Raw genomic sequence first — 127,281 nt, forward strand, 5'->3', positions numbered from 1 at the left:
GTTTAGCATATGGGGAGACAATTCTATTCAAGCTAAACTTGAATAACTAGCACTGTGGCCGCCATTTTTACTTCCGTAAACAGAGCGCGTTGTGTGTGACGTCTTCTTTTGCGCATGCCGGCCACTTTGAGGGCCGTGAACCGTTCACACTAGAGCGTGTTTGCTGTCATATTTTATTTGTGGTGTGAACAACCAGACAAAAAAAATCGGATTTGATCAAAAAATCGGAATTGAGCATTAAGACCTGCAGTGTGAACATAGCTTTAGTTTCTGTTTTTTGCCCTCCTGCAATAAAAGCTGAGTTTTGCGTTCACGTTTGCCTCCTGGAGTCTGCATTTTGGGTCCTCCATTCCTGTCTGCTGCACACAGTCCATGACAACAGCAGAATCTATTTACAGATTTACTGTAAATAAGAAGACTGAGGTAAGGTAATTATTTTGTAGATTTATACATATAATACAACGGAAAAAAAAAAGAAAATCAAGTTGTTTTAAAATGTGAACATGATTGAATGTAATGTTTTTTGATACAAGAATGTGTGGAAGAAAAATGAACATGGCTAAAAGAAATAAAAAATGGTGTAAAATTCTTTTTAATAACAAGATGAGGAAGACCCTGCAGAAAATGACTTTTGAGAAAGTCATTAATGGACACAGAAGTAGCTTTTCAAGAAAATAAGGGGAATTCATTTCTGCTGCAATATTGTTTTCTTAGGTAAGACATAATCAGTCAGTTGCTTTGTTTTTTGTTTTGGCTCATATTACCATGAAGTATCAAAGCCTCTACTTCGATCTAGTGGTAAAGCATAATATTGCTATACAAGAGGCCAAAAGCAGCGAAAGCAGATGATATTTTAAGCTGAAGAGTAAATACGCTAATAGAATAACAATTCTTTAACACGTCATGGGGCATTTCAGTGAAAGAACAATGCAAAGCTTCGTTGAGATTTTCCAGTGAATACAATCACAGAGGCGAGTGAAGCTGACAGTGAGTGAAGCTTTCAAAAATAAAAATACATTTCTCTAAAACCTTTTCTGAAGGAAGAAGAGAACACACACATGGTGCCAGATATAGTTGTACCTTTACAGGTTTTAGTTAAACAGTTGAAAATGTGCATAATATGATGCACTGTAAAAAAACAAAACAAAACTGTGCAACAGTACATAAAACAATGCAAAATTAGTTCCACTGTAACCAATTACAACAGGGAAGTGATGTTAATCTTATTTACTGCATCAGTATTAATAATCTCATGCTATACAGAGTTGCAGGAGACGATTTAACTACTTTTTGTGTTGTTTCTACATTTAATGCATTTCTACATATTATATTACTTACATATGGTATTTGGGAAATTTACTTTATTATTGAGTGTTGTGGATGTTTTCCATTTAAATAAAGCCTGCAGACAAGCGGTGAGCGGTAGCTAACATTCTTTAATCACAAACAAAGAACAGAAAAACCAAGCTTGGTGGAGAGCCTGCATGACCGCGGGGCAGACAGTCAGCAGTCTATTCCTGAGCCTAGCATGGCTCCCAGTTAAATACCTACTCCAGGAACAAAAGGCAGTACACAGTTGTTTCACACCTTAAGGTTCACACTCCCTTGCTACCTCCCAGAGTCATCGAAGAGACAAAAGATTCTTCCTGTGGAGTTGTCTGCTTCCCCCCAACTTCCTTACCAGACCCCCACCATCTGTCTAACTGCATGAGTGTGAGACATGCTAAAATCCAGTGGCACCAAGGCATTATACAATAAAATAATGTGATTAATACATAAATAAAAGAAATTCCTATACACTGAGTAAGGTCAATCTCTAGTTAGCCAGCTGCTCTCATCAAATCCTCGGGAACATAGATAAGCACAAACACATCATCAGAACTGGCAAACATTTCTCTAAGAAATATTAAAACTATTACAAAACATTTTCAGCTATAGTGAAGTCATTTTTCATTGTGTTCCCACTCTTACCAGGAAGAACACACAGCTGCTTCCTCTAATGTAATTGGTCTTTTAATTCTTTCAACATTTGTCTGCTTCCCTGTCAACAAACATGTATTTTCACATTTAGAGCTTAAACCAAAAACTCATTGTGACAAATAGAGAGCACCACAACCTACATGTAACAGCAGGAGAGAAATCACTTGACCAAAAGATGCCTTTTCCAATGTCACAAGGGAAAATTAATTCCCCTGAGAGCTTTTAACATTGAGATATTGCTTCTGCACTGATATCTCTTGACAAAGTCAGATTTGGGGAATTTCTGAACTTCTGTATTAAGTGTTCAGCAAATTTTTGGTGCAGAGTTGTCAAACGGATTGAAGTGAAGGTGTACAGGAGTGGATTCACTGCACTATTTATAAATGTTAGTGCTCCAACAATGCTCCAGCTGTCTTCACAAAACTTCAGCAGTCCCTCGTTTTTCAAGGAAATAGCTGCCACACCCAACACATTTATAGAAAGATATGGCATCCACAGGACAACAGAGGTAACAATGACCCTGGTAATTAGTCTGGTGGTCTGTGAATTGTTGAAAAACGCTGCCCGATTCACCTTTCTGTAGAGATGGATGTATGTAAACATTATGACAGAAAGTGAAAGAAATACTACAAGAGTCTCTGTCAACACCACAGCCAACCTCTGGCCATCAGAAGAGTGTTTATTTTTGCATTTTGTCCACTGTCGTTGTTCCACCAGCTTTCGAACTACCAACTCAGGAGTGGACAGGATCATTGCAGCCAGCCAGAGTGGAACCAGCAGCTTCCATGCTTCAACCTGATTTAAACTCCTTTGCAGGTGAACGACCTGAAGGTAACGCTGGACACTGAGCAGAGTCACAGTCAGCAGGCTGACATGAATGGTGCAATACACAAAGTATGTAATGAGTTTGCAAGATGTCTCACCTATCATCCAGCTATTGAGGAAAGAGTAAATCCACACTGGAATGGTAAGCATGCAGAGCAGGTCTGACACAGCCAGACTAAGCATCAAACTCTGGCTCAGACTGGACATGTTCTCCCAGTTTGGCTTGAGAATGATGACAGCGATGTTTCCAGGGAATCCCATCAGGAAGCAGATGGACAGCACCACTGTAGGAGCCATGCCTGTGGACCAGGAGGTGATGGGTGAATATCCAGGAGTGGAGGAAAAGTTAAGGGTATTCACTGTGGAGTTGACTTGTGCCATGCTTCAAGCTTGCTGACAATGTTGTGCACTAAGCAAGTTATTATAATAGATGTACCATCAGGTGAACAAGTTGTTCTCATTTGATGCTGTCAAAGGGGAACTAATAAGAAAGAAACTGTTGTGTTGACGTAAACACCTGCTGTCATTGTTTTCAGGATTTTACATGCCTTCTGTATGCATTCTGTCAACACCCAAACTTGATTCATAGTCCATATCTCTTAAGCTTGAGCATACGCTTTCATATTTAGGAGTTCATGCTATACAATTGGAGATTTTGCCATTTTTTTCCAACACTGACACATTTAAAAAAGGGAGAAATGATAATATCATATAATAAATCAAAATAAAGGCTGACAACACGAGACAAACAATAAAATCCCCGTCTGATAGTGATGGGCCACAGTGTTTCGAGGCTTTGAAGTATGTGTCAAGAAATCCAGGAAGTCCCTTATCAAGCATGTATTGAGGCTCGCTTGCAAATGAGAAGTGTAGGGACTAACGCGTTATTAAGTAACGTGTTACAGTAACTACGTTATTATTGTGGTAACGAGCACGGTAACTAGTTATTATGCCAAAATGAGGAACGCGTTAATCGTTACTGGGATTTAGATAGGGTCGTTATTCGTTACTTCTTGTGGTGGCTATCGCGGAGCTTCCACAGATTCAGTAACATTAGCTAGTGATGGAGGCCAGCGGGTGGATGAGGGAAAGAGGAGGCAGGAGGAGGAGAGACCCAAGGCGGCCGCCGGTCCGAGTGTCAGGTGAACTGAACTTCAGGTAAGAAGTTATGACCTGATGTCTATCTGGGTCAGATATAAACCAAGTTTAGGTGGAGTTTATTTTCGTTATGCTGACTTTTTCGTGCAGGGTACTAGCTAGCATGACGGAGTTTCTATACAGCTGGGTGGGTGCCATGATGTTACTGATGTTGAACTTTATTATGTTCATAAGGTTAATTATTAGAGTTGCCGTAAAAAACGGAATCATCCCATATTCAGAGAAAATATTACGCGTTTCATATTGAGGTGAAAAGGAACGCAGTTTGTCCCGGACTTTAGCTAGAATGAAAAAGACACAAAGCTGGAGTTATTCTGTGTCTTTACGCTGTCAGCTGCCTGTTCTCCTCTAATTCTCTCCCCCTCCCTCTCCTGTTGCTACTTCAATCATGAAACTGATCAATGATCAGCTGATCGGATTTTCTCTCTTGTTTGTTTATCGCCCACTTTGCGCCAGAAAGAGGAAACCAGCAGATGTCGCGTTAAACAACAGCAGCATGTTTAAGCTTGATCAGCTGTTGTTAGAATTTATTTAATATTCATTTCTAGTATCAGCTGATGTTTGCTGGAGCCACAGCTGTAAAAAAAGCTGGTCATTATGTCGGTTTGGATATGTGGTGAGAGGGAAACATGAAGATGAAACCAGGAGATGTCTTTACTGAATCATCAGAGCTGAACAGGTGATGGAGAAACAGGTTTACCTTTTGGGTGACATGAATGAGTTAAAGGGAAGTTATGAACTGTTTCTGAGAGACAAATAACACCAGGATCCTTTTCTATGTAGCTGACAGCTGGTAACTGTGCAGGGGCGGGTCTAGCAATGTTTTGCCAGGGGCGCCAGGTAGGGCATTAACAGGGAAACGGGGGCACAAAGAAATACTTTTCTTTCTTATTCTCATTTAAAATATCTAGCTTTTAAAAAATAATTATCTGAATCTTACAACAAACGATTGATAGATTGATGCATATATACCAGTGGTTCTTAACCTTGTTGGAGGTACCGAACCCCACCAGCTTCATATGCGCATTCACTGAACCCCTCTTTAGTGAAAAATAAAATGTGATTTTTTTACTGGTGCACAAAATGAGCCATGCATGTCATGGCGAAGGCTCTGCCGAACCCCTGAGACCAACTCACCGAACCCCTAGGGTTCGATCGAACCCAGGTTAAGAACCACTGATATATACCATCAAAACAGTGTACACAAAGAGGTGAAGAGCTGCTCCACCCATGAGGTGATCTCTACCAATAAAGTATTACAAATAATATGCCTGTAAATAATGAAATGTGTTACTACTATAATATACACAAGTCTGTTTTCTTTTTTTCATTCCATTGGGAAGTGTTAATTGTGTGTCAATGGCAACAACACTGCATCTATGGGTATCATCTAGGCAAGATTACTGTGGGATAGTTTTGCACTCCTGCCTCTCAGCACAATGTGAAACGGTTTCTCCAAAGCCAGAGTGGTTATTAGCAAAAAGAGAAACTGAGTCTAAGCACAATGGAAAAAATATAATATCTTGATAAAAATGATAAAAGTCAACATCCGCACAGTATTCATTAGCACAATCACTGTCTCATCATTTGAAAAGACTGTGATTTTAACATCAACATCCCATGTCATGGATTTGGATTGGATTTATTCAAAAATATACTGAAATCATACTGACAAGGTTTTTGACATTGATAGACTTCTACTACTGTCAACCGCACATCAATCAACATTTTTTTTGATAAATGAATGAGCCACATACAATCAAATTAGAGTCGTTGTTTTTTTTTGTTTTTTAATTCTAGGCAGTGATTACGTCTATGTTGACACTGTTGCATGACAGCCAAAACAACGTCACAAATAATTGAAATGACAATAATGGTTTTGACCAGCAGGGGGGTATGTTTACACATGAAGCCTTAAGAAACTAACCTTTTTTTAAAATCATTTAAATGGAAAGCTACAAGTCTCCATGAGGCTTCATCTGTCACTATCTGACAACATGTTTAAATATACATTTATTATAACCGTGCTATTTTACATGGAAGCGTTAGTATCAGCAAACAGGGGTGAGTCTAAAAGGGGGCATGGGGTGTACTAGACCTTTTTTTTTAATGGCTTTCGTAACCAAACAAAGCAATTATCTTTATTATCTCACATCAGTATAATTTTATATGAATTAAGCATATTTCACAAGATTTTCAGTAATTATTAAATTGTTGTGTGTGGACATCGGGAACATTCTAAAATTGTTGTAAAAACACCAATAACTAATTTTAGGGGAGGAAAAAGGATCACAATGTACACCAGGCACAACTGTACATGTTGCATCTGCAAGACAAATATAAGAAACTTAAGTTCAGTATCAGTAGCTTGCTAATATAACACACTACCTTTACTGTAGTTAACAGAGGTGTCAACTAACTATTTTTTAACTACTGAACCAACCCTTTGCTTTCATAATATTCAGAGGAGAGTGGGCTTGCTAGCAAAGTTAATGACTGAGGTAATGTTAGTGGTTTCAGTTTTTTAGCTGCTTGTACCCAACAGTTAGGATTCAGTACACATGCCTCTTTAAATTTAGACATATGTATCTATTTTAATGTGTCCTTCCCTCATACAGACTTGTTATTGTTTCTTTCAGTAGATTCATTATGACTTGTTGGTGTCAAGTCAAACCTGCCTTACTTACCAAAAAGGTAAATTTTCAACCATAAGCATTTTAAGGATGTTCAGAAATTACACATCTCAGTGCTGTGGTGTTTTAGTGAAAACCCTAAAACTGCTCCTAGGTATCCTACTTATAGATAACCATATTTTATTATGACTATTATAACGACTATGGTTTTTACTAGCAGTAACTGTACATAGTTAAACAACGTACAGCAGTGGTGGTGTACATGGTTTTTGGTATTAGTAACAGATGGATAAACATATCTGTATTTATAAATGAAATACCAAGGAGGAGTAATGATATATAAATGATAAATTAAGCACTCACTACAACCATACTAATACTTACTAATGCTTAATAGTGTTACATTATTATAAAGTGTTTTATTAAAATACACACAAACCCCCATTAGACAGTTAGTATAATAAAAAAAAACATAGGATTGCTGTATTTTTAAACCCATTTACTAGTTTAATAAAAGTATTTTGATTTTTATTTAATGGGTGTTACATTATTATGACATTAATTATGGATTAAAAGTAAAAGTATAACATTGCATATAAGATACATAATAAAATCCAACAGCACTGTTATGTTAGGTCTGATTAATTGTATTAGAACAGTGATTGGCGATATTATAGGTAATTTTGTTGTTTACACACAATTATTTTACTGTATATTTCTGTTGTTGTTGTTTTACAGTGCAGGACAGAGAAGATCCAGCATCACAGGGGGAAAATCATTTGATAAAAAAATCTAAATAATTAAAGAGCTTTCAACGTTGTCATCTTACGTCTGAAACGGTATTTGCTGACTTAGATTGTGGGGTAATTCTGAGCTTCTGCATTAAATGTTCAGCATTTTTTTGGCACAGAGTGGACAAACCATTAGAAGTAAAGGCATACAGGAGTGGATTCACTGCACCGTTTGCAAACGTTAGTGCTGTAACGGTGCCCCATGCTGCTTCGCAAAACTTCAGCAAGTCCTTATTGTTTAGGGAAATAGCTGCCACACCCAGGACATTTATGGCAAGACATGGCACCCACACGACAAAAAAGGTTACAATGATACTGGTAATGAGTCTGGTGGTCTGTGGATTGTTGAAAAAGGCTGCCTGATTCACCTCTCTGTAGAGGCAGATGTATGAAAAAACATTGACAGAAACTGAAACAAAACCCACAAGTATCTCTGCCAACAACACGGCCATTGACTGGTTCACCGAATAGTATTGATGTTTGCAATATGTCCAATCTGACTGTTCTACCAGCTGTCGAACCACTAAAGCAGGAATGGACAGGATCATTGCAACCAGCCAGAGTGGAACCAGCAGCTTCCATGCTTGTATGTGGTTTAAATTCCTTTGCAGGTATACCACCTGAAAGTAACGCTGGACACTCATCACAGTCACAGTCAGCAGGCTGGCATATATGCTGCAGTACCCAAAATATGATATGTTATGATCTTGCAGCCCACCAGGCCCAGGGTCCAGCTGTTGAGGAAAGAGTAAATCCAAAATGGAACGGTAAACATGCAAAGTAGGCCCGACACAGCCAGGTTCAGCATCAAACTCTGGGTCAGACTGGACATGTTCTCCCAGTTTGGCTTGAGAATGATGACAGCGATGTTTCCAGGGAATCCCAGCAGGAAGCAGATGGACAGCACTACTGCAGCAGCTATACCACTGTAGTCCCATGAAAAATGGGGTGAATATCCAGGAGAGGAGGAGATGTTAGAAGTAACCACAGCGTTGGTGAGCTGTGCCATGCTGCAAGCTTCCAGGTAATGATGTGCTCTGAGCAAGTGATGATAATAAATGTCCAGTCACATGAACTGTCAAAGAGGAACTAACAACAAGGAAACAGTCATGTCAAAGTAAACATTTACACCCATGGTGTCAGGATTTTGCATGGCTCTTTTTATACATTTTTGAATTTATTACAGGTTATAACCATGTACCAAAGTTTGCTGCTGTTTCCACAAAAATGTGCTGAATAAAACTCAACCCAAATCCTGCAAATACTGTAAATGCTTTATGTCTGTAATACACATCATTTGTCAGTAAAACTTGAGAATTTTTATTTTTGCATTTATTTATTTTTGGATTTTGCATTTTTCTACCTATACACATTTGCATGTGTTTGTATAACTGGCATATTAGTTTTATTTACAAATTGAAAGGAAAAAAAGAACATAAATTTTTTCCAACCCATACATTATTGCTTTTTAGCCTATAACAACTATAATCAGGGTATATCAGCCTAAAGGAACAAGTGAAGTGATAAGGAATAATCTGTCTGAAATCCATATGTGGCTGTCATCAATGCATTACAGTAAATATCAGTCTCTCTAGTATTTCTATTCAACATGCACCAAAAAATGGGAGGATCATCTAAAGGAAAATGTTGTCTGTGAAGGTTCCCAGTCATCCAGGTCATCGTAGTCTAATGAGCTTAGAAAGAAAAGCATGTGGACTTCTTTAAGTTGCTTGAAGATGTTTCACCTCTCATCCGAGAAGTTTCTTCGGGGCTAGAGTCAAATGGTGGAGAGTCCCAGATTTAAGCTCTGAGTTAAATTGTATTGATATAGCACTGAAACACAACACCATTTTTTTTTTTACCTTACAGCACATATACTGTAAGATAAAGACCCTACAGTAATACAGAAAAAAAACAACCCTACAATCAAATGATACCCTATGAGCGATCATTAGGTGACAGTGAGAAACAAAAACGGCCTTTCAACAAGAAGAAGCCTCTGGCAGAACGAGGCCATGTACTGGATTGGTTGGGGTAAATGAAAAGAAATTAGACACTTAAAAAAATCTCTAGAATCTGTTATTACGGTCACTGATAGGGTAGGTGGTGGCAGGTGTTTGGTTATGGTTAGGCAGTAAAGTTAATTAATTTGGTTATGAAAACATTGTAGTTGGAGTTACATTTGCTTACTGTATGTACTCTCAGTTGTTTTCTGTTTGTTATTCACTAGACCTGACAAAACATGTCCTCAGGCTTAAAACTTGTATGAAATTTAGAAGAATAATAATAGAATAATCCTTTAATTGTCCCACAAGGGGAAATTTGGGTGTAACAGCAGCAAGAAAGACACATATACAAACAAACAGTACACAAGACACAGAACAGAAACATAAACAATTTTACATGTTTACATCAAGGACAATTGTTACCAAAAACAGAGTACTGTACCTTTATTAAATTAAATAAAATTAAATGAAGTTATGAGGCAAATCCTGGTTATAGTGTGAATTGGTTGATAAAATAGTGCAAGTTACAGCGCTGATACAAGCCTCTGTGTTTGTTCGGAGCAGTTCTGATTGTACAGTCTGACAGCTGTAGGAAGGAAGGACCTGCAGAAACGCTCCTTCATGCATCGAGGATGCAGCAGTCTGTCACTGAAGGAGCTCTGCAGTTCAGCAACATTTACATGCATGGGTGTGGGGGGGGGGGGGGGGGGGGGGGGGGACTCTGTCCATCAGAGATGTTATTTTGGCCAGAGTCCTTCTGTCTCCCACCACCTGCACTGGGTCCAGGGTGCATCCCAGAACAAAGCTGGCCTTCCTGATGAGTTTATCCAACCTCTTCCTCTCAGCTGCCGATAAACTACTGCTCCAACATACAACACTGTAAAAAATGACAGATGCCACCACAGAGTCATAGAAGGTCTTTAAAAGCACTCCCTGGACTCCAAATTACCTCAGCCGCCTCAGCAGGTAGAGTCTGCTCTGACCCTTCCTGTAAAGAGTATCAGTGTCGTGGCTCCAGTCTAGCTTATTATTCAGGTGAACACCCAGGTACCTATACGAGTCCACTATCTCAATGTCCACTCCCTGGATGTTCACCAGTGTCAGTGTGGTGGGTCTGCATCTCCAGAAATCCACCACCAACTCCTTGGTTTTCCTGGCATTGATCAGCAGGTGGTTCTGCTGGCACCAGTCCACAAAGTCCAGTCCACTGTCTGTACTCTGAGTCATCCTCACCTGTGATGAGGCCGACCATGGCAGAGTCGTCAGAGAACTTCTGTAGGTGGCAGCGTGGGGAGTTGATGGAGAAGTCTGCAGTGTAGAGGGTGAAGAGGAACGGTGCCAGCACAGTTCCCTGTGGGGCCCCCGTACTTCAGACCAGCGTATTAGAGACACAGCCCTGTGACCTCAATGCCCAATAAAGTATGATCATTAAAATCTAAGGAGCTTAGAACTGAAGCAGCTTCTCAGATGAGAGGTGAAACGTCTTCAAGCAACTTAAGAAGTCTAGACGCTTTTCTTTCCAAGCTCCTTAGATTATCATGACCTGGATGACTGACAACCTACATAGACATAGGATCAGGAAAGTGATTACAATCAATAATATTCTGTTTATCTGCTTAAAACTTTCACAGGTGAGGAAAAAAATCTAATTGATATTATACTCTAACTTAAGGTAAGATTGTATCCAATTCATTAGAAAGTTTGAGTCTTTTGAGATGTCTCCTTTTCAACAAACATCTACAATATTTTCACAGTTGAGGACCAGTTGTCACAAAGCTGATTTGAAGGGAGATGCAACCCAGTATCACAGCAAACTAGAAATACTGGTCTACCCTGTTTATTTCATACTTTGCCTCTCCAAAGCATGAAACATAAATATATGTAGAAGTTTTGGTAATTTGCTGCAAGCTCCAGTAACAGCAGTGGGAGGTATTTTGTTTCAAGGCAACATGAAAATAATTTGAATAAAAATACTTTTGTGTTTTATTTATTGATTTATTTCTTTATTGATTTACTTTTTTTTTATAGTTTTGTATTTCTTGCATTTCATTGCTAAAAAATGTCACACTAGTTTTATTTACATGAATACATCCTTAGAATATTTGCAAAGAATATTTTACATACAGATAATGAACATTTATTTTCATTTTTTTGGGCAGTCTGTGCCCAGACTTATGGGCCAGCTTTTGAAGACAGAGTAAATCAGCACTGGAATGATACCCAATTCCACGTGAACGACCAACACAAAGTGGTGTACGTCCTGGGCCATCTGACCTCAGGAAATCACATGATAAGGTGGGGCCAGGTTTCACAATGAGCTCACCCGAAACCCTGGCTGATTGGGACCCACACCCAGTTTCACACCTTGGCTCAGGCGATTAGAGGATCATCAGGGGGTCCTTTTGTCCCTCTGTGGGGGGTTACTCCCACTAGTTTTAAATCTGGGACTCCCCACCATTTGACCTTAGAACTGAAGAAGCTTCTCAGATGAGAGGTGAAACGTCTTCAAGCAAATTAAAGAAGTCCAGACGCTTTTCTTTGCAAGCTCCTTTGACCATAGAGGTAGGTGTTTCAATAATATAATATATATGATATGATGTTGTTAAATTTCTCCCTTTAAATAAATGCATGTTGTGCTAAACAACTGTTAAATTGTTTCTGACAAATGTGGCTGTTCAACTGACTAATCATTAAAATCAAAGCCTGTAACATACCTTTATTAATTTTTATATTATTTTGAATGTTTCAGTATTTCAGTGTTTCAACATATTTAAAATTTAACTTCAGTACCTCATATTGTAATGAATATTATAAAAACACCTCCTATATGTTTCAGCATCTTTGCAGAGGTTTCTTCCTGTTAAAAGGGAGTGTCACCAAGCACTTGCTAATACTTGTTGTCTGTTGATGTTTTCTCTGTATAATTGCAGGGTTTTACAATACAAAGCGCCTTGAGGTGAGTGTTATTGTGATTTAGCATTATGTAAATAAAACTGAACTGAACTGATGACATGATTTATAGACTTGTAGTGTCAGTGCAGCACCTTCTCTGCGCTTCTTCTTGTCTATTTCTAACTCTTTCTGTTGTTAAGAATGGAGAAAGATGGTCGATTCTGGTGAAGGAGGAGCTCCAAAGCAAACATTTATTCATTTTTTTTCATTAATTGTTGTTTCCACCTCTGTTTAGTTTCAATGCAGTTTTATTTATATGTCACCAAATCACAGGAGCAGTTGTCTCAAATCACTTTATACTGTAAAAAAAAAATTACATTAACTCAGAATCTACACAAGCCTCTAAAATCGAGAAAGAAGAAAATTAAAGATGTGGAGAAGCTGCTTTGGTTGTCATGAACTCACTGAATGGTAAGTTTGAGCTGTTGTCACTGTCATAGATATGTAGTAGTGATGTACGACGTGACTGATTTCCATTCCGATCTAATGGCAAGTCAAATTCAGGCTATATCGATGGTACTGATCTGATGCCAGTACAACAACTTGTGTTTGGAAAATCAAAAGTAGCGTATTTCAAACTGTAACTTTTCTAATGAATACAAGACATGGGACTTCTTGTTCTTATTGTTTAATTATGAATAATTATCATAGAAGAAATTTAAAAAAAAAGATTTGAAAATATTCAATTACCAAAATGTGACTGAATGAAAATAATAATACAGCTGAGAAACATCTTTTTAGACTTTATAGATCCATATTATTTTAAAGCTATCTTATCTAGAAAATATTTTGCGTTGTATTTTGGGATTTTTCAAGCCTACAGCAGTTGTTTTACTGAGAGTGCCCTGTATATTTTAAAGATACCTAGTCTACATAATCCACTTTTAATGCTCTACGATTTAAAAAAAAAAAAAAAAAAAAAAAAGGAAATCTGTGGTTTTAAGGATGTGGGGAATTGTCAATGGAAAATTGTACTTAGTAGTCAGTATAATCTTTTAATGATATAAGTTTGCATATGGTAGAATATTGCATGTAATCATTTGTGTTTAGAAGTATATAGTTGGTGGCATATTGAAAGAATGTCTCATCCTAGGAGGTCTGTAACATTCCAGGGTGTTCTGGCGTTCACCCCCACATCCTAGGAGCATGGGAAAGGTTGTACCTTGTTTTATTGTTTTACAGTAGGATTAACGTAGCTATGTTAGTTTTAGTCTAAGTGCCTTTTTTACATATAGATGAACTGTTGGATTTTCCAGACCAGCAGGTTAAGGGAAGTCGTTTATGGGGTCACACTCTGACACACACACACACACACACACACACACACACACACACACACACACACACACACACACACACACACACACACACACACACACACGTACACCTCCACATTCCAATGTAAGGAACAAGCGCTCACTGAAGTATATAAATAAAGACCAGGGCAGTCCTCAGTGCGAGTCTCAGTTCTGGAGGCTGCCCTTGCTAGCAAGAAGTTCTGTGTTTCTCTTCTCTGATTCTCTACTGAAGAAGTGTTTTAGAGTATATCTCTTAACAGGAATTCACTCATTTAAACACAGATACAATAGAATAGAATAGAATTAAACTTTATTGTCATTGCACATGTCACAGGCACAAGGCAACGAAATGCAGTTTGCATCCATCCAGAAGTGCTTTAGCCATGATATAGATATATTACAAATATATATTAGCAATAATATAGATATGTGAGTATATTACAGAAATGGGTCTATTATGATATGTTATAATGTACACGGTATGAAGTATGTTATGAATATGCTATAACTATAAGTATGTACAGGCTGTAGTGAGGCAAAAACCTAAACCCAGATGCAAGCCACTTTCCAAAATTCAGCTACAGTGCTACATATTGCCAGCAGCTCCACATTTTGAGTGAGCACACATGAGCAGTGATGCATTTAGACAGTCGAAATTAGGATATCATTATGAGAGGCGGAAAAAGAAGTAGTTCCTACCAATCATTTAGACAATGCAGATAATATAGATGCTTTCCATTATGTTCCTGTTAATCATAAACTACAAATTTTCCCCAATTTACTATGGGAACTTCTAGATAAGAGCTAGATTATTTCTAGAACATAAATATCTGGTATTATAATTGATATTTCAGCATCAATTCACAAACCAATAGTAGTAGCAGCCCTGAGTGGCTTAGTTGTCTCAGCAGGCTTCTTTGGAGTAGCTGGATGTAGTTTGCTTAGTTAAGATTAAGGAATTCATGTAGCTGGAGACATGCTACACAGGTCCTCTGGCTAACAACTAATCTAAAGCCCAATCTGAAGTATGATCATAAGAGTGATGACAGTCGATAAGAGTCAGTTAATGGGCCTCATAGCCTTCATAGCAGGTGAAAAAATATTTTGGAGAGTATGATATAAGTTAAGGAAAAATTATATGTAATTAGAGGTCATTTAATAGGTACTTTGATTTTTTTGAATGCTGTTTGAATTCTCTGGTTGAGAACCAGCTCAACGAGTAAGTCCATTATCCGCAACAGCTTGCTGTGACAAATAGAGATGACCACACACTGTTTGTATCAGCAGAGTAAAAATCATTTCTCAGGGAGCTTATATCAATGAGGTGCTGCTCCTGCAGTGACATTTCTTGACCGAGAGCGATTTCTGAACGTCCTTCTTAACTGGTTACCAATTCTTTGGCCCAGAGTGGACAAATGAATAGAAGTAAATGTGTACAGGAGTGGATTCATGGTACTACTTAGAAATGTTAGTGTTCCAACAGCGTTCCAGGTGTCTTCACAAAACTTCAGCAGGCTCTCATTTTTTAGGGAAATAGCTGCCACTGCTAGCACATTTATGGCTAAATATGGCACCCATAGGCCAAAAAAGGTCACAATGATGCTGGTAATCAGTCTCGTGGTCTGTTGATTGTTGAAGAAAGCTGTCCGATTCACCTCTCTGTAGAGACTGATGTATGAAAAAACAATGATAGAAAATAAAACAAAACCAACCAGTATCTCTGTCAACAACACAGCTATTGACTGGCCCTCTGAGAAGTATTGATGTTTGCAATAAAACCAATGTGGTTGTTCTACCAGCTGTCGAACCACTAAAGCAGGAACGGACAGGATCATTGCAGACAGCCAGAGCGGAACCAGCAGCAAGCTTGCTCCTACCTGAGGTAAACTCCTCTGCAGGTGAACGACCTGAAGGTAACGCTGGATACTCATCACAGTCACAGTCAGCAGGCTGCCATAAACGCTGCAGTACATGAGGTATGACATGAGCTTGCAGCCCGCCAGGCCCAGGGTCCAGCTACAGACAAAGTAGTAAATCCATATTGGGAGGGTAGCCAAGCACAGCAGGTCTGACACAGCCAGGTTCAGCATCAAACTCTGGGTCAGATTGGACATGTTCTCCCAGTTTGGCTTGAGAATGATGACAGCAATGTTTCCAGGGAATCCCAGCAGAAAGCAGGTGGACAGCACCACCACAGGAAGTAGCCTCCTGGGTTCCAAGAAGAAACTAGGTGAATATCCAGGACAGGAGGAGATGTTATAGGTAATATTGGTGGAGTTGAGTTGTGCCATGCTGCAAGCTTGCTTGCTCGGGTGTGTACTGAGCAAGTGATGATGATGATAAATGTGCAGTCAGGTAAACAAGTTGCTGTTTTTTGATGTAGTCAAAGAGGAACTAATAACAAGGAAACTGTGAGCTATGCAAAATCCCAAAGACACCTGCCACCATGTTTTCAGAATTTTGCATAACTCTTTCCACAAAAGGAAATATGGACACGAATAACTGGGAGTTTTGAATCTTTTTATTCATTTATTTTGCTAGTAGGAATCTTTTGGATTTTCCTTTTTGATTTTTGCATTTAGTAGCACATTTGTATGTCTTTGGTGAAATGGAAAATTTCTTTTAGTTTGAGATGGAGTGGAAAATAAAAGCAAACATATCTTCTGTCTTGGACTATCTGAAAAGGATACAGTTTCTTGTCCTTTTTTTTAGCTTTGTAACTCTGGAATATCGTCAGATCTTCAGCCTTTTTTTCAATTCTGACATATTACCCTAAAGCCTAAAGTTTTTGTGCTGTTGAACTACATTTCAAGGTTGTTGCTTGGCTCTGCGGTCTCCACCAACAAGTCCTATCTGAACAGGATATAGTTCGTTGTTTGTGTTTGTTTGTGTAACTTGGACTTGAGTTAGAAAAAAACAAAATCCAAGGATTTACCCACATCCCCTTACTCACACAAAGAGCTCTACTAATAATGTGACCTGCAATGCAAACATACATGGAGCTCAGAGGTATCCCACATGAACCAAATCGTAGGTCTCCATGTTGAACTACTGAGAAAAAGAACACACTTTGATTACACCTAAAATGTTGAACAATATTTTTCACACATTGAAGTTTATGTCATATAATTGGATATTGACCTTTTTGTGTGGGGTCTGTTTTTTTTTACATTTGCTTTTAGTAATTTGATCAGTTTACCATCATGTTACCCTGTAATGAGAGAAAGGTTGACTCAGACTAACAAAACGATGGTCCGATCATCAAAAAAGATCAAAATCTCTGGAGCAGAAACTGCTGAAACTGCTGACTCTTGCCTGATATTTAACTGCAAAAGTGCAAGGTAAACCCATACCCATGTTCCTCTCTTTGAACTCTTATTTTAACAAAAGCTTTATTGTTTTGAATGTGTTGGTTTTCTTTGCACCCAAGAGCTCTTTGGTTTTTGCATTTTTCCTCAGCATGGGTATTTGCATGACCCTTTTTTGTATGTAACCTGTGTGAGCTGTTTATCATGGACCCGAATGCAAATAACTGTAGGGAGGAGTACACTCATTAAGTGAGTATTAGTTCAGAGCTCCACAAACACAGAGAATTCTGGAAGAGAATCCAAAAAACCCCCAGAAAAAAACAAGAAATCACCAGGAAATACACATAGTCAGGGTTATGTCACAAAGCTCCAAAGGACGACAAAACAAAAGAATAACTGGAGACTAAGACAACACACATCCATGCACCCTGTATGTGCCCGTAGGTCAAATTGGTTCAAAAGTTTGCTGGAACAGGGAAGGCAGTGACAGATTTCACAAGTGATGAGAGAAAAGATAAGTAGCGTCGTACATGTTTTCATTTACAAAAAAAAATAACATACAAGAAAACATTTCATCTTTTGAGCAGCTTTACATATACTGATGTGAACCAACAGTAAAACAGATAAAATGGTCGTCTCCGATGTGGTTTTAGTATCAGAGTTACAATTAGGTTGTGGTTAGGTTGTGCCTAAGGGTTAGGGTTAGGCATTCATATTTGATTGTTAGATGTCCTCACTAAGATATAAAAAGAAGTGTGTGTGTGTGTGTATTATTTATTTACTTATATGAAGCAGCATTCAATTATAAATAACAAAAAATGAAAATATTCCTCTAAATATGTTCACAAATGATACATTTATATTCCTGTCAACTGACATTTTGAACTGCAAAAGCATGAGATAAACCCTTGTCAGATCTCTCTCTAAACAACACAATACATCTTTATTTAATAAAAGATTTTATTTTTTATACAGGAAGGAGAAAAATAAGTTGGAATGATTTTTTGTTATTATTGGTTTTGTTTTTGCTTGGAAGCTGCTTATTGTTGACCCAGATGAAAAAACACAGGAGGCTGGAGTAAACTCAAAGCAATCATTTATGCTGATTAGTAAAAAAAAATTCCAGAACACGGGGAAATCAGCAAGGACGCCCCCGTAAAAAAAAATTAATAATAATAAGAATTAAAAAATTACATAAATACATGAGAATGAGGGGATACGATAACAAGTGCACAGCTGGAGATAATAGACCTAATGAGATGGGAGAACTCAACAGAAGAGCACTGCGCCTTCTCGCAGGATCTTTTTCTGGGCAATTGTGCAACCACTACAATATGGCGCGTTTGTAAAGACTAATAAACATAATAATATTTAAATGTAAAAAAGAAGTAAAGAAAGAAAAGATAACTAACATCTTTTAACTTACATTTTCTTTGTGAATTATAACTATAAACTATATTATCATCATTAGTATTAGGATTAGTATTATGAAATATACTACTTATTCCTTCTTTGTTAACTCGTGATTTTTGGACAGGCTGCTTTCAGCATTGGCAGGGTCGGTGGTTGGCTAGGTTTATTCTGCAAAGCTAATTGATTTGGTTTTGGAAATTTAAGATCTACTTGTATGCATCTGATGTCTGAAGTATGGCATGCAATAGGGGATGGTAACAGTTAAAGATGATTATAATGATGATTTAAACAAGATTAAAAACTATGGAGATTAGACTATAATTTATGGTAAAATATACGTATATCACTTAATACTGGGTACTTTGTTTTGAATGTTTACCTGATTCCATGTCAACAAACATTGCATTCTATACAAACATGTTGTTTTGCAGCTTTAATCAGTACACAGCTGATGTGAGAAAAGATGTCATCATTAAACCACCAAATACCTACAGCTTGCTGTGACAAACACAGAGTACCACAGCACCTTCATCACTGAGCAGTTTCTGCAGTGATATCTGATAACTCAGGCAACTTTTGGAGAATTCTGAACTTCTCCATTAAATATTTAGCACTTTTTTGGCAAAGAGTGAACAAATGATTAGAAGTAAAGGCATACATGAGCGGATTTACGGCACTGTTTACAAATGTTACAGAGGCAAAAGCATTCCAGGTGTCCTCACTAAACTTCATCACGGGATTGTTATGTAGGGAAACAGCTGCTATCTCCACAATATTCATGACACGATATGGCACCCACAGGACAAAAACAGTCACAACGATGCTGGTAACTTGTTTTATCAGTTTTAATCTTTTAACTTTATGCATCAAGCAAAAATTTAATTATATGCAACATTCTCTGAGTTGAATAAATTAGTTTAACATTTAAACCTATTTTCTGCACATTCCAGCACATAAAATAAAATGTTTTTTGTGTTTACACTCACTCTTTCAAATAGATGCAAGTAAAACACAGCAGAACATAAATAAAGTCAAAGACTCAGTGGCCCTGTTGCTCTATTTTCACCTGTAAAGCAGGACTGCGGTAGGCGGAGGTTTACCCTGGTGCAGGTGTGCCGCGGTCAGTTGAAGAATCCGCGACTTTCTCTGTGAGTTTCCCATTACGTCGTTGCGCACTCGGTACTTGCTTGGAAGTTTAGGGTTTTTTTCACTGTAAAAAGAAGTTTTCTTCCCACGCACAATGGACGCTAATGTTTTTGTCACTTTTTATGGAATCAAACTCAAAGTAAGGTCAGTACTTCCACACTTTAAACGCTGCACGCTCCTACTCTCTCCCACAATCGATATGTGATCCATTGTTGATCTGCACACAGTTGTTGTCACTAACGGCGCACTGTCGTGAGACATTCTCGCAAATAAATCAAGGTTTTAGTAACGCAGTAACGCAGTGTTCCTACGGGAAAGTAACGGTAATCTAATTACCGTTTTTGCAATAGTAATCCCTTACTTTACTCATTACTCGAAAAAAGTAATCAGATTACAGTAACGCGTTACAAGTAACGCGTTACTGCCCATCTCTGCTCATGACAGGACACACTTAAAAAGGCCAATTAACATGAATTTGACGTTCACAGTTTAACTGCAAAAGCAGCAGATAACCCCATACTAAAGTTGTTATATGCCAGATTGGGATGTAGATGAGTACCTGCATACAGCCTGCCCTTGCATTTTCCCCCCCGCTTTGAGCTCAAATGATGGAACAAGTCGGGAAGATAAGCAGGTTTCCAAGGAATCAATGAGACATCCACAGGAAGAACCCCGGCACACTCTGCAGGAGTTCACCACAATATCTTATCTCAGAATCCTGCTTCATTAAAAAAGTGTTATCTTCATTTTAGATGTTAAAAAGTATTTGCAGCTCCCAGGTTGCTGACCCCTGCCTTAGTCCAATTTGGGGGAATTCAGATCTTTTCCATTACACATTTAGCATTTTTTGGCAAAGAGTGAAAAAACGATTAACCCTCTCAGGCTCAAATTAAACTTTTTGTTGCTAATGCACAACCAAGTCCTGCAGAGGTACTTCTGAGTAAAAAAAACTAAAAATATGTATGTGGGGTAATCAGGTTGTTAGTTTTCAACTATTGCAAATTGGCAACGCCTGCCTTGAGAGGGTTAAAAGTAAAGGCATACAGGAGTGGATTCACGGCACTGTTTACAAATGGTACAGAGGCAAAAGTGCCCCAGTTGTCCTCACAAAACCTCAGCAGGGGCTTGTTATTTAGGGAAACAGCTGCTATCTCCACAATATTCATGGCATAATATGGCACACGTAGAACAAAAACAGTCACAACAATGCTGATAATCAGTCTCGTGGTCTGTGGATTGTTGAAAAAGGCTGCCCGATTCACTTTTCTGTAGAGACTGATGTATGAAAAAGCTATGACAAAAATGCCACAAATCCTACCAGGAATCCTGTGAACACCACCGCAATCCTCTGGCCCTCAGAGGAGTAGTGAGCTTTGCAGCATATCCAGTGCTGATCGTCGTCCAGGTTTTGAACCACTAAAGCAGGGATGGACAGGATCATTGAAACCAGCCACAGTGGAACCAACAGCCGCCATGCTTCAACTTCATGTAACCTCCTCTCAAAGTGCACCACCTGAAGGTAACGCTGGATGCTCATTGCAGCCACCGTGAAACAGCTGCCTCTAGCGCTGCAGTAAATAAGGTGTTTTACCCGACACAGTATGTACCAGCATATAGAGGAAGTGGCTCACATCCAGAAATCCTACTAGTGGCTGGACAAAGATCAAGTGAAAGACAGCAAAGAGGCTCTAATCATGGCAGCACAGGAACAAGCTCTAAGTACAAGATCCATAGAGGCTGGGGTCTACCACACCAGGCAGTACCCCAGATGGGTGAGAAGGGATTTTTTTTTTTTTTTGGAATGTATACATATGCAAAACATGCAATGTTCACAAGTGCTCAATATGTCCCCCTGCGACAGATAGCTAACAATCATATTAGATTCATTATATGAATCTAATAATATGATAGCACAACTTACATTTGCTTTTGCAAGCATGACTAGAGTCACTACAACCTCTGTTGTTGTTGTTGTTGTGCAATTTCACATTTAGATTTTCAAGGCCACTGCTACCTACCAGCAACCATGTGAAACTCATGAATCCCCTCTTTCTAACAATATGTGCTTCAATTGTTAATTGTGAATATCCACCTTTTTTTTTTTTTTTTAGTTTCCTTTTTTCATTATTTTGGGTAGTGTTCATGTCACAAACACTTTTTTTGTTGTTAAATATAAATAGTGCTGATAGAAACCAAAGCAGGCATAAGTGATGAACTGAGGTCACTGAGATCAACAGATGTGTCTTTTATTGCATCTCATTTGGAGTCACATGCAGGTGGGGTTGAGGGAGGGGGGGTGATGCCATCCATGTAACAAAAAACAAAAGAAAGGAATCCTTAATTTTTGATATTCATCCACATTCTTCTTGTTTTTAGGTGCCATTTTTATTTTTCCTTCAACACTTTGTTAATGCCACAATGGATTAAGATACAGTCACTTTTTGAAATAATACACAGAACATCCAGCGTATACTCGAGTGCTTTACAGTGAGCCCGTTAGCAGCACATGAACAAATGTACCAACTGCTGCTCTATCACAAATCACCCAAAAACAACTGAGGCCAATCACAAACACTTCCTCGTGTCTTTGTTTCCACCTTAACTTGGACTCATCGTATGTAGAGATAAAACAAGGAATGCAGCTCTTTCAGAGTGCCTCCCAGATTCACCTGTTTCACGTCATGATGCAGTACCACTCCACACCAGCAAAGGGCGACACAGCACACACTCTGAGCAACATTTCCACTCAATATTTGTTACAGCTTCAGAGGTATGTACAAAGTGGGAAACTTTTTAGTCTACTTGCATTTTTATCCAACCATATAATTTAATGTAACTAAAAATATATGATACACTTTTTCACTTAAAATAAAGAAAATATGTATAATCTGTCATTTAAAATAGTCTAAAATGCATATGTCAATTTTTGCATGTTTCATACAATCCCTAAAAAAAGATAATGTGAAAATGAAACGAAACACTGTTTAATGTCTTTAGTGATAAGCCCAGATTTGCAGTGCAAGTGGTGTTTAAGTACATTTTGATAAGGAGCTTTTGTCCAAAAAAACTTGAAGTAGACAGGTAGGATGGATGGCCATCAGATATATATGGGTACAACCAAGTCTTTAATGACAATAAACAGTATTAGTCTGAACAACAGGGATAGAGGAGTGGGAGTTGGCCAGTGAAGTTACACCGAACACAGTCCACATTGAACAACACAGTCCTCGTCTGGGAGATGCGCAAAGAAACCAACATATATCCACCATTCCAAGTCAGCTGATATGCCAAAATCCAGAATGAATCTAAATACACATTTACTGATTTTTTTTGTTAATTTTTCTGTAGTATATTAAGTAAATGTTAACACTGAATAACACACACACCCACACACACATAAACGGAATTCTCTTTTTCTGTATCTAGGGTTCACATTCACAGTTGTGCTACAACATTAGATAAAGAGGGCAGGTTGCTTTCAGGGGTCGTGGGGGGGCAAAGATCGAAGAGTTGATGGCTGGCTGAAGAGGCTGAGAAAAAGGGGGGGGGGGGGGGGGGGGGTGCAGACATCCACTTCCACAGAGCTCCAGACACGATGACAAACCTACACAGAGAAAGAACATGGTCTTGTTTTAGCTTTCTGTCAGAGGAATGTGTTAGCAGACACAACATATTGCATTATTATTATTAAACAGCATGAAACTGGCATGTGATATCTGATTTAACTGTCACAAGATGTTTTCCCTAACCCTAATGTCACACATTTGGTTTCTTTACCTTATCGGTACTGTTGTGGATCCCAATCCAAAGCAGCTTTTAGCACATTTTGTTTTGTGAATGCTGATCACTTAAAATTTGTGAAGTCTACTTTCAGAAAAAATCTTGATATTTGCCAGTGACTTCTGTCTGTTTACAGAAAAAAAAAAACCTCAGAAAAACCACCCTTAATTTTATCTTCAGGTCTGGGAACCACTTTTCCAGCATCAAATTGAACTTGCATGTGGTTATTGTTTAAGGCTCAAATTCTTCTCCTTATGCTTTGCTATTTCATGACATATGAGATATTTTAGTTTAGCAATTGCACAACAGGTTTACAACAAGCAACAAGCATGTCTACATCTTAAGCAGAATAACTGATGGTAGTAGTGGTGTAGATTACTGTTATGCTGAAACCCCAGCCTGTTCTACAGAGAAAAACTATACGAATGTTATCCGTAATGAGAGGAATCTGCAGTTTCAGCATACTATCAGTAAAGATGTGTACCTTGGGGGTTTCTGGATCAGTCAGTCTACATGAAGTCCTTAATATTGAGGTCATCCAGAGCGTTCCTGGGTGGTGGAGGCTTCCTGGGGCTCTGGGCGATTCCAGGAGACATCTGTAAAACACCTTATTTTAGCACTCATATTCCTTCTTTTGTCATTGTAACCTGTGCAAATAATAATATTTTCCATTGTAAAAAAAAAAAAATCAAGTGTGTTACCGGTGCTCCTGGGGTCACCCCAGCGGCTGGGAAGCCTGGTCTCGCCATTGGCATCATGGGAGCTCCAGCAACTGGTGCCTGATGGAATGGAAAAGAGTCAATAAAACTAGATGTCTGTTATTTTATGGGTGTGTGAGGGCCACCCAAAGGGGGTGATTGTCCATTAGTTATCCAGTAATGTCCTGCCTGGGCATTACTAGACTGGACTGGAGGTCTTACCATGGTGAAGCTAGGGTGAATCCCCATAAAAGGACTGACACCCATGGGTATGGTCTAAAGGTGTGGACGAGAGGGGATGGAGAGGAGGAGGTGGGATGTTACTATACTACATTTCAGATGAAAATATGGCAAAATGAACACAGGAAACAAAAATTTAAGGTAAAAAAAAAAGGACAGACACACCGAATGCTGGACAAAACAAACTGGCACACAAGAAACGAGGACACGCCACAACAGAAAGCCCAACTTCATCTTCAGTTTTTGTTGTCTATTTGCATATGAACAGGGGTTCAGAGAGCAGTGAAGCTTGTTTCATGTAGCCTTCAGATGGAAGCGTCAAACCAACTGCAATGTCCAGGTTTGCCTCAACTCAATCAGGTTTCAAAGAAAACTCAAAAATTAATAGCTGTTTCCAAGCAACAGCTTCTTAATGCAGTACTATCACTTCCCCCTTCATCACTCTCCAGTAAATATTCCAGAAACACACATTAGGCTGAATTAAATTTATGCCCTGCTTCCTAGCTTTATGGTACACCTGGAACCTGGAGAGCTGGGCCATATTGAAAAGAAAGAGGACAAATCTCCAAAACATAAGCATTTGTTATAAGTTTTTTTTTTCCTGTTTCTTTTCCATATGGTGATGAAGGCGACACTTGTGACTGCTGCTACAGGTTTGCCCTATCTGTCGCTGGCATGCGGCTCCACTCCATGCTTTAAGACACAGACAACATTTACCATCGGAGCACCCCAACTTGGGGGAGCTACCTGAGGGGCCGCTGGAGTTCCCATTGTGAGATCTTGGAAGGAAAGAAAGAGAGAAAAAAGGTACTGCAAAAAAATCTGTCGCATCATTTGTAACTTGTAATTTACTGCAGTGATTTCTAAGTTACAAGACAGAAAGTCAGTTAAAGTAGATGTTTGCCATTTTAGTAGATGAGTTTCTTTGCTTTCTTTTAACAGAGGTGGAAAGATTAATAAGTTGGCTTATCTTTAACACAAGCACTCTTAAAGTTCACAAGAATGATTTACTTTCATAAATAATTTTAAGTGTAAAGAAACATATTTGTGGTTTATAGGGGAGTTAGAGCTACTGCTGCTATTTTTACTTGACTTTCTTTTTATTGTGAACTAAGTGTCAGATGGAGTCACACACTCAAAAAATAACTCTTTGCCCTCATAAACTTTAAGCAACTCACTCTGTGAGTTTGGTGCTATCAGAGGTTTCTTCCTTTTAAAAGGGAGTTTTTCCTTCCCACTGTCACCAAGCACTTGCTCATAGGTGGTCATCTGATGATTGGTGCTTTCTCTGTAATTTTATAGAGTCTTTACCATACAAAATAAAACAACTTGAGGTGATTGTTGATGTGATTTGGTCCTATAGAAATATAACTGATTTGAACTGAATATTGAATAAATGTAATGATTGTACGCCACTCAAATAAAATTCATTTCACCAAATTCCCAAATGTTTTACATTGTAACAAAATTATAAGTATTCAAATTACTTAGTTAGCATTTTGGGCATGTATACCATAAATAGGTTTGGCTCTGTTAAATATAAAAGAAAATGTGACTGCCAGCACATCTAACGTTCCCAAGACTGCTTTTCTCTTTTGTTTAATATGTAAAGAAGTAACTCTCAAGCCTTTCACAATTTATTTAGAATGAATAAATAAAGCAAACCTTACAATTTAAGAATCTCTGCTGGAGAACAAACAAGCATATTTCTCAAAATGTTAATTTACCGCATTACATAGTCCAGAAATCTAGAAATCTAAAACTCTACTTACTACTTGCCATGTTAGCCATAGATGTGTCAACATCCCCAGCCTGGGGAGTCACTGTGGGCTTCATTACATCCCCTAGGCCATCAAATACTACAGCAGGGAGGAGGTGCAACAGGGAAGGGAGAAGATGGACAGGGGACGGAGATATTAGTATCCTTCACTACAAGCAATTCTCACACTCTACTACAACTCAGGAGCAGGCCTTCTTATTACTTGGGATATTACCATGACAACCAACAGATGTCTCCATGACAACAGCGAAAAGAGAGCATTGAAATGTAACCTACTGAGGAAGAGTTGGTTCATTTAAAATACGACATATGGTTTCTTTTTGGAAAATACTAAATCTTAGTGAATTTCAATCATGTGAAATAGAATATAACATAAAACCATCGAATATATGACTCAGGAGACATCTGTTATGATCAATTGCAGTAAGATAAAGAACTTTAAAAGTACATATATATGTGGGACAGATATAAACCTGAGCTTGCTTCTGCATAGCATCAAACATGATGTCAAGAATGCGACCGTTAATGTAGTTTTCCCATGAGTTTGTGACTGCTGCAGAAACTGGCATGAGGGCAGAAGCACTGAAGCTAGAATGAAGCTGGGTTAAATGCTAAAGAAGTACTGAATAATAACTGCTACTTCACACAGTCCTCATAACCGTCAAGCATCTGGTGTTTCAGGAGAAAGTGCAGCTGAGCTTGCCTTGCACCACCGCAATGCAGTGCACTGTGGGAAATTAGCGTGTTAAAGAGCAAGGGGACTCACCCAATCAAATGGCAGGAAGCAAGAAATGAGCCAGCCCAAGAGCCAGATGAAGAAAGAGAGCGAGGGAGAGAGAAAGAGAGGAGAGTAAAAAAAAAAAGCACAGATGCCAAAGAGAGAGGGGGGAAAATGCAATGAGGTTTCAATAGAGTGTTTTTTTTCTAAGGAGGTTATTGTATGGTTGATAGAAAGGAAGGAAAAGAGAAAGAGTTAAGCCTTAAAGCAGAAGTATTGCAGACCATTAGTTATATAATATGAGACCAGCAGCACAAAAGGAGAGGACCAGGAACCACATAAGCAGGGATCAAGTATTGAAAGGTGAGAAAGATTGGAGGATTTTCCGAAGAATATAAGTCGTCATAAGCAAAATGTGATGCTGTTATCATGAAACTGAAGCAAAAACCAAGCCAGCAGAAACATGCACCATTTTGTGTGGCACAAACAGTGTTGATGTATGTTGCTCTTAAAAGTTAATAAATACAATCCAAAGAGAAGCTGCTGACAGCAAACCATTTCATTAACCATTACCAAAGTTAATAGAAACAGTAAGTGATACATCCACTGACACGAAACAGCTAGTCTGGCAAGCAAACCGATTTTAAGATTATCAAAGAAAGTGTTAGTAAAATATTGTAAAGTGATATTATGGTATTAGCAAGACAACAACAAGGAATCATGAGTGTTATTACAAGATGAACAGCTGTAGCCATGGATGAATGATCAGGTTAGGGCCTCTGAGCTAAGCAGAAACCCCAACCTATTCTTTTTTGGACAGGGCATCCAGGGCCCAAAAGACAGGAGAAGCAAGGTCGATAGATCTATTAACACATAAAAGTTCCACAATATGTTTAAGTCATGTTAACTCATCAACCAAAGCCTTACTGTATTCAAACAATATATTATTACTAATATTATGAATCAAATCCTTTTGTGCTGTCTGTCATTTGCAGAACATGCATGTGAACCTGTTGATGTCAAGTATGCAACTGTTTTTGTTTTTGGCAAGTGTCAGAAAAAAAACAGAGTAGCTCCTCTGTTTAGCAAGCCAAAGCAAAAAAAAAAGTGGTCCTTAAAAGAGGAAGGAGAGTAGAGGGGAGGACTTTGGACTTAAGGAACTTGAGCAGCACTGACTTTGCTGAGAGCATGGTCTGAAAGGTGAAGTTCTGATGAGTGAGTAGTTTGTTACCGCATATATATTAATAATATAGACTCATATTTGGAGCGCATGAGTCCATCATTGAAATAATTGTTGAGTGGGGAATTCTATAAATGAGCGTGCTTGTTCGGTACCATGACGCCATCCAGTCAGTCTGTGAGGACCTCTGGTTAATGTTCTCTCTTTTATTCCACGCTTACAGACTTTACAAAACAATACCATCAGTCTATTTCCACTTTAAACTCGACAAAAACAAACCTTAATACAGAGGCTTTAGCTCAGGAGCCTCCAGACCTGTGCTCATAATATCTGTTATGAAATCCATCCATGACCACAATACATGCAGTGAGAGGGAACTATTTCATACAAACATGATGATATAACCTTCACTGATCACATTCAGGTTGGCACTTCCACATCTGAGGATTTACCTGACATCAGTTCAGCACCGGGGGCAACAGGAGCAGGGGCAGCAGCAGCAGCTGGGGCATCTCCTCCTGTAGGCTCTGGCAGGTCAACCAAAAAACATAAACACAGTCCACCATTCATTCCATGACAGGGTCGCAGTGGGTCGAGCCATTTCCATCGCAGCATTAAGGCAAAGAAGGGGAACAATCAGCCTTCAGCTTCACACTATTAATGTCAGACAAAATGCTTAGAGTTAGAAAAGAGGGCTTGAAAGCATGAGCGCAGGATTTTCGATTTCAGAAAATGAAAACATCACACACACATACTGCTTATAAAAATGGCCTTTTCACATGTAACACTCAGATATACACAGCAAGGAATTTTAGTTGTTAGATTTGGGCTCATAATCCTATTTTTCTAGAGGATAAATGAGAGCAAGTATAATTGTGCTGAAGTAGTGTAGCCACTTTTAGTTTAACAGAAAGAAAATCTTGAGCCAGAGTCATTATTAGCAGTTGATAAATACTTTGACTCATCTCAGCTATCTGTGTGCGAATCTCCAATAATGTATCCACCCACATGAATAACAAAAACAAAATATACAGCAGCAACAATCGCAATAGCTATGATCATAAAGGAGAAAACCTGATGGTTTCAAAATCACTTGTTTCATTTTATGTCCTTCGCTTCCTCAGCGTGAACAAGAGAGGCAGAGTGAGGGGAGGCGGTCATGTGAGTTACCCACCACCAAACAGATTCATGATGGCTCCTGTGTCAATTTTGGATGGGGGTGCTGAGGAGAGGATGGGGGCAGAGGAGCTGAACACATCCGCTGGAGGAGGCAAGGTGGAGATTATGTTTTTAGACCCCAAACACGCACAAATACACACTAAACACACACACACACAGAAACTATTCATTATAATGCACAGTGCGCTTTTATCAAGTTCAGTTTCAGTGCACGCAGTACATGCCGGAATAAGAAAAGAGGTAAGTGTCATTCACTAAATGCTTCAGACAGCTCAGTGGCTTTCAGCTGACCCATAACAGAGCAATCTCATTTCCTTCTTTTCTTCCCTGATCAAAGCCAAGGACAAAGCTGAAAAACACAAACAGCAAGACAGGATATGAGAGTAAGAGCACGCGCAAGATGGCAGATTGAGTGCAAAAGGGTACCTGCTGAAAACAAGTCAGCACTGGGAGCGAGGTCTGTTTTGGAGAAGCTCGTGTCTGGCATGGAGTCAAAGATATCTACAAATACATGCGCACCCAAGACAGGAATATTAAAAAGCTCAAACTCTTTCAACTGGAGAGGCAAAGCTGCAAACATGTGCACATTTTCCCTCATAAAAATAATGACAAAAAAAATGGCAAACAGCCTCAAATCAGAGTCAAGAAGACACCAGCCTGCCTCAGTATGATGCGATAGTTACTAATGCCGGATCACACAAATCTCCAATGTTTACCACTGAAAAGGTCAATCCCAGGGCTGGTGGTGCTGGCGGCAATAGGAGCTGAAATGGTTGCAGTGGTGGTGATGGTGTTGGATGAGGAGGTGAAGAGCGGTGAAGGGGAATGGGAAGGGGAGGGCTGGGGCACACCCGAGCTAAAACAGGCATCCAGGGAACTAGCCGGGTTATTGCTCTCCACTGACATCATGCCGAAAAGGTCTAGACCTGAAGACGCTGCGTTGGTGCTACCATCTGAGGGAGCAAAGGGGTCTTTTGGGAAGAAATGGGGGGTGTTGGGGGTAGGAAAGAAATGTAAAACATTGAGAGAAGGGGAATGTTAGACATTGACTTTGATACAAAAGAGAGCAGACATATGGCACTGAGCAAAGGTTTAGGTCAATTCTAGACATTAGATATCTGGTCCCCCGCAGAGGCCTGATCCCAATATCAATGCGTCAGTCTGTCTTTACACAAAAAGACAGTGAAAAGTGAGAGACAGGCTGACACAGAAAAACTGCAGCAAGTGCTTCAAGATGCTTTGAAAAATGTTCCTTTGAGAACTGGTGCTGCATCAAAGAAAAAGTGCAAGCACAACAATTACTGATTTGAGGGTGAACTTATGAAGCTACTCACTGCATTATTTTTCAACATTTTTGCACAATACTGTATGTTTTATGTAACGGTTACAGGAGTACCGCAATAACCACAAGAAGGAGGTCAGAGAAATGGAAAACATCAGATGGGAATGATAGGAGGTGAAAATGTGCAGAGCTCCAACATACTCCTGCTGTCAGTCGTAACAGTTACAGCTATAAATAGCATCTGTGATGGGAGAGAAAATGACAAACAACTGGAGCGGATATTAAATCCTTTCACAGTCCATAACGTTAGGAACTTCAAATAAAACCAGGCAGTCTTCTCCATAACAGAAAGTCTAAAGTTTTCTTGTGATGACAAAAGACAAGCATGAATATTCTTGCTCTTGAACGCCACTAACAAGATTTCCCTTCCATACCCAAGCAGTAATGATGAATGAATCCATACTACCTGCACAAAGACGTGAGTTTAAACCCTCATTAACCTTTACACATTCACAACCACAGGCATCTACATCTTTCTCTGTAAAGTTATAACATTTTCTTCTTTCACAGTCATAATAAAAGAAATACAAAAACAACATAACAAGCAATATATTCCATTAAAGTCCTGTATTTTAACAACTCTTTGTTGTGCCCATGTTATCTCCATGTTCTGAGTTCAAACTACGGAAATGCACAGAAGTCGAAAGAATACCTTCCTAACTAGGAAAATAAAGTATGTAAGTAAAATATAGTAATTATTGATGAGAAACTCTGACTCACACAATTGCATTCTTCTACTGTGACACTATCGAGAGTGTGCTGGTGCACGCCATCCCTGTGTGGTACGCTGGTTGCACAACAGCTGACAAGAAGAGACTACAGAGGGTCATCAGAACTGCAGAGAAGGTGATCGGCTGTCCACTCCCCTCCCTGGACTTAATTGGCAGCTCAAGATGTCTCTCCAGAGCCAGGGCAATTATAAAGGACCACCTCCATCCTAGCCACCACCTCTTCAACATCCTGCCCTCTGGAAAAAGGCTCAGATCCATCAGGTGCAAAACCAACAGACTAAAGAACGCCTCTGTCAGTGCGCCCCAGGGTGGCTGTGGCTACAATGTAGCTTGCCATCACCAGTGTGTGAATGTGTGTGTGAATGGGTGGATGACAGGTTGTGTAAAGCGCTTTGGGGTCCTTAGGGACTAGAAAAGCGCTATACAAATACAGGCCATTTACCATTTACCATTCTTCCCGTGGGCTGTCAGAACTCTTAATGCAAACTAAGAGTGTGTAAAGACTTCCCCAAGACATCCACCCTGACACTGCTGTTGATCATCTATGTGCAATATCTCAGTCTTTCCATGTTCTGTGCAATATTTTTGGCTCATGTGCAATTATTTTGGTCCCAGTCTGTTTCAATGTTTCCTACACATACACCATGTATATAGTTCCACTCACATATGTATACATGTACACTGTTTTTATTTTATTTTATTCTATTTATTTAATTATTTATTTCTTTTCCGCCTTCGTTGTATATTGGTTTCTCTTCTTCTTACTTTATCACCTTTGTGGTTCAGCTACCCAATTTCGCTGTGCAAGAAACTGCACAATGACAAGAAAAAGCTCTAAGTCTCTAAGTCTAAGTCTCTAAATAAATATGCGCATTTTGAAAAGTTACAGGAGAAAATATAAAGCCACGATAGCGTGACTCAACGTACACAAACAAAAGCTAGCATTATTTTTTAATAGTTACACCTGTACCTTTTCTACTGTGAGTAGGTTTTTTATTACTCTGTGTAATTAAAAAAAACAAAAAAACAACAACTTTGAAACAATTGGTTTTTATTTTAGATAGCTGTAGCTGTTGAAGCCAGCAAATCTCTAAAGCTAATTAAGCTAATATTAGCATCACAAATTAGCTCACAGCTTCTTTCCTGTTGAGGTTTTGAGTTTTTAGCTAACTTGCTTTGCTGTGTTGTTTGTATGTTTTCATGCAGAAAACATGTAAAGAAAGAATTGCTTAACTGCATGTTTTTTGTTGTTGTTGCTTTCTCATGTATGCCACTGGCTGACACACATACACACTCTCTCTCACACAGACAGATGTTGGTCACCCACCAGTTCCAGCGTTGGCAGCTGGGGTGGATGTAGCAGCAGCCCCACCTTCAGCTGCTCCTGCGGAGGCCTCAGCGGCAGGAGCAGGACTTGCGAAGGCTTCTGCAAAACCCCAGGAGAGGACAGAAACGCGGAGAGAGACAGATGAAGAAATAAGGATAAAAAAGAGAGAGTCAAAAAGCCAGAGGAAAACAAGACTATTAAGAAAAAAGAACATAAGATTAAAGCGTTTAAGTTGCAGAAGCATTTTTAAGCTGTTTTCAGCTTTTAGAAACAGCAGCGTACAGAACTGTTATGTGACATCAATGACTGACAGGTGAATGAGCAAATGGGAATACAGACAGGAGGCATTACAGCAAGGATTAATCTAGTGCACAAAGAGCCGAATAAGCCAGGACTCTACAAGTGTTACAGCTGCCATCTGTAGCTGTAGACATGTGACAGGGTTTGATAGAATTGCTTTTCAGAGATCAAAGAAAAGCATTACGGCCTATCAAACAGGACGCATGAGTGCAGCAGTGTATATACAAGCCAAAAGTGAACATGTGGTGAGTATGTGGAGAATATCTGTAGAAATATTAAGTCTAAATCTGATTGTACATTTTGTATGGATTAAAATAATGTGATTGCTTTCCCAAAAAAGCACATCACATAAAACTGCGTACCACCGATAAACGATTAAAACACAACTCATCACTAAACTGCTTGTTAGTCATTCTTATTATCATATTAGCTAGTTCATTCATTTAAATTCTATATTGAGATATTTTTCACATCAGAATTTCACTTTTAGTAATTTAAATAATGACACTTTTCATGACACTAAAGCATTGTTACTGCCCACATAGTTACACACTTTACCCAAGTAAATTTCTTCCAAGAAGGAGCAACCCTGAATGGTGACAAGATTTCATGTACCTCTCCAAATCTGATCAATTCCGCTCATAACATTTTGAAACAAAAGTTGTAATTGCAGTACTGTACTTAGCTGCGGTGTGCTGTGGAAATAACAGCTCATGGATAATTCAGACCACCCTGTGCACCACTTAGTGCACAGTACTTTTAGTAATAGACTGATTTTTTGTTTGTTGCTACATGATCAGACACAGGAAATCTTTTATACTACACGTTAGCCACTATACCACTCTCTGTAATACAGTAGATTATTATTATGTCACGGAGCACAGGAAAAGCAAGCCAACGGTCCAGAACTACAATCCTGGCTGTGCACAAATTCAGCCAAGCAATGAACTGATCAAGAACAACTGGCATGCAACATCTCTCAAAGCTATGCTAGAATGATAGTTTATTGAACAGGGTTTGATGCATCAACTGCAAATTAACAATGCCCTATTTTGCCCCCAAATCTTTATCTAGCAAACCTTTCAACTATGATGAGAAAAACCCCACTCAGCACAGCCACGCATGCCTGGGAGTGGAACCTAACCAGTCAGCCGGCTTTTTTGTCTTTGGCCTGTGGTGGTAACGCTGTCTGGATTTACAGTTTCTTGTAAATCTTGTAGAGTTTCTATCAGAAGAAACTTTGCAATCTTCACCTTGTAGTTAGACCCTTCATGTTCACCCAATATGTGTTCCTGTCACTAATGTGCACACTCTGTGAGCCCAAAGCAAGAGGCACACCTATTGAGTCTCCTCACTAAGAAACACTTTTAATAACCCTGCTGAAGTATAGACAGTGATAAGTTACAGATTAATCTTGTGAAATAAGTCAGCATTGCTGCAGGGTAGCTGATAGTTCCCCCAACTCTACCCTCACATGACAATGAATAGCGTCACAAGAAAACGAACATAGTAACCTCCAAAATGGCAAACCCTAGTTCACAAACCATCTTTTCTACACAACCTGCATGGAAGCATTTCTTTCTTTTCACCTTCTTTTAACGCTGAGTAATATCAATGCCGGCCAAAATTACGATCAGCATCTTGTTAATAAATTGATGTTTTTAGGGCATCAACGTCAAAAAGATGCTAACAGAGGCAGGGACTACTACACTGTCATGAACTGTGGCATTAGGAAATGAAAAGTGAAAATTCATGTGATAAGTTTTTCTAAACATTGAGTAGCATTGTAAGCTATTAAGTGTATATATTTTGACATGGTTAATCCATAATCAAATGTATTTAGTCTGTTTAAATATAACTAAATAATGCGGGGCTATAATTTTAAGGCAGTTGATAGGGATGTGCATCAATCCAGTACGCAGTGAAAGTTTTTGATGATACAACTTTGCTTGCAGTGGACAGACAACAACTGCCATAATTCAGCAAAGTTCTGTCTACATACTGTACGTGTTTGAGCATGCAGTCGTCTGTGTTATCATATCGTGTGATGGGTTTTACAGTTGAGCTTCCCAGAGTGATTCCTTCGTAGAGAATTTTCTGGAAGCCCACTGACCTCCCAACAGATCCACATTGGCGGCGCCAGGGGAGGTGGCAGCTGCTGTGCTAGTGGGAGGAGCTAGAGAGACTCCAGGTTCTGCTGCTGCAGGAGTGGGCGATGCCGCTGCAAGGGAGGGGGTGGGCTCAGCTGCGAGGGTGGGTTCAGATAGCAAGGAATCGCCCATTTCTTCCAGTACCATCAGGGGTGTTTGAAATCCCCATAGAAAGGAGGCAAAATAAACCACAAAAGAGGAACCAAAATAGCCAGTGGAGTCACCGTTGTGAGAGTGAAGAAAAAAAAAAGCCAAAAGAAAGGTCAATCCAAATAAAGCCCAATAAAGATCATTTAGAAGTGGCCAAAAAAAAGAAGAAGAAAAACCCGTATTTTTAAACAAATTAAAAGTCGCCAAATGATCCAGCATTGTCCAGTCATAACCAAGAAATAGATATTAAAAAGCAATCAACCAAAATAGCCCCCATTATAAACCAAAAACAGACAATGGAGTATGTGGAGGGAGGGGAGGGAGAAGGCAGAGAGAAACAAAGAGAGTACTCAGACTAAGAGAACAGCTTGAGGAGACAAACAGGGAAGTAACCATGTGACACTGCTGCAATGTTGTCTATTTTTATATTTTCTAAATAGAGAAACAATATATTGCCTCCAGGTTGCTTCAATTTCATATTACAGCAAGAAAACCAGGAAAATCAAGGCAACCTGGAGGAGGTTTTACGAATGGACTAGTCTGGACCAGATCCTACAGGTGAAGTAAAGAGGAGGAGTTGCACTCACCTGATCCAAGAAGATCTACGGAGGCAGAAAACAAAGAAACAGGGAGAAGATATGTCTTGTTCTGGGGATTTGATTTGATTCTCTAGTCAACTCCAATGAAAATAGACTGTTACGTGTTCACTAAAAGGACTAGATTACCTGTCGTTCTTTCTAACAATGACTGCGACGAAAACCATGTGCATGATACCAGCAGCTGTTCTAAAGGAAGGAGGGCCACTTACCTCCCCAAGATGTGGGGGCAGCTGATGGTGCTGAAGGGCCAGTAGAGGCCAGTGGATCCAGATCTAGCAATGAACTGGAAGATGATAAAGTTTTAACCACACTTTTCTGAGTGAAAATTTTCTGCTGCACATGATCAATAGTTTACTTGCACTTAATCAGCTGGGTGAGGTTAAAATAGCACTGTTGGAGTGACATTTTGTTACCTAGCACTAAAAAAAGTGGAGACAACATCGTGGGAAATGTCTTGCTTCTGAGATCATTTACCCATCATCCAAATTATACATGTGAACTAAATGAAATTATAAACTAAACTGGGCAAGCAGACACCAAAAAATCACAATTCGTGATTTCTGTCTGTCTGTTAAAATTCTGTCATTCCCAATCACTTCCACTGACTGGAAGCTGACTGTGGAATATTTCATAGAGAGGAAATTTCACACTGGACATGTTGCACGGGTGGCATCGTATCATGGTACCATGCTGGAATTGGATTGATCAATTCTGATGGGTGGTGATTACTTTTGGCAATACTGACAATACAGATACACTGTAAGTATATGGTATTTTATAGATGTTAACAAAATCCAATGTTTTTTGAAAGGTTGCATTGGCGGGGTATTTACTAGAAATAGGAACCTACTCTTCAGCCGGTTCAGGAGCAGCTGAAGCAGCAGCGCTGCCAGCACTGTCCCCAGGAGGAGGCTGCAATGTGGGAACAGCATTTGAAGATTTGGCTGGAGTTGACGTTGGAGACACATTGTTTGTAGGAGATCCCTGGAAAGTAGACAGACAAGCCCCCTTTCAGTGCTGATTCACAATATAAAAGGCTAAAGAAAAAAACAGACTACTTTAAATGTGCATCTTACCTTTGTTGGAGACCTGAAAGTGGAAGAAAAAGAGGAGGTATAAGTGATGTGCTTAAAACAAACTGCTTGACAAAAGCTCAATTTTACAGATCATTTTAAACTCAATATCGGGGATTCAAACAAACATTTAAGATAGACTGCATCATATGTGATCATATGAAGAGTTAATTTCCAAAGTACCATAATATATAATCAAGTATGAAAACAAGAATAAAATCCAGCCCATAAGATTTGTTAAATCAGTCTGATTTTGCCAGCTTTTATTTCATTTTCAGTTTGACTTGGGAATGAAACCCTTCATATAGCGATTCACATTGCATATTAGCGTATGACAGTACACATGTGGTGACCTGCTGTTTACCAAAACATGTGTCTCCCAGAGGTCACGCATGTAATCACACCGACACACACATTTCCACGTGTGAACTATTCGATTGATCCAGTTCATAATTCACATGTGAATAATGTGCCCATTTATTACCTGGGGGAGGGTGGGGCGAGAGGTGGGACAGTAAATACATCTAAATAATTAGTAAACTGCAAACGAAACATAACACATATGCTCACCCTTCACTGGTGTTTCCAAATCAACGTAAAGGAGAGTAAAAGAGAGGAGGGGTTAAAGGAAACTGTAGAAATACAAAACCTGTTTCTACCAATATTTCTATTGGCTACTCGTGAAAACAAAAGCGGGAGATAGAAAGAGTTATCCTAATGTTTTTACTATGACGTTGCAAAGAAATGTTACGTCTTACCCCTTCTTTCCACCTTTTATATCCTCCAGGCCATTCATGTGGGTTTCCAGAGATTCTAGGATACTGCTGGGAGCCTGAGCAGAACAAAGAAATTTCAAACTGTAATCACAACTCCACACAAATCTTAAATCATCTCCTCAGATACATTCCAGCCGAGGTTTAATCACCAGAAACAAGAGTGAGAGAAAATCCCACCGCATTAGTCACATGCATGTGTCTATGCACACACAAACACAAGAGTGATTTGTGTGTTTTGTGTGACTTGTTTGTCAAATTAAAGAAAGGTCAACGTGCCAACACTTCATCCTGTAAACAGGCACTCAGCCAAAATAACCCCTTTGTTTCTGTGGTTACCGGTTCCTCGAGAGGTTTAAAGGGGCAGTCCTCGTCATCCGAGTCTGCTAGATCCACCACTACCCCTGGGTGGAGACACTGGGTGGGGAGATGGTGGTGGGTGAGACATGGGCTTCTGTGTATGCATGTGTGTGTGAGAGGAGATGGATGGTATTCATATGCATTATATATTCTTGATCCCATCGCTTGCAAAGTGGGATTAAAAAACCCTGAGAGCTGTGATATGTAACTTACATAGTTGATGTCGGGAATGTCATTTTTGTCAACTCCAACTGTCTGTTAAAGAAAATAAATATATATATATATAAAAAACAATATTATCACACTGCACAGACTCAGTTTTTACAGTCACTATGTGAGTCAAAAGAAAAAGGACTGCTGAGGCTACCTCAGCCAGCTTCATGAATTCTCCAATCTTTGTCACCCTGGTCAGGAAACGCTTGTAGATCTCCAAGGCCTCCTTGCATTCACTCTTCTTCATTTTGAAGAATTTCTCTACACACAAAAACAAGAGGTTTGCTGACTGACAAACACCTTGTCCATCTTTTTTGATTATCATCGGTGAAATGAACAAAAAAAACCCTGCAATCTATTCACTTTAAGTGGACTACTAACCTAATAGGTTGATGATCCCATCATTGTAGGATGCAAACAGTTTCACCAAGTCCTTGAAGAGAAGCAGAAATGCAGCATTGATGATCCCATTGTTCAGCTCCTTGGGATGAACCTGAGAGGAGACAGGACAGAGATAAGTAGGGCTGTCTGAGGTTCTGTTCATCCAAATAAATAAAGAAGAAGAAAAAGAGCGAAAAAGTGTGCAAATCAAAGCAAAGACGCACATCAAACTCCAGGAGTGTGTCAATCTGTGTCTGCAGAACAGGCATGCCTTTCAGCAGCTTCTCAGTAGTCATGGTTCTCATCACTCCATCAGCGCTGAGGTAACACAACAGAGAGAGTATTTTACACAAAAGAAGAGCCACAGGTTTTAACCACACACTAAGTAAAAGCATGTAAAAGAAAATGCTAATGGCCAAACAAGTGTTGCTATGAGCAACTGCATGCACACCGTGTTTACCGTACCCTTTCTTGACTCTGGTGAAGTCAAATGCCATCTGGCGGTAAGCGAAGGCTTTCTCATTCAGGTATCGTCCATACCGCCTGATGAATGTAGACATGTCATAGCCTACACAAAATGAAATCAAAATTAAATGATTGTTGAACAAAAAGCTAATAGGCTTCTTGCTGTCTGCTCGTATTTGTTTCTTGATTATTTCTATTATTTGTCATTTGTTTCTCAACAGCTCACTTCATGCATTGATCTCTTTTTGTCCTAGTGGGAAAATATTTTTTAGAACCTGCAGTAAACAGCTGGTCACTGAATGGTCACTGACCATGGAGACGCTTACAAAGGTTTTGGCAAGGAACCTGTACAGTGTCGATCTGAATGAGCTGCCTCTCGACAAGCTCAGTGAACAAAAACAGAAGATATGTCAAATAGACATATCTTCTTTAAATTTAACAAGTCTGACTTTTGAGCTTTTTTCCTCTAATAAAGGAGGTCAGAGGAATTTCAGTCAATATAACAGGAAGCACAATTTCCCCGTGTGTAGCTGAGATAGTTTGGTCCATAATTTGCTGAACACACAATTTTGTAGCCTCTGTACATTACCACAGTGGTAATGTACCACATCAAACAAAAAATATTTTTATGTAGCCCCCATTTGCAGAGGCTAAAATGAATCTGCCAATTCAAGTGAGACCTGTCATCTTATTATTTCATGACAAATGAAGTCACAAGACACAATATTTGATATAATAAGGTTTCATAGCTTTTCACTGTAATTTTAAGAGCCCAAAGGGATGTCAGTGCAAGTGAGCGAGGTCGTCATTTGGCTAAAAATACACCTTTGTGAGGGCCAAATCAGTGATCTGGTACATTCTTAAAAGGAAAAAATGCATTGGCCAGTTAAGCAACTCTAAAAGGTCCGAAATACATCAGAAGACAACAAAATGCATGATGACAGCATTTTTTCCATAGTTAAGAAAAAGGACACTCTTAAGAAAGTAGACATATCATTATCAAGAGATGCATTCATGAATGGAAGATGGCTTATAACAAGGTGCAAATCACTGGTTTCACTCAAAAACAGAAAGGCCAGAATTAGATTTTCAGGACTGGATAATGACCCAAAATACAAAAGCAATGCAACAGTTTGTCGAGGAAAAAAATAAAATATTCTTCAAAGGATCACCTGATTTTTCAGTTATTGAATAAAACCGTACATGGAAAGACCCTGCAATAAAGGTGGCTGCAGTAAAGGCTTAGCAGCCACCTTGCAATGGAACAAATACAGCATTAGGTGATGTCCATGGGTTCTAAACTTCAGCAACCATAAACTGGGAAGGATTTCCATCCAAGTATTAAAAACAGTCCTTATATTTAAAATTATGTTAGTTTGTCCAATTCATTTTAAATCTCTGAAAATGGGGGAGCTGTGTATTTAAAGGGCTGTAATTCTTCAAGTCTGTACTTCACTTAGATTGTCTGGTTGTGTACAGAGATGAAACTACAAAAATTCTATCCTTGTCCAACAAATTATGGATCTCATTAGTTGACACCGATTAAGTCCAAGCGAAAGGTGGAGCAGGAAAGGAGGTGGTTTGAAAAGCGTGCAACAAATTAAACAACACCCTAGATTGAATGTATATATGGAAGGGTAGCGGCTGATCCATCAGCACTGAGATCGGCTGCTGGGATTGTAGCTGATATGTGATATTTGTTATTTTCCTGTTAGTTCCTATTTTTCCTAACTTTATGTAGGTTCTTCTCTAAAATCTGTAACCTAAGGAGCAAAGGATGAGAAAGTTCAGTAATGTGCGGTTATTATCAGATTATCCATTTACAAAGAACGATACACAACGACACAAAGGGAGGATATTACAGTTGATCACATTACCATGAGATCCGGTTTTGTCAATAAAGTTGCTGAGGTTGAACAAGGATGTCCTGGATGCCAAGTACTGAATGAACCTCTGAGAAAGAGAAAGAAAACCCAGTGAACATTCCTGTAGAAGTCAAAGCTGAAAACTACAGCCAACAACACAGCATTGACATCTTTAGTAAGGGTTTTCTTTGTTGTGCTTTTCAAGCTTTTATTCCATTATTTAATAGCTTTTACAGGAGTAATGCACAGTGGACCCATTCCACTAACTTGTGGTCAAAGCCTCTATTTATTTGTGAAACATCAGGCTTCCTGCAAATGCCTTGAAAGACCAATTTCAGCTCTCTAAAGTGGTAACTTCACACCACACCAGACATTTATTATTTATTTCAAAGGGGTGGCTGTTTTTGTCAGCAATTAGAAAAAAAAACTTTACTATATTAAAGTATACTATAATATATACTATTCAGCATTTCTATTGATCTTTTATCCTGATTAGAAGAGATTCAAGCTTAAACCAAACTGCTTCACATGTTAAATGGTCTATTTACTGTTCACTAACCTCATTGCCATAGACACACATGTGGTGTGTGGTGACGAGGGCCTTGAAGACGACCACCCAGCTGGCGTTGGTGGATCGCTCAAACAGTGTGTCAGCCATCTGAGGGATGTTCACGTTGGTGGTATTGGTGGCTGACACCAGGTCTGCAACACAGCAACAAAGAGTTCTACTCATCTGTCAAAGGTTCTCTCACAGAGTGCTTTAACCTTGTGGTAACTTTAAACAGCTTATTGTCGTCTTCTTCTTCTTCTTTTAACTACAGTGGATTGCCTGTCTCCATCTCACCCCATCACTTACATCCGCTTCTGTCATGCAAAGAATCTGCATGCTTTCCTTTACTACATCTAAGGGTCTTCTCTGTGGTATTCTTCTTTTCCTCCTGACTGACAGCTCCATATTCAACAGCATGCCTCCACCTCTCTAGGCTCTCTGCTTTGATGAAAACCAACCCCACCTTCAATCGATCTGTCACTTCTACCTTACACCTCACTACTGTCTCACTGTCCTCATACATGTCCTGCATCACCCTCACATGCTTCTCTGTCATGCCTGACTTCCTCATACAGTACCCCATCATGTGCTTTCTCTAGATCTACAAAAACACACTGCAACTCCTTATGATCTTCTCCATTCAAACCAAATATCACGTCTGTAGTGCTCTTTCTGTGGATGAAGCCATGCTGCTGCCCACTGGTCATCACCTCTCTTCTTGATCTAGCTTTAACAACTCTTTCCCATAGCCTCATGTTATGGCTCATTAGTTTTATTACTCTGTAGTTACTACAGCTCTGCACATCACCGTGTTCTTGAAAATTGGTTCCTGTAGACTTCATCTCCTTTCCTCAGGCTTCATCTCACTCTCCAGGATTGTATTAAACATTCTGGTCAAACAGTCTACTGCCATTGCTCCTAGACATCTGCATACTTCTGCAGCAATGTCTCAAAGACCAAACACCTTTCTAATCTTTATTCTCTTCATAGCTGCCCCCCACTTCCTTTTTACTAATCCTCTGTACTTCCTGATTCACTAACTTTCCTACACCCTTCATTAAATAGCTTATTATATGCTATTAAAAGGGAAGTGAACTTATTCTTAGACACACGTCTGCAAGATTTTCTGCCCTGATTTAACTGCTCTGATTAAATTTTGATTAAGTGAGGAGGCAAAGTGCTCACTGCAGAGCTGCACCAGACAGTTATGAAAATATTGAGGCAGGAGAAATACCTGATGCACATACCAAATGTTGGTGCAAGAACCCAGCCACCCACCCACACACACACACACACACACACACACACACACACACACACACACACACACACACACATAAGGGGGGACACACGCTGACAATGCAGAGAGAGAAAGAGAGAGAATTATGCTTTGTCATCTCTCCCTGGCTGCCAGTTCAGATACTCAGACAGAGAAGTCTCCAGAAATAAAGAGTCCTGACTATTGCATCAGTAAAAAATATAACAGAAGGTACAACGTGGCTTGAAACTAATAAAGCTATAATCACTAATCATGCATTACACCTACAGAAGCTACGGCTCAATCATGGACACTTATGATGTGAAGCTCCCAGTGCACCCTTTTTGTGCTGATGTTAATGTCCGTGGGCGCTGGTGACTTTTTCACACTATGCACCTCAGCACTCAAGCACCCCAATGTGTGACTTTATGTGTTCTCGACTGACCGAGTTACTGTGCTTCCACTTTGCATTAATGCCACTTACAGTTGATTGTAAAATATCTAGGTGGGAAGAAATTTCACAAACTGACTTTCTGTAATGCTTAAGTGAGCTCTTTAGAATGACCCATTTTTTCAGAAATGTTTATAGACTGCATGGCTAAGTACTCAGTACTTGATTTTATATACTTGAATGAAAGCCCTAAATTCAAAGATTAAGAGGTGTGGGCCAATACTTTTGTCCATATACTGTGCATCAGCATTGCTCACAAGCTTAAAATAATGGTATGATGACATGAACTGTGAACGGTTCTGCATCAGCCATGCCTATCTGCAATGAATAATGAACAGTTTGTTTATTCTTTTTTCCTTTGTTCATGCTTTGATTGAGTTTGGCATCAGTTTGTTTTCTTTCCAATAAAGAAAGGATATGGCATGCGGCTGAAAAGTAGGCACAAAAAGTTTAGTTGAAACAGAAGAAGTAACACTTTGAGAGGGCACTGAAAGACATTTATGAAGTGTAAATAAAGAAATGTATCCATTGGTAGATTTTGTATATGTTGTGCTCACTGTGGCAGTAGAACAGATGAACATTTCGTTTTATATGTTCTTGCTCGCTTAAACATAGCATAGTGTAGCTGTACATTGTTTTGTGTCCTGCTGACATTGGCATCTGAACAACAAGGACACAACTGAGTGCATCCATACAGAAAGAAACTCAGCAAATATTGGCAGACATCTGTGATAATGGAGGGAGTGGAAGGCCATTCTATTCAATAGACCTTGAGCTTGTTTCAAATAGGTAGAGAGCAAACTATAAATTAAACCAGACCACAAGTCTGCAAGGTGATGAGAAAAGGGATGACAAGAAGGAAGAGAACAGTAGGGAGTCAGATGAGTGTGCAATAAAAGAAGCGATATACGAGTTTGAGCAATGAAGCTGCTCAGGGTCCAGACAACAGGCTGGTTGGGGGGTTGGGGGTTTTAATGCTTGGGGTGCTGTAAACAGATTATTACTAATCACTGATCCTGTTCTTTTCTGTTGTGGTTGGTTGCTACACCTCACACACCCTGTTCTACACACTGCTCATCACCTAACACGTCTTCATTATCAGCTTTTTGTCTGTGGCGTTGTAGGATGTTTCACTGATAATCTGATGGAACTGATGATCTTAGCACAAAACGAACCGGACAAAATGAAAATAAACAGCAGGTGGATGTGCTCCATGAATGTGTTTTAGCTGGTTCACAGTGATGATCACAGCTCTTCCTTTGATCTTTGTTGAACTAATTACACCCCAGTCCATCTGTACAGCTTCACCAGATGGTAACAGCGACACTTCAGCTGCTCCAAAGATGTCTGATGTTTTTAATGAAGGTTGGGGTGACATCAGTCCTTCCACTGTACATGTTTAGATATGATTTAGTCTCCATTTTCCCACTTTAGTGTCATTTAGTCTATGTTAAAGAAAATCTTCTCTCATTTTTTATCATTTCAACCAATCATCCCCTTCCTTATTTGAATATACTCTATGTTTTGTTAAAGATTGTCCTGAAGCTTTTTCAAACACACACAAACAGAGTCAGGATCCACAATGGCTGAGATTAGATTATATAACATTATCATGTCACTGGCACAGCTACAAGTTTAGATTTCTATTAGCAGCATGAGCACAGCACTAACCAAGAGCCATTTTCTCAGATGTCCAGCTCATAATAAATATCAATTTACATACATAATCTCATCCGTTTATGGATGTTAGCTATGTTGCCATATTAGCCATATCACGGGTTGTAATCCATGCTGCCGTGTTGTGGTACCATAACCCGAAACAAACACACACTGACATACAACTGGTGTGCCTATGTGTGCATAATGAGGATTGGCTGAGCTAAATAAAGACTCTTACGGTAATCCACGAGTTCTAAGAATGAACTGCGAGGCCTCACACTGTGTATTTCTCTGTACCACAGTGTCTCAGTGTGCGTTTTCTACCCTACATCTTAGTCTGAGGAATGAGTTTTACAGTTACACAACAAAATCGTGCACCAGCCCGAATATTCTAGATAATGGTAAGCAGAACACATCTGCTTACTGTGCTACATGTGTAGATTTATAATGCTATCAATAATACTTTAGGCGGTTGTTCATTGGAAATATATAGCACATAAATTTCAGACCTAGCATATACAGCTAGCTAAACACTACAATTTCTATGGTAAATAAAAGTTAAATAAGGAGCTTTTAATGTGACCAGTATCTCATATGGGACCTCACTGCACCACTTAGCAGAATGTTTTAATCAGCTAACATTTTGGGAAACATCTAACTTGCTAACAGAAGGTACCATGGATTCCCGACCTGACCGAGTCCTTTTTTCTCTTTTTTTGTTGTTATTGTATTTCTTGTTCTTGTTTTTTTTATTGAGGACTGTACTACTCCACAATGAAGCTCAGAATTTTATGGACAATCGTGTTTTTTATCACATTTTTTACGGCATCTGTGTCCGGAGAGCGCGTGGAGGTCCGACCGCCAATTGTTTACAGCAGGGATCAGCTGTTAGCCCTCGGGGCCTCCGCTGTTCTGCCTACCGCCAAGCGAGCCAACATCCCCCAATAGGTGAGGAGGAAGAGACGCGGCACTCGGGCCGGGATTGGGCGTCGCAGTAAGGTTAGGAGGTACCGGCCAGGGATTCCATCTGTTATTATGGGGAACGTGAGATCGCTCCCCAAAAAAATGGATGAACTGGTGGCTCTAACCCGACATTAGAGGAGCTACAGGGAATGCAGCGTGATGTGCTTCACAGAGTCGTGGCTAACCACGCTAACTCTGGACTCACACATAAACATAGATGGTTTCCATCTGGTCCGGGCAGACATAAAAAAGAAAAGTGGTAAGAAGAGAGGAGGGGGTTTGGCTGTGTTTGTGAACGATAGATGGTGTAACTCTGGTCATTTATCTATCAAAGAGACGCTAGGCTGTAAGGACATTGAGCTGCTAGCGGTTAGCATGAGACCGCACTATTTACCGCGAGAGTTTACACACGTCATTATGATAGCTGTGTATGTCCCGCCCTCTGCTAACGCTGCAGCAGCCTGTGAGATCCTGCACACTGTAACCAGCAGACTCCAAGCACAGCATCCTCAGGCCCTTTTCCTGATCTCTGGGGACTTTAATCACATCTCCCCATTCTCCACTCTCCCCGCCTTCACCCAGTATGTCACCTACCACACCAGAGACAATAAAACATTGGACTTATTGTATGCTAACACCAAGGAGACATACAGCTCATCACCTCTCCCTCCCCTGGGGGGCTCAGATCACAACCTGGTTCATCTCCAGCCTGTGTATAAACCTTTAGTACACAGAGAACCAGTTGTGAAATGCACAGTTAGGAAATGGTTGGCAGAGACTGAAGAGGCCCTGAGGGACTGTTTCCATTCTACTGTATGGGACAACCTCTGCAGCCCTTTGGAGGATGACCTCAACAGCATCACAGACCGCATTACGGATTACATGAACTTCTGTGTGGACAACACCATACCCATCATAAAGGTACGGTGTTTTTCTAACAACAAGCCATGGATAAATCCTGAAATAAAGGCTCTCCTCAAGGAGAAGAAGAGTCTTCTCCGGTACCCATACCAAAGACCTCCCATCCCAAGGACCTCAGCAGCTACAGGCCGGTAGCCCTAACATCACATCTGATGAAGACCCTCGAGAGGTTGGTTCTAAACCATCTGCGCCCCCTGGTGAGGTCTTCATCTGCTGCAGTTTGCTTACCAGCCTGGCATCGGGGTGGAGGACACCATCATCTACCTCCTGCACCGAGCTCTGACTCACCTGGAGAAGCCTGAAAGCACTGTGAGGATCATGTTCTTTGATTTCTCTAGTGCTTTCAACACCATCCAGCCACGACTTCTGAGAGACAAGCTCGAGCTATCGGGAGTGGACCACCACTCTGGACTACCTCACAGAACGCCCACAGTATGTGATGTCACAGGGCTGTGTCTCTGATACGCTGGTCTGCAGTACGGGGGCCCCACAGAGAACTGTGCTGGCACCGTTCCTCTTCACCCTCTACACTGCAGACTTCTCCATCAACTCCCCACGCTACCACCTACAGAAGTTCTCTGACGACTCTACCATAGTCGGCCTCATCACAGGTGAGGATGACTCAGAGTACAGACAGTGGACTGGACTTTGTGGACTGGTGCCAGCAGAACCACCTGCTGATCAATGCCAGGAAAACCAAGGAGTTGGTGGTGGATTTCCGGAGATGCAGACCCACCACACTGACACCGGTGAACATCCGGGGAGTGGACATTGAGATAGTGGACTCGTATAGGTACCTGGGTGTTCACCTGAATAATAAGCTAGACTGGAGCCACGACACTGATACTCTTTACAGGAAGGGTCAGAGCAGACTCTACCTGCTGAGGCGGCTGAGGTCATTTGGAGTCCAGGGAGCGCTTTTAAAGACCTTCTATGACTCTGTGGTGGCATCTGTCATTTTTTACAGTGTTGTATGTTGGAGCAGTAGTTTATTGGCAGCTGAGAAGAAGAGGTTGGATAAACTCATTAGGAAGGCCAGCTCTGTTCTGGGATGCACCCTGGACCCAGTGCAGGTGGTGGGAGACAGAAGGACTCTGGCCAAAATAACATCTCTGATGGACAGAGTCTCCCACCCAATGCATGTAAATGTTACTGAACTGCAGAGCTCCTTCAGTGACAGACTGCTGCATCCTCGATGCATGAAGGAGCGTTTCTGCAGGTCCTTCCTCCCTGCAGCTGTCAGACTGTACAATCAGAACTGCTCCCAACAAACATAGATGTTTACATCAGCGCTGTAACTTGGCACTATTTTATCAACCGATTCACACTATAACCACGGTTTGCCTCTGATCTGTATTAAATTTTATTTAATTTAATAAAGGTACAGTACTCTGTTTTTGGTAACCATTGTCATTGATGTAAATATGTAAAAATTGTGTATGTTTCTGTTCTGTGTCTTGTGTACTGTTTGTTTGTATATGTGTCTTTCTTGCTGCTGTTACACCCAAATTTCCCCTTGTGGGACAATTAAAGGATTATTCTATTCTATTCTACCAGTACTCTAGTATTTATATGTGAAATACAGTGCATGGATAAAGATATTTGATGGTTAGCACAGGTTAGCATAAGTTCTCAAAACAGGGGAAAACTTTCTAGCCTTGCTTTATCTAAATACATCAAAATTAGCCAAAGCTAGTAAATTCATCTCACGCTGACAACAGGAAATTAGGAAGTTAGTGCTCCCACACCACACACTCCCTACAGCAAGTAGCTCCATTTGTTTGAGTTGGCAGAATTTTTATGCAGATGCAGACCCAAAAGGAAGTTGTGTCTCTTCCCTTTGGGTCTGCATCAAACCAGGGATCTTTCACTTATAATCCACTACACCATAAAGCCTCTTCCATGTTACTCTGCAATCTGAAAATAGCAATATTCCACTTTCAATATATACAGTGTTTCTTTAAAACACTGTTTAGAAACTTAATCTAACTAAACAGACTGTGAAGAATTAAAAAAATAGGACATTACAGTATGTTGAAGTTGTCAAATATGTAAGTTAGTATATTGTACTGTCTGCTTAAGTTAGCATGCTAATTAGCTAGCACCAGGTGACGGAATAGCAATGTTGTCCGGAGAGGATTTTTTTTTTTTTTACAGTCTGTGATTCTTTACTCTTTTTAATCATGCTGAATGAAAGACAGTCAATGAAAAAAACATAAACTCAATGATGTCTGATGTCTTAGCAGTTTGGTTTCTTCCTGCATTTATACTTCCTCACACATGCTTTAGATGCCCCTTCCCAGAGTCACTGACAATAGGCAATACCAAGGACTGGCCCACACAGCATATAAGTGAGGTCATATCATTAATCCAGCAACCCCTTCCACTTATGAATTGCATCTTTAAATCGAGGAGATGTAAAATGTTAGTTTGTGAAGTTTATAGATGCCAGTGGGCACGTGTTCTACATCTGGAAAAAGCCAGGCTGACTCAGGTACTAAACTACTGACTGAATAATCTAAAGCTCGTATGACATAGTTCTAGATCAGGTAAGAACACTGGGACACTCTTCATAACAGCAATTTTATACCAATTTGACATTTAAAAAACGGACAATCAGTGCCTGTGGTGATGAGAAAACGCTACTCTTTCATTGACCTTGGGTGGATACATTAACTCTGTACATGCCCTCCATTGTTTCTTTCACTATGTTTGCCATAACCATGCATGACTAGACAAACCAGAAATACAAAATTCAATGCAGTGTGTCATTTAACCCCAGCACGTTTCATAATAAAATCAAACACAGACATCTAAGTCAAAAGACAAGGCGATTTTTGCTCCAAAGGAAAAGCACATAACATTTTGAGCTTTTAGTTTGTAGTTTATTCATGGGTGGAAAGGCACCTGTATGTTCTTACTAATCCATATTTACACACCTGCTTCTTCTAAGGCTACTTATTATGTTGCTGAAGACAATCAAATCAGTAATTTGTTCTCATAAAAGTGGACCATGTCACTAAAAAGGTCAGACAGTTAACTGTACTGAAAGACCAAAACAAATGTCTCAGTTTAATAGCTACACATCCATTGTGATTTCCTCTGCAGTCTAGTGATGACAGGCCTGTCATTTCCACTCTTTCTTCTCAGAGTCCCCTTCTGTCATTACACTGCCCCCTGACACTATTAATCTGTTCCCTTGGCAACTGCACTGCACAACCACCGCTACACATGCATGTCAAGCATTGAATAACCCTAATAATCACCAAGCAATAACTAAAACCTGTAGTTGCATAATGTATTTAATATTATTAATCAAAAACACTGAAAGCTAGCTAATTAGAAATGTTTTGATCATTAAAAATTACCCTAGTGAGCCTTTAGTTGTTTATTAGATTTTTTTGCTATGTGTGGTTCTTCATAGGTCTTCATAGTGAAAATGTGTTTTACTGTTTTGAGGTGAGGAATTTCCTCCAGCCAAGACTGCAGCAGAGGCACAGTGGCCTACATACCAGAAGTCTGTTGAACTGCCCTGTTGAATTACCCTAGAAATAGACCCAGTATAACCTATTTGATTATGGAAATAAAAGACACATGTTTATGTTATAGCTTACTAAATGAAAATATATAGAGAAATCTCTACATGTCTGCAGCAGTTTTATGTCCTTGGACAAAAAGGCTACAAGCAATGCCGGTAAAGGTTTTCCCAACACGTCCACACATGCACATGTCCAAATCAGCACCACTGAAAGCTAGAAACACTGAAACTATCACATGGAGCAGCAGAGAATGAGGAAACAATGCTCTCTGGTGTAGTCTAGCTTTTGCATTGTCACCTTTGGCTTTGTAAATTATGCAAGACAGCCATTGGCTGATTTTTAAATTATTCAGCAGGGGAGTGGATCACAAGATATAAAGTCCTAGCAGAAGACACAGGACCAGACTAGACCTGACCACACACACACACAACCTTGGAAAACACACAGGCAGACATACAAGAAAAAGAGCCAATCAAACTATCCAGAGCAGTGCCACTGCTTTGGGTTGACTCAGTGTTTGTGGTAATGATGATTTGTGGAGGTGGCTCCTGCTGACATCTGTAGATGTGTCAATGAAGCTGTGAGGTTTGTAATTTAATTCAGCTGTGACTTTATTGGTCTTAAATGGCTCCACTCTAACCCAGTTAGTGCACAGGCTCCTGTACGCTGCACCACCTCGGTTACAGTCGGTTTCAGCATGGAGTAAAAGAAAGTGGCCTTGAAACAGCAGGGGAAGGGAAACTTAAATGGGTCTGTCAATCTACCTTAAAATCATACATGTTTCTCCTTCCCAATCTCTCCTTCTTTCTCCCTGGGTGTCCACCATCTTCGCTGGACACAAAGGGTCAACAGAGGGGGTCATCACCATGGCTACTATATCCTGCAGCACACCCATTTAAGTAAACGGAACGAACAAGCCCATAATGCTGGCATGGTCTGCGTGTGTGGCTGTGTAATATGTAAGGCCTAGGACCTATAAAGCTACAGTCAGTGCAGTGAGGATGAGGGCCACACTTACATTCCAGGTGCTTTTTCTTGGGCGCCATCACTTCGTGAGTGGTGGCTTTGCAGACAGCCCGGGCCATATCCGATCCCGTTAGCTGGTACTGCGCAGCGGCAATGCGATCCGTGAGCGTTTGCCCCGACATTTTCTCCTAGTTGTTTCGACCTCCTCAGGAATTTATTTCACCACAGGACGGTGAGGGGGAGGGGGGAAAAATACGAATACAACCCAGCTTCTTCCCTGCGGTTCAGTGAGATGAGTGCGTCCCTCTCCCAGATAATATAGGCCTGCGACCTTATGTGTGGGAGGGGGTGGGGGGAAAGCAGAGAAAATGAGCTGGATAAATGTTATTTTCGCAGTAAATCGTGTGGTCACGTTGTTAATATTCGCCGTTGCATGAGTAGACTTACGCAAGGTTGTGAATTCCCGGCGGCTCGTTCTGTTATAGGCTCCGAGCGTTCAGTTCAGCACCTTGGAGAGCTAAAGCCACTCGGTTATGTAACAAGCTGGCGACGAAAGCTATTTTCTCAACCCGGTGAAATTTATTCCAGCAATGGAATAGACTCGTCTAATCGTAGAACAGTGTTTCTGAAAAATAAGGTATATAAATCAGCGCTGCATAAGTCGGTCAAATGTCCCTGTTGGGGGGAACACCGGTTTTGGCTCCCTTTCCCTCCTTCGTTGTTGCATTAAAAAAAAAGCTTTTGAATAAACGAAGAACCCGCAGTGCAAAGCAGGTCGTCAGATTGCGGCTTTTCTTTCCTCTTTGATCCGTCAGTCTCGGCTCGGAAATGCCGTTTCAGGCTGTGGTCCTTTCCTCAGATAGAAAATTGCGCACCGCTTCCCGTCGCCAACACTGCGCAGCGCAAGAGGCTCGGGAACAGGAAAAGCGAGGAGGGAATTTCCTTTTCCCCTTCCCCCTGTGGTTTGTTTATTTATTTGACCTGTCTACAAGTCCATCCAGACTCTCCTCTCGGCAGCTTCTCGGACAGCGTTGGGTGACACACGTCGCATCACCACGTCTCTTAAAGGGGTGTGGGCATGGGGGGGTCACAGTACAGAAATCGCTATCAATTTGCGCCAAAGGGTTAATACACCAGCGTCATGGTGGCATACTAGCTGCTGCATGTGGGCTGTATCCCACCGGGGCTGCTCGTAGATCACGCGGAGTGACAGATGATGAAGGTGAAACAATTCCTGCTCTAAGCAGGCTCCTTTTAAATATGTGATCGGCAGAGGTATTTTTAATCACACGTTAAACCACAAAAAACTACTGATCACAATATTTTTTTGTTTTGTATTTGGGAACATCACGTATTTTGTATTCAGAGCAGATGATATTGGGGATGTATGCCATATGGTGAGTTAGCGTATTTGCTTGTAGCTCAACTCTGCCAGAGAGCTCGATAATCACGATGCATTCTGGGTAGACCCGGCCATGTTGTTGTTCACGTAAAACCAAAGTTAGTCATTTATGCTGCTATTATGAGCCCTTGGCTTATCTGATATTGTGAATCTTGTTTATGTTCTTGTTATTTAGGCTAGGTTTTTTAATTTAATTATTAACAAGATAATTATTTTTAAAAACAGATGGACACCAGCCTGTAGCCAGATTTGGGCTTATCCAGGTTAACTTCAAGGTTGACCCTGGATTCACTTCTTGCCAGGCTAAATTGCCATGGTGACTTACGCTGCCGAACTAGTGATCAGTAGGTGTGAAACTACACACATACATATATTTAAATATAATATGAGTAAAAGGTTTGGACACACCTAATTATTTAATGTTTTTTCTATATTTTGATGACTATTACAGTGTAGATTTTCACTTAAAGCATATGGAATTATGCAGAAACAAAAAAGTGTGAAATAACTCAAAACATGTTTTAGATCTTCAAAATAACCACTCTTTGCTTTGATTACTGCTTTGCACACTCTTGGCATTCTCTTAATGAGCTTCATGGGGTCGTCACCTGGAATGGTTTTATATAGTTGTGAGTAGACATATACACACTTATTCAAACTATACATTTTAACGCATGTCATAAATTATGTTTATATATATCGTTTATATTCATATTTATGTCAGTATTTTTAGCTTATCTAAGTTTTATTGCACTGTGTGAAGAAGTATTGCCTTCATTTTGTTATGCTTGCATAATGACAATAAAGTCTAGACTCTTGAAACTTTTAACTCACACAGTTGACATTTTTTTCCTGCTTTCATATAGGCTAAACTTTATTAGTTCAGCAACTCTTTCCCCTTTCTTACAGGCCAAACCATTTCAAGTACACAGACATTCATAAAATGCTTTTAAAACCACACAGATGTACAGTACTTACCCACCCATAATGCTGATTTAAATGTAGAAGCTGGGTTACTAGCATTCTTTACTATAAGATCAACACAGAATGCAACATTTTCTCAACAAAACATTTGTGGGACTCAGTCAGGCAACCAGTGAGGCTTGGCTCTGTGATTCATGCAGAAAAACATTTTTTGGATCTTTGGCCCTGCAAAGACACTTTGCATAGTTTCTTTTTACTTGGTATTTTTAATGCTGCAGGTTTACATATTTCTTTTCTTTTCCAGTTTATAATTTTACATCTTATAGCACCACATACATCTTTATTAGGCAAAAGGTTTTACTTGGAATTTTAATATTGCAGTGTCATAATGCCCTTACGTTTCTACACTATAGTTACACTAAACTGTACAGTGAATCTTTCAGAATTAGAGTAATTCATACGTTAAATTGTTTTTCATGTATTTTATTATGGTACAGTGTTTCATTACAGCACTTCATGTTTTGGTGCAGCAGCAAGTGGAAGGGCTTGTGGTGATGCCAGTCAGAGGGAGTCGCAGACTTCTGTGTGTCTGAGGTGTAAAATCCTACCCAGATTTCATTGTCGCATTTCAAAAGCTGGCTTTCCGGAAACAAAGGAATAAAGATTTTGCTTTCGCAGCTGTCCTGCAGCCTGTATCCATGAAAGAGATGTCTGATATGAAGTGTACGGGAGGTGCCCAGTCAGGGCACTATAATGCATGACGTCGGCGACGTCACGATCCAGTGCTCTGCAGAGCTCTAAATAGAACCCTCAGTTGTATCACTTCTGTATTTTAATTTTGTTTTACTTCTGTGTTGTTTTACTTTTGTTTTTGTTGTCTTTCTCATTGTGAAAATGAGCTGGGAAAAAAAATACAATAATTAGGAAAATAAAATGTACCGACAGTAAAGTATAAAAAAGAAACAAACAAAAAAAACGCTCGACTCTGGCTGAGCATGCGCTGTGTATTCGCAACACGTGACGTACGCGGAAATGAAGCCACGTCTCCCGTGAGAAGGGAGAAGGAGGAACCTAGATCCAGGAAGCTTTTCACTGACTGCACTGTAGTGGAGATACTTCAGAAAACACAACAGTAAGTAAATTAAAATTAAGCGAATCTGCTGCACAGCGCAACCTTTGGTTTAAACACAACGCGTTTATTGTAGTCTCTTTGTTTATGTGGCATGAGACGATTTTATGTAACTTATTTTACTTGGGAGAAGCACGTAACTTTCTTTGCCATTCATTTGTTGTGCTTCATTTTATTGAGCTTTATACTTTGCCCTCATTAAGTGCTGTCAGTGTTTAGTCCAGTCGCCGTGTTTTTAATCTATTAAATATGGTTAAATATGATAAACAGCATTTTAATAAAGTAAGCATTTCCAGACAAGGGCTTGGGCATGTGACCTCAAATCAAAATCACGACTAATTAAAACATTTTACCCAAATTACGATTAGCGAACCATTATTTATAGTAATAACCTTCATGGTTTGCTAGGCTTGTTTTGCAAATATGTTCAAACAGTAAAGCTGGGACACACACACACACACATAACATATACAGGTGGTATTACCTTTGCTAGAGCCAAAATTGTATTTATTTATTTATCCTTTTACTAAACTGCCTTCAAGTAAACAAACAGGCATTGCTGTCAAACATGTTCATCAAATATTCCAGCCAGCAAAGAAAAACAGAATATAAACAAATAAATGAAGTACCTTAAATTAACTCATTCCAAGTATTTCTGTTTTAAAGCATTCCTCTTTTCCAATCATTTTATACACTGAAGATAAATTGCATAATTTTTAAATGCAGAAAAACTTGGAATAAACAAAACTACACTTATAAATATAAAACTTTCCAATAATCAAAAGGCTTACACACCGAAATTCCACCTTGGCTCTTTATAGAAACCCGAAACTTAATCATATCATATTCTAACACAGGAAATGCTTTTTTTTTTCTACAACAACCATTAATGAACAGTGTCTATGTAACTTAATTAACAGCGTGATAATCAGAAAACTTGAAACTTAACTAACTTTTAATTACATCAACATTAATGTTATTCCTCCAGCTTTTTGTAAAAGATATGCCAGGATACTAAACCATAATGTTAATTTTTTACAAATGCTCCAACCATTTTAACATAGTACTTAGTACATGAGTTACTTCAAGCTCGATGACATTCATACCTCTCGTTTCTACCGATTTTACAACATTGCTTTTCTGAATAAGATGTTCTTTATTACTCCAATGAATTTGGTTTTATAGTTCTGTTTAATACAGCTAAAGTGTATGCTGGATTTACTAATCTGGCAGTGCAAACTTCTGTAAAAGGAATTCTTTTTTTCTTCACAAAAAATGTGAAGAACCTTTTTAGCAAAGGTTCCCTGAAAAATGTAATTCTCTGAAACCTTCAGAGAGGCTTCAGGAACCTCCAGGGAACACTACCTGAGGAGTTACCCAGAAATTATTTTGTGAAAACTATTGTTTAGAGGGAGCACACCCTGAAGATTCCCTCTAGGACTTTATGAAAAAGAGTCTTGAGAGAAGATGCGTAGAGTGTTTCCTACAAATTTAGTGTTTGCAATTTTCTTTTTTTTAGGAATGTTCTCTGAGGGTTTGTTTTGTAAAACCTTCATTTAACCATCATAAAACTTTCATTCAAAATTAATTTGTGAAACTTTAAAGACAAACTTCAAAGGGAACGTTCTTTAATAACAAAGACTTGTACAAAATTCTCCAAAGAACATTTTTCGAGAATTCCTTATTTAAAAACAATATCAGGGAACTTTTAGGGAACTTCAGAACTCCTCTAAATAGTCCATTGTTTGTTAAAGAGTTTATTTTAAAAATTATCTGTTAATAAACAGATAATCATTTTTTTTGATAAGTGTTATGGTATGCATCGGTAGCTTGAATCCCCTGCTTTTATTGCATAATAATAACTGTACATGTTATAATTCAAGTAAGGTTAACATGGCGGGGCTTTTAAGGAAGATCTTAACACTTTCTCTGCCACTGATGCTTTTCTGATATGTTTCAGCAATGGCCGAATTTCAAGAAATATCAAAGCTGTCCGCTTTGCACCCGAAGCCCGCAGGGCTTGTTTTGCAGTATGGTACTTCTGGCTTCAGGACCAACGCCAAACAGCTGGACCACATCATGTTCAGGATGGGTCTGTTGGCCACAGTGCGCTCCAAAAAGACCAAAGCAACCATCGGTGTCATGGTCACTGCATCGCACAACCCAGAGGTTAGAGGGATTCATAAGCGCAAATAGCTATGGTTTATTTTCATCATAAATTACAACTTCAGCCCATTCCTGTTTGTCTCATCATGTCTGTACTTGTGTAGGAAGACAACGGTGTGAAGCTCGTTGACCCGATGGGCGAGATGGTGACACAGGACTGGGAGGAGCATGCCACCCAGCTGGCCAATGCAGATCAGGAAGACTTGCTCACTGCTCTGAAGAACATTATAGAAAAGGAGGCCATTAACATGAGCCAGGAGGCTAATGTGTTTGTGGGAAAAGATACTAGGTATAATGTCTTACTACAAACAAATAAATCAAAAACTGATCAAATATAAACCTGTGTGTATGAGTAGAATAGCTTCTTTACAGTCGTGTCCTCTGCCTGTAGGAGCAGCAGTGCCAGCCTTTCACAAGCAGTACTGGATGGAGTTTCTGCTCTTGGTGGTCACAGCAAAGGTAAGAGAAGTGGATACCTAAAAGATATTCCTGTGATTGGCTGCCCCTCAGCTGGGTTGCATTAAAATATATGCTTTGCAATGTATTAGTTTCCTTCTTTGCTTGGCTTTTTTGTTTTTGTTTTTGTTCTTTTATTGTTGGTTCTTCTTCTGGCTCCTTATCTGCCTTTTTATCCTTTCCATCTGTCCTTTCAGACTATGGTTTGGTGACCACCCCTCAGCTTCACTACATGGTCTGCTGTCAAAACACGCAGGGTAAATATGGAGAGGCCACAGTGGAAGGATACTACACTAAATTCTGCCAAGCTTTCATTCAGCTCACCAAGAATGTAAGAAGCAGAAGTGTGTCGTGTGTTATTTTGCGCTTGCATTCAGTCACTCTTTGTTTGTTTGTGTCAACGTGTTTTATGATACATTCATTCATCCAGGAACTACTCCTTTCTTTCTCTCCTCCATGGTTTTCTTTCCATTAGACGTCCAACCGTACGGATGACCAGAAGCACCTCTGCCTGGATGGCGCTAATGGCATTGGGGCTCTGAAGGTACGTGAGATGGAGAGTCACCTGAAGAAAGAGCTACAAATTTCTCTTAATAATGATGGCAGCAAAGGAAGGCTGAACCACCAGTGCGGAGCCGACTATGTGAAGGTGCAGCAAAAACCCCCAACAGGTGCGCATAGGGCCAGTTAAATTACTTGAATGTACTGTAATCGTTTTAATATGCGAGACCTGTCTTGCATTCTCACATGAAGGCATTAAGATTAACCCAGGAGAGCGATGCTGTTCCTTTGATGGCGACGCCGATCGAATAGTTTATTACTACACAGACTCTGAAGGAACATTTCACCTGCTGGATGGAGACAAGATGGCTACCCTCATCAGCACTTTTCTCAAAGAGCTGCTCACACAGGTATACTCTAAAAAAAAAAAAATCATGTAAATGACATACGGGCACGCGCTTACCAAGAATCGCTGTTCTTTGTATTTTTTCTCCCTTGGAATGCACAGGCTGGACTAGACTTGAAGATAGCAGTAGTGCAAACTGCTTATGCTAATGGAAGTTCAACACACTATCTGGAGAACACAATGAAGGTGACAAAAAAAATTCCACAGAGAATTCAGGTGTTTTATTTAGTATTTATATGGAGAGGACGGTTCTCACAGATTTATTTGACAATTAGGTCTTAGTGAGGTGTACGAAGACTGGAGTGAAGCATCTTCACCATGTAGCCCAGGAGTTTGATGTCGGTGTGTACTTTGAGGCCAATGGCCACGGAACAGTGAGTACACACATATGCACACATATTTAAATGCACTGAAAATCACCTGCAAGGCTAAAAATCAGAAGTAATGTGTCATCCTGCGTTTGTTTGTGTTTGGATCAGGTGTTGTTCAGCAAGGCAGCTGAAGAGAAAATCCAGCAGCTGGCTGAGGACACAAACGTCAACGACGAGAGGAAGAAAGCAGCTCTCCTGCTGCGAAACACGATCAACGTCATCAACCAGGCACGCTCACGCTGACATCAATGTTGAACTGAGCTCATGCAGACAATGGAGCTCTGTTGTTAACGTTGATATTTTCTTTTAAAGACTGTAGGAGATGCCATTTCTGACATGCTGCTGATTGAAGCCATACTGGCCATCAAAGGAATGACTATCCAGCAGTGGGACACCATCTATACCGACCTGCCAAATAGGCAACTTAAAGTCAAGGTGCTCATATTGTATAGTTATGTATTATATCCAGGATATAAAGTGTGACTGATAGAAAGAAATACGCACTTTACATTTAATTTATTCCATAGTATGATACAGCAGTGCCGAACCAAACTAAGGAGGCTTTTATTTTTTTAGATAAACGTTTGTCTACTATAACCCTGCACATAGCCAGTTAGAGATAGTGGCTCCTGAGGGTGATCTTTTTTCTTTTTCTTTTTTTGTGTAGGTGGCGGACCGCAGGGTGATAGACACAACAGACGCAGAGAGGCGGGCGGTGACCCCAGCAGGCCTGCAGGAGGCCATCGACAATTTAGTGAAGAAATACAGACAGGCTCGCTCCTTCGTGAGGCCCTCTGGCACAGAGGATGTGGTGAGAGTATATGCAGAGGCAGACACGCAGGTGAGAAATCTATTTTCCAAGTTTTCTCTGTTATTGATTCTCAAGCCAGTGTTACTGAGGTTAAAAAATATCTGGAAGGGAAGGGTTTTGTGAATAATACTCTGGCTCTCTGTGTTGTTTCAGGAGAGTGCTGATGCCCTGGCACATGAAGTCAGCCTTGCAGTGTATCGCCTTGCTGGAGGAGTTGGGGATGAACCCAAACCATTGCATTAGAACCACAATCACACAAACACACCATATTGATCGATCAGAATTACAGAATTGCTGATCATTATTTTATTTTTTATTTTTTTAAAGTCAGGTGATACCAAATGATTTTATATTGTCCTTATTTTCTTTGTATTTCTGTCACTCTGATGATGGGGTACACATGAGGGGAATTAATAAAGGTTGGGGGAATTGTGTGTGTGTATATAAAATTTAAACAGTCAAACAGCTGGTTTTAATGTGGGTGGTCATTTCACTTGGTCCCAGATATTTGTGAACAGTTATTTTAAATAATTCCCTTAATTTTCATTAAATCATGTAAGTTTACATAATGACTGTTGAATCGGCTTTGCTGCTATTATTTGAATTAAATAATGGAAAAAAGGAGAGTGGGGTTTTTTTTTAATTACAGTGAAGTAACACTGATAGAATTCTATGATTGAATTGACAACCACAACTATTTTTGCTTGCTGTTTATTTTTCTTACTTTCAGTGACATGCTCATGTCACACAGGAGGGTTAGATAAGCAGAGGCTGAGAGCGAGATAGGACCAGGCAGAGCGGAGTGATGACGGCACACCAGATGTACTCAAAAAGAATCACAGAGCTGGGGGTTTATTCTTCATCTGTGTCATCGGCTGCTCCGGAAATGACGATGGTGCACTCCTGTGTGTCACTTTCGTAAATGTCCTCATCTGTCTTAACTGTTCTGGGAAAGGGGAGATCAGACAGAATAATATGATTACTGTGTAGTCACTAGAGATCTGGCTGAAAATGTTACAGGTTTTATGTGTCATGCATTCCGTGCCAAAGTCATCCTCTACCTGATGAGGACCGTCTTTCTCTTGGACATCACTGTTGCCTGCTTCTCTAAGTTACCATCAGCCTGGATGTCTGATGAGGCTGCTGCTATTCGGCCAGCACCTGCAGCTCTCTCAGTGCTGTTACCGCTTGTATCACTCAAAGATCCACCCAGCTTTGAAGGTGCTGAGAGAGCACATTTGCTATCACTGGAAGGAAGTTGCAAGCCTCCAGTCAAGGAAAGGTTTTGGACCATGGTGCCCAATCGGCTGTCTTCCCCCTCAATCAGTTTTCTAACACACAAACATACGAAAAAAGAAAGGAAAACTGATGACAATTTGAACCAAAGTTTTACCGGTTTACATCCATCTGATCTGTTGCCCGATTTTCTTTCCACATCTTGTGTAATTTTGCATACCTCCACCTTTTCTTCCTGTTTTCCTTCTTGACAGCCACCCTTCCACTAAGGCCATTTCTAATGAGGCTTCATTTATCAGTTGTAAATGAATGATTAATAGCTCAGTGTTAAGTGGTTTACCAAATAAGGACAGGTACAAGAACTGGACTGAAAATTAGTGAAAAAGGGTGGCAATGTCCAAAGAAAAACATTGAAAACCTTCACAAAGCCTTGAGAAAATTAGAAGGGAAATCTGTTTCTTTGGAAGCAAACTGTAAAGAAAAAAAGGAGTGTCTCAAGACTTTTGCATAATACTATTTATTTTCTACTTGATGTAAAAGCCACACACCCACATCTGTGTGTGTGCACATTAACAGTTTAAGTGTTCTAAGTGCTTAAAACCTATTGTAATGCTTGTTCACCTGTAGGTGGCGATCTCAATCTCCAGAGCCATCTTGACATTCAGGAGGTTCTGATATTCTCGCAGCAGCAGAGCAGTCTTTTCCTTGCTCACCTTCAAATGCACTTTAATTCCCTCAATGTGCTCCTGTTGAAATTACATCAGAGGTGTATGTTTTTTGTTGTGATCAGGCCATAGGATGACAAAAAATATCTCTATAAGTCAGTCAGTTAGTTACCTCTAAGCCCTTCTCTTCATTCTTATATTTCTCCAATCTGTGACGGATCTCGGCCTCCAAATACTCATTCCTTGTCTTCAGTACCTCCAGTTCATGTTCTTTGTCTAGGATCTAATTGTGCATATGTACACTGAGTATCCAGAAAAGTTGCAGAATGAACCACAAGAAGAACAGAAAGTAACACTCACATTCTTCCTATAGGCAGCAATTTCCTCTCTCATACTTCGGACTTTTTGAATATGTTCACTGGAGGTGTTATCAAGATCCTGAAACTTGGTTCTATACCAGGTCTCCATTTCCTGGACAACACAGAATGAGATGCAAAGAGATCTAGAGACTAATTCTCCAGAGTCGGGGCATACTTCAGCTTCATCAATGCCACTTACCTCCAGGTTTTTGGCAGCAATGCTGTTGTACTGAGACTGAATCTGTTTTAGGGCAGGGGAAAGGTCTGGGAGGCCAAACATGAAGTCAGATTCAGAGGATGCTGAAGAGATGTGCAGGATCAACTCCTCAATTTCCTTTCAGTAGAACAAAAACAAACACGGGTGGGGGACAGTTAAATGAGCTAGGAACATTTTCAAATCTACCACTCTGCCCCACAGATAAATCAGAACTTGTCTGTTTGACTTCCTCTGAAGTTTTCACACCAAATAGATAACTGCAATATTTATGGTCTTACTCACTCTGTCCATCAACACGAGCTGGATTTGACAATAACCAGCAAATTTACAGCCCGTTAAACCACTGATGGGGAATATGAATGACATGCCAACCACGAGGCAGCTATGTGTTACCTCTTTGTGAACTCTCTGCAGGAAGGAGAGTTGAACCTCCAGATTTTCCAGCTGCCTCTCCAGCGCAATCCGGGCTGAGGTTGCTTCGTCCACATTCTGAGAAGAACAGAAACAACAGGGATATAAATGTAATTTATTTTCACAAGCAGCTGCTAAGTGTCTTTATTCAAAGTTACAAATTGACTTTTCATTGTGTCATACCGGGCGTAGAGCCTCAATCTCATACTCTGACTTCTTCCTGGTCTCCAGGGCTTCATTATATCTTGCCTTCAGCGTGTCCAACTGGCCCAACATTGCCGCCTTGGCTGCCAAAGACAGATCCTGTACAGGCCACAGATACAACTGTCAAACTCCTGTAGAATCAAAAAACAGTGCTACCCCTCTGCGCTAGCGCTACCCAATGTGGGAAAAGAGGTAAAGGAGGAAAACAGGACACAGTTGCAAACCATTTGACAATACACAAAAAAACAAGAACATGAAAAAGAACCGCATAAGATAAGATAAGATAAGATAAGATAACCTTTATTAGTCCCACACGTGGGAAATTTGTTTTGTCACAGCAGGAAGTGGACAGTGCAAAAGTTATGACGCAAAAATTAGAATACAATAAGAATAAATACAGTACACAGCTGTACAGAATAGAATAAAATAATATACTATATACAGTAGAATAAAATAGAATAAAAATATACAATAAGATAAAAATAGAATACAAATACAAATACTATATATAACTGAGTAAAAATACAACAATGCCAGAAAAGATTATTGCACTTAGTGTTATTGCACATGTGTGGATGTGTGTGTTTGTTCAGTTAAAGTCTTTGTTGTGGAGTCTGACAGCAGTGGGGAGGAAAGACCTGCGAAATCTCTCCGTCCCACACCGTGGGTGCCGCAGTCTCCCACTGAAGGAGCTGCTCAGTGCTGTCACAGTCTGCTGCATGGGGTGGGAGACGTTGTCCAACAGGGATGACAGCTTAGCCGCCGTTCTCCTGTCACTCACCACCTCCACTGGGTCCAGAGGGCATCCTAGAACAGAGCTGGCCCTTCGGATCACCCTGTTCAGTCTCTTCCTGTCCCCAGCAGAGATGCTGCCGCCCCAGCAGACCACACCATAAAAGATAGCAGAAGCCACCACAGAGTCATAGAAGGTCTTCAGGAGTGGGCCCTCCACCCCAAACGACCTGAGTCTCCGCAGCAGGTACAGCCTGCTCTGCCCTTTCCTGTAGAGGGCGTCTGAGTTATGAGTCCAGTCCAGTCTGTTGTTCAGATGAACACCAAGGTACCTGTAGCTGTCCACAGCCTCAATGTCCATACCCTGGATGTTCAGTGGTTGCAGTGGAGAATGCTTGTGCCTGCGGAAGTCTACCACCAGCTCCTTGGTTTTACTGGTGTTGATCTGGAGGTAGTTCTGCTGGCACCAGTCCACAAAGTCTTGAGTCAGTCCTCTGTACTCCTTGTCGTCCCCATCAGTGATGAGGCCGACTATTGCAGAGTCATCAGAGAACTTCTGCAGGAAGCACTGGGTGGAATTGTGGGAGAAGTCTGCAGTGTAGATGGTGAAGAGGAACGGAGCCAGAACCGTTCCCTGTGGGGCCCCCGTACTGCAGACGACCCTGTCCGACACACAGCCCTGAGTCCTCACATACTGTGGTCGGTCGGTGAGGTAGTCCAAAATCCAGGTAGTGAGGTGATGGTCCACTCCAGAGTTCTCCAGCTTGTCCTTCAGAACCGAGGGAAGAATAGTGTTGAAGGCACTGGAGAAATCAAAGAACATGATTCTCACAGTGCTTCCAGCGGTCTCCAGGTGAGCGAGGGAACGATGTAGGAGGTGAATGACGGCATCATCCGCGCCAATGCCAGGCTGGTAGGCAAACTGAAGTGGGTCCAGTGATGAGCTTGTTAGGCGCCGAAGCTGAGCCAGGACCAACCGCTCCAGGGTCTTCATCAGGTGGGATGTCAGAGCCACTGGCCTGTAGCTGTTGAGGTCCTTGGGGCGTGAAGTCTTTGGCACTGGTACAACACAGGAGGTTTTCCAGAGCTGTGGGACTCTTCCCAACCTCAGGCTCAGGTTGAAGAGGTGCTCCATCACCCCACACAGTTGGTCCGCGCAGGACCTGACGACCCTCGAGCTGATGCCATCTGGGCCCGCTGCCTTCTTGCCATTAATCCTCCTCAGTTCCCTCCTAACCTGGGTGGTTGAGAGAGACAGGCTGGAGCCTTGTGTTGAGTGTGTATTGGATGCTGTTGTTGGGGGTGGGGGGGGAGTGAGCAGGGTGAATAGAGGAGGTGTGCATCATTTATGTGCAACAAAATATTACAAATACACGCACACACATAAAATTTTAACACTTTGGCCAGCTTATCCCAGCAGGGTACTTATTTTCCACACCAGAGTTTCTGCAAAAAGAAAGAAAAAAAACAAAGAAAAAAGAGAGACTGTGGAATCATGACAGCACAAGAACAAGCTCTAAGTACAAGATTGATAGAGGCTGGTGGGTTTTTTTTGTTTGTTTGTTTGTTTTTGTTTTTTGCCTGTCCCGTTTGGTTCTTTAGCCATCAGAATTGTTGTCTGAAGGCCTTGCCGTATTGGTCCATTTGATCGACCTCTGCTATTATTATTTATTTTATTTTCAGTTGTTACAGATGGGATAGACATGGCTGGGGGACAGGAAAGGGAGAAAGAAAAGGAGAGAGGGGGAGGGAAAGAAAAACAGAGGGGAAGAGGGACAGTAAGAAGGGGCACTTATAAAGAAACAATCTCCTGGATCACCTGTTGAGAGAGAAAAAAAGAGAGCAACATAATAAACACAACACCATAGCAATAATGTAGCTTAGTGTAAATAATAGTAAATACTAAATATTGAATGTTGTAGTGCAGCACGCAGAACCGGCAGCGCACAATGTCCTTTGAGGTAGCAGTCAACAAAGGTGTAGTTTGTGTCTGTGAGCAGTGAACACCCGTGTGTGCACCTGTGCGTACACCTGTGTGGATGAGCGTGCTTGTATTCAAAAGGTTTGCCCATGTAACAATCTGCTAGAGGGTGTGGGGAGCCATAGCCCCGTCCCCCAGGACGACAACAACACTCCATCAATATTTTACTGCTGAGGGGTAAGAACTGAACAAATAAGGGAGTGAAATAATGCAGTGGTGACTACAATAAGGACCCACACCAGCTCTCTCAGTTTGCCACTTAAAAAGTCACTTGACTCTCTCTCTCACCCTTTGCTCTCTCATTTTCTCTGCGTCCCTGTTCACTTCCTTCAGCTGAGACTCGTAGAGTTTCCTAAGCCCAGATGATCTGTCATAGCTGCTTCTCAGGGCCTCAATCTCAGCCTCCAGCTGCTTGTTTTTTGACTCCAGTGTTCTCACCTAAAGCAAGGAGCATGAGAAACAGGTTAAAAGTAAAAAAAAACCCAAAAAACCCCCCCAAAATGTACAATGTGCTACCATTTCATCTTAAAAGGTTATGAAGCACTATGTGTAATATTAACTTTTATGTTCTTGTTCATTTCTGAATAAGAAAAACAGACAACAGAGCAGACCTGTGTGTATGTGTTTCAGGTTTTATTATAAACACAGAAGCAGAATATGGTTGGACTGCAGATTACTTTTTCGATATACACTGTCAGACGGTCATTGAGGATGACCATCTCCTGCCTTTCGTGGGTACGAGTCAGCATAAAGGCCCGGTTCTCCTCTGCAGCCACATCCAGGTCCAGTTCCAGCTCACCATCCTTAGACACACCAAAGCACAGAGCTCCCATACTTGTACTGCTTTAGGAAAGGAAGAGAAAACTTTTTTCTGATTGATGTTAGTATTTTTTGTTTCACACTTCTTTAAAAAGACAAATCTGAACACAACTAACATAAATAACCAATAAATACATTTTTACACGTTACCCACCTGGTCAGTCGAGCCTTGTTACTGAGGGCCATGCGCCCCCTTGTCTCACCACTCCGGGTGAAGCTTGCTGACCGATGCCGGGTCTCCTTCCGGGTGGGAGATGGACTGGAAGCCCGCAGCTGGCAGGCAGAGCTGGCTGCCAAAGTGCCCTCGAAATGACGGCGGTATGAAGACATCCTCTCTGGACTGCGGCTCATCCTGGCAGACTTCACTTATGGAGCTGAACACTGGAAACCGGACGCTTACTTTGTCTCACAGTCTGTGCTGGGGTCTTATATTCTCCTCAGCCCTTCCCTCAGCACCTAAAGAGGAATGTAGAACCTCCCCAACCAAAGGGTGCATGTCCCTACAAATATCTGTCAAGCTTACGCCAAATAATTTATTAGACCTATGGACTGCTGAAAGAATATTACTGACAATAATGACAGAATTTTCTGCTGAACTACTTTTAAAGCCTCCTTTAAAGCAACGTGTATATGCAGTGCACTGAAATCTGAATTTAGAGCCCATATTATTCTCAGCAATATACCAGTCACACATTTTGGTGGATAAAAACTTCCAGACAGAAGGACAGACTTACGACGACTGACATGTGTTTCTTACTTACTCACTGTTTCTTAGTGTTGTCTTGTGTCTGGTGATTTTTGTTTTACTTGTACAGTGCAATGTTAATAGAATCAGGCTAGCTTGAATATAAAATATCAAAATGTTACTGCATCATGTTACTGTATTACTGTAAATGGTAACTGTATCATTAACACAATGATATTGACTGGACATGGACTGCTTTAGTCCTTTGAATAATGTTACTTTATTCAAATTAATTATCAATTATTTAAAACTCAAATCAACACTGTCTGAAGAAAAAAAATCCCACTTTTGACATTTTAAAGGATTTTAAATACAATCCGGAACCATCCCCTTTCGTTTTCCGGAAGGTTTTTGATGTTACTCTAGCTTCTGCTTAGCCTAACTACTTTCCGTCTGGTATTCACTCCTTTGCAAGCGAGTAATATCAGTTTAAAGCTTACTTCTCTACCTCAGCTGCTACGATATGGCGGGGAATTTTTGGCAGAGTTCTCATTAGTAAGTTTTTATTAAAACTTCGACATGTTACGGTTTTGTTTATGAATTCGCCTTCTTTGTTGTGAGGCCTAGCTGTGTTTGCGGATGCATCGTATGACGACGCTAACAGTTTCTCCTAAACTGCTGCTAGGATCTAAAATAGTCAATATAAATAAGACCGAAAGAAAACTCAGTAAGATTGTATATGCCATAAAACGTAATCATGCAAGCGTTCTGTTATGTTGTCAGCGACACCAGAGCCGGCGGCTAAAGCTTAGCTTTATGTTGTTATTGTTGTCTTGCCTGCTAGCTTCATTGCTCACGTTTTGACGTCTAAGCGGTTTAAAACAATATTGTTTCATGTATTTGTCAGTCTGCAGTGGGTCCTGGATAAGCAGGACCTGATGAAAGAGCGCCAGAAGGACCTGAAGTTTCTCACAGAAGAGGAGTACTGGAAGCTACAGATTTTCTTTGCCAATGGTATTTGTTATATTTGGCTGATAGTAATTGATAGCCTACCAAGTTATGTTGGTATTGTTCGTGTAAGCTGTGTTTGCTTAAGAAAAAAACATCTCCAGGCTTAACAGTTATTTATAGCCAATCTATATTGGTATAATAAAATGCGCTATACCTCTTTTCATATTTAATTCTGTGTCTTTCAGTGATCCAGGCTTTAGGTGAACACCTGAAGCTGCGTCAGCAGGTCATTGCTACTGCAACTGTTTACTTTAAACGCTTCTATGCCAGGTAAACGGATCCCATCCAAATAGACTAAAAATCTTATTTTTATACTCCTGTGGGAGTGGCAGTGAAATGTGTCCATATACTCCATTCAAAAACATCTATCATTCAATATAAAATGTTTTAGGTTATTGTGTTCAGTTTTTTAAATAGTTGTTTTTATTATTATTATTATTTTTTTTTTACTTTAATACCTACTACTCAAACAAATAATTTTCTTTGTCTTCTTCTATGTAGGTATTCTCTGAAAAGTATAGATCCAGTTCTCATGGCTCCTACCTGTGTTTTCCTGGCTTCTAAAGTTGAGGTATGAGTGTTTCTGTGCTGCCACGAAGCCTCGAAGTTCCTTACTGTCTTTAAGGTTCCCACTTATTAACTGATCTGATCTTAATCATTTTTGTCCTTTTAGGAATTTGGAGTTGTATCCAACACCAGGCTGATCTCTGCAGCAACATCTGTGTGTAAGTGACTGTGTTCAGCAACATATTCTTTAAATTTAAAAATAAATGTGTTTTTTCTCCTGCAGTGTAGGTTGTATAATGCTGTTTTATTTTTCTCAAACAGTGAAAACAAGATTTTCCTTTGCCTTTCCAAAGGAGTTCCCCTACAGAATGAATCATGTAAGTAAAATATCCTTGCGGAAGTTAATATAACAGGCACAGCATCATAATATAAAGAGGTAAAGTGATCTTTTTTATGACAGTCAAAAATACCGTTTTGAGTTTTGATGGTAAATTGCACAGGACAGAAAGAGTTGAGGACATTAGACATGAAAAACATTTAAGTTGTTGTCTTATGTACATGATATTTTAGTAAAGCAGAGATTGAGGAAAAAATGGACAGAATTCAATTGATCTGAAAAGTTATTTATTAACCGCCATGCCGCTTTACAATATAACAAGAACCTTTTACTCTATATCACAGTGTCATGGCATTAATGTCTATTAATATGTGAGATTCCCCAGCTAATGTTCACACCCTTGTGATGAAAACTCAGTTACTCTGAGAGATAGCATTGTACTGTGTGCTACAGTACGCACAGTTGTTGTGCACAGCATCTCACATTGTGGTGGCAAATGCAGTGAGCTGCCACAAGATTATTTATCTAGCATCACTGCAGGGTTTCCGGGACATCACCAGCACAGCTTTGACATGCCCTCTGACCAGAAAAGTGTGTAAATTATTATTTATAGAGGGCCACTGCAAAGTGATAAAAGGAGGGAGTGGTTCACACAGCAGGGAGGGAATTTGCAAGGTGATGCTACTCATAAACATAAATTTTTGTGTCTGCTTTTGCAGACATAGTAAAAGAGAATGATGGAGTAGCACACAGACAGTTCTAAACAAAAAGCGGTGTAGATTGTGAGCAGTCTAATATTTGCTGGTGGAGTTTTTATCAGAAGTTTAATTATTTCTAATTGTGCTACAAGTGACTGCTTATCTATTTGAATGTTTACTAAACCATAAAAATTCAAGAACGGGTAGCTTAACTTCCTCAAGTTATAAGTCAGAGAAAATAAACAAAGAGGGATAAATAAAATTGTTATTTTGCATGTTAATTGAGAAATTTTGGAATTGCTTTATTAATTATTATATATACACTGTATGTATGTGTGTGTGTGTATATGTATGTATGTATATATATATATATATATATATATATATATATACACACTCTATGTCACGTATGTTGAATAGTATTTAAAAGCTTTGCAAGCTTTTAAAGGTGTATAATATATTATACTGTCCAGATGGTCTTCTCTCAGATGTCTTGGTTTTTAAGCATTTTTAATTTGTTTTGTGAGTAAGTTATCTCTGTAAGAAGCTGCCATGTGTTTTCTTTGGAGTCTTCTCTGAACTAGTTTATGTTGCCATGCATGTTGTGTCCTAAACCCAGTCCTGCTTTGTGTATTTACAGATATTAGAATGTGAATTTTACCTTTTGGAGCTGATGGTAAGTACAGAAAGATTTGTGTCTTTAGTGCTGGCTTGACTGAGTGTTGTGTTACTGATTTTTTTTCTATGTTTTCAGGACTGTTGCCTGATTGTGTACCACCCCTACAGACCACTGTTGCAGTATGTGCAGGATATGGGACAGGAGGACATGCTGCTGCCTCTGGCCTGGTACGATACCATCTGCTTGACATTTGTCGCTTTTGCTTATTCGATTTAGTTGTTTTTGTGTGTCCTCACTCTGTGCCTGCCCTGCCAATGTCTCTTTACCAGGCGAATAGTGAATGACACGTACAGGACAGATTTGTGTCTGCTCTACCCTCCCTTCATGATCGCCCTGGGTAAGACTTGTACCCATGCATTTCAGATTGTTCTCTAATATAGTTACTGATTTTAAATAAGCTTTAACCTGATCAGTTTTTCTTTTCCTCCCACAGCCTGTCTGCATGTTGCCTGTGTGGTGCAGCAGAAAGATGCCAGACAGTGGTTTGCAGAGCTCTCGGTCGACATGGACAAAGTCAGTTTGATATCAGTTTCAGTGTTGTAGAGTTTTACCCATTCGTACTTAGCCTCATAACATATAGCAACTTGAGGTTCCACACATTGTGATATGGCAGGCACATTGTTGCCTGTTTAAATCAAGTTTTTACATCTTTATTCTCACTTTGCCACCATTAACTGCTGATGAGTTATCTGCGTTTAAGTAGCACGAGGTCATGAGATTGACCTAGTTATTAAAATCACTGCTATCCTTTTATGTACTGTATGTGTATGTGCTAGTAATATTTTGTGCTCAAATATTAACCACATAAAGTGATATTTTTGCTATGGATTTGAGCATGTAACATACTGACACAGACGGATCATGTCATTCACTTCATGTATATGATTTTACATAAGAAAATGTTCATTTTGTTCAATGACTACTGTATATTTTACTTACAGGAAAATGACCCATTTTACTTTGATTTAACATTTGTGAGTTTTCATTACTGATGTTGCGTTGCCTCACGTTGTCTTGTGTTTTTTGTGTGTCTATTTTTTGTAAAGATCCTGGAGATTATCCGTGTCATTCTGAAGCTGTATGACCAGTGGAAAAATTTTGATGATAGAAAGGAGATAGCTGCTGTCCTAAATAAGATGCCAAAACCCAAACCACCTCCAAACAGGTATGTAGTGTACTTGTTTCTTTCTCTTTAAAAAACAAAAATCCTATATTTTAAAACACACAGGACAGATTAAGTAGAGTAAAATATCAATCATATATATTTCACCTCTGTAATATTCTTGATATTTAAATTGAGCCATTTGTGTATATATTTTAGCTATTTTTTTATATTTTGTAAACTTCGTAATATATTGTATAATTTAATTAGTTTAGTCTGTTACTGTTATTGTTTTGGAGCAACTGTAACTCACATAATTTGCTTAGGGATTATTAAAGTATTCTGATTCTTACAAACCAATTTATAAAAGAAGTTGGGAGGTTAGACCTTTGTGCAAATAAAACAAAAATGCAAGGATTTGGTGCAAAAACAGAGATTTTGATAAAGTGGTTTGATCAACACAGTTTTAGTTTTAACATCTGGTTTGTTGCCGCTACATATTTTCAGTGTTTAAGTGATTTTGAAATGACTTTTATCTCAGTTCATGTGTACATTTTACAGTGTTTTTCCTTTTTTATGCAATTTTTTTTTTTTTTTTAATAATGTGAACAACACAGTGGCTTGCAAAAGTATTCGGCCCCCTTGAACTTTCCCACATTTTGTCACATTACAGCCACAAACATGAATCAATTTTATTGGAATTCCATGTGAAAGACCAATACAAAGTGGTGTACACGTAACAAGTGGAACAAAAATCATACATGATTCCAAACATGTTTTACAAATAAATAACTGAAAAGTGGGGTGTGCGTAATTATTCAGCCCCCTTTGGTCTGAGTGCAGTCAGTTGCCCATAGACTGCCTGATGAGTGCTAATGGCTAAATAGAGTGCACCTGTGTGTAATCTAATGTCAGTACAAATACAGCTGCTCTGTGACGCCCTCAGAGGTTGTCTAAGAGAATATTGGGAGCAACAAAACCATGAAGTCCAAATAACACACCAGACAGGTCAGGGATAAAGTTATTGAGAAATTTAAATCAGGCTTAGGCTACAAAAAGATTTCCCAAGCCTTGAACATCCCACGGAGCACTGATCAAGCGATCATTCAGAAATGGAAGGAGTATGGCACAACTGTAAACCTACCAAGACAAGGCCGCCCACCTAAACTCACAGGCCGAACAAGGAGAGCGCTGATCAGAAATGCAGCCAAGAGGCCCATGGTGACTCTGGACGAGCTGCAGAGATCTACAGCTCAGGTGGGGGAATCTGTCCATAGGACAACTATTAGTGGTGCACTGCACAAAGTTGGCCTTTATGGAAGAGTGGCAAGAAGAAAGCCATTGTTAACAGAAAACCATAAGAAGTCCCGTTTGCAGTTTGCCACAAGCCATGTGGGGGACACAGCAAACATGTGGAAGAAGGTGCTCTGGTCAGATGAGACCAAAATGGAACTTTTTGGCCAAAATGCTATGTGTAGCGGAAAACTAACACTGCACATCACTCTGAACACACCATCCCCACTGTCAAATATGGTGGTGGCAGCATCATGCTCTGGGGGTGCTTCTCTTCAGCAGGGACAGGAAAGCTGGTCAGATTTGATGGGAAGATGGATGGAGCCAAATACAGGGCAATCTTGGAAGAAAACCTCTTGGACTCTGCAAAAGACTTGAGACTGGGGCGGAGGTTTACCTTCCAGCAGGACAACGACCCTAAACATAAAGCCAGGACAACAATGGAATGGTTTAAAACAAAACATATCCATGTGTTAGAACGGCCCAGTCAAAGTCCAGATCTAAATCCAATCCAGAATCTGTAGCAAGATCTGAAAACTGCTGTTCACAAACGCTGTCCATCTAATCTGACTGAGCTGGAGCTGTTTTGCAAAAAACAATGGGCAAGGATTTCAGTCTCTGGATGTGCAAAGCTGGTTGAGACATACCCTAAAAGACTGGCAGCTGTAATTGCAGCAGAAGGTGGTTCTACAAAGTATTGACTCAGGGGGCTGAATAATTACGCACACCCCACTTTTCAGTTATTTATTTGTAAAAAATGTTTGGAATCATGTATGATTTTCGTTCCACTTCTCACGTGTATGCCACTTTGTACCGAATACTTTTGCAAGCCACTGTAGTTAGTGTCATACTGACGTAACACTGACATGGGGATTTCCATGTTAGAGGTGGCTGAAAAGATGGAGATGATTAAAAAATAGTCTCAGGTGAAAATGATTGTAGACGGTTGTCTCATCAGAATCTGTATTATTTTTTTTATTTATTTTTTTTAAATTGCCACGTTTGTACACAAACGAGGATTTGTCTTGGGTGTCATGGTACAAAAAAAAATAAATCAAACTGTGGTACAGAAATGGAATATATGGTGTTTACAGTATCTTTAAATATTATTATTAATCCTCATAACAGGAAAAAAATGTATGTATGTATGTATGTACGTATGTACGTACGTACGCTAACTACCGACAGATATTAGAATAGAAATTAAGAAATATGTAAAGGTTGTGCAAAGTGTAGGTAGAAAATTACTGTACATGTGAAGATGAGGTTTGAGCTTCTTTTCTCTGGAAATGGTTTCACAAGTTAATTGTTTTTAATTGCTGTGGGTCTGCTTTCATTAGTACAGTATGTTCTTGTACACTTGGACTTCTCACAGTCTATCTCAGTGACCTGTATGCACTTCATTTTTCTCTCTGTCTGCAGTGAGAGTGATCAGAGCTCCAATGGGAACCAGAGCAACTCCTACAGTCAGTCTTAGCATGCCGTCTGTATTTCCGTGGGAATCCATAATGTCGACGTGGAGGATCTTCTTGTAATGTCACAGTGCAACCATTACAGTGTCACTTGGAAACAGTCACAATAATCAGAAATTTGATCCTCAATCAACCCCCACTCCCCAACAAACTGAGTGTCTTTACCTTTTCCTCCTTGTCTGATCATTATGGGTTTGTGGACTGAGCGAGAAACACGGAAATGCCTGCAGTGAACAGCAAATCGAATACAACAAGCCATGACGTTGTCTCGATTAGGCTCCAACTTGAAACGAACTTAAAAGCCAAGGAACATTTTGGGGGTGGAAGGGAATGTAGGGGGAACAGATGTAATGGTTCAGTAGACACTCGTCATTGTGATGATCCTGACATCCTTGAACAGTCCAGAGGAGTGAGTGTTTACACGTCGAGCTCCGTGGGATTTGAAAAAACAAAACTTGATCACGAGCACTGTGCGTGCATGTCTGTGTCTGTGTGTACTACATGTGAGCGGCCACTCTGGGTGGGTTTTAATTCCTCAGGGATTGCAGTAGACTTTTTTTTTTTTTTTCCTGTTAATTGATTTTGAGCTTACAGGGTGGATCTTATTGGTTATCACCCTGTTCAGCTGTGATGGGATGCACCTGCCCTGTTAAGTGTCTCTGCTGGCTGATTGGTAAACTGTGGCTGGAGAAATGCCAAGAGAAGCTCCTCATGAGGGCACAAATGAGCTCTTTGAATACAAGAATTTACTGTTTTGAATTATGACAACCCACCAACCCCCACCTCCTTGTAAATAGCCTTATGATACTTTTCTTTTATCTTTCATGCTTTTGCTTATATAAGAAAAGTTTAATGGAAATCACGAGCTGGTTTGTGCTTCAGATAAAAGTGCCCCTGTTTGTTTTTATAGTAAATATTTTTTCCATTTACCCTACTTTAGTTGTATAGTGCATTATCTAACACTTTTTTTGTTTTTGGAAAAACCTTTGCTTTTAATTTGTCAAGGAACATATTTTTTTAAATGTTTATCTGCAAAGTTTTGGTTGTACCTTATTTTAATTTACTCTATTCCCTGAATTTAATCACTGAGTTGTGGCAATATGTGTGTGTAAATGTCTCTATATTTTTGTGATGTAATACAGCGGAAGCTGTGTGTGTGGCTGTACTTAAAACAAGGTGCTTGAAAGCCTTACAAAATAAAAGCTGCTGGTTAAAGAGAGAACCCCTCATGAAAGCACATTGTCCCATTCAGGTGAACTGCATATTGTGCTGCTATTGTTGCTTATTATTATTATTTTTCTTTCAGGCCTTTTCTTTTTTTTTCCTTTAAAAAAAGAAAGAAAAACAGATGTGGCACGGTGCCCTCTGGCCTTTTTCCTGCCATTCAACTCCTCTATTGTTGGTGTCCACTTTAAAATAGGGTGTGATCCTATGATCCTACATGGATATATCTAGTTCTAGTTAAAGAACAAAGAAAATGTTATTTTAAGGCTCATTTCGAAGCTCAGTTATGGTAATAAAGTCTATTGTGTATTGTCTACTTAACAAAGTGGGCCTTCGTTTTTGTGTAATGCACATTGAGGCATCTTCCAGCATGTTACAAAAGTCATAGGAAATCCTTTTTACCAACAGCAGTGTCTGCTCAGAGCAGGGGCTGTGGTGGGACCCCTAGTGTTGATTACAAAGAGTGACAGCTGACATGTACTGGTAGAAAATTCGGAATGTGCACAGCCTGGGGCTCCAAGTGGCGACATTAAAAATGAGGATAAATTGTACGTTATGATTATGAAAATGAAGCACTGAAGGTGCAGTAAACTCTGGTAGTTGACGCCTTCGGGGTACAGTCAGTTCCCGTGACGTCGCTTTAGCTGCATAAGGGCAGCGGAGGTAGTATGGCAAGCTATGTGATGTCTCCTTCAAAATAAAGGTCTAAAGTCAAGATTACACATGAACTGACAAAATGCGGAAGCAAAACTATTTTTAAGTGCTTCTTCAGGAGTACTTAATCATAACCTTAACGTAAAGTCTGTGACAAATCTGTTGGCAACCGCACCGACAAGGAATTAAGTTTAAAATAAGTGTAACCCCAAAGAATTAATCATGGTCAAAAGATACAAAAGCCTGTTTGAAGTTCGACTTTTAAAGCTACTACGCTTCAGTAAACTTGAAACAAATCTTCATATTTTCTCATTCTCTGTGGCACACCTGTTCATTTTTGTGACCTTTTATTGCCACAAATATTGTGCTGTTTCTAATATTTTTATTAGCACTGTTGCCTCATTTATAAGAGTTTTATCTGTTTTAAAAGGTTAGATACAAAGTATTGTCAAAAGGGAAGGAATTTTGTCCTGTTGCCACTCATTCATTTGGCTGTCCACCAGTAAAGTAGCCTTATTATTTTGTAGTAGTTTAATAATGGTTTGTATTTAGCTTTGGATTTATCTATTTTTGTTCGGCACTTTTCTTGACATTACTCGAATTATTTTGCAAAGGATGACCCGCAAATCCACTTTTATATTGAAAACATAACCGGAAACCCTTTTGTGTTTCACTTACTCTTGACAGTAATTATAAAAAGGGGGACATAACCTGGGAGCTCCGAGCGGGCTTCAGAGAAAGTCAACCCCGCTACGGGGACGGGCTCCGGGCGGGATGCTTGTGTCCGGTCGGCTGGTCCTCGTGCCGTCGCCTCTCACCTGCATCCGCGTGCACCCATGAAGCCCCCGCTGATGAAGCTCTTGGCTGCCAGGGTGAGGCGGAAAGTGGCCAGAGACAGAGAGCATGTACTGGCGTGTCGGGTTCGCCTGGACTCGGTCGTGTGTGGCTGATCTCGGACCGAACCAGAGCCTCTCCTCCGGTCTGCTGGGGTCCGATGATCAGCTCTCGTTTTACGGGTACATCATCGCATACCCACTGCAGGACTGCGGCGGGATCATGTCAGCTTTGGGCTCGGACTCGTGGTGGCGGAAAACACTGTATTTGACCGGAGGGGCTCTGCTCGCTGCCGCTGCTTATCTGCTGCACGAACTGCTGGCCATCAGGTACCAACAACAACAACAACACAGGGACTGCCAGAGAGAGGCAGACCTCAGGATCCCTGTACGCAGGCCTCCCAGGCCAGAGCACAATCCGTGTGGATTTGATCTGCTCATATTTTCACTCCAAAGCTGTATTTTCCACTGAGGTCTGATATTACTTAATCTCGTCTGATTGGGCTGGGTGAGAGTGGAGACGGGGGAGAAGGAGTCGTGAGTGGGGGTGGGGGTGTTGTGATGTAACGGAACCTCCACCCCTTGAGCTTCCTCCTCATAAACACACACATATTAGGGGAGATTTCCATCTTCGCTAGCTTATTTCTGTGATTAGTGATATGATAATAGTTTATTAGTGTTATTGTATGTCCGTGTGCTACCACGGCCTTCACATAGCTCTGCTGCCAAATGAAAGGACATTAGAGGCAGTAGGTCGCTTTCATTAGTCTCTGCTAGAAGGACGAGGGAGGTGATGGAGGTTAACACTCCCGCTGGTGTTTAGGTCCAGTCTAAACGCTGCAGTGGTGTGTCGGTCTTTTATAACCTCTGATGTAAACACCTTGAATCATGAAGGTTGCGGGAGGGGATATGGTAGCTTTAAAGTAGAAAGAAGCGCTGTGTGCTTGATTATTCATTTTCAGGGTGAAAGCTTTGACTGAGCGAGTTTATTTCTTCGATTTACCCGCAGTCCAGGCCAGGGTCTGTGCTATGTTACAGTTTAAAGGGTACTTAGTGTTACTGCAAATGGCACTGACGATGTGCTTTTAAGATTAGGAAACGGAAGCTTCCTCTGCGGTTTTTTTGTTGTTGTTTTTTTGTACCTGTATGAGCGGATATGTTGCAGTTTCCCCCCTGCCTCCCTTTCTCTACATCGTCCTGTCAGCAGCCATGCGTGCTGTAGGCGATCCTCTTCTATTCTGGTGTCAGCGGCTATTTAAGCACCGCACTGAAAATAGACAGCTCCTCTGCACTCAGCCGCCTGCTTGTTTGTCGTTTCAGCACTTTACACGGCGGACAGCTCCTTGTCCTAATTCTGCATCCTCTCCGCGTGAATGTGCTGCTTTTCGTCTGGCTGTGGTTGTGGCAGTTTTGACATTAACCGGTCGGTGATTCGTTATTATAATGTTACAGTTTTCATGCAGACAGCCCACGTGATGCACATACTTACGACCTTTTCATTTTCATTTTTTATTTTGCTGACGAAAGCAAGAGAGTAACTTAGTAAAAACTAAAGCAGGAGGACATTAGCTGTGAGGAAATGTACTGACAGTTTCCTCAAATAATAAAAACCAGATCAGAATAATCTGGAGAGCGGAGAGCCAATCAGAACAGCCGATGAGTATGGAAGTGATTCAGTCAGAAGGTTAGAGTCGCAAATTTGATCTGGCCCCGGAAACAGTGCAGCAAAATTGCTAATTTTGGTATGATCCAATACCAAGTAAATACTGGGCCACTATTGCCGATACCAATATCAGTACCAATACTGATTTCAGTGTATAAAGGCAGTTTATGTAGGGGAGAGTAAGTGTGTCATGACTAATGAGACGAATCACTATCAATTTTCAAATTTTAGACCACTGAATCGCTGTGATTTTTACTTTCCACAATAATTAGTTAACACAATAAAAACACAACGTTCACCTTTTCATGGATATGAAACTGTGTTGTTGTCGTTTTTTGTTTGTTTGCTTTTTGGAAACTTTTTGGAGTGCAAATGTTCCTGTCTCTAAAGGACTTTTTTCAAGTGTGCTTTACGCTGTAAATAAATCCATGACAGTCAAAACAAAAAGGTTTCAAAAACACAATTCAGAGGGCTACATACCTTACTTAGAGGATAGAAACAGAGTATCAGCCCTCTTGTGCTAGTATCAATCCAATACCAGTTCCAGCGTTGGTATTGATGCTATCCATATTTGGATCGATCTGCCCACTACAGCTAGCGCCCATGACCCCCGTTTCTCACGGAAATGCAACAAAATTCTAATGCTTGGTAGGAAGAGAAGAGTAGACATATGGACATAATTTACATTTGATGTCAAGGAAAACAGGACGCTGGAAAAACTCTCAACAGTAAAAACACAACAATTTTTACACCAACATTTTTATATTTTGTCACCTGAATCAGCTTCAGATCTAGTCTGCTATAATCTTTAGATATTTGGCCAACTAAAACTAGACTGAAAGTAAAAGATTTGAAAAAAATATGGCTAAAATTAAATAAAAATGTGCTGTGCTTCTGAGACTTACCTTAACCATAAAATCTGCTAAACTACTTTAAGTCTATCTTTGTATGCTCCCCAAAACTGGCTAAATACATACACCAACCTTATTACTCTAACAATAACCACAAAAATAAGTGCTTTATGAGCAACTGTGGTGGCTATCTCCATATTTTTTTGTTCATGGACTCTTCTACAGTTGCAGTATAGTTCTTTATCTTGTAATGGGCTTTTGGCCAGACTTCGACTGTATGAAGCTAATAGCTCTTCTCCCTTTAAGGCCGCCCTCCAAGCCAGATTTCCTCTGATTGGCTGCCCTTTGTAAACCCGTGTGCCTGTGCCAAAACTGACTATTCAATGATGCCCACTCTCACTGACATCAGAGGGGCTAATAACATCAAATAATAGAAAAAACTACACTCTCTATATAGTTGATACAAAATACTTGGTTAACACTCATCCTAACTTAAATTTAAACATGGTCTAATGTTATATCAAGTGTTTGTACATCTAAGATCTAAAGATTTGTGTCATGCCGACTTCCTTTTTGTTCCCTAAAAGCGGGAACAGCCTAATTGCTTCCCTGTTTTCAGCTATAATATGAAGTAGACTACTAACAGAGGATGGTATCAGTCTTCTAATCAAAGTGAAAAGCAGGGATGTATTTGAGGCTGATAGATTGGTCTTAATCCATCATATTTACAATGTAGCATCAAGAGAAAAGGCTAAACTTCTGATGAAGAACACAATCCAAATGAAAAAATGCTGAAAACTGCAAAGGACTAAATGTCTATGTAGAAATATAGAAGACGAGTGCTATGTCCATGTATGCAGTTGACTCACACCCAACCCACACTCTACATTTTAGTGTTTAGTTGTTGTTTTTTCACAACCCTTGGAGTGTATGTGACATGCAGCTCTTTCCTTCTTTGCCTCATACAGAAAGGAGGAAGAGCTGGACTCTAAAGATGCAATCATACTCCACCAGTTCTCCAGGCCCAAAACTGGCGCCCCATCTCTGTCGCCTTTCTGCCTTAAGCTGGAGACCTACCTCCGTATGGTTGACCTGCCCTACCAGGTATGACTGTGTTTATGTGGCTGCAAAAGAAAAACAATATTTTGTCTGTTATATAATAAAATGAATTTATTAAAAATAATCTCTCCTGCAAAGGTCACTCAGTTTCTTTTGCAGCATTTACCAACCACTTTGAGAATTTTCTCATCATCTTCCCACCCCCTTTCCTTAATCCTCTTCTAGAACTACTTTGATGGGAAGCTTTCGCCGCAGGGAAAGATGCCATGGATCGAGTACAACCAGGAGCAAGTGTGTGGGACAGAATTCATCATCGACTACTTGGAGGAGAAGCTGGGCGTGAGCCTCAACAAGAGCCTGACACCCCAGGAGAAGGCCTTATCACGCGCCATCACCAAAATGGTAGATGAGCACTTCTACTGGTGAGGGACCGCTGAGATTCAAGCTGATTGTTTTTGTATTAAATGAGTGCATCTGTGTGTCTGTATATATAAATATATATGCATCTCACAGGACCATAGCTTACTGTCAGTGGGTGGACAACCTGGAGGAGACCCAGAAGATGCTGTCGGTGAGCGGTCCACTGAGTGACCTACTCAAGTGGATCCTGAGTCACCTGACAGGTGGGATAGTTAAGAGGGAGATGTATGGTCACGGGATTGGACGGTTCTCTACCGAGGAGGTGTACGCCTTAATGGAGAAGGACATGCGCACCCTGGCCACCCTGCTAGGTGAGGGGTTTTTTTCCAATTTAAAATAGTATGAGTCAGCCTATGGGCAACTGAATCTATTTAAGTATGCATTAAGGTTAGAAGTATGTTTATCCAGAAGACAAATGGATTCAAAACTTGGAATCCAGAAAATCACCCAGATTTAGATGTGGTCACATTCGAGTCTTCAGTGGGAAAACACTTTTTTTTCTTCCTTTTTTTTTGCTTTGTTTTGTAAATCTACAAATCACTTTGTATTGTGAAGCTCGATCTCAGTGTGTGTCACCATTTTGGTTGCATATTTTACCCCAGGGCCAGATCAGTGGCTTTTCAATATGCGCCTTGAGACCTATAACCAGAGACATCACTTTTGTTAGCAGCAGTAGATGGAAAAAAACTGAAGGGATTGCTGAACACTGACCTGCTGTGGTAGAAACTTAGCATTGCAATCACTGTCAAACCGGGTAGTTCATGGTAGACAATTTGCAGTTGTTTGGCCATGACAGGTGGCTTCTCAGGTTAAATGTTTTTTACTAAAGGTGTCAGTTAATCTGTTACCAGTATGTGTTTATTTATTATAAAACAGAAGAAAATGGAATTCAAGGGGGGAAAGCTTCACTGTTTGACTTATATTTTTCTGTCTGCTGTCTAAGGTGATAAGAAGTACATTATGGGCTCTAAGCTTTCAACAGTAGACGCCGCAGTGTTTGGTCACCTGGCCCCTGCTATGTGGACGCTACCGGGATCGCGGCCAGAGCAGCTAATCAAAGGTGAATTCACCAGAAAGGCAGTCTACCTAATTTCAAGCAAACTTGCACTTGAGTGATGTATGTACAGTATACACAACTCCAATTCCAAAAAAGTCAGGATGATGCATAAAGTGTAAATCAAAACAGAATGCAATGATTTGCAAATCTCTCAAATCCATATTTGATTCATAATAGAACACGGGAAACATATCTAATCTTTTTCTTTCTGAATTTTTATATGAAATATAGAAATATAGAAATGTGAACTTTTGCATGTTCTAATTACACATTCAGCACAGAATTCATACATTTGAACACTATGTATGAGAGGAAAACAACACAATGTCCTTTAGCGAAAATCATAATCAACTGATGCAAGATGAGAAACATCAAAATGAAAATGAAATTCACTAAACTGTAAATCAAGTTATTTGTTTATCTAAGAGAATAAGAATAAAATTAATAATAAGAAACTCTCTGATCTTTGACTTAGAAACTTTTTTAACCTTTTCTGCTAACCTTTAAAGCTCATCAGTGCCTAAAAGGACCAATGGAAAAGTGATGAATTATCATTTTATTACTATTTATACATAAAAATCTGTTTTCTTCTTCTTTTAAATCTAAGTCATCATTACTGGAAAATAATATTTCAGTTAGGGCCACTTTAGTCAAAAGAAGGTGTTATTTCCATTAGGCAGTGCTCTATATGTGTATACACAACAGCCCAAGATGGGATTAAAATGAGCAACTGGTGTTTAGGTGGGTTGCAAAGCAGCTTGTAGGCAGGCTAGAGCAGTTGCACAGAAATCCCCAGTAAAGTGTTTCCTGAGCTATCAGCTGGCGTTGCTATTTGCTGTTTTATGGACTGTGAGATCTAATCCTATACTCACTTATATCACTGGTGTCTCAGTGAGATACCTTATGGGCGCTGTACCTACTGAGATGTTTGTTCCACCCAGGTGAGCTGATCAACCTCGCCATGTACTGCGAGCGCATCCGCCGACGATTCTGGCCCGAGTGGTTCGTCGACCTGGAGGACTTCCGCTACAATGACACCACAGAGGGCAGCGACTCGCCCTCGAAGCTCCCCGACCTCGGCCTCTACTCCCGCACGGACACTTTCCAGGACGATACGCGCTCAAACACTTTACACACTCACACGCCACAAGACCCGCCATCGTCTCAGAGTGACCCCACGGGCCACTCGCTGTACGACTCTGACATGGACACAGAGTGTTCTGAAATAGACCAGCCGAAGTGCTGACGAAACACACACACACACTTATAGTACACACTACATATAGGCACGCCGCAGGAGGGAGCTGCATCCCACCTATGTTCTACCTCTTAGAACAGAAAACAACAGGGGGGTGTATTCGGTGTTCGCCGGCCGGGACGTTGAGGGTGTAGGAGGGTAAAGTGCCAACTGTAGTGGAGGAAAGATTGCAGAACAAGGAAAAAAAGGTACAACAGAGATGAAACTGGAAAAGAAGTGAAGAGAAAAAAAAGAAATGTAGGTTTAAAAGTGAGAACTAGACGCATTCAAATCAGGAGTAAATGACGCAGTTGCCGAGAAACTCCTCCACATCAACTGCAACCACAACCTTCTACCTGTTGTCTGTTGCGTGCCCACTGTTGTCCCTCGTAGCAGCTCGCACCACCCAGCAGCGTTTTGCGTCTGTGTGTGTGAGTATTTGTGAGTGCATGTGTGTGTGTGCGTGTACCAAATGAACCTTTAATACATGAAAGGATCTGTACAGAATCCATCAGAAAGAAAACATTTCAGTGTAAATATATAAACGAATCTGACTTCATTCTCAGATTTAATAGATAAAAACTGTATTATATATGAGTATAAATAATATAGATAGGCTGGAACTATAGTATTATGTCGTCTGTCATATGGTGTAAATATTCTAGGTGTTTCTCTTATGAATTCCTACCCTGCTGGTCTAAGATCAGCTAGAGGAACCCTGTGAATTCTTTTACTGTATGTATCCGATTACAGGGATATTACAGTATTTAAACAGTTGAGAAAAGAAAAATCATAAAACATAATAGGTAGTAAACTCCCAGTTTCCATTAACATCTTGTCTAACTGAGGCAATTATTTTGCCTCCAAAAAATCCCCCAAATCTTAATGTACGCTGCTGTTTTTAGGAGATTTTACATGCATTCAAGCATTGAGCGCACGCCAAACAATCGTGTAGATATAGAGCGATAGATAGAAGACAGTCTGAATCAAAGTGCATGGCTGATTCAGGCCCATAAGTCTCTCTTAGCACCCCACATTGATAATCTTTAGCTACATTTCTTAGTAAGCCTAGTGTGATGGAACGATGTAGCTTGTTTGTCGGTGCCTCTGGCCAAATCAGCCGTGCAAGCATGTATCCAATGGATTATGGAAAAAAAGCACTTGTTTTCTTTCAGCATTTCTGTCAGAAAATGTTACGTAAAGCAATAAGAGACACAGACACAGGTTCAATTTATGCCAGGCTGTGATAATTGTGGTGTGTGATGGTAAGGAGCAGGCTCTATGTGCGCTTGTCGTTCATCAAGCGCACGTACCGACAACGTTTTGTATGCATGGAAGAAAGGGCGAAATACTATTTATGTTCCTGTGCACATTAGCCTCACATCATTTTAAAAATATTTAGCTCTAGAAGTTTGTTGTCTGTACTTACAGTCCTGGTATAAAGAAAGCACACCCTCTTTCAACTCTAAGGTCAGAAAACACGTCAGGACATATTAAAAAGTCACATGGTCTTACCAGATTCTAAAATAATGTATATATAGCCTCAGGTGAATACCAACGCATGACGTATTACACTGTGTTGTTATTAAAAAAAATAAGCTGAAATGCAGAAGCAGGATGTGAATAACCAAGTATACCCCCATGGTCCAGTAGCCATCTTTAAGCATCAGTAATCGGACGTAATTGTTTTCTCCATGACGGAATCAGTCTCTCACATTGTTGTGGTGAAAATCTTTTCATGTGGCTGCAACACAGACCAACATCATCACACCTCCACTCCTGTACTGGACAGTTGGTGTGACATATTTGTGTTAATTTGCTTTGTTTGGTTTTCTCCAAACATGGTGCTGTGCATTATGGCCAAACACCTCCACTTTAGTCTCATCTGTCCAAACGGCATTGTTCCAGATGTCTTGTGATCTGTGATCTACATGTGAACTGTAATATTTAACATGCTAACTGAGGCCTGTAGAGTCTCAGATTTAGCTCTTTGTTTTTTTCAGTTTCTGTAAACACGGCACAGCCAGACTTTGGGGTGAATTTGCCAGGATGTCCACTCCTGGGACGACTGAAAAATGTTTTCCCCTTGAGATTAATCTTTCTCACTGTTGAATGACAGACTTCAAATTGTTTGGAAATCGCATTATAACTCTTCTCTATGAACTTTGCAGAAGTCTTTGCTCCTTGGCAGTGTGTTAACGCAAACAAGCGGCAAAACCTTTTCCTTTCAGAGAATTGCTCACACTTCCTGATGATCAGTTAATGAAGTGCATTTGATTAACAGCATCCGGTTGCTACTTCTGTGGAAGCAGTGAGGGTGTACACACACTGCATCTGTATTTTTGGCTTAGTTTTAGTTAAGTAAATAATGACATGGTGTAATAATGCATGTGTTATTTTTCACATCAGGTTGTAGTTACCTCATTTAAGGATCTGGTAAGGACCAGATGTGCAAAACTGTAAAACTTAGTGTGGGTGTTCTTTATTTTTCACACGACTGTACCTGAGCTAGTTAGGTGAACTCAGCAATCACAGTCAGTCCCAGACATTTTATTCGACCTGTCCTACACTCTGTCCATAACGGAGTTACAGAGTTGCTGAAACGAAAAGTTCTGTTAGGGAACTTTAGGGGAAATTACAGATCTCACAGTAAACAAATTGTGGATGTGATCAGTAATTACAGTTGGAAAAACTGTAATTTAAACCCTGATGTGAGGCCTTTAATGGGTGTATACATGATGTCAGCCAGTAAGTTACACTAAAATATATTTGGCGTAATTTTAAAAACTGCGTCTCCAGTTAGTCATTTGTCCACCAGAGAGCACTGGAAGCAATTTTTTCAAATATGCTCACAACTCCTGCTGCTCTCAGTTCTAATAACCACATTTATAGGATAACATTAAAAATGTCTTTTATGCTATAATAAGTTGTTTTTGTATGTTTGAGTTTTTCAAATGCTCAGAATTGTCTCCAAAATGTGCAAGCGTGGCTTCGTTTGTGGGGATGCTGCATGTATGTAAGACTAGAATTAAAAACAGATGTAGCATCAACTTACCTCTAATTCGAAAGAAGAAGCAACAATCCTACATAACGAAGGGAACTGATGAGGAAAGAGTCCAAAGGATGAGAGGGCTTTTTATTTATTTTTTGATCCTTAAGGCACTATTACGATTCTGATGTCATTTTAAAACCATGAGTTTGAATGTGATGATGCCTCGCTGTTGAATTCTGCTCGATAAAACAATGCCATAAGTTGCTAGTCCAAACTCTGAGTCTGATCTAAGTCTTTTGTGGGGACACAGCAGACACTGAAGCCTTTATGGGTGTGTGTATGTGTAAGTGTGTGTGTTCAGCAGCTGAATTTCAGTGGAGTAACAGACTGAAACTAAGAAGCTAATGAACTGAAAAGTTTGGTTTGGTGTCTTAAAACCCCTGGCCTGCATGCTATTGCCTTTTAATGTTAGTAGTCAGATTCAGCCTTATGGACGCTGAAGCTAAACTGTTTACTTCATACCAGTGCCAGTGTATGACTTCTGTTTTTGTATGTTACATTTATTTATATATTATATTTAGTTTATGCTATTTCTATTAATTTGTTAAGATGGCTGATGTGCTTGAATTTGATAAGCAATTCTACTTTTTTTCTACATTTTGCACTTTAGTTATGTTTACACGTGTTATGTTTCTATGTCTGAAAATCACTGTCAGACTAATGATATGCATTGGTGTATTAGTGCGCTGCTAGATTTTCTTCAGGCTTCTGCTGACATATAACTCTTATAAAAGCTACACATGTCCATCCACAGCAGTGGTTGCATGTATATCCACAACCTGGAAAGTTTTCCAGCTCATACATGCGGTTTGCTGCATGTCTGACATTTGCTGCAGACTCTGCCTTTACAAGACACAATAACTCAGCTTCACCCTGCAGTGATTTATGTTCACTTGAAGCCGAGATACCAAACTGACACTCGATCTTCTGTAAGCAGGGTGAGGTGAGTCATCCTGCTGATCGGCTGATCATCAGTGTCTCCTCTCTCCCGTGCGACTTCACCTCTGGCAGTACAAATTGCAAAAGTCCTCCTGATAAGAGTCTGTTGCCAACTCTGTCTGTCTCAGTGTTCCTCTGCATTTCGAGGTGAGAAGTCAGGGTTTAAGCCCCGCCCTGCGCGTCACAGTTCCCATTCTACCCCGATTCCTGCTTGTAGACTTGTAGAGGCCACATTGCGCTGTTGTCTTGATGTTGTGCGTGCGGAAAAACACTTGTGGTATCTTGTTGGACTGTAAATAAGTGAGCCAGAAAAAAGCCAAACTAAATATATAATTTATAAATGTATATATATATATATAGATATATATATAGAAAGACAGAGAGAGTGAGATAAATGAATATGACCTGAAAGAACATGCTCTGCAAGGGTTAAAAAAAAAAGAGATTCTTATGAATGTATCATAAACAGAGATAAAATGCTGTATGACAATGGATTACTTCTAATATTTCATTAAATATAACTGCCATATTTTCCTCTGGTTTTGTTTCCGTCATTGTGTGGATTGCTGCATGCATGAAACATTTGAATATTTCTGCATGAACTGTTCAGTATCAACATGTTGAACTGGGTATACTCTGGCATATCTATCTCATAATCCCTCTCCCTCTGTGCTTGCTGCCATACGACAATACTAAGCCCACCCAACAATGCTGAAGGATTAGCTCTCTGCCCTTTTCTTTGGGCTCTAAGGGAAACAGAGAGGAAAAAGCAGGGTATAGAAAGAGAAAAGGCAAGTTGCGGGAGCACCAATGTAGAGACGGAGCGTGGGTTTGGGTGCGAAGCGGGCTTGAAAAGGGGAAGAGACAAACAGCTCGAGAACAGATGAATGATATTTGATAGCTTTGGCTGGTTGCGTTTCTGAGACCATTGTGCAAAATCCCTGGGAGATCGCTTCCACACAAGATAGGGGAGACAATTCAGGACTGACAATGACACCAGAGTATAAATCATCTCTGGTGAGTCAAAGATGGCATACAGTGTCAGAGGGAGCAGCTGTGTGTGTGTGTCTAACACGTGGCTGAATGCATGATATGTGAGGTGAGACAATGTGTGTAGTGAGAACTAAGCGTGTCTGAATGTGTGTGTGTGTGTGTGTGTGTGTGTGTGTGTGTGTGTGTGTGTGTGTGTGTGTGTGTGTGTGTGTGTGTGTGTGTGTGTGTGTGTGTAAAAATATGAAAAATGCAGAGGATGCCTGTAGGAGCGTGAGGGCCGGGAGGAGGGCAGATGGTCGCTTGCTGATAGGACGGAATCCAGGCAACGGGGTCCTCCAGAGAGCTGGGTTCAAACCAGGTTTACACACACACACACACACACACACACACACACACACACAAATATTCACGCTTATCTCTTTCTTTCTCTTTCAGGCACTCTCTTTTGTTGCCCCTCAACTGCACACACCAGTTTCAAGTGGTGTCAAAATAAAAGCTTGTGTATATCAAATGATAGTAAAATAAAATACAGGTGCACAGTTAGACAGATTCCTTGTTATTTTAAGGTTGATAGCAAATTATATATCTACATATTTTTTCATTTACTTTAACTTGACCTATTATTGAATATTCGAAATTACAAAAATGTGCATTGTCAGTTTGTTTAAATAAAGATATCCCAGTTCCACATTCTCAAAATGCAAAGTGTCAGAATGTTTTTAACCACCATTCACCTAGAAATTTAACACAGGTAAATAAACTTTGCCTCCATCTCCCCTTTAATTGATACTACAATAAACCTTTTTTTTTTAGAGTATGTTTGATCAAGATTGTGGTGGAGAAATGCAGGAATCTAGTAAAATAACATAATAACTGGATCTAAAAATTAGGGGAAAATTGTGAATCTTTATAGTAAAGAAGGAATTATAATAACAATAATAATAATAATAATAATTTCACTCAAAAATGAGTAAAATTCAAAATCTGTATGTGTTCTTCACTTTTTACCTACTTTTTTAAATTTAATGCCATTTTTAAGCTTGTGTGTCTTCTCTTGTTCTGTAACCTCAACACATAACTAATTGCCTAATGATTAATCATGAAAATCGATGATTATGGAATAATGGACACACTGGCCTGTAAAAAATAATAATTTTGAACATCGGCATTCACCGTTCAAAAATCGACCACCTTACATTCAACTTAAGGCTCTTGAGGCTTCCTTTAAACCACCAGGTGGCGTCAGGACACTTTCCGATTTGACCACCGATCAGGCCAAGGTGTAATAAAACATACAGTACAGACACGAGGTGAACAAACCCAGTGCAGAGATGTACTGTTAAATGCATTTCCAGCTGGTGAAGGCTCGCACAGGTTCTGAAACAACAGTTTAAGCTTCATTTTTTTTGTAATTTAGACTGAAGCCACAACCTTTTAATCTCTATTTGAAAAACCCTGTCGATATGTTCTTTTTCCTTTTTTTGCACAACATTTCAGTGTTAATTTATTTGCACACGTTTCCCATTTAAACTATTTGTATATTACTTCATCGTACATGAAAATGATAAATAGGACAGGTTTATGGTTATTTTTAGTGTGCATGCTGATGGCAGCAGGCCCAGTTATACATAATAACACTATTGTTACATCAGCTTCTGTACCTCACCTGCAGTGAGGCCTATATACCTTCATTTCACATCCTTTACAGACAGGCCTGCTTTTTATTTATTTATTCATTGCCTAATAACATTTTTTTAAATTTTGCTTCGATGGTCAGAAATTTATCTCGCCGTGCTTGTCGATCACATTTCGCATTTATCCTAATAATAATAATTTGAAGTCACTTGCTGAGCATCTTCTGTAACATCCATCACACAGCAGTATCAGAGCACATCAGCGGTAGCAAACACTTCAGCGAAGCAGGTGAAACATTTTAAACAACCGAGACGAACTGATAAAATCCCCAATTTTAATGCGAGTCCGCACACAATAAAAAATACAGTTAAATGCGACTTTTCCCCCTTCTTTCTTCCACCCTGAAGCGCAATGAACGTGCAGGACTGCAGAGTTTTAGAAAACAAATACGCTTTAATGACAAAAAGCATTTAGAAATTGTGCAATCGTTGATTTCTTTTTCCTCTTCGTTTGATCACAGATTTCAGGTCACTGCTATTTTGTTTTGGTTTGCCTCTTTTTTCCCCTCCACCCATCAGAAACTCAAATTCAGCTGAAGATTAAACAGGGTGTGATTACAGTATTTTTTTTTAAATTTCACAAATATGGGGCCTTATTTTAATCGAGGGCGAATTGTTATGTAATACCTACCCATAAATAAAAAATGCCATGTGCGTATTGCAAAACGTTACATAAAAATATTGCTATGGTTATTTTTTATGATTGGCGATGAAAAGGGAGGTTATAGACCTACTTTGATGTTGTTAGGTAAGACTTATACATTCAGGTTTGTTATTTTTTTTGTACACTGTCTCACATTAACAAGCTTTGGTCTATTAAAAATGTTCCTCTCCAGTCATCAGTATTCCTCAGCTTTATTTGAGTTTCCACTTTCTTTCTTTCTTTTTTTCTGTTTTATATATATATGTATATTTATTCTTCATAATTTGGTAAAAGAACCTTTTAGTGGGTTTTTCCTCCCACATACACTCCTACTATCAGATCAGGTTATCAATCACAGGATTTCAGTGGCACAAGAACACGTGTCTGTGTTTGTGCTTTGGCACAGACTGACAGAAAAGAAACTGAACATACAAACAACCAAACGAACGAACGAACGAAGCAATACAAAAACGAATGAAGATACATCCCACAGATCGCCTTCTCCGTGAATGAATGAGTCATACAGTAGTAGTAGTAGAAGTATAGCCACTGTGGCCAGAGCTGGTACCAGGATATATTCAGTTTTTTTCTTCTTCTCAGGAAAAGAAGGCAAAATGGGCTGGATTGTTCAGAGTGTTCCAGCCGGACAGTCTCGGTCTTTCTCGTCACAGCATTTTGGAAAAGTACAGAAATAACAAACAGCAAAAACACACTGTAAACAGGCGCACAGAAATTTCTGCACAAAAGGAAAAGCCTTGAAGTCCACCAATACTCAGTCTCAATTGTATTATTATTATTATTTATTTATTTTATTATTATTATTTGCTGATAAATTAGGAATGTAAAAATGTAAATACTTTCACATTTTATTATATTAAAGCAATACTGTATTTTTATTGTGAATAAGTTCAGGTCGTCACAATAAATTTAGACGAATACCTACAATTTTACAATAATAATAATAATAATAATAATAATAATAATAATAATAATAATAATAATAATAATAAATTATCTGGCTGGTATTGGCTTAAAATTTTAAACATTGTACAGCAGGTGTCTGCCATTTCAGCCCTCTCTTGCCACAAGCCGCGAAGAACCCCTGTTGCTTTTGTTATGATGGAAAGATGGCGTTTATTTACCCACACTCACTGCGACTAAATCATCATGCCCGAAGCGAGTTTTTATGTTTTTTCTCCCCGCGGACACGTCTCGTCCGTGTCACACTCTGCCTTTTTTTCATCTCTTCTTCTTCTATTTTTTTAAATAACATATTTGATGATGGCACACTGGCGCCTGGGTCTGGCATAAAGAAAATGTCGCTGTTTTTTTCTTATTCTTTTTTTTCTGGTTAGCACACACCACCCCGATACGTTTGGCAGTTCTGCGGCATGAAACCTCTCCATACGGCTCTGCTATGAGTATTTTTAGCGCTCGCGTGCCACTGCGTGTCCCCACTGTGTCTGTCCGTGGGTCCAACATCTAAACTGGCTGAGGTCCAGTTCCGAGCGGTCCAGCACAGAGAATAAAAGAAATAAGGAGGCGTTATACCTCCTTTAAGGGGTCCGTGTTTTTACTCGGGATTGAGAACTGAGGTCACTGCACGGGAGTTTGTCCTCCGTGGCGAGGAGGGGTGTCCCCGTACATGTCCTCTCCTCCAGGTATCTGTCCCCCAGCGGGCGTCATCCTCTTCTCCTTTTGCCGCCGGTTACAAAACCAAACCCTCACCACCTCCTTCTCCAGCTGCAGGCTGTCCGCTAGGGAGTTGATCTCCGCTGCTCCCGGTTTTGGACATTTGAGAAAATGGCTCTCCAGAGCCCCTTTGACGCCCACCTCAATGGAGGTTCTCTTTTTCCTTTTCCGTCCCTGTGCCGCGATTTTATCCAAGCTGGTGGGGCTCCCCGAGGTGGAGTCCGCCTCCTCCAGCCACTTGTTCAACAACGGTTTTAGTTTGCACATGTTTTTGAAGCTGAGCTGAAGCGCCTCGAACCTGCAAATGGTCGTCTGAGAAAAAACGTTCCCGTACAGTGTCCCGAGAGCCAGTCCCACGTCCGCCTGGGTGAAGCCAAGCTTGATTCGCCGCTGTTTGAACTGCTTGGCAAACTGCTCCAACTCGTCAGAGGTCGGCGTGTCCTCGTCAGACTGATCCTGATGGCCCCCGTGCTGGTGATGGTGTGTGAGAGACTGCTGGTGGGCCCCGGGGCCGCCTCCGTGTTCACTGAGGTGCGGACTGTGGCTGTGGTGGTCCTCTTCGCGCAGAGGGTGGTGGTGCATCCCCCCTTGCTCTCCCCCCGGCATCAGACCGAAGCCGGACTGAGAGTACACCAGGCTCTGGCCCTCAGATGTCGCCATACCGGAGATGTGCGTTGTGGCTGTGCTGGTTCGCCATGCTCTGGCGTCGTGATGCGCCTGCTGGTGCGCTAGGTGAGGGTGTCGCTGTTGCTGCTGCTGCTGTTGCTGCTGCTGCTGCTGCAGACTGCTGGAGTTCTGCAGCTCCTCTCGGTCACTGTCATGCAATACGGGTTTCACGTCCTGTTCTCCGAGGGGACTAGACGGCCAGGGTGCCCCGCTGTCACCGTGAGACAGCGCCGTTATCCACTGGTGCGCGTGGCTGAGCGGATGCCCAGCGCCCGGTAACGTGCTATAGTCGTTCTGGAGCAGGGTGTGCGCGTCCCTGTACGCTGCCGCCTGCTGCATGCTCCCGGACTCCGAGTGCGGCGGCGGCGCGCTGCTGGGGGTACTGAGGACGCTGTAGTGGTTGGACGTTGCGGTCGCCATAACTATCGGAGCCAGAGTGATAGCTGGAGTTAAAAGGAGGCTGCCTTTGACAGTAACTCTTTTGCGCCACGGGGCAGCTAGGCGTCTCTCTCCAGCATCTCCCGGGCGCTGTGCCAAGGGGACGCAGAGGCGCGCACCTGTGGTCCGCCTCGCTCCGCTCTTTATTGGCCAAGAACGGTTGACAGATGTGGTTACCCCTGACAGCACCCCGCTCATTGGTCACGGGAGATTGTACAGAAACCCCAATCACTCTGCCCAACAATACAGGCAGTCCTGCAGGATGCTAGAGTACTACAAAGTGGAGGGAGAAATCAGGCAGTGTAAACACAGAATAGGCAGAAGAACCTGGGTTGTACTAAAAGAAAAAAAAAAGGGGGGGGGGGGGGGGTGTCTGATGTTTCTGTCTTTGTTTTAAAGTACTTTTATAACCTTGATCTGGGTCACTGGGTCACAAGTGTTGGATTTGTGCGTCAAAACGCTGCGTAAAAGTTACACACGAGATGAAGACTTTACATATTATTTATTGTAGGATAGCCATCACTCCCGTTTTAATAGTTTTTTTAAACGCAACTTTCAGAGAGCAAAATGTTTAAAATTACCAAACATTCCGACCACGTCTGATTCCACGCGCGTGAAGTTGGATATCTGGAGGTTATTTTGCGCCACGAAAACAAAGCAGCGATCGTGACGAGAAACTTCCAGCTGCCTCTCTGCCCCCAGGACGCTGTCCAGAGAGAGGGGCTGCGTGCTTCCAGCTTCTGCCCCGTTACCATGGCGAACGCAGTGAATGGAACAACAACGCCCACGTCACAGCTGCAATTCGCTCCTTCTTTTCGTTCCGTTCTAAAGGGCTCATTGGGGCCGCGCTCTCGGCCGACGGGACAAATAATAGGGAGGAGGGGAGGGGGAGGAGGAGAGGGCAAATCGGGGCCGAAAATAGAGGAGGCTTACAAGAATGGATCCCTCTGCCTGCTCTGAGCCCACTCCACCCTACACCACCCGCCCCCACCTCCACCTGCCTGTTGGGTAAACTTTGAGATGTGGCACGCGAGGCTTGGCTTTTCAGACAGCAGGCCTCGACCTTTAATGTGCGGATGAGGAACAAAATGTAGAAAATATTTCCTCCTTCAGCAAATTTGTGCTCTCCAACATGAGTTTTAAATGGTATACCCACAAGTCCCATAAATACCATTTAAAATATCCACTTTATTGCACTTTAAAATCTCTTAGCTGATAATTAATGCAACTTTAGACTAATCCAGGAAATCCCACACTTATTTGACAGCTAATGTTACCTGTAACTATGAAGATTGAGCTTTTAAACATAATCTGATGCACTGATGTTTGATTAAAGCTGTGCTGTAATGACGATTTTAATGTATATTATCATATAAACACTACTTTGTGTACATTTTGAAGACTTTGAATTCTCCATGAAAGTGTTTTTAATGGAAACTAAGCTTTCACTAAAGGCTTTCAGTACCTCGTTTATCATTGTAGCACAGGATCGTTAAGGTGTTGGGAAGACAATATCAGTTAAGTTAGTGAAAATTCATCAAAGCACTAATTTTTTTGCAGCATCTGCTGGTCCTATCTTTAAATTAATGCAATAATATTGAAATTAAACTATTCTTAATTCTGCTGAGTCCCCCTGAAACCCTATTAGACCCCTCGGGGGTCCCTGGACCTACTTTGGCAACTACTGGTATTTAGGAGATGTGATTTTATTGGCTCAAAGTGGGGCACTGACTGTAAGACATCATAGCTATTAGGAGGTTAAAGGAACCTCAAAGGACCAAAAAACATCAATGTTTCACCTTCAAACAGGGATGCTGTGCAGCATCATGGGCATCAAGGAACATCTGTGTAATCTTTTATATATATATATATATATATATATATATATATATATATATATATATATATATATAAAATAAATTTAAAGCCAGAGGGACTCTAAGGCATGCAAAGAAAATAGCATTTATAAGGTTATTGAAGACCAAGGTGACCTACAATAAAATTTCGTATAAGAACTGATAGGTTAACCAATAAATCCTTCAACTGATTGAGCCGAGGATGCATAGACATAAACTGACGCGCTCAGATTTATAGGGATCGAAAGAACACTGGCTTATGATTAGGGTGTAATTCGGAGAATTACCAAATGTGTCGCCAGGGGCTCTGGCAAGCCGTGTGTTGAGAGAGGCAAAACATATTACCCTAATAGACTAATATGCAAACTACTGGCTGCCCAATTACAGGACTTAATAACGCATAAACGATGCGGGTCCTGTTCTTACAAGACGAAGAGGTCGTTGTTAATTCAGTCAAAGGGCCGGCTATGCTGTCAACACAGGCAGCGCTTTTGCACACACATGCAGTCTTCGTTTCCCTGTCTGTATTCACGAGTGAAAGTTAATGATGGAGATTCTGAGCGTTAAATTAACAGTAATTATGGCCCCAGTGCTGTAAAGATTCAATTTCTTCCCAAGTCTAATGGGCCAAAGTGTCCCTGTGCGCAGGCACAACTCTTTATGAGATATTTATGATTGAATGATTATGATTGAGATGGAACGAAAACAAACACGCACACGGAAAAACCCACAGAAGAAAGGTATCTGTTCCTTTTTTTACATTTCCTACATTTTTGCTGTATTTGAATTTGTTTTTACTCTCTCTGTTTATTTATTTTTTTGGGTGTAGCAGTGCAGCAGGAGTACTACATTAAAGGCCAGCACTTTTTGAATCCAGATGTGAAAAGCCTTTTTTTATTGGCTCCTGTGTAAACAGTACCACCCGCTCTCCCACACTGCTTTGAGAACGAACAGTTCAAGTGTGAGGTGAAGCCATTAATGTGAGCGAATGTTTGCAAGCACACCAGTACTCTGGCTGCTTTCACTTTCTCTAGACCAGTATGTGACCAGCCCATGTCCCTCCCCCTGTGGGAACTCTAACACAGGGGTAACTGGGGCAAGGGGGGCTCCTTTATGCTGCCGGACACAGGGAGATAATGGCCATTCCTCCACAGCTGGCCCACACAATCAAAGGAAGAGGGGGCTCGGAGGATTCCAGCTTTAACCAGCCCATTGTCTGGGCTAATTACATCTGAATGCAAGACTCGGAGAACCCACCTCCCCCCTGAGTGAAACCTGAACAGAATACCCCAAACAACCCTTCAGAGATGAGGGAGAGTGCACAGACACGGGGCACACACACAGAAAAATATAAACCCTGGACTAATTCATTACCCCTAAATGTAAGCACACAAACACTCACGCGCGCACACACACACACACACACACACACACACACACACACACACACACACACACACACACACACACACACACACACTCAAGCCTCGTTCATTACCCATACACACTCTTGTCCCCAGCAGGCTCTTATCGTAGTTTCGTGTCTCTCACTTGCTCTCACACACACATACTCACTCAGATGTGGCACTCAGCATTAGATCAGATCTCAGCTTGCTCCTCTCAGAAGAGATGAGGAGGTCTTAGAGGACTTAGGTTGAATAGAAAACACAGAGAAGAGCCATTCCCCATTGCACCCCCAAAATCCCAATCTACACCCTCCCTCGCGCCCCCAACCACCAGTGCTCGACTCCATCTGCAGCCTGAAGTACGTGGCCTGGGCTCCGTTCGGTGCGGTCTGTTAAAACTACATGTCAGGAGGTGATGTTTTAGTGTTTTCGGTTGTTTTTTGGGGGTTGGAGTCAGAGAATACATCCAGCTGGATTGATATGGATTTCCTCCAGTATGATGAGCACTGCAGTGAATGCGGGTGTTTGAAACAAAAAGAGCAAAGACAGAGAAAAAATGTGTTGCTGTGATGGCTTATACTAGAAAGTGCAGGTACAAACACAGTAAATGGCTTTAAAAATGTCCGGAAGAGTTTACTGCTTGCATCAGAGATTTTGAATGGATGTTGGAATTTAGGCTGAAGCTCTGAAAGAGTTTTAAATGCAAGAACCAAAAGCAGCTGAAATCAGTCAATGATCATTTGCTCCGAGAATTAAAAAATGTAAGTTTTTAGCATGGCATTTAAAGCAGTTGGTGTGCGAGTTGAATAGTGAAGGACGACGGCTGTGGGTTTGTCGTTCAGAAAATTTACAGATGAAAGCCGTTAAAATGTCAGCTAATCTGTAAACGATGACTTTTAATCTGAAGTTGAAGTGCCAATGATAGTTTGGACTAAATGACAGAAATGTCAGTTGGAGTATAGTTGTGTAGTGAGTTAACATGCAGAGGCTGAAAGCTGTTTATTAAACTTTAATGTCAAGTTAATGACTGTTAATCTGCTGGTGTGCATGTGGGCACTGAAAATGCCAGATGAAGTGTGAAGGATGAAAGCAATTGAAACCACTACCGCAGATAGTTTAAGTGCATCGTAAATAGTTGTAGAGTCAGTTGATGTGTAGTCACCTGGAGGGTTGAAACATGAAGCCAGTGCAGAAGTGCCAAAATGCAGTTCCCTGAATGGCCATTTGAGGCTGGCACCAAAACTCATATCAGTGAGTTGGTCGCCTTAAATATCAATTGTAAAATCTTCAACTAAATACCAGCATTATCCATGTTTACAGCCTAGTACCAATCTGTAAAGATAACCTTTTCATTTACATTTTATGAAAGATTAAACGTCTGCTTTATTATTACGGGCATTGCAGTTTTCAGTTGCAGACTGATGCCGACTAGGTACCTTCTGCTGAACCGGACCTATCAAACATATTTGCAGGGTTGGTTTAATTTGGGTCATTTTGCTGCAGTCGTCTAGTAAATAACATTTAATTCAGTTTTTTATATAGAGCCAAATCATAACAACAGCCACCTTGAGGGGCTTTATATTGTAAGGTAAAGATTGTACAATAATGTAGAAAAAACTCCAACAATCAAACGACTCTCTGAGCAAGCACTTGGTGACAGTGGAAAGGAAAAACTCTATTTTATAAGGAGGAAACCTCTGGCAGGACCAGGCTGCCATGACTGGTTGAGGGTGAATTAGGGCATGGCTTGCTGTGCAAACAGTCATACCAACAGCTCATACAAGAAGACTATAATAACTTAGACTTTGGTCCTTCCATGCTACATATACAAGCATATAGGGAAACAACCTTTCTCAAGAATTTCCTGTCTTTGGAGGAGGTCTTGTTTTTTTCCCAGCTGATGAAAAACTATCTGCTGCAGATGAGCCGTATCTGAAAGTCAAGTCTTTAAGAAATATGAAGAAATACATTAAAGGCATGACACAAGACCTGAGACATGCAACTGACTCATCAGTTGATCCATTGACTCTTCAGTGAAACCTCATCAGAAATGGTCTCAATGCAAGGTGGGCTTCTAAGGAAGGAAAACAGGGAGAAAAGGCAGAGAAGAGTTATGCCAAATTACACAAGAACTGGACTGAAAATCAGTGACAAAAGGTTTCTTGGACCTGTTGATGAATACAAATTAGAAATTTTTGGTACAAGTTGTTGCCAATATATAGAGAGGTCAAGAGAGGGGTACAAGAGTGAGTGTCTGGAAACTGTCTGATTGGCACCAGATTAATTTTTCAGCATGACAATGACCCCAAACACACTGCAGTACACACACACAGCTGGATCAAAAAACAAACAATATCTTCCTCCAGAGCTTGGACCTCAAAATTACTGGAGCAAGATGGAATAAAAAGGCAGCCAAAATCCAGTGAAGAGCTTTAAATGCCCTTTAGGAAGCCTGGAAAACTATTCCTGAAGACTACTTAATGAGATGACGAGAAATCTTGCCTGAGAGGTAAACAAATCACTGCACCAATTTTCAATTTTTCTAGCAAAATACAAAGAAATGAGGGGGTAGCTCAAGACTTTTGCACAGTGCTAATGGTTTGCATGTATATAAACAGCCAATTTCTCTTTTCCTAGCTTGTAAGTACTGATATATGGACATATACACCAATTTCCATGGAAACGTTTCACATTGTGCGTTTGTGTACGTGTGTGTGTTTATGTGTGTAAGAGGTGGTGTCAGGGTTGGGAGGTCTCACTGGTGCTCAGTTTAGCATTGATTTATTCTCTTTCTCCAATTTATTTCCCCTTCGCCTGATCTGCCTCTGGGAGGACAAATGGAGGAGAAACACCAAGCGCAGTAACTATCTCACACACACATGCAGACACCACTAGCTGTATTTTACACAAAAAGTGACAAATGTTTCAAAGTACAGGAATACACTCAAATACTCAAATTCATATTTCTGTATAGGGGGTGGAAAGCCAACACACACATATAGTCAAATACCTCTAAAGCCTAGATCTCGATTTCCAGTGTTTCTGTGGTGGACCAATCAGACTGGTGACCATTCTGTGGATCTATAAATTCACAACACTCCTCAAGTCCCAAGACACCAGAGCTACTATAAGACTTCTCATGTTGTCCCATATAACTGTCTTCAGAGAACCTATAAAGACATAAAGGGATGCTCCTACCTCTAGCTGAGTGGTCATAATTCACCGGCAGGTATTTTTACCGTGACATTGCTGTAGAGGTGCACAGATTCATCTCTCCTCCTTCTTTAAAATGTCCTACACAAACTACAGTCAGGGGAAGCAGTCGTATTTTACCAGCAGCTACTTGTCACAGCCTGGTGTAATGGTTTGGAGGTGTAGGGTTGTATTGGAGTGTGTGGCCTCGTGGATACAAGCTTAAAGCCTCGTGTCACTTCTGCTTTGGGGGGTGATAACAAACCTCTCCCTTTTCTCCTCAAGCAGAAAAAGAGCACATCAGGAAAAGGGGGAGTGCGGGACGGGAGAAGGGGCAGGTAGGTCGTTAAACCCACTTGAAAGCTCAGCGCCTTGATCGATAGTCTTGGGCCAAGCAGGGATTAAAATCAGGCTAAGTCTGTTCCAATCAATACTGATGGCTAACCCTGGGGTTAAAGCAGGAGTAAATCTCCATAAACGTCCATACACAAATCTGCACTGCGCCCTACAGTACAAATAAATCTACAGCTATCCATGCAAATGGACACACAATGGGTTACTGTGTGAGCACAGTCGATATGAATGAGTCCTGTATAGGCCTTCAGCGAAGACAGAGACTGGTTGTTTGTACCTGGGTATACACTGTTTATGTGAAAGATTGAAGTAATAAATTGGAGTTTGTCGATGAAAATGAGCAGAGTGAGTAAAATCCTTATAAAGAGGTGCAGAGTGTTTAAATTGAGAAACAAACAGCAAGTTTCCATGTTTGTGCGTACACACAATCAGAGAATGATTTAAAGAGCTGAAATGTATGACTGACTGCTTTGCACCCTAACCGAGGAGGGACATTGCTGTCTAGACTGATCTTACAAACATAGGTCTCTCTATTGATTACTAATACAGATCAATGCAGGTATTGACAGGAAAGGATGTTGTATTTCGATATTCCAATCAGCTAATTTTTCTAGTGTAAAGTTTAATGTCTCTTTCTTAAATGGTTATCGGTTTCCTCTAATCATTGGGGACAGATCACAGACCACAAAAAAACAGGAACCAACAGAAGTAAAATGAATAAAAACTGATAACTGTTGCTATAGTAGCAATAGTTTGGGAAATATTTTATATTAAGTCAGGAGTTTCTGAGGGTTAAAGACTATGTTGACGGTTGGGATGGGGGTGGATGGTGGTCAACCAAAAGTGACATCGCATCAGCTAGCGTGAGCCGTGATTTGGTGTTGTTTCAGCTTGTCATACGCTTTTTTTGTTTTTTGTAATGTGGAATGCGCCAGGTTAAAGACACCATTTTCAATCGATTTTTACTTTTCAATGATGTATCAGTACAAGAACTCAGAGACTCTCAGATTATTCAGAGGGAGATGCTGCAACAGCTTAAAAAGATTAAACTTTCTGTCGAAAACTCTGGAAAAAAATCTCTTTGCAATTCCTTCTACTCCTATATCAGCACTGATATGAAGGTTTTCTTTGTGTAGTGAGTCCAAGTGTTCAGGAGAAGATTACAGTTGTGATGGGACTATGGTGATGTCATTGTTTGTGTGTGAAACAGCAAACGTATCAATTAGGCCATTAGATGAGAAGACTTTATGGTGAGTCTCATTTAGCAGTTATTTTCACATTTAGTGTATACTACTATGTGTATATAGAGATATTAGCTTTAAATTGTGTGCTAGTATACTTTTATTTGCTATTTTCAATACATTTGGGGATTCACAGTGAAATGTACAGATACCAGTTTCTTACTGGGATGTCCTTAACAGTCAAAGATTTGAAGGTTGAATACTCTGATCACAATTTCAGTATAATTGGGGGGCCAAACAACTTGCTAGCCAATGCTAGCTAGCTAACAACAACTTTGTCTTTATCAAACATTACTGTTTAATGTGGTGTTAAATTAGGTTTATGAGTGGTCAAAGAGTTAGCAATTTGCAAATGTTTGCTAATGCAGCTAGCTTAACAATCCATGAGATGTTGCTATTATTATTCGCAATGAGTCCACAGCTAGTTTGTGAAATTCAGACCTTAATCTAGTAAGTACTGAAGTTTCTTGTGGTCATGTGTGTTTTGCTTGAGATATCCACCATATTGGAAGTGAAACAACCACTGGCCACTAAGAAAAATTTATTATTTCAAAGAAGTTGGAAACAAGTGTGTTGGACCAAAAATATCCTTAGGATTGCTTTAGTCGCCAGCAGATTGCCTCAGTTGCCCATAGATTTCATGGAAAATTCTGACTTGTCTGCAGATATTTGCTAATTACTAGCTAAGCAGTGGTAAAACTTCAAAAAATGTTAATAATTAAATTGAGACAGCCACACCTTTTAAAATCTGCTTGGTGCGTTTTGTGTAAACAAGACGGTGTGTTCCAGATGGTTGCCAGTTGGTTGGAGGTCAGTCTCTAAGACTTGAGCTTTAATTACTTGACCCTGCACTATCACCATGATTGTCACACATCCAAAATAGCGGAAAAGTTAGTCTTAAGAGATTGTCTGCAAAATCTCAATACTCTGTGCAATACACGAAGGTAGGAAAAAAGTACCCAAAAGAGACAAAAAGTTATTTTTCTACTGCTTTTATACTTTTTTTTCTCTGTCTTGTTTACATGTTAACAACTAAATTTAACACACGCTTACAAAAACCTGACAGTTCTGTCTAAAACCCCTTGAAACCAAAAAATACAAGCACATTGTCCGCTTTTCACTTAGACTCCAATGTGAAATCATACTTTTTTTTCTCCCCCCACCGAACACACAACACACAGTTGACAATATTTGGCACAGTCTTCACAACTCAGCTCTCTTGTGTTCATGTGCTAAAGCATTGTCTGTCAAAACGCTGAAGCAAAAGGATCAGTTGGCCACACTGATGACTCACAGGTGCAAACACTAGTTACTAAATTGGTCAATTACAAATCAGAACAGAGGGGCGAAGGTGAGTTCTCTTGCTTTGGAGATGAAGGGATGACAATGGTGCACAGAGAAATGGAAGGAGAGGGTAAAGAGGAAAAGGGCATAAAAGATAAAGAGGGAGTTGCATTGTGAAAACAGCTGGGTAAGTTTGGGTGAATTGAAAGATGGACATTTTTATTTTTATCAACAAAAATGTTTGAGGAGCTGCTTTTCATTTGGTTTTGCAAGGTTTCTGTTTACTGCCTTGTTGTGATGCCTTTTGTTTTAACGAGTGTAGTTAAAGAAGATTAAATTATCTCACAGTTGAGTTTACAAAAAAACATTTTAGATTTCTATTTTAGATACAGGACACAATATATAGATGTATATTTATAATGCATATTTCATATATTAAAAAGGGGACTCCACATTTATTCTATAAAATGTGCTTTTATTGTGGATCATGTCACTTGCATGCATCTCATCTCTTTACCAGAGAATCTAACTGCCTTTAACCCCTGTGTCCTCCATCACTCCTACGAGCTGTTGGGGGTTGTGAAACGAGGGCAGAGGGAGGGCTATTCAATAGACTTCTTACTTTTGTGTGTCTTTTTTAAACACCCAACAAACACACAGGCCCCCCCTCCAGTGCAGCACCCACGCCAAACCCAGATGCAAAGGCTAGAGTTTGGGCCAAGTAACATATATTTCCCCGAGTTTATAAGTAAACCAGTGTGTGATGTGAGAAGCATCAACCGCATCTCCTGGTTTTAAATAATTTGTGCTGAAATCAGTCACGCTGCTATGTTCATGAAGTTAAGATAAAGAGGACATTGTGTGTTCGAATGGATAACATGTGAGAGATGGTGTGAGGCATGACTACATTTAAAGATCTTTTCCTGAAACTTACCCAAGATGCATGTCCAGAAATCGAACCAAGATGGATAGGGGTAAGGCCTTGGGGAGCAGTAATGGTTGTTCTCAGTGTGGTAATCAAACTAATCTCTGTCTTGTTCTCTTACTTGTTTTCTCTTTCTAAAGCTCTTTTAAATCAAGTTTTTCTTTTTCTTTTTTGCTTTCCTGTGTTGCTTTCCTTACATGTACCTCCATTTTTTTCCCTGAGTATGAAATCGTCAAAGGATTAGTCCCCCAGTGTTTCCAGTCTCTAGTTACCATGGGATACAGATGTGCTCAAGTTCATTACAGTGTCTCTCAGCATGTGGAATTTCATAATGAACAGACAAATTCACTGTCAAATAAAACATGAAAGCAACGTGGTATTTGCCAAGAGGATATGTATTTGTGGAGTAACTCTAATATTGAAGGCTGTACTCCGATGTGTAACAGCTTATTTAATGAAACAATTGTGCATATGCAACCATATAACTGGAAATTTGAAGACAAGGTACCAGGATTTCTGCACGGATTAAATCTTATCTGATCTTTAGCTTAGTCGCAAGTATACAATTTGTCTTTATTCACCAATTTAAGTAATAACTTGAAGTACAGGTTGGAAAAAGAAAGCGAACTCCTGAATTTTCAGAAGCTTCTTTGGCAGAAAGAAACAGCAATGAAAGTTTCATATAGCTGCTTGAAAATGAGGAGTCATTTCGAACCATTCCTCCCTGTAAAAGTGTTTCAGTTCATCAATATTTCTGTCATGCCTCAACTGAACAGCCCTCTTCAGGTTATGTTGCAGCATATTAATGAATTAAGGTCAGGACTCTGACTTGGACATACAAAAAACAGGATTTTTTTTCTTTCAACCATTCTATTGTTGCTTTACTTGTGCTTTAAATGTGTGCTATAAATCATTGCTTTGTCTACCCAAACTCTGCGGAGCTTTTAGTCAGAGACTGCTGCGATGACATTCTCAGATTTAGAATTAATTGTTCCCTCAGTGATTACAAAGCAACCCGACTGCACTATATGCTAAACAGCCTCAAACCATCATGCTTCCTCTACCATGCGCCATAGGTTTTTTTTTCCCCCTTCAAATGCCAAAATGCCAAGGAATTTCACTTTTGTCACAGTAATACACAAAACCTTGTCCCAGGTTTTGTGTGTTGTGTGGAACATCCAGGTGATTTTGTGGTATCTGCCACTAACAACGTTGTTATTAAGTGTCTTTTTTATAGTGGACACTGAATCAAAGATTTGGGCTAGTTGTAGAGATTTCTGGCAGTTATTGTGCTCTTGATGTGATCTTTGCAGGATCACAGGCATTTTTCTCCTTAGCTACACTTTCCAGTTCCTCCTGGGGATTCCCGAGTCATTCCCAAGCCATATGAGGAACACAATTGCTCTGACTTGTGGGTCTAACCCAGGTGGCCTTTTGAGGTGCCCAAACCACCTCCAAAGGGACGGGCTTATGAGGATCCTAACCAGATACATAGACTACGTCAAATGGGTCCTTTTAACACGGGTTGAGAGAACTATGAATTACCACCATATAATCTGGTAGTAAATATATTATAGGGTTACCTAGGCTACCAGAACTTGGAATGTCCCCTAGCGACTAAACAGTTCACTTCCTGTGTGGATGGAGCTTAATTTCATCTCCTGCATTGGAATGCCTGAATTCAAGTAATGTTATTAGCAAAGATATTGACTTATTTTTTTCAGCCTGCACTTTATCACTCAGTGAGATCAGCAAGACTTTAAAAGTAGAACTTTTTGTGTGTTATTAGTGAAATTGTGTTTGTCTGTAAATGGGATTTAGACAAAGATTAGGCTCATTTTACGAGTAATTAATGCAGAAATCCTGGTAATTCTAAAGGGTTCACAAACTTTTCTCTTGCAGCTGTCTCATTATATGATTGGCAGATGCACAAAAGCGAAGAAATGAAAGCAAACATTGCATTTTTTTGTGAAGGAATACTGCTTTACACGCTTCTCCTCCATGCATATCAAATATGCTTTAGCAATTGAAAAGCATAATTCAGGGTGGAGGGAAAACAGAGGAGGCACTCTTGGAGGCAACCTAGCCAATTAATTTGCTGCTCAGATCTCAAAGCCTCACTGGAGAGGTGCTAGGCTACATACCACCAGGCTAATTTGTGTAGTAGGTCTGTATTAAATATATGCATGAGGCTAATTCAGTTAGTGTCGTAGCCCTGTAGCTGTGGTGAGTGCGGCGCTAGCTCCCATTAGCGATGTTTCTGCCTCCAGTGGAAATCAACAGAAGTCGAGGCCGATTCCGCTTTTTGCATAAAGCAAACAAAATTAAATTTGCTTCGCTAAATCAAAGTGTAGTGCCAAATGTGGGACTCTCTCGCGCTCTCTCCCCCGCTGTCTCTGCCTCTGTCTGTCCGTCTGTCTGTCTCCTTTTCTCTCTGAGGGATAAATTACTCCAGAATCATAAAAGAGTAAAAAAAAAAATTATAGAGAGAGGAAAAGAGAGATTTTAGTCAAGTGGGATTCCCCCTCCCAAACAATCCCGGCATGCTTTTGCTTACTGAGATGCGTCTCCAGCGTGTTGTGAGAATTTCTCTGATTTCGGCTGTCTTGCTCTGCATGTTTCCCTGTGTGTCTCTGGTTGTACGGTGCATGCATTTAAAGGATTTGTGTGTCTCGATCAGCATGATCTCACAGGAAAATTCACATTTATTTGTCAGGAAAATTAAAGTCATGTTCAGCGTGTGATGTGAACAAAAACGGAACAGACCATCTGGGCGAGTTATGTTTATTTGTTTTTTACATTAACGTTACAAAAACCGTGTTACAAACCATATCCAAACCTCATTTTAACTTACAGTTTGTCTTTTGACTGTGAGTTAAACTTCATTTTAAACATGTTTCATGCTGAAAATTAGACGTGATGGATTCTCGAGAATGGGATTTAATCATGTGGTCGTGTGAGAATTCATTTATTTTGTGCAGTTTTTATTGTCAGATTCAGGTGCCACTATCAATATGTGTAAAAGAGTGTGACAGAGTGTGTTTGTATTAGTGTGTGTGTGTGTGTTTGTGTGTGAGGGAGACAGATAGATAAGGAATGAGAGCTCCTTGCAGTATACTGCAGAGCTAGTCAGTTAAAAAAAAGGGGGGGGGGGGGCTTGGCTGTTCCTATTGAACTTGACCTGCGGGCCAGATCAATGTATGTGTGAGTGTGTCTGTGTGTGTGAGAGAGACAATCCTGGGGTGTGTGCATGTGTGTGTGCGCAAGTGCGTGTCCACGAGCGTGAGTGCGCGCTGCCAGATCAATGTGTCTCCGTGTGCCACAGAATGAGAGAGCACACTGATTACCCAGGGGGTGGCGGGAGGGAGGTGGAGGGGGAGGAGGAGGTGGGAGGAGGATGATGATACAGAGGGGAGGAGTGGAGGGGAGTGGAAGGGTAGGAGGGGGGGTGATGAGATTGAGCAGAGGACAGAGCTGAGACCAGGATCAGGAGAGAAGCTCAGCTCATTTCATTTTCATTTTCCCTTCATTTCACTGCGAGCTGTGCCGTGTGCCGGGGCATTCCACACGGATGGGGTGCCAAAAATTTAGATCCATAGCCAGATGGCATAGATCAGTCGGGAAATAGCAGCACAATCTGAATGCGATGGGATGGGTTTGGGAGGGTCAGTGAGCCATGCTTCTTGAGTCCTCTTGCTACGCTCTTTTTCTTTTTTCCTGTGTCCGTTAAGTGCCTCTACATTAATAAACTCTCACATGATCAGAGCGATGCAGTTTATATGACGTAGACATGAAATTCAACCAGCCTCAAGGCCACTGACAAGATTTCTTTATATGTGTATTAAAGATGTTTGCTGTCTGTGTGCCTTGTCTTGCTTTAAAAAAAAATGTTTTTTATAGTTAAGAGTATGAAGGACTGTGTAGCAATCCTCAGCACTGCAGGGGCTCCTCTCATCTCTGTGTACGTGCATGTGTGTGTGGTGTGTGAGTTCTGTTTGCAAACCCCTGCCCGTGTCCAATCAGCACGTAGCCTGTGTAAAGTGTATGTGTGTGTGAAAGGCAGACAGAAGAGGCTATGAGTGGAGGTACGAGGTGATCTCCTGCCTTCTCTCTGAAGGGTTATACTTCATTTTCATATTTGGATGAGAATGTACAGCTAATAAAAATCGCACAGCAGCTAAAGAACTGTTGGCATTTTCACCACTTGCGGAGAAAATTAATTCCCAGATTTTTACATTTAATTGAAAATAGTCACATAAATGCCTTTTTTACTAAACAATCAATTGTAACAGGAAGACTCTTATTTTCAGTGAAAAGTGGAGCTCTCCAGTGTCTGCGTCAGGCGTTTCAGTGCACACTGCCAGAGAATTTTAACTAAACTCAACTCTGACCCCTAAATATGCCGGCTTTTATGACTGTGTCCAATGCTGTTTTAGCTTTGACAGGCAGTGAATTGGGCAGAGTGATGGTATCAGCTTTGCTAGGGATGTGAAAGAAGCTGAATTCGAGAAAGCCTCATTTTTTTTCTGCAGGGACTGAACAAACAGGACGAAAAAGACAAAAGAAAAGTTCTATCTTACCAGCAAAAAGTTTTAGAGTACCTCTATCCCTTATGGTTTATGGGAACCCATGGTTGACCTTAAATAGTACAAATGTATCTTGCAAACAAAAGAAAAAGGAAAGAATCATCTCAAACTCATACAAAAACAACCATTTTCAGGCATTAAAAGATGAATTAACTTGTCCAGGAAAGAAATGCAAATAATTCTTAGAGATGCCCTAACTTCTTAAAACCTTCTGCTGGTGCAAGCGCTGGAACAAACTGTTACTACGTCATCTGTGCTGACCTCAATCACAAATGTGATGGTGAAGTCAGATTCCACTGTTAAGTGCAGGATTCAAATACTAGATCCTTTTTTAAAATGATTTTCATGTAAGGTTGTGCTGCTATGAATTTTTTCAACAAATGTGCATTTCAGTGTAAAGCAAGCTCTTTGTGACAGTCTTTAAAACTTCACTTTAAACAGCTTGTAGCTTCAATGAACAAAACATTTAATTAAAATCTTGGTAAAGTAAAATCGCTATGCAACTTACCAATGTCAAGTAAATGTGCTCGTTATTATTATATAGTGCTTTTCTACTCAAGCACTCAAAATTCTTTAGACAACATGCCTCATTCAGCTATTCACGCAAACACTTTTTATGCCTCATTGCTTTCTAGCTAGCATCTTGCCCAAGGATACTTTGGCATGGTGCAAAAAAACTCAGCAACCTTCCAATAAATAGACGACCCGCTTAACCTCCTTAGCTACAGCCACCCTTCTTCATTCAAGTTCTACCATACCACTACCATTACTGGGTTATTAGCCAGTAACCTTTACCAGGAATGGAAAACATAGATTAACACTGAGTGACATTACAACCCCGTGTCATCTGTGTATCTGTAAGTGATACATTGCAACACAATAACCTGCATTACATTACAGTATCTGTGTAGCTGAAGAAGAAAAGATAAACGGCATTGCTGTGTTAGCCTGTATTAATATTGCTATTTAATTAAATGTGTTAGTTCAGTTACTTAGCTTCATTTTCTTTTTCTGCAAGTTAACATTGCATTGACTCATGAAGATGTGACTGTATTTGTCTGCAAACATTTATAAAAATAATAAAATCGGATACTAGTATCAATAATTGTATCACAAGACAGATTATTCGCTGTTTAACACATATGTTCAAAAAATGTTTTTTAAGATCATGAAAATCATTTAAATAAGCAATAATTTTGAAATTAAACACATTTTGCACCCGAAATGAGACCCCATCTTTACACAGTCTCTGATGAGCTATTTACTATTTCAAAGAAACTTACATGTTCTGCAGTGATCACAAGTGGACATGTGTTTTTAAAAAAATAATAGGTTCTAATGGTACATCGTTGTTTCATTGTTATTGATGCAAGTAAACTAGCGATAGCAAGGCTAATCTACTTGTTTCTACACAGCACACCTGTCCTCTCTTTTTCAGTCAAATCAGCATAATTTCTTGGCTAATCGCTAGCCTTCTTACACTAATGTGTGTGCACTGTGTTCAACTTGTTTCAGGTATATCTCAGAGATTATTGTGAACACAACCCAAAGTTAATCTTCTGAACTCCTAGCAGTTTCTCTTTTTCTACAAAAACCTAGAGTTTTGCCAAATTCTAACTTATAAGAGTGAAACTATAGTGACTTCCTCTTTAACATAAATTTGGCTAACAGACATTTAGCTGTTATAAGAACTTTCCGGTAATCTCTGGTCTGCACTTTCCAATGCAATCTAAGATAAATAATAAGCCACTGCATGAAGTAAGCATCATGTTAAACATTAAATAAATAATAACCTAACCTTACCTAATCTGAATAATGTTTAGGACAATATATACAAAGCAGAAAAAATATTTTACGTTAACAACATCTTGATAGCTGGTACACAAAATTCTTTATAGCTGTGACAACAGTTGGCATGAACCTCACAGTGGCTGTGGCCATGTGCTCGTGACGGTAGTTCTCACACACTGGAGTTGTTTAGTTCCCACACCATTTAACCTACATCATACACACACACCATTCATTCATACAAAGTTTCTTAAAGACTCAGCTGGAAATCTGGAAACCCATTGGCTGTTGTTAATGAGATATTACAAAATGTAAGTCTGAGTAAGAACTGGAAAAACAGAAGCATGTATTAGGAGGGCAGTGCTGGATTTACAGGTAAAGATGTGACTGTGTACATGACAAATAAAAGGAGTTTGAAGGTGAGGGAAGATTCAGGATGTAATAGGGAATGGACTAATTAAATGTTAAAGCATAGTGGCGCATCATTTCAGACATTACCAGAGACATTTATATTGAACAGAACTTACAGATTGTTGTTTTCTGACATTTCTAAAAAGAAGCTTCAGAAAATCTGATCAAATCAAAATCAGAAATGTGTGGAGGAAGCGTGTTTTCGAGGCTGTTTGACGATCTGATGAGCGGTTGGGACGATGGGAACTTTGTCACAGCACATTTCGCTTCTTTTGTTTAATGTGACTCAACATTTTTCTGTGAGGCTTGTTGTTACTCTGAATAGAAGTCATGGTGTACGTGAAGAAAACTGAAGATGCGTGTCGCATGTAGGCTAAGGTCAGAGTTACTTACATCTGAAATATCAAGTAAAATGCAAGCTGTGATAAAAAAAAAAAAGAAAGAAAAAAAGTTGCCTATAAAGCAAACAGGGAACACGTGATTTGAATTTGAACTCTCTTCCAAGGTCGTCTCCTTATGTGTGTCACATTGCTCCTGCTATTCTATTTGTATATCACCCCTTTGAAGGAACATTCACAACACAAGTGCCTGCACATTTGTAATTCCACTATGGACCTCAAACTGGGACAGAGAGCAAACATTAACTGTTGTGTCCAGCCGAACACGTGACCCATCATATGTGGATGCTCGTAATTGCCCCTGAATAAACAACTGTGAGTAATCGAAACTGAAAGATCAAATTAATGCAGAAGCAGATGTTAATGGACAGTTCAGTTGCAGATTATTATTATTTATTTATTCATTTTTGGTCACAGTGATTTCCCAGAACAGACTAACGATGAGCAATGAAATGCTGTCGACTGAGTGAAGACGGCAACCGCCGGTTGTGCAGTCAACTTGAAACGACATCAATCATACGCAACCGAAGAAACACAGACAAAAAGTGCAGACTGATGTCCACTTTTAAACTCCGAACTACAGCTGTAAATCATAACGAAGTGCTTTAAAACATACTACTTTAAAAACTAGCTGTACATTCAATAAAAAAGTACAGTTTGCTTGTTGCTGACTTTAGCTTTATCGAAGCTGTTATGACGATTTCACACATTGCAGCAGTAGCTACATCCACGTCACGTGTGATATTAGGACAGACACACACACACATACACACACACACACACACACACACACACACACACACACTGCTCTCTGTAACCCCTGCCTGTGTAGCTCTACCCCAGGAGGAAATTGAATTGGAGAGTTGACCCCGCCTGACACAAGGCAAGCACCATTGATTTTTATTGAAACATGAGCCATCAATACCGAGACTGCTTTTGATTCATGGGGTTTCTTTGCCCATGTTTCCCCAGCGAATGGTGCAGGCTGGATTTGATTATCACTTAAGTCATCTTGTTGTTGTATTTCCAGTTGTGGCACACATAAATGAATCCAGAACCTCATGAATTATATTAGAGAAACTGTTTCATTTGAAGCAAATTAATATTAGATATTTAAAAATAAATAAATAAACAAATTGGCTCCGCTTTCAGCGGCGACAACTATTGTTTTTGAAAGTGAACACTAATGAAATTTGAAGTTTATCGACCAGGTTAATAATGGTATTCTATACAGACTATGTAACAGACCTGAATACCTATACAGACGAAAGCAGTCACACCTTAAAGTCCTAGTGGGTGTTGTTTGAGAGTTTTGATCGTATCACAGAATCTTTATCAAATCAAATTATACATTTGTGAATTTGATTATTTCTTTCCTTAACGTACAAACCGCCCCCGTGTTTTTCCTTACGCTTTAAGGCTGTTAAAATGATCATATTCATCACTGACTGACACAGTTGGCTCAGTTCCACTCTTCATTAACTCTACTATATGAAAACACTGAGAACCTGGAAAAAGTCCAGATACACAACATACGACTTACAGGTAGCAGGCTGCTTATGAGAATAAGGAACGTAAGTGTTACAAAACCAGTGGTAAACTGTGATACACTTTCTCTGCTGATTGTTCTGAAAATATTTAAATTGGTCTGAAATATTAAATATGCTGATCCAGAATGCTGCAGTGAGAGTACTGAATGGGACTAGAAAGAAAAGAGCATATTTGTCCCACATTGGCTTTTCTTCAGTGCCTCCATGCTAAATCCAGAATCAAATTCAAAATCGAATTCGCACATACAAGATCTTAAATAATCAGGCCCCGTCTTGTCTTAAAACTCTCATAGCATAGTACTGTATCACTCCATTAGATCATTTTACTCTAAGACTGCTGGTTTCCTTGTGGTTCATAGAGTATTTAAAAGTAGAATGGGAGGCAGAGCCTTTAACTTCCAGGCCCCTTTTCTGTGGAACCATCTCCCAGTTAAGGAGTCAGACACCGTCTCTACTCTTAAGATTAGGCTTAAAACGTTCCTTTTTGATAAAGCACACAGTTAGGGCTAGATCAGGTGACCCTAAATCCTCTCTTAGTTATGCTGTAATAGGCCTGGGCTGTTGGGGGCTTCCCATGAGCATTTCTTCTTCCTACCATGTGTTTTCCCTTCTTGTGTGTTTACACAACACTACTATATTTAATCATCCATCATTTTTCATCTCTATCTCCCACAGTGTATCTTTGTTTCGTCTTCCTCTCCTTACCTCCAACCGGTCTTAGCAGACAGCTGCCCATCCGTGAGCCTGTTTTACCTGAGGTTTCTGGTTTCTGAGGTTTCTTCCTGTTAAAAGGGAGTTTTTCCTTCCCACTCTAGCCAAGTTCTTGTTCATAGGGGGTCATGTGATTGTTGAGGTTCCTTTGTAATATTGTAAGTTTTGTACCTTACAGTATAAAGCTGTTGTTGGGAATTGGCACTATTTAAACAACAGGATTTCCACAATTATCCCCACTTTATCCAATTCAAGAAGAAGGGCTGGAGCCTAACTAAGCTGTGATAGGACAAGAGCTGCAGTACACCCTGGATAGGTTGCCAGTTTCTCACAGGGCTAACACAGAGACACAGACTTGCCTTTAGACTGTGGGAGGAAGCCAGAGTATCCACAGTATTTCAGATACATGCAAAACCAGTGTCAGTTTTAACCCCAGTAAAATTTCCCTACTTATAAACAATTTGGTTGGCTCCATATATTAAACAATGGGACAATGGGAGGATCTCCCACTCTGTGTGTGTGTGTGTGTGTGTGTGTGTGTGTGTGTGTGTGTGTGTGTGTGTGTGTGTGTGTGTGTGTGTGTGTGTGTGTGTGTGTGTTTCATCGTACTGGTGGGAAAGCTGTGCCCTCCCTCTCCCAGACTAGAGAGCTCTTTTGGTTTAGGGAGGGTGAAAGTGCTTATAGGTATTCACTAACGTGCTAACCAACTCACAGATTTGTATGATTGACTTGCACTGTCCTAATGTTACAGCGTGTGCCTCTTCTTTCATACACTGCACACTTGTGCTGTGTTTAAAGTGATAAGTAAATGTTAATAGGCCTGGCCTGATAACATCTTTTAAAAATAAGACATCTATTGTGAAAAAGTGACCGGGGTGCTCTTTTGGACGTCAAGACGAGGATGATATGTTCAGATACTTACACTGCATGCTTTGTCTTGGCTGCTGTAGCACGTCTTATCTTCAAGCTAAATATGATCACCTCTTGTGCCCAGAGTCACACCCTTGTTTGGATGATTTGAACATGGTCACACGCAATCATATGAAATGTTTTAATGGGATTTCAGTCATTGGATGCTGTGACCTGCTTCTCAGCTGACCACTTAATTCTATCAGGACTCTGGACAAAGAGCATCACTCTGCCTCTTGATCACGGTTATGACCACACAGCTCACAGCATTAATGAGCCCTTTACAGGCAAAATCATGTGCACATTCATGAGCACATGGACACAAAAACACACACTAATGCTTTTATATGAACTAATTACAGACAAACACGTTTGATCTGCGCTCAGGTACTTAACAACGCGCACACACACCCATACTCGCACACATTCGACTGATGAAAGCCAGCACAGTGCGGCTGTGGTGGTGCATACTGATGCCTAGCCAAGAGCTCCCCGCTGGGCTTAGCTTGATCCCAGTGTGCCCCTGATGGCTTGGAAACTCTGAAGATCTACTCTATGGTTAACCTGCAACATACACTCAAGTACGTGCATGTCCACACACACACACACACACACACACACACACACACACACACACACACACACACACACACACACACACACACACACACACACACACACACACACACACTCCTCACAAAGCTTCAGTATGTTTTATTGGGCTGAATTTGGCTTTCGGCACACAGCCACAATTCACTGTCACCAAAAAACAAAGCACGAGCGACCTGTGTGAAGCTGTCAGTGCTGCTCGTAGCTAGGACTCTTTTCCTCACTAACACACGCTGATAGACACTCATATTTCCTGTGGTAACAAGCGTGAAAGTGGCCTCATAAATCCAAAGTGATTTTACAGAGACCACATCAGCGGCCTAAAGGAGATGTATTATGTAAATAAAACAACATGCCGTCTGTAATGCTGCCTTGTTGCTACCAGCAGATCATAATGACTCAGTGGGAGACCTTCAGTTGAATACAGCAACAGTTCGATTAGGTGTACATGAGTGTGTGTGTGTGTGTGCAGGCAAGCCCCCACGCAGACACACTCCTCCACTACATGATTTGATATTTCATCATAAGTCTGTATCCCAGCGTGATGTGCTCCTTTGTAGCCTGCTATGGTCCAACAATCTGTGAGCAGAGCACGGGGAAGGCAGGGCTGGTGCACTTCCGTGGTGTCATGCACAAACACACAGGCACCAGTCACACTGTTTATTAAAGGTGAAAGAGCGAGGAAGCGTGTGTGTATGTGTGTGTTTGTGTACAAAAGCTTGCATGCAAACACCAAATGGACTCGAGCACAGTTGGGTCTTCGCTGTGGGCCACAACAGCGCAAACATGACTCAGATTCACATATTCAGTCATTCACACACACATCCACACACACACCTACGCACGCCCTAACGGCTCGCCCAGCTCCGACCCGTGATGGATTGGCTGCACTCCTGCCGTGACAGACGAGCGATGGATGGAGAGCCGAGAAGATGAAGGGAAGAAAGGGATGGTGGAGGAGGAAGAGGAGGTGGGAGGGGTGGGGTGAGGGTGCGTTGGAGGAGAGAAAAAGAGCTGAGTGCAGTGGTCTTGGTGCCAGGGAGGATCTTACACGGGGGCCAAGCAGATCATTTCCTCCTCGGCAGCACGTGTCATTTCCTCTAAACAAACAGCCCTTCTGTGGACATGAGAGAGGCTGAAGGTCTGCCCTGTCAATCTCTCCCCTCTCTCCTCTGCCTCTGCCTCCCTCTGTCCTTCTTTATCTCCTCTATGAGCCTCTCTCTGTGTGTGTGTGAGTAGGAGGAGTGTGCATTATTTATGCGTATTAGTGCTGTGAATGAAAGAGCAAGAGCAGTGTTTGTGTTATGTTGAAAACTGCTGTGAACATCTGGAGGGGGAAAAAAGCAGCTGTTTTGAGTGTGAATGGCTGCTAAGGTGCAGAAATAAGGTAAAAGAAAAATAAACAAATATTTGCGCTTCTTAAATGTAAGCATCTGTTTCTATATTTTCTTCGATGCACTATGCAGGATTAGTTTAAAAGAAAGAAAACTTGTGTGTACAGGTGGTGCAAAGGTGACCAAACAACCTTGTATTTGCTGCATCCTGCACCCCTATCCTACACCTACATCCACATTTTTCTCCCTTAATTAATTCACTTTTTAAAAAATGAATGTAAAGATGCCTTTGCATTTATTTCAGCGAAGCGTAATCTGTACTTATGTGTGCATTACTGCAGAAACTTCGCCTGCCGTGTCGTCTCTGCAGTAAACAGCCATGTTAGGCATAGTGTCACACATGATTTGTGTTTTCCAGTCAGGAGTGTGCCTTGTGTGCTACCCGCCAATTTAACTTGCTCCTAATTATGCACTTAAAGACGTAATTAGGCCTGCTTGTTCGAGTGCTGCACACAGAGACATGACAGTAGGCCACATCTGCGGAGAGGGAAGGGTTCACCCGTGGTCAGGCAAATATGCAAACACAGATGCATTTTAACGAACATACGCTAACGTAACATACAATAGAAAGTGAGAGTATTTGCCCCCTTCCTGATTTTTTTAAATGTAATTTTTAATGTATTTATTTTTGCATTTATGTCACGCATACTTTTTCAGGTTTATATTAAACAAAGATAACCAGAGTAAATACAAAATGTATTTTTTTAAATCAAGAAATCCCTTAAATAGAACCTGTTTGACAGAGTGAAACAGGCTAAAAGATCTTTTTTTAAAAAAGCAACACGTCATGCCACGTTTTAAAGAAACTCAAAAACATCTGAGAAACAAAGTCATGGACATCTGTCAGTCTGGAAGAAGTTACAAAACCATTTTTAAGGCTTTGTGTCACAGTTGTAATGGCACAGTCGGAGCCATTATCCACAAATTGAGAAAACATGGGACAGTGATGAACCTTCCCAGGAGTGGCCAACCTTCCAAAATTACTCCAAAAGCGCATCGGTGACTCATCCAGGAGGTCACAAAAGAGCCCAGAACAACATCTAAAGAACTGCAAGCCTCACCTGCCTCAGTTAAATTTAGTGTTCATGACTGGGCAAATATGGCATCTATTGGAGAGGTCCAAGACCAAACCCACTGCTGACTAAAAACACCACATTGTCATCTCACGGGACAACTTGTTGTAATTGATGGAACCATGAATTTTTCTTTCTTCCAGAAAATCCTGAAGGGGAATGTCCGGCCATCAGTTCATGCCCTGAAGCTCAAGTCACTCGAGTTATCCTGCAGGAAAACGATCCAAAGCACACCAGCGAGTCCACCTCAGAGTGGCTCAAAATAAAAAAAAACTGTTGTTGCCTTAAATCTGATTGAGATGCTCTAGTATCACCCTAAACAGGCTGTTCATGCTTGAAAAACCCAACACTGTGGCTGAATTAAAACAATTCTGCAATGTGAAAGACTCACTGTCAGTTATCACAAAAGCTTGATTGCAGTTCTTGTTGCCAAGGGTGGCACAACCAGTTATCAGGTTTAAGAGGCATTTACTTTTTCCACACAGGTTTTGGATAGCTTTTTCCCTTAATAAATGAAATCATTATTTAAGAACTGCATCTTGTATTTACTCGGGTTATCTTTGCCTAATATTTGGTTTATGATCTGAAACATGTTAACTGTATAGTGTGTGAATGTGTGTGTGAATGGGTGGATGACTGGATATGTAAAGCGCTTTGGGGTCCTTAGGGACTAGAAAAGCGCTATATAAATACAGGCCATATATGTCAACAAATCTGTTTTATCTGCTGTGGGTTTAGTTGGCATAAAAAGCTCATCATACTCATCTTAATTTCAATAAAATCCACATTTATAAGTACACAGACATTTTCATGACTTTCAGGCTTACATATAATGTTTGTCAGCAAATAACCTAAACACACAATTGTGAAGCACAATCAAGACGTTAAAACATCAAATGTGCCAAAAATTCCCACTCAGCAATTATTTGCATCTTTCTCATGTTCGTTATATTTACAGCCTTGGTCTACTGGCAGCATTTTTAAAGAAATGCATGCACATGTTTATTTAATTAATCTTTTTGCTTTATTTTTTTAAAACATGAAGTAATTATAGTCTTGTTCGGGGGGTGTTGGGAGGCTAAAACATTCCACAGATCTAAAAGAAACTGAAATAATTAAAAGCTACCTCTTTAACTTTACACACAGTCAAACCTAAAAATATTGACTGAAGCAGATTTGAGTACTTAGCTCTTTTAGGCACAATATCTAACAATATCTAGCAAACCGCTTCAGTCAGCATGCCCTTACATATGCTGAGGTGTACTTTATACTTCTGACATCTTGCTTAGTGTTCCCTCCTCCTCTGTTCCTTCTTTCTGAATGACACTCTCTCTACAAAAAAGGGAGAAGTTACCACCTTTAAAATAACCAAAAAAAGTTAATAAATGTGATCAAAATAAAGATACAACACCATGGGAAATCAGACACAACTGCACAGACGCACCTAATCATTACCTCAACAAGCATGGTGGGGCTCCGAGGCACCGAGCTACAAGAAGAATGAAGCACCAGCCTTCGTCTGAACCTTGGGATATAAGCAGTGTGTGTGTGTGTGTGTGTGTGTAGCAGCCCTCACTCTCTAGCTGGCTGCTGCTTAAGAATCCAGTCACATCTCTTGCTAGCAGGCAGGCAGTAAGGCGCTTTCACGCTCACAGGTTTGCTTTGGTTGGGTCTAATACCCTTTCTCTCGCTCTGTATGTGTGTGTGTGTGTGTGTGTGTGTGTATGCACGTGAGCATATGCCTAAATCCAACTGCATGTGTGTCTTATACCCACCACTTCTTTGTTTCTTTACTTTGTGTTAACGTGCGACAGTTGTGTGCTCAAGTTTATGATGTGTGTGTGTGTGTGTGTGTGCGTTGGCTCTCGGTGGCACTGATAAACCCACTTAGACTCTCCCCTGATCTGTTCGCTTTGGGCTGGCAGCCCCCTGCCTTGGTTGAAACACACACACATACACACTCACACACACACACACTCACACACACTCACACACTCAGAGCCCTCTGCTTTAGTTGCTAGCTGATCTGTGACAGCCTGCCACTCAAACGCAGCTCCGTTGAGACACTGCACAAAGGAGTAGAGGAGGCTGAGAGAGGAGGGAGGAAGGGGAAGAGGGAAAGGAGGTGGTGTTGGTGGTGGTGGTGGCTGTGGTATTGGGGTGTGAGAGGGGGGTATCAGTGTCTTTCTTCCGGGTGCCTGCTAGCTCCCGCTCTCTGGCTGTCTTCCTTATCTCCCTGCTCCTCACTCTCCTCCAACTGACTGGCTTTGGCAGCTGCTCCTCACTCCCCAACACATCTCCCCTTTCCTGCGCCTCTATTCCCCTCTCTTACTCGCCCCCCCCCCCCCTTTTTTTTCTATTTCTTCCTGTCTTTATTTTCCTACCTGACCAAATGTCAGTTCATCTCGCTCTCATTTGCCTTTTCAAGACAGGAGGACTTAGTGGAAGATGAAAGAGAATGGGAGAGAGAGGCAGGGCGCATCATAGAGACAACCTGCGAAGGCATTTGGCAATGAAAAAAAAGGGTGGTGTATGAAACAGGAAAACATGGCTTGTTGAGGGAATGCACTGAACCGACCAAAAGAAAAACAGAAGCAATGAAGGGCGAAAGCAGAGTGGAGGAGCAGGTAAAAAGCTGTGCTTGTAAATGCACATTTTTGTGTGTGTCCTGGTTGTGTTACTGGAATGAAGCTAACATACAGTAATAATGAAGCCAACAGCTTCCGGTGTTTGAAAATCCACCAAATACAAACACAGTATAGTGTCCAACCTGGACAAATGAATTAAACACTATCTACACATCTATATTTAAGGCATATATTTGTGATTCTGTGTATATGTATTAAAGCTTTTTAGCGTTAATAATAAATCACATTACTAAGCAAAGTGCTTGTAATAAATTATCACTGTCTCTGGATGCAGTTACATGCACATGTTCTCCCTGATAATTGGAGATTTCAGATGGACTGGTTTTAGCAGTATTTTTAACACGCGCTGCTTGTTTACATCTGTAAACACACTTAAAGGTATTGGAACAGAGAGACAGGTTCCTACAGGTGATAAATAAGAGATGCATTTGTCTTCCTTAGTTGGTATCTTATCTGTCTGACACTGATCAGCAGCCAAAAGACGGCTTTCTTTTTGTCTGTTCAGAGCAGTAGCTGCTAGAGTTTGTAGACTATTTATTAAGTAAATGGAAGAGAAACACTTCAGCCAATTTTGGAAAGGTCACAAGCATATCTCGGCTACTATCAGACCAGAGGAACAGGGTACCACCTTTGCAAACATCTCACACCCAGAGACTGTTTATACCTTGTAGCGTAACTGTTGAATAAAAATTATATAAAATGATGCTTACATTCCTGCAGCACCTTTTCTTGTCACCAATGTCTCTAATGTAGCTGTGATGTCTTTGTTGTTACTCTTATATTGACTGACAGGCACCACAAGACACAAATGAAATTTCCAAAAGGTCAAAAAATACCGCTACAGTACCCCACACATTTACATGAGCACAGAGGACACTCAGAAATGAAGCAGCAGGTCAGATCGTTCAGATGATAGGATATTTCTTGTGAGTGGTTTACAAAAAGCTTTGCTTCACTCCTCTCCACTAGAATTCCACCTGTTCCTCTGGCTGAGATGTTTATATAGAGTGGATAATAGAGCGCTTTAGTTCTTTGTGCAAAATCTTATAATTAATGAGAGTACTGATGAGTTCTTCTTTGAGTTCTTTCTCGCTTCTTTCATTGAATAAAAGGATATCACCTACCTAACAAACCATCCTAACAGCACCCTGAGGCTAAAGTATGTGGCATTTCTCTTGTGAGTTGGTGGAGACCAAAACAGAGCAATACATGAATGATGAAAGATGATAAACATTCGTATTCGTGCAGCTACGGCCCATTTAGAATTAACAGCAAACCTAACAGTCATGACCTGTGACTGTGGGATGAAGCAGGAACGCTTGCAGAAGGATCCACACAGGACAAAATGAAAACTAGAAGTGCTCCAGCTGATCAGCGTGGGTTCCTCTGTGACTTTAGTTTTGTTATAATGAATAAATCCAAAGCGAAGAGTCCGCTTTGTGACGAACGTGATAATATGTGTGGCAAATCAGGTACAGTGCATCTTTAAAGGACTTAAAAAAAAGAGGAAAAAATCAATTTTCTCGTCAGCGTGTGGCTGCGAAAGCAACGCTACACCAGCTCCTGCCACTGCATTTCATTAAGGTGAAGACTGTGTGAAAGTGAGAAAACAGTGTGTGACAAAACAACTGAGATAATGGAAGCTTCTATATACGAGGCAGGCCAGAGGGAGAGAGATAAAGAAAGATGCAGCGGGACAGAGTCGGGGAGGGGGAGGACAAATAGAAATAGAAAAAAAACAGGGCAGTGATCCCCAACGAGCTGGGATGGATGACAGGAACAAAGTTGGCTGTAGGTGGAGTAAAGAGACAAAAGATGGAGTTTTGCCGTGAAAGAGAAAGAGCGTGCTCAGCAATATGGATCCATAGCCCTGGGTTAGAGAAGACGGAGGGAATTCTTCATCAGCACCTTGACTGCCGCCAATATCGCTGAGTCATCATCGTCCTCTTTTGCTCAACTGCAGGATTCAAAAAAGAAACCGAAAGCCTCCCCAACCATCACCCTGATTATTTCATGTCAGCCGTGTCACTGTCAGTATCATCACGTGCATCATTCACTATGAGAGAAAATCCAAACACTCACTTTTTAAAACCACTTTCAGATTGAATCAGAAATTGTTGGTGGAGTTCACCCCTTTAACTGTTCTTCCGAAAGCCTAGTGGGAGACGCCTGGAGCTATTGGGCATCTTTCCCAGCGCCAGCCTCGCACCTGCTCCTGGCAAAAACAGAATAACTATGCAAAACTCTTTTCCACTCTTGCAGACTCCCTCTCCTTCCTTGTTTCCTCTCTCCCTCTTTCAGTTTTTAATTAAACAGAAGCAGAGGGCTGCGAAAACCTGCTACTAATTACACAGCCACTGCCTCCCTCTCTCTCACTGTTTCTCTTCCTCTCTCCCACACGCTTCTGTTTGCTCCTTTCCTCTCCATTCCCTTCACTTTTCTCCCTCACTCTGAGCCGTGCTGGAGCTCCGCCAACAGCCTGTGGAATCACTTACCAGCTACCACGACGGGAGTGGAGGGGGGGTGGGAAGAGAAGGTACACTTGTCGGCGTGCGCACACAAAAATCCGAGACATCGCACGTGTGCACACGCACGCTAAGATGCAGACGAGCCCATTCACAAGTCAAAATGTGCAAAAAGCAGGCTTGCAGACACACACACGGGTCACACTCAACACATCTGAAGGTTCTTACCCATTTAGCAGCTTTGCTTTCTCCACTGTAACTGTGTGTGTGTGTGTGTGTCTGTGTCTGTTTGTTTGTGTGCGTGTGTGAGTGTGTGTGGCAGGCAAGAGGGTGATCAGCTCCCTAATGAGAGAGAACACTAATCATATTTCACACTGACACAAACACAATCACAACATCTGTATCTAATGCAGTCCGCCCTCTTATTCCTCCCCCACTCTCCTCCACTGAGCTTCCCTCCCCATCTCCTCCCCTCATCATCTTCACCTCAATCCCCCCACCCCCTGCCAGTTTCCCCCTTCCTCAGTTTCACTTTCTTTTCTCCCATCCTCGTCCTCTCTCACCCCCCCCCCCCCCCCCCCCCCACCTCCTTCTGAAGTAATCAAGCAGGGATGCAGACTGACACCTCTCCCTCTCTCTTGCCTTTGCTTCATACCTTCCTCTGTCTCCATTCATCAAACTGCATACCTCCTTCTTTCTCCCTTCTGCCTTAATACAGAGCTCCCTTATTCAAGCTTGCACTTTGAAGGGGTGGTTATCCAATCCATCACATAGATCATAACGTACACACACACACACACACACACACACACACACACACTCTTGCCATGCATTTTGCAGGGGAGCGTGTGAGTTAAGAGAAAGAGCAAAAGATTAAATGAGTGTAATGGGAGGAAACAATGGCAGAGATAGCATAAAGACAAGTGTAGCGTCACATCCACAGAGGAAACACGCTGTAATGGCTGTCGGACAGAGGAGGGAGTGATAAAACGGGAGTGGTAGCTTGATGATAAGGGGAAGAGGGAGCAGATAGAGAGATAGCAGCTTTAGCTAAAGTAGCTGGACAGCAGGAGTGGGCGGGACACAAAAGCCCCCCTCTCTGCTGCAATCAAGCCTCTGTCACCATCTGGACGCCATTTTAAAACCATCAGCTCTGGCTCCCCATGTAAACAAGGGCGCGACCCCTAACATGCTCCCCTCCCTAAATGGGCTCTGTCTGGCATCTGCAGACCCCAAAATGGCTGACTTTGTAGGGTGAGAATTGGAGCCAGAATGGCAGACTGATGGTCATATGGGGGAAGGCGTGCTTTTCATTTGTGAGGCATTTCTGACTGCGCACAAACGATGTAAAGTTGCTCAAAATATGTTTGTTATATTGCCCAACCGATAGCGCTGCAGGAGAGGTCTGATTCAAGATAAGGAAGCAGGTTCGGGATTATCAGAATAGCATGTCAGAACCAAGTGTCTCTCTATTCCCATGAACCGTACAGTAATTAACCTAGCATCATGCAAAAGTGGAAAATTACCAGTTGATTTGTATGCAGCGTTGATTTAAAAGGTAGTCACTAAAGGTAGTCCCTCCATTTAGTCAATATAACAGGTAAAATCATTTATTTTTTCATTATTATTTGACATCGACTTTCTCAGTTAGTTAATAAACAGAAGAAAAAAAAGAGGTAACAGCTGACGGCTTCAAATAACCAGTTTTATCAAGCCACACTTAAAAATCTAATGTCTAATCATAACGGACCGGGAAGAGCAACAAATATTCATTTTGAGAAATCAAAACTGATAATTAAATTAAGAGGTCTGTGGTTTTTTTTTCTAATCTCAACTGACTAATCATGTAAAATGTTCTCTATATACTTTAAATATATAGTAGCAATGTTACCATTAAATGACTCTAAAGTGCTACATTTGCCAACATTAAACTTGTGTTTAAAGATTTTACTGTAATGTGCTGTAAATACTAAGGGCGATCGTGGCTCAAGAATTGGCAGTTCGTCTTGTAATCGGAAGGTTGCCGGTTCGAACCCCGGCTCCGACAGTCTCGGTCCTTGTGCAAAACACTTCACAAGGACACAACCTACTGGTGGTGGTCAGTGTCCGGCAGCCTCGCCTCTGTCAGTGCGCCCCAGGGCAGCTGTGGCTACAATGTAGCTTGCCATCGCCAATGGGTGAATGTCTGAATGTACTGTAAAGCGCTATGAGGTCCATAGAGACTAAGTAAAGCGCTATACAAATATAGGCCATTTTTACCATTTACATGCTTTACAGTTAAATACAGTCACGTATTGTGTTGTCATTGTGATGTTCTTTTAGTATTCCTTCAGTAATCTCCAGAAGCAGTTTACTAGTGTAAGATGTATAACCGCGCTTGCTCTTTTAGGTACCCTGAATCACTTTCTTGTCTTTCTTGAACTAAGACAAGACATCAGTCTTTGTCATAACTCCCCTGCTCCTCACTCGGCACTGTTATGGGAGCGCTGCTGTATTCAGCACTTTAGCAAACAGCCGGAAGATGAATCACTACAGAAGTCTTGGTCGTGAAGGTGCATTGATGGCTGAAGCTTAATATTGGAAATCACACGTCCACAACATGTGAGTCTAAGGCTAAACACAACACAAGTGAAATAAACATTACAACGCCATTTAATTAATGCTTTTAGCTTCAACAGCTTTTACATGCTAATCAGCCACCGCCTTAAATAAGAAAAAAAAAAGTACTGTGGAGCAGCTTGGTTGTAATATTTGTTCCTTAAAGACACGATCGCGGGTAGTCCAGTGCTGTATCACTCCTCTGGGAGAAAAACAAAATGTTTTTAAAATAGTTTTAACAAACCACCAAGAGAGCCGCATTTTTCTCAAAAACAAATGTTAGCTATTGTGGCTGTCCCACCAACAGGTTGACTTTAATTGGCATTTAGATGAATGCAAACAAACATGTAAACAAGCATTATGAATGGCAGATTATCAAGAATTATGATGCGCTTACATGGGTGTGGGACGTAGATAGAGAGATAGAGTCTGTGACAGTGAAAAACAGAGGGAGCATGTCAGGGGGATGTGTGTATTCCTGTGGGGGGCTGTGTGCATGCGTGTTTCCTGTGTGTGTGTGTGTGCGTGTGTGTGTGTGTGTGCGTGTGTGTGCGTGTGTGTGTGTGTGTGTGTGTGTGTGTGTGTGTGTGTGTGTGCCTCAGAGAGAGAAACAGTTGAAGATCTGATGCAAAGTTCAGATGCATGCACACACACACATGTGCACGCGCACACACAGAAACATATCACAGGCAGCATAGTGATAATGACATGGAAATGATATGGTAATGATATGGTAATCTGGCAACATTATTCTGCCCACCAGAGACTAGGAGGGAGAAGAACCTGCCACACACACAAACACAGACACACACACACACACACACACACACACACACACACACACACACACACACACACACACACACACACACACACACACTGACAGAGAGAGCAAACAGAGATCTATGCACTGACATAGCAAAGGAGAGTAAGACCAGTGTGGGGGAAGGTGTGTAACGTTAAAGTGTTAACGGTGAAAGGAAGGGTCTTTGGTTTGATTTCTTTATCATTACTTTGTTGATTACACAAGACTTTAAGTGTCTAATCTTTTTAATAAACTTAAAATTGAAAATCTGTGGTGTTCTGCAGAAAAGAAGTCCGACGAGCATTTTGAAAAATTTAAATTCAAACTCCCGGTTGACTTATTAGTGATTGATTTAGACCTTTTATTCTAATTACCCCTGATGACAAATCCAAAAGCTAAAGCTGTTGTTAAAAAAGCACATGAGATGGAGCTGGAAGTTTTGGAATTAACTTTTTGCTGAGCTGCAAAGGTTAAGAATAAACTATCATGCTAGAAACTTATAATTACACACGCACACACACTTACATAGACACACATACAGCCAGACAGAGAGTTATGTGAGAGAGCATAATGCAAATGTAATGTAATAGGGGGAAACAGACCTAAAAGCATCAACATAAAGAAGATGGCCATAAAGCACTAATAGATTATTTATTAGACAGGATGCGAGTATCCAGAATGAATACAACACCGCCACCCTCTGGAAAGACCTATTCACTACAATATTTCCAATGAAGAGTATATGCAATATACTGACTGTAAAAATAAATAAATAAATAAATAAATAAATAAATAACTGTAACTTAGAAGGCAGGCCAACCTGTTTTTGTCAGAGTGCCTCAGTATGTTTATGTATATGTATTAAGATAGGGTTGTCAAATTATAAAATAAATCTGACTGAATATCAAAATATTCAGGTGTAATGACTCTGATAAGATAAGATAAGATAAGATAAGATAAGATAAGATAACCTTTATTAGTCCCACACGTGGGAAATTTGTTTTGTCACAGCAGGAAGTGGACAGTGCAAAGTTATATGGCAAAAATTAGAATACATTAAGAATAATATACTGTACACAACTGTACAGAATAGAATGGAATAAAATAAAATACTATATACAGTAGAATAAAATAGAATAAAATATACAATAGGATAAAAATAGAATACAAATGCTATATACAACTGAGTAAAAATACAACTTTGTCAGAAAAGAGTATTGCACTTAGTCTTATTGCACATGTGTGGGTTTGATCAGCTGCAAAAGGTCTTTGTTGTGGAGTCTGACAGCAGTGGGGAGGAAAGACCTACAAAATCTCTCCGTCCCACATCGTGGGTGCCACAGCCTGCCACTGAAGGAGCTGCTCAGTGTTGTCAGAGTCTCCTGCATGGGGTAGGAGATGTTGTCCATCAGGGATGAAAGCTTAGCCACCATTCTCCTGTCACTCACCACCTCCACTGGGTCCAGAGGGCATCCTAGAACAGAGCTGGCCCTAATGAGTTTAAGGAAAGAAGATTAATATTATAGTAATTTGGTGACAACTCTTTCACACATACTATTGTTATTTAATCTCAAATAGTTATTTTATATGCACTCTTTCAAAATACTTATCACAGACTATATAATATTTGAGCCATTTGTGTAAGTGATTAATTATGTCACTTGTGCAAAAAGAACACAGAAATATAGAAATATCAGAGCCGAATGTAAACAAGATGCAGTGGAAATGAAAGTTCACCTAAAAACTCTAGTTTGAATCACATTGCTGGTTTCTTACAGAGCACTCAGCTGTATCTTGTTGTCTTCCTCTTTATTGTTTCTGTCTCAACTTCATCTGCTAATCACTAGGTGCTCTTCTACGCCAACATCACTGCTCCTTCTTTCCTTTCCTTTCTGCTTCTTGCTTCCTCCCTAGTTGTCAGTGTTTCCCTTGCTGCTCCTCTTTAAGTGGCTGTGATTGACAGGTGGGCTATATCCATGCAATATCACCCAGCGCACGTTCCTATTCCCTCCTGGAGCCTTCATCCGCCGGTCAAATTAACCTTTCGTGCCAACGGGAGGGGGCCCTGCGTGGGCCAATCAGCAGGTGATTAGGCCGGGGGTGGGAGGGGTTGGGGGTCACTGCGATGGGGCCATCGCAAGCCTGATTGGTTTCAATCAGCGACCAGCCGCAAGGACAGCTGGGAGCTGAGCCGCAGTGAGCGCTAATCAACGCGTCCCACAGTGAGGCATGAACAGTCACCGCGCACACATACACAAGCAGACCGAT

The 127,281-nt window shown here is 40.6% G+C and overlaps 7 protein-coding genes across 17 annotated transcripts; 3 read left to right on the forward strand and 4 right to left on the reverse strand.

The window, feature by feature from the left end:
- Positions 1 to 21,740: 21,740 nt before the first annotated feature.
- On the reverse strand, positions 21,741 to 52,251 carry snap91b (synaptosome associated protein 91b). 9 transcript variants are annotated; one of them, XM_004541993.4, is made up of 22 exons: positions 51,569 to 52,251; positions 51,174 to 51,452; positions 41,374 to 41,516; positions 40,827 to 40,902; positions 38,950 to 39,052; positions 38,709 to 38,802; positions 38,485 to 38,596; positions 38,258 to 38,364; positions 38,104 to 38,145; positions 37,516 to 37,589; positions 36,761 to 36,773; positions 36,535 to 36,668; positions 35,894 to 35,967; positions 35,673 to 35,687; positions 34,899 to 35,069; positions 32,486 to 32,584; positions 28,359 to 28,433; positions 26,001 to 26,087; positions 24,946 to 25,007; positions 23,992 to 24,069; positions 23,775 to 23,886; positions 21,741 to 23,114 (listed from the first exon to the last, which is right to left on the reverse strand). In XM_004541993.4, exons 2-21 carry the CDS (start codon positions 51,301 to 51,303, stop codon positions 23,800 to 23,802), a joined length of 1,776 nt encoding a protein of 591 aa, XP_004542050.2. In that variant the 5' UTR covers positions 51,304 to 51,452; positions 51,569 to 52,251; the 3' UTR covers positions 21,741 to 23,114; positions 23,775 to 23,799. The 9 variants fall into 9 exon arrangements, 6 of the variants coding, with proteins under 6 accessions (XP_004542050.2, XP_076729893.1, XP_076729894.1 ...); XM_076873778.1 differs by having other exon boundaries at positions 26,001 to 26,072; positions 51,569 to 52,249; XM_076873779.1 differs by having other exon boundaries at positions 24,976 to 25,007; positions 51,569 to 52,248.
- Positions 28,430 to 32,479, reverse strand: LOC101475104 (uncharacterized). The gene is made up of 3 exons (XM_076873784.1): positions 29,802 to 32,479; positions 29,081 to 29,167; positions 28,430 to 28,560 (listed from the first exon to the last, which is right to left on the reverse strand). Exons 1-3 carry the CDS (start codon positions 29,992 to 29,994, stop codon positions 28,556 to 28,558), a joined length of 285 nt encoding a protein of 94 aa, XP_076729899.1. The 5' UTR covers positions 29,995 to 32,479; the 3' UTR covers positions 28,430 to 28,555.
- Positions 52,252 to 54,453: 2,202 nt separating the features above from the next.
- pgm3 (phosphoglucomutase 3) lies at positions 54,454 to 59,907 on the forward strand. Its single transcript, XM_004541990.2, has 13 exons — positions 54,454 to 54,579; positions 56,537 to 56,745; positions 56,847 to 57,031; positions 57,134 to 57,201; positions 57,396 to 57,529; positions 57,674 to 57,869; positions 57,952 to 58,109; positions 58,208 to 58,291; positions 58,381 to 58,479; positions 58,585 to 58,704; positions 58,789 to 58,911; positions 59,144 to 59,317; positions 59,441 to 59,907. Exons 2-13 carry the CDS (start codon positions 56,539 to 56,541, stop codon positions 59,528 to 59,530), a joined length of 1,638 nt encoding a protein of 545 aa, XP_004542047.1. The 5' UTR covers positions 54,454 to 54,579; positions 56,537 to 56,538; the 3' UTR covers positions 59,531 to 59,907.
- Positions 59,908 to 59,995: 88 nt separating this feature from the next.
- ngs (notochord granular surface) lies at positions 59,996 to 66,299 on the reverse strand. Of its 3 annotated transcripts, none has more exons than XM_023154407.2 (11): positions 66,066 to 66,299; positions 65,770 to 65,932; positions 65,381 to 65,530; positions 62,359 to 62,478; positions 62,158 to 62,253; positions 61,747 to 61,881; positions 61,549 to 61,659; positions 61,361 to 61,471; positions 61,145 to 61,269; positions 60,349 to 60,618; positions 59,996 to 60,233 (listed from the first exon to the last, which is right to left on the reverse strand). In XM_023154407.2, the coding sequence occupies exons 1-11, from the start codon at positions 66,260 to 66,262 to the stop codon at positions 60,140 to 60,142; spliced, it is 1,572 nt and encodes a 523-aa protein (XP_023010175.2). In that variant the 5' UTR covers positions 66,263 to 66,299; the 3' UTR covers positions 59,996 to 60,139. The 3 variants fall into 3 exon arrangements, with proteins under 3 accessions (XP_023010175.2, XP_004542046.2, XP_004542044.2); XM_004541989.2 differs by having other exon boundaries at positions 59,996 to 60,228; positions 65,770 to 65,935; XM_004541987.2 differs by having other exon boundaries at positions 65,770 to 65,935.
- Positions 66,300 to 66,992: 693 nt separating this feature from the next.
- Positions 66,993 to 74,917, forward strand: ccnc (cyclin C). Its single transcript, XM_004541986.3, has 12 exons — positions 66,993 to 67,151; positions 67,504 to 67,610; positions 67,793 to 67,877; positions 68,109 to 68,178; positions 68,281 to 68,332; positions 68,436 to 68,491; positions 69,790 to 69,825; positions 69,904 to 69,995; positions 70,098 to 70,165; positions 70,262 to 70,341; positions 70,875 to 70,993; positions 73,646 to 74,917. Exons 1-12 carry the CDS (start codon positions 67,120 to 67,122, stop codon positions 73,698 to 73,700), a joined length of 852 nt encoding a protein of 283 aa, XP_004542043.1. The 5' UTR covers positions 66,993 to 67,119; the 3' UTR covers positions 73,701 to 74,917.
- A 1,336-nt stretch (positions 74,918 to 76,253) lies between these two features.
- Positions 76,254 to 87,207, forward strand: faxca (failed axon connections homolog, metaxin like GST domain containing a). The gene is made up of 6 exons (XM_004541985.5): positions 76,254 to 76,736; positions 79,889 to 80,024; positions 80,205 to 80,401; positions 80,493 to 80,710; positions 81,343 to 81,459; positions 82,398 to 87,207. The coding sequence occupies exons 1-6, from the start codon at positions 76,477 to 76,479 to the stop codon at positions 82,700 to 82,702; spliced, it is 1,233 nt and encodes a 410-aa protein (XP_004542042.1). The 5' UTR covers positions 76,254 to 76,476; the 3' UTR covers positions 82,703 to 87,207.
- A 2,415-nt stretch (positions 87,208 to 89,622) lies between these two features.
- Positions 89,623 to 93,064, reverse strand: pou3f2a (POU class 3 homeobox 2a). The gene has a single exon (XM_004541984.3). The coding sequence runs from the start codon at positions 93,006 to 93,008 to the stop codon at positions 91,611 to 91,613; it is 1,398 nt and encodes a 465-aa protein (XP_004542041.3). The 5' UTR covers positions 93,009 to 93,064; the 3' UTR covers positions 89,623 to 91,610.
- Between the last annotated feature and the right edge of the window lie 34,217 nt (positions 93,065 to 127,281).

Source organism: Maylandia zebra, linkage group LG15 (genome assembly GCF_041146795.1).
Source record: "Maylandia zebra isolate NMK-2024a linkage group LG15, Mzebra_GT3a, whole genome shotgun sequence".
NCBI lineage: Eukaryota > Metazoa > Chordata > Actinopteri > Cichliformes > Cichlidae > Maylandia > Maylandia zebra.

Coding starts and splice junctions, on each gene's coding strand:
- LOC101475104 (XM_076873784.1), bottom strand. CDS start 29,994: ATGATGTCAGTGGAGAGCAATAACCCGGCTAGTTCCCTGGATGCCTGT. Junction 29,168..29,801: donor TGGGATTGACCTTTTCAGTG/GTAAACATTGGA, acceptor TGCCTCCTCCAG/CGGATGTGTTCAGCTCCTCT.
- snap91b (XM_004541993.4), bottom strand. CDS start 51,303: ATGTCGGGGCAAACGCTCACGGATCGCATTGCCGCTGCGCAGTACCAG. Junction 41,517..51,173: donor CAAGAAAAAGCACCTGGAAT/GTAAGTGTGGCC, acceptor GCTGTGTTGCAG/ACCTGGTGTCAGCCACCAAT. Junction 28,434..32,485: donor AGCTGCCAACGCTGGAACTG/GTGGGTGACCAA, acceptor TTGACCTGCCAG/AGCCTACAGGAGGAGATGCC.
- pgm3 (XM_004541990.2), top strand. CDS start 56,539: ATGGCCGAATTTCAAGAAATATCAAAGCTGTCCGCTTTGCACCCGAAG. Junction 57,870..57,951: donor GCAGCAAAAACCCCCAACAG/GTGCGCATAGGG, acceptor TCTCACATGAAG/GCATTAAGATTAACCCAGGA. Junction 58,705..58,788: donor CGATCAACGTCATCAACCAG/GCACGCTCACGC, acceptor TTTCTTTTAAAG/ACTGTAGGAGATGCCATTTC.
- ngs (XM_004541987.2), bottom strand. CDS start 66,262: ATGAGCCGCAGTCCAGAGAGGATGTCTTCATACCGCCGTCATTTCGAG. Junction 65,531..65,769: donor TGACAGTGTATATCGAAAAA/GTAATCTGCAGT, acceptor TCCTTGCTTTAG/GTGAGAACACTGGAGTCAAA. Junction 62,479..65,380: donor AGAAAATGAGAGAGCAAAGG/GTGAGAGAGAGA, acceptor TGGCCTGTACAG/GATCTGTCTTTGGCAGCCAA.
- ccnc (XM_004541986.3), top strand. CDS start 67,120: ATGGCGGGGAATTTTTGGCAGAGTTCTCATTA. Junction 67,878..68,108: donor TTTAAACGCTTCTATGCCAG/GTAAACGGATCC, acceptor TCTTCTATGTAG/GTATTCTCTGAAAAGTATAG. Junction 68,492..69,789: donor TCCCCTACAGAATGAATCAT/GTAAGTAAAATA, acceptor GTGTATTTACAG/ATATTAGAATGTGAATTTTA.
- faxca (XM_004541985.5), top strand. CDS start 76,477: ATGTACTGGCGTGTCGGGTTCGCCTGGACTCGGTCGTGTGTGGCTGAT. Junction 80,711..81,342: donor CACCCTGGCCACCCTGCTAG/GTGAGGGGTTTT, acceptor CTGCTGTCTAAG/GTGATAAGAAGTACATTATG. Junction 81,460..82,397: donor GCCAGAGCAGCTAATCAAAG/GTGAATTCACCA, acceptor TGTTCCACCCAG/GTGAGCTGATCAACCTCGCC.
- pou3f2a (XM_004541984.3), bottom strand. CDS start 93,008: ATGAGCGGGGTGCTGTCAGGGGTAACCACATCTGTCAACCGTTCTTGG.